We start from the raw sequence: 121,896 nt of genomic DNA on the forward strand, positions 1-121,896 counted from the left end.
TACCAACTCAATGGCACCTAACAACAATTTTATAAACAGTAACTTTGATAAACTCTTATTAATTCTAAGAACATATCATAGATTCTTTTGCTTTTTCTACATAATTAATCATACCATCTGTGAATAATGACGGTTTCATTCCTTTCTTTAAAATCCTTATACTTTTTTCATTTTTTTTCCTATTGCTCTTCCTAGAACCTTAGTACAATATTGAGTAGAGGTGATGAGAGTTGGCATGTTTCTCTGTTACTGATATGAATAAGAAAGCTTTTAATGCTTCACCATTAAGAATAATTTTTCATAGGTAATTTTCATGAAATTAAGGAAGATCTCTTCTATCCTTAAGTTTTTTTGCTGTTGTTATCATAAATACCCAGTGCCGTCGAGTCGTATCATAAATAGGTATTGGCTTTTTCAAATGATAGTTTTCCATCAATTGTGACAGTCATGATTTTTCTCCTTAAATCTGCTATTGTAATTAGTTATAGTGACTGATTTTCTAATATTATACCAAATTTACATTCCTAGGATAAAACTACCTCGATCAGGTATTGCTGAATTCAATTTGCTAATATACCACCTTTCTTTTAGTCTTATACACATCTTTTTTCATATTTTCACTTTAAACCTTACTTTCTAAGTATGTTTTTGCATCTATGCTTATGAGTAAGATTGGCTTTAATTTTTCATTTTTCTTCTTTTTTTTTTTGGATTCTGCTATCAAGTTTATAGTAACTTCACAACTTTCTTTTAATCTTTTGTTCTCTGAAAGAGTTTGTATAAGATTGAGATAATTTCTTCAATAGCAGACGATACTACCAGGGCCTGGAGTCTGCTTTATGATTACATTTTTAATTATGGATTCAATTTCTTTAATAGCTATAAATTAGATTTTCCATCTCTTCTTTTGTCTTGTTAAATTGTATTTTTGTAGGCATTTGCCTATTTCACTTAAATTTCTCTACTTATAGGCATAAAATTGTTGATAAAATCATTTTGTAAATATTTTGATGTCTGCAGAAATACCATTCCTGATACTGGTTATTTTAAACCTTTTTTTTCCCCCACTTAATTGATTAATCTTACCAAAAGTGTATCAATTCTATTAGTCTTTTCCCAAAACTAACTTTTGGCTTTTTGATCCTCTATATTTGGTATGTATATCATTAATTTCTAATTAATTGTTTCTTTTTCTCATTTCTTTGGATTTAGTTTGCTTCCTCTCTAATATATGCATTTAAGGCTATACATTTTCCCGTAAGTAGTGCTTTAGCTGTATCCCAAAGTATTGATGTGTCATATTTTCAATTTTGCAAAATTTTAAATGTTTCTAATTTATATGGTGATGTTTTCTTTGACCCATGATTTATTTACATAGTTAAATCTTGATTTCCAATCATATGGTAGTTAAATATGGATCTGTTTTGTTGTTGGGACAAATCTTAATTTCACTATGGCCAGAAAACTTATCCTATATGAGTTTGGTCCTTGGAAATTTGTTTTATGGTCTAACATATAACCAGTTTGGGTAAATGTTTCATGGGCTCTTGAAAACAATGTGAATCCTGCAGTTGTTGAGTGCAGTGTTCTACCTTTGCCAAAATCAGATCAAGTCTGTTAGTCATACTGTTCAAATATTCTATATCCATAGCGATTTTTTTGATTGTTTGCTGAGTTACTGTAAGAAGTGTGTTAAATTCTAATTTTGGATTTGTCCTTGCATTTCTGTCCATTTTTGCTTTCTATATTTTGAAAGTATATCCTCGATGGCATACAAATGTAGAATTGTTATATTTTCTTTTTTTATCTTGAAGCCTAGTTTGTCTGTTTAACATAGCTAACCTAACTTTCTTTTAGTTATTGTGTGCATATGTTTCATTCTTTTACTTTCAATCTTACTGTCTCCTTATATTTTAACTGTGTTCCTTAAGCAGAATTTAGTTGAGCTTTCTTTTCCTGTCCAGCCTCACAGTCTTGGTCTTTTAGCTGTGGCATTTTTTTTTTCCATTTATATGTATTCTAAATACTCATTTGCATTAAGTACAACACACACATAGAACATTGTATAAATCAAAGTTGAACAGATCAATGAACTTTTACAACATGAACCACCTATACAACCACCACCCAGATCAGATAATCAAACATCACTAGCACCTCGAAAGTATTCCTCCTGTCCCTTCCCAGTTATTAAACCAAAATACCCTTCACCGCCGAGTTGATGTCAACTTGTGGTGACCCCACGTTTCAGAGTAGAACTGTGCTTCATAGGGTTTTCAGTAACTGTAATCTTACAAAAGTATATTGCCAGGCCTTTCTTCTGTGACACTGCTGGTGGAATAGAATCACAAACTTTTAGGTTAGTAATTGAGCACAAACCTTTTGGGCCACCCAGGGGCCTCCCAGTCACCACCTCCCAAGATAACCACTCTCCTAGCTTCTAACACCATATTTTAGTTTTGCCTATTTTTGAGCTCTGCCATTGCAGATAGCAATATTTCATTCATTCTTATTTCTGAATAATATCCAATTCTATGAATGTATAACAATTTATTTATTTATTCTATTGTTGATTACTTTTGGGTTGTTTCAGTTTGGGCTATGATGAATAGTGTTGCTTTAAATATTTTTGTACTGTCTTTTGAGAATCAACTGAATTCATTTGGGTTGAGTATACATTCATTCAGGAGTTGGACTTGCTGGATCATAGAGCATGCATGTGTTCAGATTTAGTATATATTGCCAAATAGTTTTCCACAGTGGTTTTACCAAATTAAATTCTCCTTAGCAGCATATGAGAGTTCCAGTTGCTCTACAACCTTTGCAAAACTTGATATTGTCACTTATTTTCATTTTTGTCATTTGGTATATACACAGTCATGTCTCACTATGTTTTAAATTTGCATTTTCCTGATGACTGATGAGACTGAGAATGTTTACATATGTTTACTGGCTATTATTTGGATATACTCTTTTTTTATTTTTATTGTGCTTTAAGTGAAAGTTTACAAATAAGTCAGTCTCTCATAGAAAAATTTATATACACCTTGCTATATACTCCTAATTGCTCTCCCCCTAATGAGACAGCCCACTCCTTCTCTCCACTCTCTTTTCGTGTCCATTCCACCAGCTTCTGACCCCCTCTGCCATCCCATCTCCCCTCCAGATACGAGATGCCAACATAGTCTCAAGTGTCTACTTGATATTTGGATATACTCTTTTGTTAAGTAGCTGTTCAGCTCCTTTGCCCATTTTTTAAATGGGTTGTCTGCCTATTTCTTACTAGCTTTTAGGAGTTATTTATAAACTCTAGACATGAGTCCTTTGCCAGATATGTGTTGCAAATATTTTCTCTGCCTGTGACTTGCATTTTCACTTTCTTAATGTTGTCCTTTGATTAACAGAGTTCTGAATTATAGGGAAATATCAATTATCAATATTTTCTCTTATGGTTAGTGATTTTTGTGCCCTTCGCAGGAAATATTTTCTTATCCTCAGATCATAAAGATGTTGTTCTATATTGTCTTGTGAAAACTATATTGTAATACCTTTCACAATTAGGTCTACAATCTTCTGTAGCTGATTTTGTGTATCAGTGTGAGGGAGGAGTCTATATGGATTTACAATTGACCCAGATCCACTTATTGAAAAAACTATCCTTTCCCCACTACACTACACTGCAGACTTTTCATAAATCAAGCGTGGGTCAGTTTCTGGACTCTTCTTTCTGTTCTTTTGGTTTATTGGTCTATTCTCATGCCAATCCTATACTATCTTAGCTTCCATAACTTTATAGTATGCCTTGATATCTGATAATGTAAGCCCTCCAGCTTTGTTCTTCAAATTTGTCAGTTATTTTTTACTCCTTAGCATTTCCATTTTAGCTTTAAAATCAGCTTATTGATTTTCACACACAGCAACATCTTATAGAGATTGAGATTGCATTGGATCTATAGATCAATTTGGAAAGGACTAACATCATTACAGTACTGAGTAATACAGTGTGACGGTTAAAGTCATGTGTCAGCTTGGCTGGGCCATGATTCTCAGTGGTTTGGCAGTTATGATGTAGTTTGGCAACAAAACCAGTAAAACATATAAATATACATAGAGAGAGATTTATATTAAGGAAAGGGCTCATGCAGTTGTACAGGCTGGAAAGTGAGTCAGGCTGGAGGCTTCTCCTGAATCACATAGCTGCAGGGGCTGGCAAACCCCAGATCAGCAAGTCAAACAGCAAGGCTCAGGCTCACAGGCTGCAAAGACTGACAAATTCCAAGATCGACAGGCAAAATGGCAGGTAACCTGCTAGCTCAAGTCACAAGAACAGGAGATCCGAAAAATAGGAGCCAGCTGCAGGATCCAGTGCGAGCAAAAGCCCACAAGCCTTGCCAGAAAGTCCACTTATATTGAAAGCAGGCCACACACCCAAGAAAACTCCCCCTCAACTGATTGGCTACTCGGAGCAATCCCATCATGGAGGTGACCACATTATATCAAATCTCGTCATGGAGGTGATCACATCATTACACAACTGCCAAACTACATCACAACTGCCAAACCACTGAGAATCATGGCCCAGCCAAGTTGACACACAACCTTAATGAACACACCTGCCAGTCTTGGGGTTTGTCATTCTCCTCAGCCTGTGAGCCAGTAGCCTGCTGTCTGACCTGCTGATCTGGGGTTCACCAGCCCCTGCAGCTACATGAGTCAGGAGAAGCCTTTAGCCTGACCCATGGACTTCGGACTTTCCAGCCACTAAGCTACAATGGTGTGAGCCATTCCCTTGATATAAATTGCTCATATATACACACACACACACACACACACACACACATACACACGTCGCTGATTTTGCTTCTCTAAAGAACCCAGCCTAAGACATATAGTAAACATGGTGTATCTGTCTTTTATTTAGGTCTTCTTTAATTTATCTCAATATCATTTTATAGGATTCAGTCTCACACATCTTTTGTTAGGCACACATTCTATTAATGATCATTGCCTGAATCAGATATTTCATTAGGAATTGCCAAAATGTTATTTTCCTATTCTATCATTCATTATGCATTTATTAGCTAGAACCCCTCTATAATAAAAATTTTTCCTCCTTCTCTAAGACTATTTAATTTCCCTGATACACAATTCATGCCAGAAATGCAGGATAATTGCTTAATTCTTTCCCTTTAATTACTAATTAGACTAATGAGTTGGTGCCCTAGCAATCTCCAGAAGTATCTAATTAGTTTTATTTATCTTCCTCTTTTGACTATCATTATGAATTAATGGATTTTTATGTTTTTATAATTTGTTGTCATTCTATTTGATTTTCAAATTATCCTGTTTTAGACAATGTACCTTCAAGCTAACCGCCATTTCCTTTTGGCACAGTCCTGTCTTTACCTAAGTTTCTCCAAATCAGAGCCTGAGACAAAGGCTTATGTGTAGGTAATGAATTTGAGGAGGAGCTTCCAGGAAGCAGTGGTGAACCGCGTGGGGAGTGTAACCAGGAAGGAGGGACAAGCTGTCCACTGGTACTTTTTATTTCTTTGTATCCCACAGGGGCTTCTTGAGGAGTCTTTTGAAATATGTCTCAGGACTATCCACCCACGGGAACAAAAGAAGGAAGCATTTACCCACTGGCTACTATTCCCCATTTATCAAGAGTGGCCTCCTGGGCATTTATTCCCTCCCAAAATTCCTGGTTGCTCATGCATGAGCACAGAAGCAGTTCCTTCCAAGGTCTCCACCATGACATACCCCAGAGAAGTCCCAGGGTAGAAACCAAGGGATCTGTAGCACAGCAGAAAGGGAAGTTCTCTCTGGTTGTACCTGTACAAAGCTCGAACAAGCTTGCATGGAGCTGTTCACCACTGCTGTGACTGCATGAGAAATGGGGCTGAGAGGACTTTGAAGTGTTGCACAAGAGGAGTTCAGTACTGTTCACCCTTTGGTCCACTCATGCTTCTCTTCAGTCTAATCCATTAGAGTCTCCTTCAGAGCAATGGCTAGCTGCAACATCTGCAAAGACTCAATGCAAGAGCACTAGTGGAGCAAACTACAGAACGTCTGCTCAGCTGATCTTGAGGCCATGGTTGAGGTGGTCATCATCAACCTCTTCTACCACCCAGTCTAGATTCTTTCACCCTCAGCCGCACTTCAGCCTGAAACCCTCTTTGGTAAAGTTAACGATCTCTCCCTGCCTCACTCCTCTGCAGTGTTATTCCCATGAGAGAACCAAGGTAGTATTCCATACTTTTCTACATCCTTTCCACATATACTGTACATACACACATATACCACACACACACGTGTGTATGTATAGAATATGATCTCATTATTATAAAATAAACAGGAAAACAAAATCCCTGCAACTTTTTTTTCCCTGCAACTTTTTTATTTTAACAACATATCGTGACTATTTTTCAGGTCAATAAATATAAATCAAATTCATTCTTTTCAATTGTTGTACAATATAGTCCCTGGGTGGCACAAATGGATAAGTGTTCAACTACTAGTCGAAAGGTTGGCGGTTCGAACCCGCCCTGAGGCACCTCGGAAGACGGGCCTGGAGATCTGCCTCCAAAAGGTTACAGCCTTGAAAACCCTATGGAGGAGTTCTACTCAGCACACTTGGGTCACCATGAGTTGGAATCAACTCAATGGCATCTAAGAGCAACAAAAATAGATCATAGAAAGGGTATACTATATTTATTTGCTATTATAAACAATGCTGCTTAAAGAGTCTTTAAGATTCTTATTACTTATTACAATAGAGTCCCAAACTGTGATTATTGGTCAAAGCAAATGATGTATTTAGAACTTTCTCTAATTCATTGTCTTAGTCATCTAGCACTGCTGTAACAGAAATACCACAAGTGGATAGCTTTAACAAAGAGAAGTTTACTCTCTCACAGTCCAGTAAGCTGTAAGTCCAAATTCAGGGCATCAGCTCCAGGGGAAAGCTTTCTGTCTCTGTAGGCTCTGGAGGAAGGTCCTTGTCATCAGTCTTCCCTTGGTCTGGGAGCATCTCAGCACAGGAACCTCAGGTCCAAAAGAAACACTCTGCTCCCAGCACTGCTTTCTTGGTGGTTTGAGGTCCCCATGTCTTTCTGCCCGCTTCTCTTTTGTATTTCAAAATAAATTGGCTTAAGACTCTATCTAATCTTGTAGACCTCATCAGTGTAACTGCTGCTAATCCATCTTATTACATCATAGTGATAGGATTTACAACACATAGGGAAATCACTTCAGAAGATAAAATGGTAAACAATCATACAAGTGAATCATGACCCAGCCAAGCTGAGAGATATTTTGGGGGGACACAAATCCATGACACTCATCTATAATTTTTGTTTGAGGTCTGAACTGGGGGGCTGTTCTGCATTAGTTAGGATATGATTTGGCTGCATGTCACAAAAACATCAAATAACTGTGGCTTACACAAGGTAAAATGTTATTTCTCTTTCACATAATAGTCTGGAGATGGGCAGGTGAGCACTGCTATGAAGATTGTGCATGTGGTCATCCAAGACTCCAGCCTCCCTTTTTTTTTTTTTTAATAATTTTTATTGTGCTTTAAGTGACAGTTTACAAATCAAGTCAGTCTCTCACACAAAAACCCATATACACCTTGCTACACACTCCCAATTACACTCCCCCTAATGAGACAGCCCGCTCTCTCCTTCCACTCTCTCTTTTCCTATCCATTTTGCCAGTTTCTAACCTTCTCCACCCTCTCATCTCCCCTCCAGGCAGGAGATGCCAACATAGTCTCAAGTGTCCACCTGATCCAAGTAGCTCCCTCCTCACCAGCATCCCTCTCCAACCCACTGTCCAGTCCAATCCATGTCTGAACAGCTGGCTTCGGGAATGGTTCCTGTCCTGGGCCAACAGAAGTCCTGGGGGCCATGACCACCGGGGTCCTTCCAGTCTCAGTCAGACCATTAAGTCTGGTCTTACGAGAATTTGGTGTCTGCATCCCACTGCTCTCCTGCTCCCTCAGGGGTTCTCTGTTGTGTCCCCTGTCAGGGCAGTCAACGGTTGTAGCCAGGCACCATCTAGTTCTTCTGGTCTCAGGATGATGTAGTCTCTGGTTTATGTGGCCCCTTTTTTTTTTTTTTTCTTGGGCTAGTAATCGCCTTGTGTCCTTGGTGTTCTTCATACTCCTTTGAGGCATGTGGGTTGAGACCAATTGATGCATCTTAGATGGCTGCTTGCTAGCGTTTAAGACCCCAGACGCCACTCTTCAAAGTGGGATGCAGAATGTTTTCTTAATAGATTTTATTATGCCAATTGACTTAGATGTCCCCTGAGACCATAGTCCCCAGACTCCTGCCCCTGCTATGCTGGCCTTCGAAGCATTCAGTTTATTCAGGAAACTTCTTTGCTTTTGGTTTATTCCAATTGTGCTGACCTCCCCTATATTGTGTGCTGTCTTTCCCTTCACCTAAAGTAGTTCTTATCTACTATCTAATTAATGAATGCCCCTCTCCCATCCTCCCTCCCTCCCCCCTCACGTAACCACAAAAGAATATTTTCTTCTCAGTTTAAACTATTTCTCAAGTTCTTATAATAGTGGTCTTATACAATATTTGTCCTTTTGCAACTGACTAATTTCACTCAGCATAATACCTTCCAGGTTCCTCCATGTTATGAAATGTTTCCCAGATTCCTCACTGTTCTTTATTGATGCGTAGTATTCCATTGTGTGAATATACCATAATTTATTTATCCATTCATCCGTTGATGGGCACCTTGGTTGCTTCCATCTTTTTGCTACTGTAAACAGTGCTGCAATAAACATGGGTGTGCATATATCTGTTCGTGTAAAGGCTCTTACTTCTCTAGGATATACTCCAAGGAGTGGGATTGCTGGATCGGACGGTAGTTCTGTTTCAAGCTTTTTAAAGAAGCGCCAAATTGATTTCCAAAGTGTTTGTACCATTTTACATTCCCATCAGCAGTGTATAAGTGTTCCAATCTCTCCACAGCCTTTCCAACATTTATTATTTTGTGTTTTTTGGATTAACACCAGCCTTGTTGGAGTGAGATGAAATCTCATTGTAGTTTTGATCTGCATTTCTGTAATGGCTAATGATCATGAACATTTCCTCATATATCTGTTAGCTACCTGAATGTCCTCTTTAGTGAAGTGTCTATTCATATCTTTTGCCCATTTTTTAATTGGGTTATTTGTCTTTTTGCAGTTGAGTTTTTGCAGTATCATGTAGATTTTAGAGATCAGGTGCTGATCAGAAACGTCATAGCTAAAAACTTTTTCCCAGTCTGTAGGTAGACTTTTTATTCTTTTGGCAAAGTCTTTGGATGAGCATAGGTGTTTGATTTTTAGGAGCTCCCAGTTATCTAGTTTTTCTCCTACATTCTTTATAGTGTTTTGTATACTGTTTATGCCATGTATTAGGGCTCCTAATGTTGTCCCTATTTTTTCTTCCACGATCTCTACCGTTTTAGATTTTATGTTTGGGTCTTTGATCCATTTTGAGTTAGTTTTTGTGCATGGAGTGAGGTATGGGTCTTGTTTCATTTTTTGCAGATGGTATCTAGTTATGCCAGCACCATTTGTTTAAAAGACTGTCTTTTCCCCATTTAACCGTTTTGGGGTCTTTGTCAAATATCAGCTGCTCATATGAGGATGGATTTATGTCTGGATTCTCAATTCTGTTCCATTGGTCCATGTATCTGCTGTTGTACCAGTACCAGGCTGTTTTGACTACTGTGGCGGTATAATAGGTTCTAAAATCAGGTAAAGTAAGGCCTCCCACTTTGTTCTTCTTTTTCAGTAATGCCTTATTTATCCGGGGCCTCTTTCCCTTCCATATGAAGTTGGTGATTTGTTTCTCCATCTCATTGAAGAATGTCGTTGGGATTTGGATCAGAACTACATTAAACGTATAGGTCGCTTTCAGTAGAATAGACATTTTTACAATGTTAAGTCTTCCTATCTACGAGCAAGGTATGTTCTTCCACTTATGTAAGTCTCTTTTAGCTTCTTGCAGAAGTGTACTGTAGTTTTCTTTGTATAAGTCTATTACATCTCTGGTAAGATTTATTCTTAAGTATTTTATCTTCTTGGGGGCTAATGTAAATGGCATTGATTTGGTGATTTCCTCTTCGATGTTCTTTTTGTTGGTGTAGAGGAATCCAACTGATTTTTGTATGTTTATCTTATATCCCGATACTCTGCTGAACTCTTCTATTAGTTTCAGTGGTTTTCTGGAGGATTCCTTAGGGTTTTCTGTATATAAGATCATGTCATCTGCAAACAGAGATACTTTTACTTCTTCCTTGCCAATCTGGATGCCCTTTATTTCTTTATCTAGCCTAATTGCTCTGGCTAGGACTTCCAGCACAATGTTGAATAAGAGTGGTGATAAAGGGCATCCTTGTCTGGTTCCCCATCTCAGTGGGAATGCTTTCAGGCTCTCTGCATTTAGGGTGACGTTGGCTGTTGGCTTTGTATAAATGCCCTTTATTATGTTGAGGAATTTTCCTTCAATTCCTATTTTGCTGACAGTTTTTGTCATGAATGAGTGTTGAACTTTGTCAAATGCCTTTTCTGCATCAATTGATACAATCATGTGATTCTTGTCTTTTGTTTTATTTATGTGGTGGATTACATTAATTGTTTTTCTAATGTTGAACCATCCCTGCATACCTGGTATGAATCCCACTTGGTCATAGTGAATTATATTTTTGATATGTTGTTGAATTCTATTGGCTAGAATTTTGTTGAGGATTTTTGCATCTACATTCCTGAGGGATATAGGTCTATAATTTTCTTTTCCTGTGGTGTCTTTACCTGGTTTTGCTATCAGGGATATAGTGGCTTCACAGAATGAGTTTGGTAGTATTCCATCCTTTCCTAAGCTCTGAAGTACCTTTAGTAGTAGTGGTGTTAACTCTTCTCTGAAAGTTTGGTAGAACTCTGCAGTGAAGCCATCCGGACCAGGGCTTTTTTTTTTGTTGGGAGTGTTTTGATTCCCTTTCCAATCTCTTCTTTTGTTATGCATCTATTTAGTTGTTCTACTTCTGTTTTAGTTTAGGTAGGTAGTGTGTTTGTAGGAATTCATCCATTTCTTCTAGGTTTTCAAATTTGTTTGAGTATAGTTTTTCACAGTAATCTGATGTGATTCTTTTAATTTCAGTTGGATCTGTTGTAATATCACCCCTTTCATTTCTTATTCGGGTTATTTGCCTCCTCTCCTGTTTTTCTTTTGCCAATGGTTTATCAATTTTGTTGTTTTTAAAAACCAGCTTTTGGTCTTGTTAATTCTTCCAATTATTTTTCTGTTTTCTATTTCATTTAGTTTAGCTCTAATTTTTATTATTTGTTTTCTTCTGGTGCCTGTGGGTTTCTTTTGTTGCTTTCTATTTCTTCAAGTTGTAGGGAAAATTCTTTGATTTTGGCCCTTTCTTCTTTTTGGATGTGTGCATTTATCGATATCAATTGGCCTCTGAGCACCACTTTTGCTGTGTCCCAAAGGTTCTGATAGGATGTGTTTTCATTCTCATGGGATTCTCTGAATTTCTTTATTCCATCCTTAATGTCTTCTATAATCCAGTCTTTTTTGAGCAGGGTATTGTTCAGTCTCCAAGTGTTTGATTTTTTTCCCCTGCTTTTCCTGTTATTGATTTCCACTTTTATGGCCTTATGGTCAGAGAAGATGCTTTGTAATATTTCAGTGTTTTGGATTCTGCTAAGGCTTGCTTTATGACCTAATATGTGGTCTATTCTAGAGAATGTTCCATGTGCACTAGGAAAGAAAGTATACTTGGTTGCTGTTGAGTCGAGTGTTCTGTATATGTGTATGAGGTCAAGTTGGTTGATTGGGGCATTTAGATCTTCCGTGTCTTTAGTGAGCTTCTTTCTGGATGTCCTGTCCTTCACCGAAAGTGGTGTGTTGTAGTCTCCTACTGTTATTATGGAGCTGTGTATCTCACTTTTCAATGCTGTTGAAGTTTGTTTTATGTGTCTTGCAGCCCTGTCATTGGGTGCATAAATATTTAATATGGTTATATCTTCTTAGTGTATTGTCCCTTTAATTATTATATAGTGTCCTTCCTTATCCTTTATGATGGATTTAACTTTAAAGTCTATTTTGTCAGAAATTAATATTGCCACTCCTGCTCTTTTTTGATTGTTGTTTGCTTGATATATTTTTTTCCATCCTTTAAGTTTTAGTTTGTTTGTGTCTCTAAGTCTAAGTTGTGTCTCTTGTAGGTAGCATATAGATGGATCTTGTTTTTTAATCCATTCTGCCACTTTCTGTCTCTTTATTGGTGCATTTAGTCCATTTACATTCAGGGTAATTATGGATAGGTATGAATTTAGTGCTATCACTTTGATGTCTTTTTTTGTGTGTTGTTGACAGTTTCTTTTTCCCACTTGATTTTATGTGCTGAGTAGATTTTCTTTATATATGGTCCTTTCCTCATATTTGTTGTCATTGATTTTGTTTCTGCTGAGTCTGTATTTTTCCCTTGTATTTTATTTTGATGAGTAGGATAGTTTGTCTCCTTTGTGATTACCTTATTATTTACCCCTATTTTTCTAAATTTAAAACTAACTTTTATTTCTTCATATCGCCGTTATCTTCCTCTCCATATGGAAGGTGTATGATTACATTTCTTAGTCCCTCTTTATTATTTTAATGTTGCCTTCTTTTACATAATAACATTGCTGTTACCCTGTTTTGGGCTTTTTTTTTTTTAATTTTGCTTTGTTTTTTTGGATTTCCCTGTCTGGGTTGACTTCTGGTTGCTCTGCCCAGTGTTCTAGTCTTGGGTTGATACCTGATATTATTGATTTTCTAACAAAAAATCTCTTCAGTATTTCTTGTAGTTTTGGTTTGGTTTTTATGAATTCCCTAAATTTGTGTTTATCTGGAAATGTCTTAGTTTCACCTTCATATTTAAGAGACAGTTTTGCTAGATATATGATTCTTGGCAGGCAATTTTTTTCCTTCAATTTTTTAAATATGTCATCCCATTGCCTTCTTGCCTGCATGGTTTCTGCCAAGTAGTACGAGCTTATTCTTATTGGCTCTCCCTTGTAGATGACTTTTCGTTTATTCCTCGTTGCTCTTATAATTCTCTCTTTATCTTTGGTCTTTGCAAGTTTGATTATAATATATCTTGGTGACTTTCTTTTAAGATCTACCTTATGTGGAGTTCAATGAGCATCTTGGATAGATATCTTCTCATCTTTGACAATATCAGGGAAGTTTTCTGCCAACAAATCTTCAACATTTTTCTCTGTATTTTCTGTTATCCCTCCCTGTTCTGGTACTCCAATCACTCATAGTTTATTTCTCTTAGTAGAGTCCCACATGATTCTTAAGGTTTCTTCACTTTTTTAAATTCTTTTATCTGATTTTTCTTCAAATATATTAGTGCCAAGTGATTTATCTTCGAGTTCAGAAATCCTAGCTTCTACTTGCTCAGTTCTGCTCCTCTGACTTTCTATTGAGTTGTCTAATTCTGTACTTTTATTGTTAATCTTCTGAATTTCTGATTGCTGTCTGTCTATGGATTTTTCCAGCTTATTAAGCTTTTCATTATGTTCCTGAATAATCTTTCTAATTTCTTCAGTTGCTTTATCTTTGTGTTCCTTGGCTTGTTCTGCGTATTCCCTCATTTCCTTCCTGATGTTTTGAAGGGTTCTGTATATTAAACTTTTGTATTCTGCATCTGGTAATTCCAGGAATGCACTTTCATCTAGAAGGTCCCTGGATTCTCTGTTTTGAGAGCCTGTTGAGGTGATCATGGTCTGTTTCTTTATGTGACTTGATATTGACTGTTGTCTCCGAGCCATCTATATGTTATTGTATTAGTTTACACTTGCTTACTGTGTCATAGCTGCTTGCTCTGTTTTGTCTTGGTATACCCCTATGGGTTGCTTGAGTGAGCTAGCTTATTTTCACCTTTGGAGCTCTGGTGTCCTGTCCCCAGCTGGCTAGAGCTGTTATCAGGTATATCAGTCTAGGAGTCCATTCAGTTTTCTTGTATGAATTTAGCTCAGGTTTCCAGGTAGCTGATCATCAAGTGTGTGGTACAGACTCTGTCGAACAGTCTTAGAGGGGCAGGGGTGATTGGCATATATACTGGTATCTGATTGCAGCAGGGGGTCACCCTCTGAACAAGGCAGGGGGCTGAGAACCGACCCCCAAGTGTCTCTGAGGAAAATGCATATCTGTTCCCTAGAGCATGCTGGTGGGTGGGTTCTGCAGAGGGACCATGGGCACCCAAAGTTTTTGGTTGTAAGGACTAGGAGGTACTAGTTATCTTTGGACCCCTGTCACGGGTGGCTGGGTGACCTGAGTGGAGCTTCCAGTCTTTAGGTCCCTGATGTGGGTAGGTGATGACCTTGTTTAATAGGCAAGGCCATGTCAGATGTCAAAGATCCATCTCTCCACCGCACAGCTGAAATGGTTGGAGTTTGCCAACAAGGGCCTATTCTCCCAAAGTAGGCCCACACAGGTCCATGCAGAAGGAAAAGGTGCTCAAGGTCCATGGATGGTTTATGCCTGGACAGGAGCCGCTTCTGTCCTGAGCTCCCCTGGTTAATGGAGCTAGCAAATTATCTCCCCCGCCCCGCCCAGTTGCAAATTTTTTCCTTCCCCAAAGCCGGGAGGATGGCTCTAGGTGCTCACCAGGGTCTATCTCAGGCCCAGGAATTCAGCTGCCTAAGCCGGCTTGGGGGTGGTTGGGGCACGGTAAAATATATGAAAGTACTTAGCTTTTGCCGAGAGCGTAGTTCTTCTAAGGTTCCTGAGGTGTGAGTAGGCTGTGTGGCTGGCTGCTTCTCCCTGAGGAAACTGCTGCTGAACGCTAGGACCAACCCGCCATGCCACTCCAGGAATGGTGCCTGAGGGCTCCCTGCAATTCAGGTCTGGTAACTCCTCTCCACTTCTGAATGGTATCTTCCACCCCTTGCCCCTCATTTCATTGCCTAAGCTTGCCTTTGATGCTCAGGGCTCCCAGCTTGTCACAAATATACTCGTTTCACTTGATTTTTCGGGTCTTTATTGTAAAGAGGGCTCACCAGAAGTGGCTATCTATTCCGCCATCTTGGCTCCGCCTCTCTACTCCAGCCTGCTTTGATCCTCTTGCTACACCATTCACTTGGGTGGCTCAGGATGGTCACTACCGCTTCTATATTCCAGGTAGTAGGAAGGGCGGTGGGAAAAAGAAGGGTACACCCCTTTCCTTTCAGGACACCACCCAGAAGTTGCCTATTGTCATGTCTACTCACAGTCCATTGCCTAATCACATGACCCCTACTAGCTAAAAGGAAGGCTGGGAAAAGTTGTATTTATTCTGGGTAGCCGTGTGCCTAATCAGCACCATGATAACTAAGGGGAAATTAGATAATGAGCAACATTGTGACAAGATTTTCCAAAAGAACGGTCAATTATGGCAGAAACATTTTATAAAATAAACCATCCACCTCCCACTGAATTGAAATGCCATCTTTCTATTTATTAAAGTCCCATAAAATTGAATTTACAGCAAATGGTTAAGCTCTTGACTACTAGCTGAAAGGTTTGTGGTTTAAACCAACCCAGAGGTGCCTTGGAGGACAGGCCTGGCAATCCGCTTCCAAAAGGTCTCAGCCTTGAAAACCTTATGGTTCAGTTTTACTCCACACACATTGGGCCTCCATGAGTCAGAAATGACTCGACAATAGCCAACAACAACAACATACCTAGGCTCTAATCTGTTCCACTGTTATATTAAAATAGCTTTATAATAATTGCTAGCTGTTATTAGTATATTATTATTATGCCTGTTGGTTTGTTAGTAATTTATTGTTGTTGTTGTTAAGTACTGTGGAATGGATTTTTACTTATACCTGCCCCACATGAGAGAGTAGAACTGCCCCCATAGGGTTTTCTAGGCTATAATCTTTACGGTAGCAGATCATCAGGTCTTTCTCCTACAGAGTCACTGCAGAGGTTAGAACTGCCAACCTTTCGGTTAACTGTTGCTCCACAGGGCTTCTTTATTTATTACTTGATAAAAGCAATTTAAGTTATTTTTACAGATCAAGTTAAAGAGTTTTTTTTTTTTTAACTGCTTTGTCCTGGCATGTAGGCATTATAATTTGAGGTTAAGATCATTTTTCTTAGTTACAATTTTTTAATGTTAAGTTAAGAAGCATGTCTAACCACCAGTAATTATGTAATTAAGAGGTTACAAATTTGTTTCATCACCATAGCCATAGAGGAAAAGAAACCATTACAGGCAGTCCCCAGGTTACGACTTGGTTCCTGAGTCTGCCTTTAAGTCTAGTTTGTAGGTAAGTTGGAACAGGTGCATACAACTCTTACTGAGCCTTACTTTAGGCAAGAAGGAGCCTAGTGGTACAGTGGTTAAGAGGTTGGCTTCTAACCAAGAGGTTGGCAGTTCGAATCCACCAGGCACTCTTTGGAAACTCTATTGGGCAGTTCTCCTCTGTCTTGTACAGTGAGTCAGAATTGACTGGACAGCAACAGGTTTAGTGCAAGAAAAGGCTTAAAGCCTTTTCAGTGATTTAAAATCTGCACGTGCACCAGGTGAAAGTGCTTGTGATAAAGAATTTGTTGTGACTAGGGGTTGGTCCAATCGTTTCAAAGTGAGAGCAAATTTACATAACATTAAAGGGCCAGTAGGAGTTGCCCTGTAAGTTGGACTTGCATAACCCGAGACTGACTGCCCACGGGAGGGTTCAGTAACAGAGAACAGCCTTCCCCAGGGTGACTGGCATCCAGGACTCCACCCTTTCACCTCTTCAAAAACAATTGGTGTTGGTAAGTGCCATTAGGAGGCCTGGAGTTTAAATAGGTTCCTGAGTGCATGGAAAATTAAAGCTGTACTCCCCCCGGCTCCTGGCTCAGCCACATTATCCATCTGAAACGTATCATTCAATAATCCTTTTACCTGCTCGCAGTGCTTCGTGGCCATTATCTGCTTTCACTGGGGGAACCAAAGTCACTCTGTTTACAGGAAGAGGAAGATCTGCCCAGGTTTATGTCTTATTCTTAACAGTGCCTTCCTTTGACTTTAGAGAAAAGAACAGCTATTTGATTAGAAGAAGCTGTGCTTGGAATCAGTCTCCTTCCACCAGCTACCATATATCCTTTGCTTTTCTTTAACACCTAAATACAAACATCTCTTCCATGGAGTCATTCCTGGTTACCACCACCCTCAACATGGGGATAAGCCAGAAGGCATCTTCAGTGGTGTCCATCACTAGGGTTGGGTCACCCCACCTCCCGCCCCATGGACCTCCTCCCATACCAGACCACAGAATCCTTACTTAGTAATGTTTTTTGTACTAATGTTATTTGTAAATCATAACTCCCCTATATCATTCCTTCTTCTCCTTTAATTACTACTTCATTCTCAAAAAAGTTATTGATACATGTTCACAAAAACTAATTACCATAATACTGTGGCTAAAAGCACCAGAAAATTTGACAAAACCAGCGACTATAAAAACGTTGGCAGGAGCAAGAACAACAGTACCTGCTTGTAGTGCCCAACCGAAACCCTGTGTTTCAAATCAGCCCAGGCTTGTAAACAGGCCGGAGCGGAGCTTATTAGAAGGTTCAGCAAGTAAATTAGCCTTGTGAGTATATTGATAATGTAAGCTGGGCTGATGAAAAATGTTTTTGTTTTTATAACTAGCTACAGGGATCTTTTCATAGACAGTCATTTTGGTGTCACTGCCTCTGACAGTGTCAGCCAGTATGGTCTGCACCCCTGGCAACCCCCTACTGATGGCACTGGGCATCTTAGACATCTAGACCCCTGGTTCTCAACTGTGACTCCCTCCCACCTGAGAAGCCCTTAATGGATACTGTGCCAGCATTTCCTCCCCACAGGTTCATCAGTAGGTCTGGCATGCAGCCTTAGCTCGTAGTTCTACAAGGGACTATGAGCAACAGACCTGGTGGGAATGACTAAGCCAACCCCTGCCTTCACAGATAAGGACACTGAGACAAGGTGCTACAAAGAAACTCGTTCATTCCCTAGCAGATCTGGGCTCTGCCATAGCAGGGATGTGGTTTCCCTAACAGATGCCGTCTCCAGCACCTAGAACTCTGCGTAGCCCACGGCCACCAGTTGAGTGGAATGATGAACAAATCCATGAACAGGTGAAGTTAACCGCCAAGCTCAAACTAGAAAAACTGGATTCTAGTCCTGAGTGAGGCATTCCTGGGTGACAGAAAGGGTCGGGAGCACCTCCTACTAAGGAAATGTGAGGGCATGGAACCCACCCCACCCAGAGGTGCCTTGGAAGAAAGGCTTAGCAATCTACTTTTAAAAGATCACAGCCACTGAAAAGCCAGTGGAGTACAGTTCTACTCTGACACGCATAAAACAGAGTGACTGGAAGGCAACTGGCTGGTTTGGGTTTTCAGTCCTGGACTACCACCCGGGCCTTCCTCGGCTGAAGTAGTCTGTGCCTAGTTCCCTTGCTTCTTCACGGTGGCTGCTCGACCTTGGAAACATCCTTCGGTGTGATAGCCAATGCGCAGAGTCCTGTGAATGCTTTGCATCATAGGTTGGCCTCCGGGGACCGAGGAACCGGCTCCCGCCAGAGCACACACCTTAGGGAGCGCCCGGGGCTCCTCCTGCGAGAAGGTCAGGGGGGTGGAGGGAAGTGCCCCGGCGGTGGCGAGGGCGGGGAGTCGGAGCGGCTGGCTGGGTGGGGGCCCCGGGGCGGGGCCTGGCGGTGGAGCGGGCACCTACCAGACGGAGGGCCCGCACTCCGCGCGGCGCACGAGGGGACAGGTCGGCGGCACCGGCGCAGGTCAGACGCCTGGGGGGACGGGTGCTGTCCGGGGAGGGGGAGAGGGACCGGAGGGGGTGCTGGGGTCGCGGGAGCTGGGCCCGGAAGACCCCCGGGGCCGGGAAGTGGGCGCCCGCACCCCCGTCTTCAGTCGCCGGAGGCCCCGAATACTGTTGAGGGTCCCCAGCGAGTCAGCCTGAAAGGATACACCTCTGTCCTCGTGTCCGTCCGGGAGGGTCCGGGGCACGCCCGCCGTGAAGTCTCTTGTGTGGTCCCGAGGTCCGGCGGTTCTCCGAGGACTGGCAGTGGGCGCCACGTAAGTGCGAGAAGTTGCGCCCATAGCGCAGGGGCGGACTGGCCGGTAAACACGGTGTGCACCGCCTTGCGTTGAGCAGGGCAGGCACGGGTTTAATTGTATTTACTTGCTAATCTGTGCTGAGCTATTTCACACGGGTTTCACCACATCCTTGACGTGGTGGGGGACGATGAAACTGTGCACTGGAGATTGGTGGAAGGCACGGTTGGGCCTGTACGCACCTTATTTATGGGCTACTCCAGGCCCCCCATAGTGCCTCTCCTGTGAGTGCCAATCCACGAATTCGCGTACCAGATCCTTCCCTTAGGCCAGGAAGCCTAGAATCTAATAATGCCAGGCAACTGATAAAGTCCTTTGAGCTATGATTTAGTTATCAAAAACTGTATCAACAGACGAATGAGCAACAACGATGTCACAAGCGAAAAGGTAAGTCTAGCACTAGTAGAACATGTTGAGTTAGACCTAAGAAGTTTTAGGATGACTGTTACCTCAGAGATAACCTCTGAAGACAGGATCTAGCTCGAGATGCAAGAAAGATTAGTACCCCAATACTGGAAAGATACACCTTCATAGATCATTTAAAAATCTTATAGCAGTCACAGGAAGTGCCACTTTCCCTCACATTCTTTCTCCCAGTTTCCCTTGGCACCTGCCATTTCCCTCCACACCCCTGACCACGTAGACATTGCAGTTCTTTCTGCTCGTGAAGTGGCAAAGCCTTAAACTAATATGCCTACAGCATTTTACCTGCATTGTTACACTCATTTTAGTAGGTTGTATGGCTTACAGTGGAAACCCTGGTGGCATAGTGGTTAAGAGTTCAGCTGCTAACCAAAAGGTCGGCAGTTCAGATCCATCAGGTGCTCCTTGGAAACCTTATGGGGCAGTTCTACTCTGTCCTACAGGGTGGCTGGCTATGAGTCAAAATCAACTCGACAGCAACGGGTATCAACGGGTATGGCTAACTGTTACTAAGGAACATGTACTGTTTTGAGCCAGATGTGTAATATACTCAATAAAATCTGGGTTTTGTACCATGTTAAACACCATGGGGAAGACTCATACCTACATGGCAGGCATGGGGCCACTGCAGCTAATTAGGTGAAGTTCTTGATTCAAAGTCCGACAGCCAAAGAACAAGGTGGTTACCTCAGTGCCTAGAGTTTCTGGAAATTACATGGGATTGACACAAAAGGCTCTGTTGAACACGGCCCTTAAGTTTACAAGAGAGGATGCCTGAGATCCGCAGAGGGTGAAGCCTTATCTCTGGTTGTGCACCATCTGTTCTGGTACTGTGGGAGCCAAACATTCCATTTCCTTTTTTTTTTTTTTCCCCAGCAGTTTGGGTTCCTTTTTATTTTTAATTCCTTTTATTATTTTAAAAAAAAAAAAAAAAGCCCAATTTCCTTCTTTTTAAAGAGCTTTGATTTCCTCTCACTTCTTCTGTGGAAGGTGGAAATAGCAGTACCACCTCAGACAGTGCATTCTTCCTTGTATTCTGTGGGCTCCTCCCTCACACTTCGGGCAGATGCTGGTTGTGATGGCTGAGGTGAAGCTATCACACTCCATGTTCCACACCAGTTATTCTATTTGGGGCCTTTCCCAATATGTCCTTGGTTATGGCTCTGGCCTAATCTTAGCCTATGGCGCTTTGTGATAGGCAGGATTTGGCAAGGGCTGGGGGAAAAAGGGGTAAAGAAAAAGAAAAAACCTTCAAAATAACATTGGTCGCCATATTTAATTGGTCAAAGTACAGGATGTAATCCAAGGCTATGTATTTTCCTCAAACGCATCTTCCTGTTGTAAGTACAGTTTTATATGTAGAGCCACCCCCATAGCCAAAATTCCTGCTATTGCAAAAGTTTTTATAATTAGGGGTAAGAAAACTGAAGTCCTTAGTGTGTCGTCAACTAATAGATGCATATGTGGACACATTTCATATCTGTGTTGGTTTCTACAGATAAGTCATAAGACAAACACTAGATTACTCACAACACTAAAAAAAAAAAAAAAAAAAAAGTTGCCACTGAATCGATTCCAAGTCAGGCCGACCCCACGTGTGTCAGAGTAGAGCTGTGCTCCACAGGATTTTCAATGGCTGATTTTTCGGAAGTAGATTACCAGGCCTTTCTTCAAAAGCCCCTTTCTTCAAGCCCTCTTTGGGTGGGCTTGAACTCCCAACCTTTTGGTCAGCAGCTAAGCATGTCAACCATTTACAGTACCTAGAGACTCCATTCACAATACAGAACATATTAAAAATGAAGAATTTGAGGCTACAGGTAAATGCTGTGATCTCCACATTTCATTTTAGCTTTTAACTTCCCTTTTAACCAGCCAGCCCTCTCTCCCGAGGCCTTCCTGGGGCTGGAAACAAAAAGAGGTAATTTGGAATTCCAGCTGCTTTTTCCCTCTTGTCTGTTCTCATGTGGAAACACAGAATGGCCACACAGGTACCTTCAATGCTCTTATCTGTGTTTTTCTTATGTTTACCACCATAACTCTGAATAACACACTGTTCTACTGAGCATTGCTTTTCCTAGTTTTAGTTAACATGCGTTGACACCTTACCTTGGAGGATGAGCGTTTAGCTGTCTTACCTCCACGTCATTCCAGCTCACGTTCACTTCCCTTTCTTGCAAACTCCCAACATAGTTATAGCCTTGTATTTTGATATACCGAATTTGGATAGCATTTACATTTTTATGACTATGTAAATATCATTCACAGCAGAGCCGTGTGATATGCCTTGATTTTTACACTCCTTTCTTGTACCTTTTCCTTTCCCCTGGAGTAATTGCTACATTTTCTTCAGTTGCTTAATTTTTTGAGTACTCATCCCTAATTCTTCCTCAAACTTTGATGATGATGTGTGCCATCAAGTCGATTCTGATTTAGAGCGACTTTAGAGGACACAGCAGAACTGCCCTATAGGGTTTGCTCTCAGTACAATGAAATATCAGGTAGTTTTCTTTTTTCTTGGAAACATCCCTGCTCAGTCCTCCATTCTTTGGTCCCTTGTCCTACTGGGGCTTCCTCTCACTACCACCCTGGGATTTGTACTGGATTCCCATTTCCCGGGTTCCATGTTTTCCCATTCCTTGTTTTGCTTGAGTTTCCTGAGAAAGGCTGGATGGAGACAGAGGCAGATTTACCTAAATGAAGCTCCTGGGTCCTGATTAGTGCTGCAATAAAGTTAAGTGGGGAGGAAAAGCCAGGTTGCCATCAAGAAGGATTTTTGATAAATGTTTCTATAGAGATCTTAAAAGAAAGAGCTCAGAACTTCGAGGTTTCTAGTGTGTTGTGATTTCTTTTCTAATTCTCAATAAATATTTTCACACCCAATTTTCTTTTTTGCACTTGTAATTTTGGGTTCTTTTTCTTATTACTTTGGGTTCTTTTTCTTAGAAAGGGCTTCCAAAATTGTATGTTTCAGGCCTCACAAAACCTGTTTACCACCTGAAGAAAGCTTACACATTTAAAATGTCATTTTTCTTCCTTCCCACTTGATTGATGGTTTGGGTGTGTCTAGGATATTAGGTAAGAGATAATTTCCTCTGAGAATTTTGAAAGCATTGTGTCATTTTGTTCTACTTTCTTATGTTGCTGTTGAGAAACTGATGTCATCCTGATTGTAATCCTTTGTATTTTGTTTTAATGTCTGGAAGTGTATAGATTTTCTTTACTCCTCATATTCTGAAGTTTCATGGTTTTGATGCTTAGTGTTGTTCTTTTTTCAGTCATTGTTCTAGGCACTTTGCAGGCCTTTTCAATCTAAAAGGTCATTCTTGAGTTCTGCATGCTTTTCTCTGTTCTTTCTGAGTTTAGATTACTTCAATGTTGGATCCCTTGATTCGGTCCTCTAATTCTCTCACCTTTTCTATTTTTAAAAATATCTCTTGCCTTTTAGTTCTAGTAAATCTTCCAAGTCTTCTGTTAATATTTTAAATTTCTACCATCATATTTTTAATTTCCAAGAACGTTTATTTGGAGGAGTCTTCTAAATGTTCTTTTTTTTATATAGGTCCCTGTACTGATTCCACAGATGCAGCATCATCTCTTATTTCTCTGGAATATTAACCCTGTATTTTTTCTATATTTTAAAAGTTTTCTCCTGCAGCCAGCAATGTGTGTGGATTTTTGTTTTTCTTTTTCCTTCAAAGTCCCTCTTTATGTTGCTTTTGGTTTCGCCTTTCACGTTGGAAGCTTTGTTCAAATGTTCGCGTCTAGGAGTGGTGTACTAAAATGCAGCCTGGATGCTCCACCTGGGAGCAAGGCTCGGAGGCTGGCGAGTGCCCGTGTAGGGCGATTAAGTAGAGCAGGCTTTGCCACTTTCTAGTATAATCAGTTTCTCAGTAGAGAGGCTCCATCTATAGCAGTTTATTCCTGTTTGAGAAAAGGCCATTAATAACAAAACCTCACTTTATTTATTATGTAATTGGTATAACAGTGAATGTTCTTGTGAGGTGAATACTTGGTAAACCAGGATTCAAAATCTGAATTTCCACCTTGACTCTGCCACCACCTTGAAGACCTGGCACTCCTCTGTGAGTCTTCTTGTATCATCAGTATGCAGGGAATCTCATGGCTTGCAGGGCACTGAGTTCTATTAAAAATAAAATAAAATAAAAATCTCAGAGATCCTAGGGTAATGAATGTTCTTTGAATACATGTACAACTACTTGTTTTGGAATGACCATTTGCAAGGCGTTCATTATCCACCTAAAGTAAAATACTTATTAACCCAGTAAATCAGGGCCTTTGGAGAAGCTTTATATTGTGCCAGTTTTGGTCTTGACAGGTTGTTTAGAAGATGATTTAATTTAAGATAGAAAAGTATAATGGGCATGTTTTCTTTAAAAGGTTATATTAGGAAAATACTTTCCTCATACCTCAAGAAACTGCCTTGGTTATAAAATCTGGGAGAGAATCTCTGCCCTTGAAGGTTACTGTCTTAGGCTGGGTTCTCTAAAGAAGCAAAACCAGTGAAGCGTATACACATATGAAGAGAGAGATTGATATCAAGGAAATGGCTCATGCAGCTGCAGAGGCTGGTAAGTCCCAAGTCTTTGAGTCTGGCTGGAGGCTTCTGCTGACTCACATAGTTTCAGGGCTTGGCAAACCCAAGATCAGCAGGTCAGATAGCAGGCCTCTGGCTCACAGGCTGCAAAGGCTGACAAATGCCAAGATCGGCAGGTAAACTGCTAGCTCAAGTCTCAAGAACTAGAGGTCAGATGAACAGGAGCCAGCTGCAGGATCCAGAGTAGCAAAAGCCAGTGAGCTTTGCCAGAAAGTTCACATATATTTGATGCAGGCCACACCCCCAAAGGAACTCCCTTTCAACTGACTGGCAGCTCATAGCAGATCTTATCATGGAGGTGACTACATTATATCAGAGCTCATTATGCAGGTGGTTACAGCATTACATAGCTGCCAAACCACTGAGAATCATGGCCCAGCCAAGTGGACACACAATCTTCACCATCACAGTCACTCTTCAAATCCACACAATTTGTTTCCTTATGCAGCCTGACAAGGGATAATCAAAATTATGGCAGACTCATTGTTCTTTTTTTGCTGCGAAAGTTTAAGGTCACATGAAAAAAAAAAAAAAGAAGGGATCCATTAATATATATTACAGGAATGATTCCTGGTTTATCCTTCAAAGACTTCTTAATTGGGAAGCCTCGCCACCAACCAATGGATTTTTTACTGATGGCTTTTCCTTCTTAGTCATCCTTCAAAGAAAGACTGCAGAGAGCTTGAAGGCTGGGGCCCCCCCTCTTGTTACCTCTGCTCCTTGAGCACCTGGAACAGTATGGATGGCACCCAAACAATGTGGGTTGAATTAAATTGACTCCATTATTTATTTTAAACTGTTGTTGTTGGTAGGTGCCGTTGTGTTGATTCTGACTCATAGCAGCCCTGTGTAAACAGAAGAAAACACTGCCTGGTCCTGTGCCATCATTTTAAACTAGCCCTTCCTATTTGTTCCTTTGCTATTTGCTCTTGCATCTTTTATGTTACCTCCTATTGGATGATGCTACCTCATTCTCAAATTTAAGGGTGTGGAACAGCTGTAAGAAAAGACTTGGCAGATTTCAAATTACCAGGTCTCTAGATGGAATTTCTACGGGTGAAAACTCTCCGTAAAACACCTTACCAAAGAGGTAATTATTTCTTAGGTTATCACCCTGCATGTTCACTTAGTATCTCCTGTTGTCTCCAGCACTGCCAGTTTCCTTATCCTCCCATCCTTCTCCTTCTCAGTTATCCAAACCCCCACACTAGTCCCATCTTCAGCCAAGTGCTGTTTTAATTCTCTTTCCTCATGTTCCATGTCTTGCCAGTACTTCCCTTCCCCTTATTCCTCCTTCTTTGATCTGGCCCTCCTTTGGTCCAAAGCTTCTCTTTGATCTCTTCTAACACTGTCCTGCTGCCTCCTCCCCCACACCTTTATTTACCATCTGGTATGTTTTGTACAAAGTGCAGAGTTGTACTCATTTTGGAATACCTACCCTGCCTATCAGTGTAGATTTTCTAATCTAACAGAGGCCTAAGATGAAAGTCCATCTCTTCTCCCTGTTCCTAGGATGGTTCCTGTGCTTTGGTCACACTGGGGCTGTTTGTTTTTATATGTGAGGCTCTAGAACAAAAGCTATTATACAGTATAAAATAATAATCTGTAGATCAGTCCTTCTCAAACATTACCCTAACAATAGAACTTGTTTCCTCAAGGACCTGGAGGCTTGGCTGATAACAGACTGGCACAAGCTGAAGGTTCTTTTAACACTAAAAAAGCTCATGCTACCCCAAAATATATCGCTGTCTGTTTTAACATGAAACATTCTGCCCAAAATCTTTAAGTGAAACTGGTACTCCAGGATGATACACCATGTTGGTCCTATTAGTAAGTAAGCACAAGTAAGCCTGTGCCTAACTTGCTTACTGGGTCATCTGCCCCTGTCAGGGACAGTAAATTTGAAAAGGGGCTTTGATTCTGTAGGAAGATGCCGTGGGGTTGGGAGAGGGACAGATGCCAGCCATAGATAGAAGCAGAATCTTTGATGTGGTGAAAAAAAACGTGAAATTGTTCACTACGGATGATCTGGTAAGCAAGGTAAGCACTGTGCTTGCCTTGCCTAGTGGATAATCTGCCCCTGCAAGTAAGGTTTGGAAAGGTCCCGAGAGCAAAGGGCATGTCCCTCCTAAGGAAGCTCTCCTTCCAGGACTCTTTCCCTCAGGAAGCATCCTCCAACCTTAGTTTTTGGCTTTTATTGGCCCATCATGAACACATTTTTGGTTACCAGGTGGGCTTCCAAACCAGCTCCTACTCCTTAATACAAAAAACCCTCACAAAAAAAGAAAAAGAAAAAAAAAAAAAACTCACTGCTATGGAGTAGATTCCACCTCATAGTGACCCTATAGGACAGAGTAAAACTGCTTCATAAGGTTTCCAAGGTCATAAATCTTTATGGAAGCAGACTGCCACAGCTTTCTTCCACAGAGCAGCTGATGGGTTCGAACTGCTGACCTTTTGGTTAGTGACTTTAACAACTGTGCCTTAATATAAACTCTCAGGTGTGGCCAATGTAGCCCAACTACTTTAAGAGTTATTTCACAGAGGCCAGGGACAAAGGCCAAACTGCTTGAGGTAAGGTAGCTCTTGACTCCACAATATGTCAAGCTCTGTGCTAGGCCATGCAGTGTTTAAGATGAAGAAGTTAAGGTCTCTGTTCTTGCAGAGCCATGTGGTCTAGTGGATAAGACATATACAAGTAGGTCATTTTAATATGATAGGGTAAGTGATAATAATGAAGGTATGTATAAGATAGCAGGCAGCACAGAGGTGGGGCACTTAGCCCAACCTGGAGGTTCAGGGAAGGCTTTCTAGAGGAGTTAAGGCCCTAGTATTAAAAAATGAATAATGGTGAGTGAGGTGAAGAAAAATGAAAAGGACATATTAGGTGGAGCGAATAGCATGAGCAGAGACTCCACTGTCAGGTCCTTGGTGGTGAGAAATGGGAGCTGAGGATGGAGAAATAGCCAGGTGATGGGTATATGCAATGCAAAGGAATATGGACTACATGCTCAGTGTGGTGGTGGCAGTTGTTGGTAGGTGCCGTTGAGTTGATTCCGACTCCTAGTGACCCTGTGTACAGCAGAACAAAACACTGCCAGGTCATGCACCACCCTAATGATTGTTGTTATGCTTAAGCTCATTGTTGCAGCCACTGTGTCAGTCCACCCCATTGAGGGCCTTCCTCTTCTTCGCTGACCCTCTACTTTACCAAATATGATGTCCTTCTCCAGGGACTGATCCCTCCTGATGACATGTCCAAAGTATGTGAGATGAAGCCTCGCCATCCTCGCTTCTAAGGATCATTCAGGCTGTACTTCTTCCAAAACAGATTTGTTCCTTCTTCTAGCAGTCCAGGGTATATTCAGTGTTCTTCTCCAACACCATAATTTAAAGGCATCAATTCTTCTTTGGTCTTCCTTATTCACTGCCCAGCTTTCACATGTATATAAGGTGATAGAAAACACCATGGCTTGGGTCAGGCATGCCTTAGTCTGCAAAGTGACATTTTTGCTTTTTAACACTTTAAAGAGGTCTTTTGCACTAGATTTGCCCAGTTCAGTGTGTTGTCTGATTTCTTGGCTGCTGCTCCCATGGGTGTTGATTGTAGATGCAAATAAAATGAAATCCTTGACAACATCAATCTTTTCTCCGTTTATCATGATGTTGCTTATTGGTCCAGTTGTGAGGATTTTTGTGATGGTTAGCCAACAAAATATTTTAAGTTCTGTAGTGGATCCCTTGGGTGGTGCCAAGGGTTAAGTGCTCAACTACTAGCCAAAAGCTCTGAGGTTCAAACCCACCCAAAGGGACCTAGGAAGAAAGGTCTGGTGATCTGCTTTGAAAGGTCACAATATTGAAAACCCTGTGAGCAGTTCTGCTTTGCACACACAGGGTCACCATAAGTTGGAATCAACTGAACAACAATATCATAGTGGTGTAGTCAGATTTACATTTTAGGTGGATGACTCAGGCTGCAAGGTGGAAGAAGGATTTATGAAGGGCAGGACTAGAGGCACTGCAGCAGTTCAGACAAAAGATAGACCCTAAATGAAGCAAGTGTTGTAGGAATAGAAAGGAAAGAGAGAACAGCAGAAAATTTGGAGAAGCAAAATGTGTAGGATTTTTTAGTCTTTGGGGGAACTGGTACACTGTGGGGCATGGCGAGGAAAGAAGAGGAGCCTAGGATGATTCCCAGGTTTCTGGCTTTATGGCGACTGGGTGTTAGGCCATTACACAAGTTTGGGATACAGGAAGAGAAGCTGATTTGGTGGGGAAGGAAGACAACGGTGAATTCAGCTTTGGACATGTTGACTTTGAGGTATCTAAAAAACAGCTTTGTGTTCATATGTGTGTCCATCTGTTTAGCAGGTTATTGGAACCTAGGGAAGAGGTCAAGCCTAGTGACAAAATTACGGAAGTCATCAGCATGCAAGTGGTAATTAAGCCTTGGGACTGTCTGAGTTTTTGCTATAGGCAGATACATAAGAGAACAACAGTGTGCTAAAGATGGCTAGTGTTTAAGAAACAAAAGAAGAGAACCCCTTGAAGGAGAGGAAGAAGGCTTCCTTGTGGAGGATGAAGAGATCCAGGAAAGAGTAGTATCATGAAAGACAAAGGGTGTAGATAATTTCAAAGATAAGTGACTATTTGATGATGTCAACTGCAGAGTAGCATCAAGAACAGAAGTTAGGTCTATTAAGGTATGATTTTCAAGATTTCCATTGGACTTAATATAGAGTTCATTTGATGACATTTATAATGACAAATCAGTGTAGTGGTAAAGAGGGAGGAGGAAGTAGAGACAGCAAGTGTCTTTCCAGGTTTTCTCAAGATCCTTCACAGATTTTGACAATGTTTAGATGCATTATGCAAAACCACAAAAATTCCATTCTATCCAAAGTTTCATTAAATTGTAATTCAGTTAAATAATGACTTTTCAAAAAATTTTTAGTATTAGAATTTTTTTTTTATTATTATTAACTTTTATTGAGCTTCAAGTGAACGTTTACAAATCAAGTCAAACTGTCACATACAAGTTTACATACACCTTACTCCAAACTCCCACTTGCTCTCCCCCTAATGAGTCAGCCCTTCCAGTCTCTCCTTTCGTGACAATTTTGCCAGCTTCCAACTCTCTCTATCCTCCCATCCCCCCTCCAGACAGGAGACGCCAACACAGTCTCAAGTGTCCACCTGATACAGATAGCTCACTCTTCATCAGCATCTCCTACCCACTGTCCAGTCCCTTCCATGTCTGATGAGTTGTCCTCGGGGATGGTTCCTGTCCTGTGCCAACAGAAGGTTTGGGGACCATGACCGCCGGGATTCCTCTAGTCTCAGTCAGACCATTAAATATGGTCTTTTTGTGAGTATTTGGGGTCTGCATCCCCTGATCTCCTGCTCCCTCAGGGGTTCTCTGTTGTGGTCCCTGTCAGGGCAGTCATCAATTGTGGCCGGGCACCAACTAGTTCTTCTGGTCTCAGGATGATGTAGGTCTCTGGTTCATGTGGCCCTTTCTGTCTCTTGGGCTCTTAGTGATTGTGTGACCTTGGTGTTCTTCATTCTCCTTTGATCCAGGTGGGTTGAGACCAATTGATGCATCTTAGATGGCCGCTTGTTAGCATTTAAGACCCCAGACGCCACATTTCAAAGTGGGATGCAGAATGTTTTCATAATAGAATTATTTTGCCAATTGACTTAGAAGTCCCCTTAAACCATGGTCCCCAAACCCCCGCCCTTGCTTCGCTGACCTTTGAAGCATTCAGTTTATCCCGGAAACTTCTTTGCTTTTGGTCCAGTCCAATTGAGCTGACCTTCCATGTATTGAGTATTGTCCTTCCCTTCACCTAAAGCAGTTCTTATCTACTAATTAATCAGTAAAAAACCCTTTCCCACCCTCCCTCCCTCCCCCCGCCCCCGTAACCACAAAAGTATGTGTTCTTCTCAGTTTATACTATTTCTCAAGATCTTATAATAGTGGTCTTATACGATTTTTTTTTTTTTTTTATACGATATTTGTCCTTTTGCCTCAGACTAATTTCGCTCAGCATAATGCCTTCCAGGTTCCTCCATGTTATAAAATGTTTCACAGATTCGTCACTGTTCTTTATCAATGCGTAGTATTCCATTGTGTGAATATACCACAATTTACTTACCCATTCATCTGTTGATGGACACCTTGGTTGCTTCCAGCTTTTTGCTACTGTAAACAGAGCTGCAATAACATGGGTGTGCATATATCTGTTTGTGTGAAGGCTCTTATTTCTCTAGGGTATATTCCGAGGAGTGGGATTTCTGGGTTGTATGGTAGTTCTATTTCTAACTGTTTAAGATAACGCCAGATAGATTTCCAAAGTGGTTGTACCATTTTACATTCCCACCAGCAGTGTATAAGAGTTCCAACCTCTCCGCAGCCTCTCCAACATTTATTATTTTGTGTTTTTTGGATTAATGCCAGCCTTGTTGGAGTGAGATGGAATCTCATCGTAGTTTTAATTTGCATTTCTCTAATGGCTAATGATCGAGAGCATTTTCTCATGTATCTGTTAGCTGCCTGAATATCTTCTTTAGTGAAGTGTGTGTTCATATCCTTTGCCCACTTCTTGATTGGGTTGTTTGTCTTTTTGTGGTTGAGTTTTGACAGAATCATGTAGATTTTAGAGATCAGGCGCTGGTCGGAGATGTCATAGCTGAAAATTCTTTCCCAGTCTGTAGGTGGTCTTTTTACTCTTTTGGTGAAGTCTTTAGATGAGCATAGGTGTTTGATTTTTAGGAGCTCCCAGTTATCTGGTTTCTCTTTGTCATTTTTGGTAATTAATGTTTTGTATTCTGTTTATGCCTTGTATTAGGGCTCCTAGGGTTGTCCCTATTTTTTCTTCCACGATCTTTATCATTTTAGTCTTTATGTTTAGGTCTTTGATCCACTTGGAGTTAGTTTTTGTGCATGGTGTGAGGTATGGGTCTTGTTTCATTTTTTTGCAAATGGATATCCAGTTATGCCAGCACCATTTGTTAAAAAGACTATCTTTTCCCCAATTAACTGACACTGGGCCTTTGTCAAATATCAGCTGCTCATATGTGGATGGATTTATATCTGGGTTCTCAATTCTGTTCCATTGGTCTATGTGTCTGTTGTACCACTACCAGGCTGTTTTGACTACTGTGGCTGTATAATAGGTTCTGAAATCAGGTAGAGTGAGGCCTCCCACTTTCTTCTTCTTTTTCAGTAATGCTTTACTTATCCGAGGCTTCTTTCCCTTCCATATGAAGTTGGTGATTTGTTTCTCCATCATATTAAAAAATGACATTGGAATTTGGATCGGAAGTGCATTGTATGTCTAGATGGCTTTTGGTAGAATAGACATTTTTACTATGTTAAGTCTTCCTATCCATGAGCAAGGTATGTTTTTCCACTTAAGTAGGTCCTTTTTAGTTTCTTGTAGTAGTACTTTGTAGTTTTCTTTGTATAGGTCTTTTACATCTTTGGTAAGATTTATTCCTAAGTATTTTATCTTCTTGGTGGCTACTGTGAATGGTATTGATTTGGTTATTTCCTCTTCAATGTTCTTTTTGTTGATGTAGAGGAATCCAAGTGATTTTTGTAAGTTTATCTTATAATCTGAGACTCTGCCAAACTCTTCTATTAGTTTCAGTAGTTTTCTGGAGGATTCCTTAGGGTTTTCTGTGTATAAGATCATGTCATCTGCAAATAGAGATAATTTTACTTCCTCCTTGCCAATCCGGATGCCTTTTATTTCTTTGTCTAGCCTAATTGCTCTGGCTAGGACCTCTAGCACAATGTTGAATAAGAGTGGTGATAAAGGGCATCCTTGTCTGGTTCCCGTTCTCAAGGAAAATGCTTTCAGGTTCTCTCCATTTAGCGTGATGTTGGCTGTTGGCTTTGTATAGATGCCCTTTATTATGTTGAGGAATTTTCCTTCGATTCCTATTTTGGTGAGAGTTTTTATCATAAATGGGTGTTGGACCTTGTCAAATGCCTTTTCTGCATCAATTGATAAGATCATGTGGTTTTTGTCTTTTGTTTTATTTATATGGTGGATTACATTAATGGTTTTTCTAATATTAAACCAGCCTTGCATACCTGGTATAAATCCCACTTGGTCATGGTGGATTAATTTTTTGATATGTTGTTGAATTCTATTGGCAAGAATTTTGTTGAGGATTTTTGCATCTATGTTCATGAGGGATATAGGTCTGTAATTTTCTTTTTTTGTGATGTCTTTACCTGCTTTTGGTATCAGGGAAATGGTGGCTTCATAGAATGAGTTAGGTAGTATTCCATCATTTTCTATGCTTTGAAATACCTTTAGTAGTAGTGGTGTTAACTCTTCTCTGAAAGTTTGGTAGAACTCTGCAGTAAAGCCATCCGGGCCAGGGCTTTTTTTGGGGGGGTAGTTTTTTCATTACAGTTTCAATCTCTTTTTTTGTTATGGGTCGATTTAGTTGTTCTACTTCTGATTGTGTTAGTTTAGGTAGGTAGTGTTTTTCCAGGAATTCATCCATTTCTTCTAGGTTTGCAAATTTGTTAGAGTACAATTTTTCGTAATAATCTGATATGATTCTTTTAATTTCAGTTGGGTCTGTTGTGATGTGGCCCAACTCGTTTCTTATTTGGGCTATTTGTTTCCTTTCCTGTATTTCTTTAGTCAGTCTGGCCAATGGTTTATCAATTTTGTTAATTTTTTCGAAGAACCAGCTTTTGGGTTTGTTAATTCTTTCAATTGTTTTTCTGTTCTCTAATTCATTTAGTTCAGCTGTAATTTTTATTATTTGTTTTCTTCTGGTGCCTGATGGATTCTTTTGTTGCTCACTTTCTATTTGTTCAAGTTGTAGGGACAGTTTTCTGATTCTGGCTCTTTCTTCTTTTTGTATGTGTGCATTTATCGATATAAATTGGCCTCTGAGCACTGCTTTTGCTGTGTCCCAGAGGTTTTGATAGGAAGTATTTTCATTCTCCTTGCATTCTATGAATTTCCTTATTCCCTCCTTAATGTCTTCTATAACCCAGTCTTTTTTCAGGAGGGTATTGTTCAGTTTCCAAGTATTTGATTTCTTTTCCCCAATTTTTCTGTTATTGATTTCCACTTTTATGGCCTTGTGGTCTGAGAAGATGCTTTGTAATATTTCGATGTTTTGGATTCTGCAAAGTTTTGTTTTATGACCTAATATGTGGTCTATTCTAGAGAATGTTCCATGTGCGCTAGAAAAAAAAGTATACTTTGCAGCAGTTGGGTGGAGAGTTCTGTATAAGTCAATGAGGTCAAGTTGGTTGATTGTTGTAATTAGGTCTTCCGTGTCTCTATTGAGCTTCTTACTGGATGTCCTGTCCTTCTCTGAAAGTGGTGTGTTGAAGTCTCCTACTATAATTGTGGAGGTGTCTATCTCACTTTTCAGTTCTGTTAAAATTTGATTTATGTATCTTGCAGCCCTGTCACTGGGTGCATAAATATTTAATATGGTTATATCTTCCTGGTCAATTGTCCCTTTTATCATTATGCAGTGTCCTGAAATTGTTTTTTTTTTAATTGTGCTTTAAGTGGAAGTTCACAAATCAAGTCAGTCTCTCATACAAAAACTTATACACACCTTGCTATGTAACCCTAGCTGCTCTCCCCCTAATGAGACAGCACACTCCTCCTATCCACCCTGTGTTCCCAGTGTCCTTTTAACCAACTCCTGTCCCGCCTGCCTTCCATCTCGCCTCCAGACATGGGGGCCCACATAGTCTCATGTGTCTACTTGAGCCAAGAAGCTCACTCCTCATCAGTATCATTTTCTGTCTTATATTCCAGTCCAATCCCTGTCTGAAGAGTTGGCTTTGGGAATGATTCCAGTCATGGGCTAATATAGGTCCGGGGCCAGTGACCTCTGGGGTCCCTCCAGTGTGTCAGATCATCAAGTCTGGTCTTTTTAGGAGAATTTGTAGTCTGTATCCCACTGTTCTCTCGTTCCATCAGGGATTGTCTGTTGTGTTCCCTGTCAGGGCAGTCATCGGTGGTAGCCAGGCACCATCTAGTTGTTCAGGTCTCAGGCTGATGTAGTCTCTGGTTAATGTGGCCCTTTCTGTCTCTTGGGCTCATTCCCCTTTGCTTCAGGTAGGTTGAGACCAATTGATGCATCTTAGGTGGCCACTTGCTAGCGTTTAAGACCCCAGACGCCACTCACCAAAATGGGATACAGAACGTTTTCTTAATCCGTTTTGTTATGCCAATTGACCTAGATGTCCCCTGAAAGCATGGTCCCCAGATCCCCGTCCCTGTTACTCTGGCCTTCGAAGCATTTGTTTGTATTCAGGAAACTTCTTTGATTTTGGTTTAGTCCAGTTGTGCTGACCTCCCCTGTATTGTATGTTGTCTTCCCCTTCACTTAGAATAGTTCACTATCTAATTAGTGAATATCCCTCTCCCTCCCTCCCCACCCTCGTAACCATCAAAGAATATTTTCTTCTGTGTTTAAACTTTTTCTTGAATTCTTATAATAGTGGTCTCAGTCAGTGCAACTGACTAATTTCACTCAGCCTAATGCCTTCCAGATTTCCTTCATGTTATGAGATGTTTCACGGACTCATCATTGTTCTTTATTGTTGCATAGTATTCCATTGCATGAATATACCATAATTTGTTTATCCATTCATCTTTTGATGGGCACCTTGGTTGTTTCCATCTTTTTTGCTATTGTAAACAGCACTGCAGTGAACATGGGTGTCCATATATCTATTCATGTGAAGGCTTTTATTTCTCTAGGATATATTCCAAGGAGTAGGGTTGCTGGATCATATGGTAGTTCTATTCCAGCTTTTTAAGAAAGTCCCAAATTGATTTCCAAAGTAGTTGTACCATTTTACATTCCCACCAGCAGTGTGTAAGTGTTCCAGTCTCTCCACAACATCTCCAACATTTATTATTTTGTGTTTTTTGGATTAATGCCAGCCTTGTTGGGATGAGATGGTATCTTATTATAGTTTTAATTTGCATTTCTCTAATGGCTAATGATCGTGAGCATTTTCTCATGTATCTGTTAGCCACCTGAATGTCTTCTTTGGTGAAGTGCCTGTTCATATCCTTTGCCCTCTTTTTAATTGGGTTATCTTTTTGTTGTTGAGTGTTTGCAGTATCTTGTAGATTTTAGAGATCAGACACTGATTGGATTTGTCATAGCCAAAAGCTTTTTCCCAGTCTGTAGGTAGTCTTTTTACTCTTTTGGTGAAGTCCTTGGATGAGCATAAGTGTTTGATTTTTAGGAGCTCCCAGTCTTCTAGTTTCACTTCTGGTGTTTGTGCATTGTTAGTAATGTTTTGTATAATGTTTATGCCCTATATTAGGGCTCCTAGCGTCGTCCCTATTTTTTCTTCCGTGCTCTTTATTGTTTTAGATTTTATATCTAGGTCTTTGATCCATTTTGAGTTAGTTTTTATGCATGGTATGAGGTATGGGTTTGTTTCATTTTTTTGCAGACGGTTACCCAGTTTGCCAGCACCATTTGTTAAAGAGACTGTCTTTTCTCCATTTAACAGACATTGGGCCTTTGTTAAATATCAGCTGCTCATATGTGAATGAATTTATGTCTGGATTCTCAATTCTGTTCCATTGGTCTATGCATCTGTTGTTGTACCAGTACCAGGCTGTTTTGACCACTGTGGTGGTATAATAGGTTCTAAAATCAGGTAGTGTGAGGCCTCCCACTTTGTTTTTTCAATAATGCCTAACTTATCTAGGGCCTCTTCCCCTTCCATATGAAGTCGGTGATTTGTTTCTCCATCTCATTAAAAAGTGTCATTGGAATTTAGATCAGAATTGCATTGTATATGTAGATCGCTTTGGGTAGAATAGACATTTCCACAATGTTCAGTCTTCCCATCTATGAGCAAGGTATGTTTTACCACTGATGTGGGTCTCTTTTGGTTTCTTGCAGTAGCGTCTTATAGTTTTCTTTGTATAGGTCTTTTATGACTCCAGTTAAATTTATTCCTAAGTATTTTATCTTCTTGGGGGCTATTGTAAATGATACTGATTTGGTGATTTCCTTTTCGACGTTGTCTTTGTTGGTGTAGAGGAATCCAACTGATTTTTGTGTATTTATCTTGTATCCTGATGCTCAGCTGAACTCTTCCATTAGTTTTAGTAGTTTTCTTGAAGATTCTCTAGAGGTTTCTGTGTATAAGACCATATCATCAGCAAATAGAGATATTTTTACTTCTTCCTTGCCAATCTGGATGCCCCTTATTTCTTTATCTAGCCTAATTGCTCTGACTAGGACCCCCAGTACAATGTTGAATAAGAGTGGTGATAAAGGGCATCCTTTTCTGGTTCCTGAGAGTGCTTTCAGACTCCCTCCATTTAGGATGATGTTGGCTGTTGGCTTTGTATAAATGCCCTTTATTATGTTGAGGAATTTCCCTTCTATTCCTATTTTGCTAAGAGTTTTTATCATGAATGGATGTTGGACTTTGTCAAATGCCTTTTCTACATCAATTGATAAGATCATGTGGTTCGTGTCTTTTGTTTTATCTATATGAGGGATTACATTGATTGTTTTTCTAATGTTAAACCATCCCTGCATACCTGGTATGAATCCCACTTGGTCATGGTGAATTATTTTTTTGACATGCTATTGAATTCTCTTGGCTAGAATTTTGTTGAGGATTTTTGCATCTAAGTTCATGAGGGATATAGGTCTATAATTTTGTTTTTTTGTGGTGTCTTGGTTTTGGTATCTGGGATATGCTAGCTTCAAAGAATGCGTTTGGGAGTATTCTGTCCTTCTCTATGCTCTGAAATACCTTTAGTAGTAGCAGTGCTAACTCTTCTCTGAAAGTTTGGTAGAATTCTCAAGTAAAGCCATCAGGGCCAGGGCTTTTTTTTTTTTTTTTTTTTTTTTGGGAGTTTTTAAATTACCTTTTCAATCTCTTCTTTTGTTATAGGTTTATTTAATTGCTCTACTTCTGTTTGTGTTGGTTTAGGTAAGTAGTGTGTTTCTGGAAATTTGTCCATTTCCTCTAGGTTTTCAAATTTGTTAGAGTACAATTTTTTGTAGCAATCTCATATGATTCTTTTAATTTCAGTTGGGTCTGTTGTTATACGACCCACCTCATTTCTTACTGGGGTTATTTGCTTCCTGTCCTGTTCTTGTTTTGTCAGTTTGGCCAATGGTTTAACAATTTTGTTGATCTTTTTAAAGAACCAGCTTTTGGTCTTGTTAACTCTTTTAATTGTTTTTCTGTTCTCTCTTTCATTTAATTCTGCTCTAAGTTTTATTATTTGCTTTCTTTTAGTGCCCAAGGGTTTCTTTTGTTCCTCTCTATTTGTTCAAGTTGTAGGGATAATTATTTGATTTTGGCCCTTTCTTCTTTTTGGATGTGTGCATTTATTGCTATAAGTTGACCTCTGAGCACTGCTTTTCCTGTGTCCCAAGGTTCTGATAGGAAGTGTTTTCATTCTCATTGGATTCTATGAATTTCTTTATTCCGTCCTTAATTTCTTCTGTAACCCAGTGATTTTTGAGCAAGGTGTTGTTCAGTTTCCATGTGTTTGATTTCTTTTCCCCACTTTTTCTGTTATTCATTTCTACTTTTATGGCTTTATGGTCAAAATGCTTTGTAATATTTCAATGTTTTGGATTCTGTTAAGGCTTGCTTTCTGACCTAATATGTGGCCTATTCTGGAGAATGTTCCATGTGTGTTGGAAAAGAAAGTATACTTGGCTGCTATTGGGTGGAGTGTTCTGTATATGTGTATAAGGTCAAGTTGGTTGATTGAGGCATTTAGGTCTTCATGCCTTTATTGAGCTTCTTTCTGTATGTTCTTTTACTGAAAGTGGTGTGTTGAAGTTTCCTACTATTATTGTGAAGTTGTCTATCTCATTTTTCAGGGCCATTAGAGTTTATGTATCTTGAAGCCCTGTCGCTGAGTGTGTAAGTATTTATTATGGTTATGTCCTGGTGGTACTATTATTGTGAAGTTGTCTATCTCATTTTTCAGGGCCATTAGAGTTTATGTATCTTGAAGCCCTGTCGCTGAGTGTGTAAGTATTTATTATGGTTATGTCCTGGTGGTATATTGGCCCTTTAATCATCATATGGTGTCCTTCATTATCCTTTGTGGTGGATTTAAATTTAAAGTCTATTTTGTCAAAAATTAATGTTGCCACTCCTCTTTTTTGATTGTTTGCTTGGTATATTTTTTTCCATTCTTTCAGTTTTAGTTTATTTGTGTCTTAAAATCGAAGGTGTGTCTCTTGTACGCACCATATAGATGGATCATGTTTTTTTAATCCATTCTGCCATTCTCTGTCTCTTTATTGGTGCATTTAGTCCATTTACATTCAGTGTAATTTATTTTTATGAGTTCAGTGCAGTCATTTTGATGTCTCTGGTGTGTGTGTGTGTGTGTGTGTTGTTGAGTTTCTTTTTTCCACTTAATTTTTTTGTGCTGAGTAGTTTTCCTTTATATTTTGCCTTTTCCTCTTTTTCATTGTTGTTGATATTGTTTTTGCTGAGTCTCTATGTTTTTCTTATATTTTATTTGATGTGTAGGACTGTTAATCTCCTTTGTGGTTACCTTAATATTTACCACCATTTTTCTAAGTTTAAACCAACCTTTTATCTCTTTATATCACCTTGACTTCCTCTCCATGTGAAAGATCTATGACTACATACTTTAGTCACTCTTTATTGATTTAATGTCACCTCTTGCATAATGACATCGCTCTTTCTGTTTTGAGTGTTTTTTTTATCTTGATTCATTTTTGTGATTTCTGTATCTGGGTTGATATCTGCTTGCTCTGTCCTGTGTTCTGATCTTCGGTTGTCATCTGATGTTATTGATTTTCTAACCAGAGGACTCTCTTTAGTATTTCTTGTATATGATCCTTGCCTGGCAATTTTTTTTCCTTCAAGGCTTTATATATGTCATCCCATTGCCTTCTTGTCTGCATAGCTTCTGCTTAATAGCCCAAACTTACTCTTACTGACTCTCCTTTGTAGGTGACTTTTTGTTTTTCCCTAGCTGCTCTTAAAATTCTCTCTTTGTCTTTGGTTTTGACACATTTGATTATAATATGTCTTGGTGACTTTCTTTTGGGATCTCCCTTGTGTGGGGTTCAAAGAGCATCTTGGAGAGATGTCTTTTTGTCTTTCACGATATCAGGGAAGTTTTCTGCCAACAAATCTTCAACAATTCTCTCTGTGTTTTCTGTCCTCCCTCCCTGTTCCGGTACTCCAGTCACTTGTAGGTTATTTCTCTTGAAAGAGTCCCACATGATTCTTAGGGTTTCATTTTAATTCTTTTATCTGATTTTTCTTTGAATATATTGGTGCCAAGTGTTTTATCTTCAATCCAATTTGGACTTCTATTTCCTCAATTCTGTTCCTCTGAGTTTCTACTGAGTTGTCTAATTCTGAAATTTTATTGTTAATCTTTTGGATTTCTGTTTGCTGTCTATGGATTCTTGAATAACCTTGAATAACCTTCTTAATTTTCCTCCACTGCTTTATCTGTGTGTTCCTTGGCTTGCTCTGTGTTTTACCTGATCTCCTTCCTATCTCTTGAAGAGTTCTTATATTAATCTTTTGTACTCTGCCTCTGGTAATTCCAGGAATATATCTTCATCTGTAAGATTCCTTGACTCTTTGTTTTGGGAGCTTGTTGAAGCAATCATAGTCTGCATCTTTATGTGATTTGATATTTACTGTTGTCTCTGAGCTAAGTTATTGTATTAATTTATGTTTGCTTACTGTGTCCTAGCTTCTTGCTTTGTTTTGTTTTGATACATCCAAATAGGCTGCTCAAGTGAGTTAGATTATTGGTGCCTTTGAAGTTCTAACTTCCCATCACCAGATAGTTAGAGCTGTTACCAAGTATATAAGCCCAAGAGTTCATTCACTTTTCTTGTATAGATTGAGCTCAGGTGTCCAGGTAGTCGGTCACCAAGTATGTGGTGCAGGCTCCCACCTACAGTCTTAGAGAGCAAGGGTGATTGGTGTAGGCACAAGTATCTGGGTACAGCAGGGGGTGATGCCCTGAGCAAGACAGGGGTCTGACAACTGTCCCCCGAATGTCTGTGAGGAAAGTGCTTCTCTGTTCTGTACACCACACTGGTCGGGGCGGGGGGGGGGGCTCTGCAGCCAGACCATGGATACCCAATGCTTTTAGCTATAAGGACTGGGAGGTACCACTTATCCTTGGACCCCTGTCATGGGTGGCTAGATGGCATGAGTGGAGCCACAAGTCCTCAGGCCCCTAATGTGGGTAGGCGAGGACCCTGCTTACTAGGCAGAGTGGTGTCAAACGTCAAAAACCTGCCTCTCCCATCACACAGCTGAGAAACAGTTGAAGTCAGACCTCAGGCACATACACCATTGCACTGTGCCAGTGAGGGCCTAAGCTGCTAAAATAGGCCCACACAGGTCCATGCAAGAGTGAAAGGCCTCCAGAGGGCTTTTTGGACCTTGTGCTTGTGCCCAGGCAAAGGGACCAGTTCTGCCCTCAGTTCCCAGCTTAGGGGAGCCAGCAGGTTATTTTTTCCCAATTTCTTGATTTGTTCCTTCTCCAAGTCTGGGAGAATGGGTCGGGGGCACAGCAGGACCTATCTCAGGCCTAGGGAAAGCAAATATACCACTGAAGCTGGCTGGGGGTCTGGAGCAGAGGGAGAAGGGATCAGATAAATGGCAGAGAGTTCTTTCAAAATGGGTGCTTCTTGGTCTGTGCGGTAAATTAGATGCAAGTACTTATTTTTTGCTGAGAGTGCTGTCCTTCACTGACTCTGGAGACATGAGTAGACTCTGTGCTGCTTGCTCTCTCTTATTGAGGAAACCACATTCTGAACACTACCGGCAGCCCTGCTGTGGTCAGGCCAGGGGATCGGGCTTGCAGGGTGCCAGTTACCACCGAGTCAGCTCTGGCAACTCCCCGCTGCTTCTGAACCATCTCTCCCTTCCCCTGCTGCTCAGTCTGATTTCTTAACTTTGCCTTTGATGTTCAGGGCTCCTAGCTTGTCAAATATATAATCGATTCACTTGTTTTTTAGGGTCCTTGTTGTAAGAGGCCCCACTATTCTGCCATCTTGGCCCCGCCTCTCTGGAAATTGTTTTTAATTACCTATAAATAAAGATAATATCAAAGCTGTTTATTAGCTGTTGACTAGGGGAGACGGAGATGAAAAGACTCAGGTGGTTTGGTTTGACAACATGCGTATAAAGTTTAAAAACTTGCAAAACTAAATAAATATGTTGTTTGGAGATACATATGTAGTAAAACAAAAGCAAGGAGATGACAAACACTCAATTCAGGATGATGGCTACCTCTCAGGGGTAAGCAGGAGGAGAACTGTCAGGAAGGGATAAACATGAAGCTCCAACGACATTAGTAATGTTCTGTTTCTTAAACTGGGAGACAACACACAGTTGTGAAATTATTCGGTATACATTTTATATACATTGGATATATTGTTTTATGTATGAAATATACAGGAGAGACACAGGTGGCTCTTAGGAGATCCAAGGTCAAAGCAGTTTTTTTTCTTTTATTATTTTGTATGAAAAAAGTCTTCAGCCCGTTTATAGGGAAAAAGGCAATAAAGGCTGAAAGAGCGTCATGATTTATGGAACTAGGTCCCATAAGATACAGGTGAGGATGTGATCAAAAGCACTGATGAAGGATTGGCGTATAAGAGGAGGGATTAATCTGAAGAGAAAAATGGATGTGGATATAGATGACTTTTTAGGTGAATAGAAATTGAGATGACTCATGACTTACAGTCTCAGTTTTCTTAATGAAGTGGAAGGAGAGGTTTATCCAGAGTTGAATGGCCTCAGGTTTCAGGGAAGTGATGAAAGTTTTTTGTTTCTGTTTTTTTAAACTAGTTTATGGGGCACGGGAGTAAGAATCTGACATATGACAAGAAGGATTGTTGAGTGAAGTGGAAAGCTCACCATCTATCTTGTTCACTGCTGCACAGTAGGTGCTGAATGAAAGGACAAAGGAAAGAAGAAACATAGAGAGGAAAAGAAGGAGGGTTGGAGGGAAGAATCTGTAGGCCTGAGTACTTTTTCTAAGAAAATGAAGAAAGCAGACAGCCTGAGATTTAGAGAAATGTTGTTAGTGGCCTGGCATAAAAATGGCAGGTTGGAGGCGTCTGACCTCGTCTAACTTCACAAGGAGGAGAGAGCATCACCATCAGCATCAGCCCAAGGCTGATTCCTATGAAGTGGAGGTCAGATGTAGCTTCTCTCTCCAACCTTTTTACCAATTCAGACACCAGTTTTCTCTCCCACAGCACTCTCTACTTCTCTGCTGAGTTCAATAATTCATTGCACTGGTCACACAGAACTCACAGACAATACTCACAATTATGGGGCTTATTAGGAAGGAAACAGGTTACAATTCAGGATCAGGGACAACTCAGGATATGGTTCTTCTGTCAGGACAGCTTCTCAGCCATGCCCACAGGAATGCCTCTCCCTGGCTCCTGGCCTGTTGTGCTGCCCTGCTCAAGCAAGTGTTACAAAGGTCTTTAGCTCCACCAGTAGGTGCCCAGAGCACCCCACTCCACCAGCAAGCCTTGGTCCAAAGGCACTCAGCTCTCCAGCTCCATGGGTCTGCAAGCCTAGCTCCACCAAGTGCCCAGAGGCACCCCATTCTGCCAGCTAGCCTCCTGCCCAAAGGCACTCAGTGTTCTTGCTCTGTGAGCCAGGAAATCCACTGTGCTCTCTCCTTCCAGTCTCCTGGTTCTGCTGCCCCTACTGCCGCCATTTCTCTGCCCCTGCTTCTCACCACTTCTCTCCATCTCCGGTGTTACTGGTCTCTCTCGCTCTCTGTCTCCTGGGTCTAGGAGGTTCTCAGAGCAGGGATCCCAGATCCAAAGGATGCACCCACTCCTAACTCTTCTTTCGTCCCCCCTTCTTTTCTGGGAATTGGCTTTCTTTTAAGCCTAGCAGGATAGCAAAACTGACCAGTCCCCTTTTTGTGTTCCATATACCTTATTTGCATGGTTCCATGCACCTTATTTGCCTTATCAGCAAGCTACCCAATTATCTTGGTGGGCCACAAGCATCTTATTTGCATAGTCCCACCTAATCATTTGGTAAGAGTTACAAGACCATTGCTAGAAATGACATATAAAAGTGATCCATCACACCACACCTGGTATCTTGGAAGTTTGCCTCAGTGACTTTGGAGAGATTTTTCACCCTTGTCAGTTATTATTGCCCTTGAGTCTCCAGAAAGAATTCTGAACTAAACGTATTGTTTGGCTTGGTTGAGGAGGGGATAGTGTTAATCATATATCACATTATACAAGCTTTTGGTTCTCGTTGTTTGAAAAATAATCCAATCTTTCAAGTCCAGAGATGCCCCTTTCGCTATAACATATGCTGAAGTTACAACTGGTAACTGCTTCTTTGTAGGTATGTAATGTTCATAATCTTATTTCCATTATTCCCTTACCCTGACTGAACTTGCTAAATACCACATTTCATTTTTCAACATATTAATTCAGAGCAAAGGCAGAAACAGGTTTTAAAACTAGCAAAAGCATGGAGATTACCACTTCCAAACTACCTACTTAAATGAGAAAATTATGACCTTTAGTGGTCACATGTTTTGCTAGAGGTCACAGAGTGAGTTCATAGAAGAACTTGGACTGGAAACTAGTGTTGTTCGGTATTGAGAAAGAATAGCATTTAGCCCAGATTTGTTCTTGAGTCTTTAATTCAAGATTCTAGCTGTTGTTATTAGGTGCTGTTGAGTCAGCTCTGCCTCATAGCTACCCTGTGTACAACAGAATGAAACACTGCCAGTCCTGCACCATCCTCACAATAGCTGTTATGCTTGAGCTTACTGTTGCAGCCAGTGTCAATCCATCTCCTTGAGAGTCTTCCTCTTATTGACTGAACCCTCTATTTTACCAAGCATTATGTTCTTCTCCAGGGACTAGTCCCTCCTGATAAAATGACCAAAGTATGTGAGATGAAGCCTCACCATACTCACTTCTAAGGAGCATTCTGGCTGTACTTCTTCCAAGATAGATTTGTTTATTCTTCTGGCAGACCATGGTATATTCAGTATCCTTTGCCAACATCTTAATTCAAAATCATCAATTCTTTGGTCTTCTTTGTACATTGTCCAGCGTTCACATGCATATAAGGCAATTGAAACACAATGGTTTGGATCAGGTGCACCTTAGTCCTTAAAGTGACATCTTTGCTTTTTGACACTTCTAGGAAACCCTGGTGGCGTAGTGGTTAAGTGCTATGGCTGCTAACCAAAGGATCGGCAGCTCGAATCCACCAGGCACTCCTTGGAAACTCTATGGGGTGGTTCTACTCTGTCTATAAGGTCGGTATGAGTCGGAATCGACTCGACAACACTGGGTTTGGTTTTGGTTTAGCGGTTTTTTTGCAGCAGGTTTTCCCAATGCAATGCATTGTTCGATTTCTTGACTGCTGCTTCCTTGGGCGTTGATTGTGGATCGAAGTAAAATGAAATCCCTGACAACTTCAGTATTTTCTCTATTTATCATGGTGTTACTGGTCCAGTTGTGAAGATTTTTATTTTCTTTATGTTGAGGTGTAATCAATACTGAAGGCTGTGGTCTTTGATCTTCATCGCTAAGTGACTCAAGTCCTCTTCGATTTCAACAAGCAAGGTTGTATCATCTGCATATTGCAGGTAGTTAATGAGTCTTCCTCCAGTAAGACTACCCAATTCTCATGACAGAGGCAATGAAGGAAGCCCAGCCACCTATATAGCCATCCCAGCTTCATTCTTCTCCGTTATTTACTCTCTATTCTATATCCCTGAGGACCACCATCAGTATAGCTCATGATATTCAATCATTTACACATGTACAGCTCCCATACTAGACTATAAGCTCCTTGCTGGTGGGGGTTTTGTATTCATTGTATTATTTCCTTAGGACTTAACATACAGCCATGTATATAATAGGCTCACATGAAAAAAAAAAGAGCCTGTCTTTTGCTCAGGAAACAAACTGAGCTGGGAGGTAACTAAGCTCTTGTTCATAGAATGTTTGTTCCATATCATGGTGAAGTTATACCAGAAGAAGGCTCAGGCCATTATTCTGGTCTTACTCCTTCTGACCATGTTGTTCCAAAGGCCCACCTACCAAAACCAAACCCAGTGCCGTCGAGTCGGTACCAACTCATAGCAACCCTATAGGACAGAGTAGAACTGCCTCGTAGAGTTTCCAAGGAGCGCCTGGCGGATTTGAACTGCAGACCCTTTGGTTAGCAGCCGTAGCACTTAACCACTACGCCACCAGGGTTTCTGGCCCACCTACAGAGGGAATCAAAATGACAGTGGCAGCTGTCAAATTCTGAAGAAGGTAGTGGACTCCAGAATTTCTTACGGCCTCTCAGGGATACGCCTTCATTGAAATGCAGGACTATGGCCACAGCCACATCAGCCCATGAGCAACAGAGGGCTTTCAACACTGTACCTTATACTTCCCTGCATTCTGTTACCAAAAGCAGCTCATAGGAGAGGGAGGGGTACTGACCTTGTTATTTTCAGAGTAACAGAAAGCTGAGTCAGGCAGCGTTGGCTGTATTCCAAAGCAAATTCAGACCAGAAAGCATCTGAGTGTTCCTGCTGGCAAGGACAGATTCAGAAAGTGTAAAAACCGTGTTCTGCAGTAAAATAATATGCTATATGTCCCCCTACCTTACATCCCCACAAATCAAACACACACCCCATTCCCATTAAAAAGATAGATTCAGCCACTGCCCTTTCCAGGATTAGGGAGAAGTTCAACAGTGATTTTTCCCCTTGGAGCTAGCTACTTGGAGTAGGTGTAACAGCACCAGAGAAGAGAGGGAACTAATATTTACTGAGCATTTATTCTTTTTTTTTTATTCTAGTCAGCCACTAGACATTACAGTTAATCCTCACACGATCCCTCTGAGGTAGGTGTTCACGTCCCTGTCTTTGAAGGAGGAGTACTGAGATTCAAAAAACTTGTCCAAGAACTTACCAGTAGAGATAGTAAAACCAGGATCGAACTTTGGTCTGACACACTACATAGTTTATGTTCTTGCTATTATGTGACAATATTTCTCCTTAAAAAAAAAAAGTTTAGAAACCCAGTTTCCTTTAGGAAAATCTAAGAAATAGAACACACCCAAACCAACGTTAACACTTGTCTTAAGTCCTGGCCAATTCAACCTTTCTCATAACCATGTGTGAGCTGGTTATTATCCTTCCCCAGAGATTTCTGGGCACATAGGACCTCAATGTCTGGTTGATTTGATTTTTAATTACCTATTTTGTTCAATCCCAATCTAAGATTTCAAGGCTTAATGTGTTTCACCCCTGGGAGAGGAGGACACATGGGCTTTCTTGCTAAAGAAGGTAGCAATGGTAGGGTAAAAGGATTAAGTAGCTGTAATTTAAAAATTATTATTATTTAAATGAGGTTATAGCCAAAGGGGAGGAGCATACCACTATGCTGGATGTGCCACCTTTCACAGATGCCAGTAGAGTTAACAACTATGTGGAAGTGGGCACCTCCTACCTAGGGGAACTTATCTACTCACTCTGAGCTTAGGGCTAGGTGTCTGGGCCCTATATTCTGAGATGCCTGTCAGCCTGGCCTGCTAATGAAAATGAAGCAGAGAGAACTTATCAGACATTGCAGGGTACAGGGTCTATATTGAAGACTGAATTTTATCAGTTTTGGTAAGTCACACTTCTACAACCAATCACGAACCGGAATTGGAAAGAACTTTATTACACTCACAGGCCCTTGAGGAACATGGCATGCCTAAGGACCACATGGGGAGTGCGTGGGTAAAGAGAGAGAGAGATGGCAGACCAGGGACACGGTCTTTATTAGGTTCTGAGGGTGGAACACAGTTTCCTCAGGCTAAGCTTTTATTGGGTCATTTAAAGGAGGAGGTTGTTGTTAGGTGCCATCAAGTCGGCTCTGACTCATAGAGACCCTATAGGACAGAGTAGAACTGCCCTATAGGGTTTCAAAGGAGCGGCTGATAAATTTAAACTGCTGACCTTTTGGTTAGCAGCCGAGCTCTAAACCACCATGCCACCAGAAAGGAGGTAGGTGGGAATAATTAAAAGGTGGGTGGGAATGGGGCTGTCTGTGTAGGGGTCTTACCAGCATAAAACATTCAGGGTTTTGAGTGCAGCAACGACAGAACTCAGTCTGTGGCTTGGCCACCCAGGTTCAGCTGTAAGTTACCGTAAGAGTGAGTCAGGTGGTGTTGGGAGACCAGTGGGAAACACACAGATGCTGTTCATGCAGGCCTCTAAGTTCACCAAACTAAAATGGATTGAGGCAATCAATACAATGGAGTCTGACCAAGCTTATGACAGTAACATCTGCCTCAACTCTGATCATATGTATGATTTACTGCAACTGCCTCTACCTTTGCACATGGTATTTGCTCTGCTCGAACTCCACCCACACTACCTGATTAATGCTTGTTTTTCAAGGAAGCTTTAGTGACACTTCCCCTGACAATCTTTCTCTGATTTCCCCAAGGCTGAGTAAACGTCCTCCCCTTTATTGTCATAACACTGTAACAATACTCTCTTATTATATGTCATAATAGTTGAGTTAACGTGTCTATATCACAGTTCTAGCTTGTTATAGGCAATATCTTTCTTTTAAAATTGATGAAACCCACCTTCAAGGGTAGAAAGGGTTCCAAGACAATTCAAAGGGAAGAAAGAATAATCTTCTCAACAAATGGTGCTGGGAGAGTGGGATATCCACATGCAAAAAAAAAAAAAAAAGAATTCAGATCCCTACCTCATAAACATATACAAAAATTAACTCAAAATGGATCATGGACCTAAATTTAAAAGCCAAAACTATAAAACTCTTGGAAGAAAACATAACAGTAAATCTTTGTGATCTGGGGTCAGGCAATGATTTCTTAAATATGACATCAAAAGCATAAACGACAAAGAAAAAAACAGATAAATGGAACTTCATCAAATTAAAAGCTTTTGTGCTTCAAAGGACACGTTGTTAAAAAAAAAAAAAATTGTTAGGTGCCGTTAAATCAGTTCCAACTCATAGCGACCCTATGCACAACAGAACGAAACACTGCCCAGTCCTGCACCATCCTTACAATCGTTGTTATGCTTGAGTTCACTGTTGCAGTCAATCCACCTTGTTGAGGGTCTTCCTCATTTCTGCTGACCCTGTACTTTGTCAAGCATGATGTCCTTCTCCAGGGACTGATCCCTCCTGACAACATGTCCAAAGTATGTAAGATGCAGTCTCGCCATCCTTGCTTCTAAGGAGCGTTCTGGTTGTACTTCTTCCAAGACAGATTAGTTCATTCTTCTGGCAGTCCATGGTATATTTAATATTCTTCGCCAACACCACAATTCAAATGCATCAGTTTTTCTTCAGTCTGCCTTATTCATTCCCCAGCTTTCATATGATGCGATTGAAAATACCATGGCTTGGGTCAGGCGTACCTTAGTCTTCAAGGTCACATCTTTGCTTTTCAACACTTTAAAGAGGTTCTTTGCGCAGATTTACCCAATGCAATGTGTCATTTGACTTCTTGACTGCTGCTTCCCTGGGTGTTGATTGTGGACCCAAGTAAAATGAAATCCTTGACAACTTCAGTCTTTTCTCCGTTTATCATGATGTTGCTCAATGGTCCAGTTGTGAGGATTTTTGTTTTCTTTATGTTGAGGTGTAATCCATACTGAAGGCTGTGGTCTTTGATCTTCATTAGTAAGTACTTCAAGTCCTTTTCACTTTCAGCCAGCAAGGCTGTGTCATCTGCATAACACAGGTTAATGAGTCTTCCTCCAATCCTGATGCCCCGTTCTTCCTCGTATAGTCCAGCTTCTCGGATAATTTGCTCAGCATACAGACTGAATAGGTATGGTGAAAGGATACAACCCTGACGTACACCTTTCCTAACTTTAAACCAATCAGTATCCCCTTGTTCTGTCTGAATAACTGCCTCTTAATCTATGTAAAGGTTCCTCATTAGCACAATTAAGTGTTCTGGAATTCCCATTCTTCGCACTGTTATCCATAATTTGTTATGCTCCACACAGTCAAATGCCTTTGCATAATCAATAAAACACAGGTAAACATCCTTCTGATGTTCTCTGCTTTCAGCCAGGATCCATCTGACATCAGCAATGATATCCCTGGTTCCACATCCTCTTCTGAAACCAGCCTGGATTTCTGGCAGTTCCCTGTCTATATATGGCTGCAGCCGCTTTTGAATGATCTTCAGCAAAATTTTCCTTGCATGTGATATTAATGATATTGTTCTATAATTTCCATATCTGGTTGGATCACCTTTCTTGGGAATAGTCATAAATATGGATCTCTTCCAGTCAGTTGGCCAGAAAGCTGTCTTCCATATTTCTTGGCATAGACGAGTGAGCACTTCCAGCGCTGTGTCTGTTTGTTGAAACATCTCAGTTGATACTCCATCAATTCCTGGAGCCTTGTTTTTCGCCGATGCCTTCAGAGCGGCTTGGACTTCTTCCTTTAGTACCATTGGTTCCTGATCATATGCTACCTCTTGCAATGGTTGAACATTGACTAATTCTTTTTGGTATGATGACTCTGCGTATTCCTTCCATCTTCTTTTGATGCTTCCTGCATCATTTAATATTTTCCCTATAGAATCCTTCACTATTGCAACTCAAGGCTTGAATTTTTTATTCAGTTCTTTCAGCTTGAGAAATGCCAAAAGTGTTCTTCTGTTTTGATTTTCTATCTCCAGCTCTTCGCACATGTCATTATAATACTTTGTCTTCTTGAGCTGCCCTTTGAAATCTTCTGTGTTTAGTTCTTTTACTTCATCATTTCTTCCTTTTGCTTTAGCTGCTCGACGTTTGTAAGCAAGTTTCAGAGTCTCCTCTGACATCCATCTTGGTCTTTTCTTTCTTTCCTGTCTTTTCAATGACCTCTTGCTTTCTTCATCTATGACGTCCTTGATGTCATTCCACAACTTGTCTGGTCTTCAGTCACTAGTGTTCAGTGCGTCAAATCTATTCTTGAGATGGTCTCTAAATTCAGGTGGGATATACTCAAGGTCATATTTTGGCTCTTATGGAATTGCTCTGATTTTCTTCAGTTTCAGCTTGAACTTGCATATGAGCAATTGACGGTCTGTTCCACAGTTGGCCCCTGGCCTTGTTCTGACTAATGATATTGAGCTTTTCCTTCGTCTCTTTCCACAGATGTAGTCAATTTGATTCCTGTGTATTCCATCTGGCAAGGTCCGTGTGAATAGTCACTGTTTATGTGGGTGAAAGAAGGTATTTGCAACAAAGAAGTTGGTCTTGCAAAACTCTATCATTTGATCTCCAGCATTGTTTCTATCACCAAGGCTATATTTTCCAGCTACTGATCCTTCTTGCTTCCAGCTTACGCATTCCAATCACCAGTAATTATCAATGCATCCTGATTGCATGTTTGATCAATTTCAGACTGCAGTAGCTAATAAAAATCTATTTCTTCATCTTTGGCCTTAGTGGTTGGTGTGTAAATTTGAATAATAGTCGTATTAACTGGTCTTCCTTGTATCCATACGCCTACAAGGACACCATTAAGAATGTGAAAATACAGCCAACAGAATGGGAGAAAATATTTGAAAATCATATATCTCATAAGGGACTCTCTCCAATTAAACCACTAGCCTCTTCACCCCCATCCGATGAGATTAAACTAGCACTGTCTGAAGAGACTTTGTCTGAGATATCACCTGGGATGAGATCCAAGTAATCTCAGTGATCGTCTGGCACATCTTGTAAGAAGATGCCTTACAAGATATTGGTGAATGTTCTCAGAACACATCCCCGCTGCCCATTTTGCTTCTAGACCTATAACTAGACTTAATCCCAATGAGCCCCAAAAGGTAAAGTACAAAGGGTGACCCAGAAGGAGGTACACTACTCCAAAAGAACTGCTTGACTTTTCTCATATGTACAAACAGAAACCTAGGGAATATGTTTGGGAATAGTTATTAAGAGTGTGCGATAATGGTTCCAGGAACATAAACTTGGATAAATCTGAGTTTATTGATATGGACCCACTAGGCACAGATTCTTTGCTCACTGTTTCAGCTCAAAAGGACAGGAAAGGATCTAATAGTTTATTTGGTTCATTTGCTAAAGCATGGATTAAGTGGTCTACACTAAATCAAGTTGAAGTACCAGACCTGTCTTGATATACTGTTCAAGAACGTATCCAAAAACTCAGGGAAACTGGCATATTAGAGTGAATTTATCAGGCTGGACCCACAGACCCACACATGCAGTGCCTAGAGGACACACCTTTTACCACAGTGGTGAAGAACAAATTTGTGAAGGCAGCCCCAGCATGCTCTGATTGCTATTTTATGTCAGTCAGATTTGACAGTGGAAAGTGTCTTAATTGAATTAAGACACCTAACTACAATGGGGCTGATTGGGTGTTATGGGCCAAGTGGCAGTACTCAGTTGACAAAGATAAGGTAGGTGTGGTTACCATAATAAACAGCTGAGTCAAAGCAGTAATCACAATAGTCTGATTCATATGGATTTATGGCATTGGTTACTTTCATGGTGTCCCTAGGAGTGAAATAGATGGGAAATCTACTATTTACTTGATCTATATGAGTAGAATTCTAGCTGCAGTGAAAATCAATCTAACTAGAATTGCCAGAATAGAGAGTTACAGCCCCTCAATCAATTCCCAGACTTGAGCCAGTCAATGAAAGGGATGCTGGGACCCCTTGAGAAAGGAACCCACTGTGCTACCAAAAATTTATACTGTTTTCTCCCAGCCTTCCCCAGAGGGATCTATGGCCTTCTATGTGAGTGACTGTTCATTGGGGAAGAGGAAATAATCAGACTTCTGGGGGTTACTGGATACTGGCTCTGAACTGACACTAATTCCAGGAGACCCAAAACATCACTGTGGCCCACCAGAGTGGGGGCATATTGAGGTCAGGTTATTAATAAAGTCATATCTCAGGTTCATCTCACAGTGGGTCCTGTGGATTCCCAAACCTGTCCTGTAGTGATTTCTCCGGTTTCAGAATGCATAATTGGAATGATTACTCAGTAGCTGGCAGAACTCCCACATTGAATCCCTAACGTGTGCAGTAAGGGCTATTATGGTACGAAAAGCCAAGTGGAGGCTATTAGAACTGCCCCACCTAGGAAAATAGTAAACCAAAAGTAATACTGCATTCCTGGAGGGATTGCAGAGATTATTGTCACCATCAAGGACCTGAAGGATGCAGGGGTGGTGATTTCCACCCCATCCCCATTCAATCACCTGTTTGGCCTGTGCAAAAAACAGATGGATCTTGGAGACTGACAGTGGATTATTGTAAACTTAACCAAGTGGTGACTTCAATTTCCTGGTACTTGGTATGCAGCTATTGATCTGGCCAGTGCCTTTTTCTTGATTCTGGCTTCAAAGGAACACCAGAAGCAGTGTGCCTTCAGCTGGCAAGGCCAGCAATATGCCTTCACTATCCTTCCTCAGAGGTATTCAACTCTCTAGCCCTATGTCATAATTTAGTTCACAGGGACCTCGATCACCTTGACCTCAGGTACAGCCAAACGAAACATTGCCCAATCCTGTGCCATCTTCATGATCGTTGGTATGCTTGAGTCTGTTGTGGCCACCGTGTATTTTAAGTGCCTTTCAGCACTATAATGGGCAATATTCTGTTGTGATCCATAGTTTTCATTGGCTAATTTTCAGAAGTAGGTTGCAAGGCCTTTCTTCCTAATCTTAGTCTGGAAGCTCTGCTGAAACCTGTCCATCATGGGTGACCTTACTGATATTTGAAGTACTGGTGGCATAGCTTCCAGCATCATAGCAACACACCAGCCACCACAGTATGACAAACTGACAGACAGGTGGTAGAACCTATTAGGGATATAGTATCTTCTCATCTCTGTGAAGTATATTACAGCATGTTTTCTTTTTCTTCAGTACTATTCTCCTTTTTTCTTTTCCAGTCTTTGTCATGTTGGAGACAGAGAGCAGGTTAAAAAGGAAGACTCCATTTTCTTGTGATATTTTGGCTTTGTTATCAGGGTGCTTAATACTGGTCTGTGTTGTGCAATGTTTCCTCTTTATTTTCTGAAAGTGTGTAGGCTTGGTATTGTTTCTTCTTTAAATGTTTCATATGATATACCATCGACATCATCTGGGCTTGGACTTTCCTTCGTTTGAAGATTTAATTATTAATTCAATGATTTACTTAATAGAGGTCTATTAAAGTTTTCTTTTTCTTCTTGAGTCAGTTTTCTTGTAGGAAAGTTTTTAATTACAAATTTACTTTCTTCATACATGTGGCTACTCAGGTTATCTATTTCTTCTTTAGTGAACTTAAGTGGTTTGCATCTTTCTAGGAATTTATACATTTCATTCAAGTTGTCTAATTGTTGGTATAAATATATTCATAATACTCCCTTATAATCCTTTTAGTTTCTATAGAATCTTTAGTGATGTCCCCTGTTCTACCTCTGATTTTGGTAATTTATGTCCTCTCAGACTTACTGGTCTGACAGAGACTGGAGAAACCCCGAAATTATGGTCCCCAAACACCCTTTAAGCTCAGCAATGAAGTCATTCCTGAGGTTCACCCTTCAGCCAAAGATTAGACAGGCCCATAAAACAAAACAATACTAATGGGGCACACCAGCCCAGGGGCAGGGACTAGAAGGCAGGAGGGAACAGGATAGCTCGTAAAAGGGAACCCAAGGTCAAGAAGGTAGAGTGCTGACGTGTGGGGTTGTTAACCAATGTCATAAAACAATATGTGTACTAACTGTTTAATGAGAAACTAGTTTGTTCTATAAGCCTTTGTCTAAAGTACAATAAAAAGAAAAAATAATTTAAAAAAATATGTCCTCGCCTTTTCTTGGTCTAGAAGTTTTTATCAATATTATTAATCTTTTCAAAGAACTTTTGATTTTATTGACTTTCCCTTTTGTTTCATTGATTTCAGCTCTGGTCTTTATAATTTCCTTCCTTCTATTTACTTTTGGTTTGAATTGTCCTTTTTCTAGCTTCTTTAGGTGGGAATTGATTACTGATTTTCATACATTTAATATAAGCGTCTAAAGCTATAAATTTCCCTCTAAGCACTGTTTTAGCTTTATCCCATAAATGTTTATATGCTGTGCTTTCATTTTGATTCAGTTCAAGGTATTTTCTAATATCCCTTGTGATTTCTCCCTGGACCCATGGGTTATTTAGAAGTGTGTTATTTAATTTTCAAATATCAGGGGTTGAGGGGGCAGTTTCCTAGATTTGTGTTGTTAATTTTTAACTTAATTCTGCTGTGGTTTCAGAACATTATATAAATTCAGTTATTTTAAATTTACTGAGACTTGTTTTATGACCTATCCTGAAATATGTTTTATATTTTCTTAAAAAGAGTATGTTATGCAGTTCTTGGGTAGATTGTTCTATTAAAATCAGGTCAGGTTTTTGATAGTGTTCTTCTATACTTTTCTGATTTTGTTATATATTTCTGATGTGTTGACCCTTTTATCATTATGCAGTATCACTTTGTTCCCAGTAATATAGTCTGTCTTAAAGTCTATTGTATTGATAAAGCTCTCTTATGATTACTCTTGGCATGACTATCATTGTTTTGCAATTATTTTACTTTCATCATATACGGTGGGTCAGTTTTAGTTGGAAGAACAAGGCAATAACTAACTTTAAATTGAACAATAAAAATTATACTTCTAGTAATTTGAATAACCCCATTCAAATAGGCTAAATCCTTGAGAAGACTAGCTTTAAAAAACATTTAACAACAAACACTGAAGAAAGCTAACACTTAAAAGATGAGCTTCCTAATATACCCAAGAAGGTCTGACCATTACACTATAAAACTTTTCAGTCTAAGGAAAAAAACCACAAATATGAAAACAAACATCACGAAATGCTTTCACAAATTTTCCAACTTTCTTATTTTAATGTACTTACTCTTTTTTGATATCACATGGGACATGGGATACAATGGGAGTGTGAAAGCAGGATTAAATATTCTGGAGATGTAGTAGCTTTAGTTAAAGATGGCAGCCAAGAAGGCTGGAAGCTGGGCAGTTTTTGTTTTTCATTTCATGTCTAGGGAATCACTGGTAAAGGAACATAATTTGAGTAAGAGGTTTGACCTGCTTTTCCTTGTATACTTTGTTCTTAATAATTTTCCCCAATCTACATTCTCTCTCTCTTCTTGGATCAGCATTCACTCATTCCACAAATATTAACTGAGTGCTTACTCTGTGACAAACCCTGTTGTAAGCACTGGGCAAACTGCAGTAACAAAATAGAATAAGTTCCTGCTTTCAAGGAGCTTACATTCTGGTGGATGAAGAGAGGATGCACACACACAGAAAAAAAGTAATATTTTTTATATGTTTAATGTGTAATGTAATTTATAAAGAAATTTTAGAAGTGTACATGAATTGAGAAGTGGGTCATACCTGTTGTTTGTTGTTAGGTGCCGTCGAATCGGTTCCGACTCATAGCGACCCTATGCACAACAGAAAAAACACTGCCCGGTCCTGTGCCATCCTTACAATCTTTGTTATGCTTGAGCTCATTGTTGCAGCCACTGTGTCAATCCACCTCGTTGAGGGTCTTCCTCTTTTCCGCTGCACGATGTCCTTCTCCAGGGACTGATCCCTCCTGACAACATGTCCAAAGTATGTAAGACGCAGTCTCGCCATCCTTGCTACTAAGGAGCATTCTGGCCGCACTTCTTCCAAGACAGATTTGTTAGTTCTTTTGGCAGTCCATGGTATATTCAATATTCTTCATCAACACCACAATTCAAAGGCATCAACTCTTCTTCAGTCTTCCTTATTCATTGTCCAGCTTTCACATGCATATGATATGATTGAAAATATCATGACTTGGGTCAGGCGCACCTTAGTCTTCAGGTGACATCTTTATTTTTCAACACTTTGAAGAGGTCCCTTGCAGCAGATTTACCCAATGCAATGCGTCTTTTGATTTCTTGACTGCTGCTTCCATGGCTGTTGATTGTAGATCCAAGTAAAATGAAATCCTTGACAACTTCAATCTTTTCTCCGTTTATCATGATGTTGCTCAATGGTCCAGTTGTGAGGATTTTTGTTTTCTTTATGTTGAGGTGTAATCCATACTGAAGGCTGTGGTCTTTGATCTTCATTAGTAAGTGCTTCAAGTCCTCTTCACTTTCAGCAAGCAAGGTCGTGTCATCTGCATAACGCAGGTTGTTAATGAGTCTTCCTCCAATCCTGATGCCCCATTCTTCTTCATATAGTCCAGCTTCTCGTATTATTTGTTCAGCATACAGATTAAATAGGTATGGTGAAAGAATACAACCCTGACGCACAGCTTTCCTGACTTTAAACCAATCGTTATCCCCTTGTTCTGTCTGAACAACTGCCTCTTGACCTATGTAAAGGTTCCTCATTAGCACAATTAAGTGTTCTGGAATTCCCATTCTTCTCAGTGTTATCCACAGTTTGTTATGATCCACACAGTCAAATGCCTTTGCATAATCAATAAAACACAGGTAAACACCCTTCTGGTATTCTCTGCTTTCAGCCAGGATCCATCTGACATCAGCAATGACATCCCTGGTTCCATGTCCTCTTCTGAAACCGGCCTGATTTTCCAGCCGTTCCCTGTCGATATACTGCTGCAGCCGTTTTTGAATGATCTTCAGCAGAATTTTGCTTGCGTGTGATATTAATGATATTGTTCTAAAATTTCCACATTCGGTTGGATCTCCTTTTTTGGGAACAGATACAAATATGGATCTCTTCCAATCAGTTGGCCAGGAAGCTGTCTTCCATATTTCTTGGCCTGCTATTTTACATAACAGTAGTCAGGGAAAAAAAATAGCATTTGAACAGAGACCTGAATAAAGTAGAAAATTGTTAGGGCTCTGTGGGAACACGATTCTAGAAAGAATGAGCATATAATGCAAGTCCTGGAAACGGGAATAGATTGTGCTTAACTGTTTCAAGGAATAGAAGGAACTCAGTGTGCTTGGAGCAAAGGAAGCCAGGGGAAGAGAAGGAGGAGAGATCGAAGAGATAGCCTGAGACCAGATCATGCAGGGTTTTATTGGCCCTGGTAAAGATTTTGGATTTACAAGGTCATAATAAAAAAAACACTAATGATTTAAGCAAGAGTATGAGTATTTAGCTCTCTTAAAACCTCTCCGTCCTTTGCAGCCCTTCATTTTCATAGTAGCGACATTATGAAAAAAAAAAAATTTTTTTTTTTTTTTTTTTTTTTTATGAGAGCTAAATACTCATCTCTCATTTCAGGAAGTTAGTAGATAATGCTTGAAAATGATAAATTAGCAAAAGACATGAGGCACAATTTTTTTTCTTATTGTGCTTTAAGTGAAGGTTTACAATTCAAGTTACTTTCTCATACAAAAACACACGTTGTTTTGTGACCCTAGTTGCTCTCCCTACAATGTGACAGCACACTTCTTCTCTCCACCCTGTATTTCCCGTGTCCATTCAACCAGCTCCTGTCCCCCCTCTGCCTTCTCATCTTGCCTCCAGACAGGAGCTGTCCGCATAGGCTCGTGTATCTACTTGAGCTAAGAAGCACACCCCTCACCAGTGATATTTTGTGTCGTATAGTCCAATCTTTGTCTGAAGAATTGGCTTTGGGAATGGTTTGTTTTGGGCTAACAGAGGGTCCAGGGGCTGTGACCTCTGGGATCCCTCCAGTCTCAGTCAGACTATTAAGTCTGGTCTTTTTACGAGAATTTGAGATGTGCATCCCACTTTTCTCCTGCTCCATCAGGGATTCTCTGCTCTGTGCCCTGTCAGGCAGTCATTGGTGCTAGCTGGGCACCATTTAGTTCTTATGGTCTCAGGCTAATGGAGTCTCTGGTTTATGTGACCCTTTCTGTCTCTTGGGCTCATATTTTCCTTGTGTCTTTGGTGTTCACTCTCCTTTGCTCTAGGTGGGTTGAGACCAATTGATGCATCTTAGATGGCCACTTGCTTTTAAGATCCCAGGCACCACTCACCAAAGTGGGATGCAGAATGTTTTCTTAATACACTTTGTTATGCCAATTGACCTAGATGTCCCGACCACGGTCCCCAAACCCCTGCTTCTGCTACTCTGTCCCTCGAAATGTTTCGTTGTGTTCGGGAAACTTCTTAGCTCTTGGTTTAGTCCAGTTGAGCATGCACAAATTAGCTAAAGTTATGGAGGTAAATACCTGAAGAAACAGCTTAGAAGAGCTGAAGGTGGTTTTGCTAGGGAGTAAGCAAGGGTGAGACATGGGGTTGCTGCTTTTCACTATAAGCCCTTAAGAACTATTTAACTTTTTTAACTATTAAGCCTTTTTTTTTTTTAAAACCTTATGAAATTTCTTGGTGGAGAGTGGGAACTTCAACTGTAAGCATGGAAGACACAAACAGCCTTCACAATCAAACTAGCAAGTCACAGAGGTGTGAAACTGCTCTCAGCCAGGGCTGGAATAGGCTGTGCAGACCACCAGCACTTTATGTTCCTAGGTTGTATTTTCTGAATTGTCAACTGCTAGTTTCCTCCTACCCTGCATATTTGGTCACCACCACGGGGCAAAAGGATAATTTTTCTTCCGAATAAATTCTGAAACTCCTAATTTTGATCCGATTATCTCGTGCTACAGTAAATAGTATTTTTAACGATGGTGTTTATATTTTCATTTTACAAAATATATTGATATCTGATCTGTATCTATATAAGCCTTTTAATACTATTTTTTTAACTATTAGCACACCAAAACTCTCTTTGATTTTTCAAATTAACTTCAAATTATATAAAAGTTTTAACTTACATGTTTTTAATCACTTAAGATTTATTGTCAATTTGTATTATTTTTGTGAATCACCTGTTCATGTCTTCCGCCTATTTTTCCATGGTCTCTTTCTTATTTTCAAGGGCTGTATGAGCTATTAGGAAACCCTGGTGGCTTAGTGGTTAAGAGTTTGGCTTAAAACCAAAAAAAAACCAAACCCACTGCCATTGAGTTGATTCCGACTCATAGTGACCCTATAGGACAGAGTAGGACTGCCCCATAGTTTCCAAGGAGTGCCTGGTGGAACTGCCGACCTCTTGGCTAGCAGCCGTAGTACTTAACCACTACGCCACCAGGGTTTCCAGAAAGTCAGCAGCTTGACCACCAGGCACTCCTTGGAAACCCTATAGGGCAGTTCTACTCTGTCCTATAGGATCACTGTGAGTCAGAATTGACAGCAACGGGTTTGGTTTTGGTTTATGTGCTATTAATCATTTGTTATAGAGGCTACATTTTTCAATTTGTTGTTTGCCTTATGTTTTTGATACATAAAATGTTTATGTATTTGAATGTTTTTCGTTTCTAGTTTTCTCCTTTACTTTTATGCTTATGCGGTGTGATGGACCGCGATTGCTTTTATATGCCCTTTCTTGCCATGGGCTTTTAACTCCCACCAAATGATTGGGTGGGAGTCCGGAAATCAGGTGTTTATGGCCCACCAAGGGGATTGAATAACTTGCTAATAATGCACCCTTTCTTGCTAATAATGGCACCCTTTTGGTGGCGGGACCATGCAAATGAGGGGTATGGAACCCTAACGAGGGGGTTGGTGAGTTCTGCCATCCTGCTAGGCTTAAAATGAGTCATCCCAGAGGCGAGAAGGGGGACCTCACTATCACCAAGAAAGAAGAGCTAGGGTGGCACGCATCCTTTAGGCTCTGGATCCTTGTGCTGAGAACCTGCTAGACCTAGGAGACACAGAGAGGGAGAGAGCTATAACACAGACAGCAAGAGACAGCAAAAGGCAGTGGCAGAGAAATGGTGGCAGCAGATGAAGCAGAACCAAACCAGCAAGAGACAGTGCGGTGGGGTGCCCATGGAGTGAGAAAGCTGAGACCCTTCAGACAGAAGGCTTGCTAATGGAGCAGGGTGCCCCAGACACTTGTTGGCGGAGCTAAAAAGCTGAGCGCATTCTGGCCAAGCCTTATTGGTGGAGTGAGGTGCCCCTCTGGGCACTTACTGGCAGAGATAAGAGCTTTGTAACACTTCCTAGGCAGGGCAGAGGCCAGGCTAATGGCCAGAGAGAGACCTGTCTGTGGATGGCTGTTAAGAGGCTGTCCTGATCAAAGAACTGTTTCCTGAGTCATTCCTGATCCTGAATTATAACCTGTTACTTCCCTAATAAGCCCCGTAACTGTTGAGTCTGATCTGTGACTTGGGTGTGGCCAATGCAGTACTGAACCCAGCAGAGCAGCAGCAATGTTGTGGGACAGCTAGTTTCAGAACTGATGGAGCGCGGAGGTATGTCTGACCACCATCTCACAGGAATCAGCTTTAGGCTGATGCTGATTCTTTCTCCCCCTTAAGAAATTCAAGGAGGTCAGATGTCCCTGCCATGCCATTTTTACAGCTTAGCAGATCAGTAAATATTTACCTATATTCTGCCCCTCCCACCCCCCGCCTCAGTCCTTTTACTTTACCCACATTTTTTAAACATTTAGGTTCAGTGGACGAAGCCCTACTGGTGCAGTGGTTAAGAGCTCAACTGCTTACCAAAAGGTTGGCAGTTCAAGTCCACCAGCCACTCCCTGGAAACCCTATGGGGCAGTTCTGCTCTGTCCCATAGAGTCGCTATGAATCCTAAGTTCAGTGGTATTCTCTTGGTCACACAGGTCACTTAAAGCCATGACTTCAGTAACACATATACACACAGGCTTATGTTATGAGTATGATTTGGAATCCTTAGTCTTGTATTGTTTTCTGTCAAAATATACATTTATGTTTCTTCATTCAGCCACTTAACAGCTGTCTCCTAATTTTTAGGTGTCCTGGAGTCCTGATGGCAAACTTCAAGGGCCATGCTCTCCCAGGGAGTTTCTTCCTGATAGTTGGACTGTGGTGGTCAGTGAAGTACCCACTTAAGTACTTTCACCAAAAGGTGAAGAACTCCCAACTGAACCATAATTATCCACGTCTTGAGATAATTGAAGCAGGAGTCAGGACTTTGTTCTCCATCATTGGTAAGAGTTGGGGTCAGTTGGTCCAGAGGGTCTCCCCATCATATCCAGAACCTCAGACCCATTTTCTGGGCCCCATGAAATAGATGTTTCTACTGGCAGAGATAACATGTAGCTGTAAAAATGAAGGGGTGCAGGAGGGGTAGGTTGAAAGAGAGTTAAATCCTCATCTTTCATTCCAAAAAGTTGGTAGATAGCGCTTGAAGGATTTCCGGTTGATCACAGGCTAAGTATGTTGTCACAGCATCTATTGTGTACAGAACTTTGTCATATTGATAGTTAATAACACCTCAGATCATAGCACACTATGAAGAATTATCAAACTAATTCTTTGCCCTAGAAGTACACAAAGAACAGAACACATATTACATGAAAAAGATATGGCAGAAATAAAAATAGAAAAGACAATTAAAATAGATTAGGTTCATGTACGTGAGTTATGAGAAAGTACTAAATGGAGTTTAGTTTTAGAAAAATCATCTTTTTTGGCCAATTGTCTCTCCTACTAGCATCTCATATTCGTTAATACGCAACTCAATGGCCTGTTCCCCATCCCGAGCAATTCCAGAGAGGGGTAGTTTATGCTAGGCTAGTCCTAAGTAGACAAGACAGCAGAGGACTGAGAGTTTTCCTTTACTCTACCCCATCCCAACAAAACCCACCACTTGGTTACTTGTCACTCCCACCACTCCACTGGTGGTGCTTTAGGGACAAGCAGTGGCTGCTGTAAGAAGTGTCCTTCCTCAGGATCAGCCCATTGTGTGGTAACGAGGACTCTTATTTTGCAGTTGCATTCCTCCACTGCTGACTTGGGCCTACAGTTTCTCAAGGGCCTGAGGAAACCACAGTCGCTGCGCTTGGAGTAAACGAAGTTTACAAATTCTGTTTTCCTAATCCAGCTCAATGTTCTCACTCACCAGTCAGGCAGCAGAAAAGCTTTCTCACCCTTCTGGGGCAACTAGCAGTAGTGGTAATAGTAGGGGCCATATGACTAGAAAAATAATGACACTTGGCCCCTTGGTTGGGGTGAAAATAATACTCAGCCTGACCTGACCTGACCACATCCAGGAATTCACTGTTGTAGGTACTGGGAACACAACAGGGACTCACACACAGTCCCTGCTCTCACAGGCTTTCATTCTATCTTCACAGGTATGTCCTTTCCTGGGCTGTTTTCACCAACTCTTTGACCTTTTACATGCAAAGGGGCTGATTTGAAAAACAAATGTTTGGGTCTAGAATGTTATCCCAGGGGACTTATTCTAAGCATCCCCAAGAATATTTTGGACAAGGCATACAGGCAAATCTTGTGCCTTCTTTACTAGGTGACTGAAAAGGGGAAAATAACTGAGAGCTGCACTGTGGCCCAGCTTCATCTATCCTCTGGCTACAGGCTTGTCTCTCCCAAGACACAGTCTGACCAGAAACTGTCTAGAGCACTCTCTTTTTCTCCCAACGTTCAGGAAGCAGAGCTGGAGGGAGCCCTCAGCTCACAGACTAGCTCTGTACCTGGAAAGGGTACTTGTTGACGGAAAGAGACCAGAGAACTGTTCCTCTCCCTTTGTGCATCACCAGCATTCTCTCTGCTCAGATTCTATCATTTTCAACCTAATTCTTCCTTTTTGGGATTTCCTTCACTGTTGACCTGACAGGGGACCCAAAGATTAATGGCTCTTAATTAATCTCGTTTAAATGGTAATGCCTGACTTTCATTTATGCTACTGGACAACTTTCCAGGGAACCTGGGCAGCTGTTTCTGTTGCTTCTTCATCCCCCACTCCCCATCCCCTGAAAGAACAGCAGCAAAGCCAAATGTCTACACAGCTTATTCATGACTATCTTCTCTACTGGAACAGCTGAACTCATGGCAGCAGGGTCTGCTGAGCCCCAGGCCACCTCTCCTGCCCATCTCTACACAGGTTATTCAGTGACTCTCATCTTCTCTACTGGAACACCTGAGCTCATGGCACCACTGAGGGTCTGCTGAGCCCCACGCCACCTCTCCTGCCCATCTCTACACAGGTTATTCAGTGACTATCTTCTGTACTGGAACAGCTGAGCTCATGGCAGCAGGGAGGGTCTGCTGAGCCTCAGGCCACCTCTCCTGCCCATCTCCACTGTGATCATGACTGTGGGTTATCCTCGGTCATCTCCTGCTTGTCTTGAACTGTTTCTCTGTCCTCCCGCTTCCTGCAGGAATCCTGGCGGAGCAGTTTGTCCCAGACGGGCCCCACCTCCACCTGTACTCAGAAGACCAGTGGGTGAAGACGATGAACTGGCAGCACAGCACCATGTACCTGTTCTTTGCAGCCTCAGGAATCACCGATCTGCTTACCTATCTCGTCACCTACGTTCCCTTGGGGGTGGACAGACTGATGATGGCTGTGGCAGCATTCACTGAAGGTAATTTAGACAGAGGGAGGGAGGGAGAGAAGGGAGCAGTGTGTCAAGTTGTATTTCAGGGATCAGAACACGGAAGACCGGAAACATCACAAATAACCTTCCCCTGAAATTCCAAATCCCTGCAGTTTCCCAAACCTAAATAGGCCTTGGTCCTGTGCTCTGGATGGTACAGATGACATATTCCATTAAGCAGCCCATGAAAGCATGAGGCTTTTAGCCATTCCCAGAGCCTCCAGCTAAGACTGCACAGGACCTGCCCACAGCTGCCCCCACCCACCCCTGGTCACACTCACGTGTATGGGTACGTGTGCACGCGCGCGCGCGTGCACACACACGCAGACTACCCAGAGATTAGCTGAAAGCCACCAGGCAGAGGACAAATGGCTATGGTTAGCTCAGAGACTGCATTCCATCCTCTACCTTGGAGTGTACTCAACCGTTAGGACCAATCTCCCGATACAGCTCACATTAGCTGAAATGCCTTTTGTAATCCAACAAGCTCTCTCTGTGCCTCAGAAAGAGGTAATAAAAGAAGGCTGAATAAGGGTAAAACTGCATTTCAAGTATGTATGTACATACACGTACAATAAAGAATTTTTGTCATAAATCAGCATGTTTCACCTACTCATCCTTTATTGAACCCTACCATGGCTTCTATAAGATTAAAAGAAAAAAAAAAAAATACACGTGAAATAAACTTAGTCTGCATCTGTTTGCTGCCCTGTTTTGTAAATTGACTTCCCAAGTGTCGAAAAATCTAGCCTTGAGACAGATGTGGGAGGAAATTCTAATAGAAAGAGTGAATCCTTTGAAGTCCAAGTGAATTGCTGATGGCTGTAATTTGGTTTGTGGCAGGTTTTCTCTTCTACTACCATGTTCACAACCGACCCCCACTGGACCAGCACATCCACTCCCTCCTGCTGTTTGCTGTGTTTGGTGGGGCCATCAGTGTCTCCCTGGAGGTGATCCTTCGGGACAATATTGTGCTGGAGCTTTTCCGAACCAGTCTCATTATTCTTCAGGGCACCTGGTTCTGGCAGGTGATTATTGAAGCCAATGCTCCACACACTGCATGGACTAAGGGGGTCCTACCGAGCATGTCCAAGAGGAGTCCTGAAAATGTGGCACTCACATACGCTTATGCGTTTAAATAGTCACCTTTCTCCGCGGGCCCACCCCCGGACCTGTGTAATTTTACCCACTAATATTCTGCTGATGCCTTAGCCAGCAACAATCTGTGGAGCACACATAGCTAGCAGATCAAATATTTTCCCAGGCCATGCTCCTGAGGTAATACCTTTTTGCAATTTCCACTTGTAAACTGTTCCCCTAAAGATTTTTTTTTTTGAATAAGCCTATACTAAAACCAGAATCTACTTTCCTAATTGAAAAGGCCTTCCCAACTAAGAAACTGTCAGAAATTGGGGGAAACTGTTGCTAGGTGCCATCGATTCCGACCCATGTGACACCGTACGACTGCCCCATGGGGTTTTCTTGGCTGTAACCTTTAGGGAAGCAGACTGCGACATCTCTCTGCAGAGCCACTGGGTACGTTCCAACCGCCAACCTTTCAGTTAGCAGGCAAGGACTTAACCATTGCACCACCTGGGCTTCTAAAAAGTAATACAGGGGGCACGTGGATCTGCACCAGGGACCTCTTGATGTGCAGTCAAATGCTCTACCACTGACCTATACCCCCACTGGAGGAGACTAAGGAGACATTTATGACTAAATGTGACATGGTATCCTGGATTGTATCCTGGGACAGATACATTAGTGGAAAAACTGGTGGAATCAGAACAGCATGTGGTTTAGTTAGTAATGTTGCACGGATGTTTATTTCACAGTTTTGATCAATCTACCATGGTTATGTAAGATGCTAACATTAGGGCAAGTTTGCTGAAAAGTATAGGATCTCTCCCTACTATCTTTACAACTCCTCTGAAAATCTATTACAAAATAAAATGTTTGAAGAAAGAAACAAAAAAGCCTTCCCATGCTAAGAGAAGTGTGGGTGGTGACAGTGGGGAATGTAACTCTGGTGGCCACAGGAAGGCTATGTTGTTCCACAAGACCAACTTCTCCTTGTATTCCACCAGATTGGGTTTGTGCTGTTTCCACCTTTTGGAACACCTGAATGGGACCAGAAAGATCATGAAAATATCATGTTCATCACCATGTGCTACTGCTGGCACTACCTGGCCGCCATCTGCATCGTGGCCATCAACTACTCTCTCGTGTACTGGTATGTCTGAGGGAAGACGCGTGGAAAGCCTCCTGCTCCTCACCAGCCCCACCAACAAAACATCACAGTGGTATCCCCGGTGGCACACCTGTTATAACCGAGCAGTGCCAACTATCTGCAAGTCCTGTGCAAGGTACCCTGCACCTGCAGGGTAGGTATTACTACCCTAATTGGCGAATGAGGCTCTGAGAAGTTAAATAACTTGTCCAGATCACAGTACCGTGGTAGATTCCGGCTTCACAGGCAGTTCTGGCCGATTTTAAGCCTGTGATGTCACAGGAACTTGTAACTTAGGCATCAGTACTGCTCTGTCATCCTCTCGTTTGGGACCCATCACCTTACTTCTGGGCTTCCCCTGCCAACTTCCTAGAGCTGCTGTAACCATCAAATACACCATAGCAGAAAGTTCTCATCAGGTATACACATTATAACAGCTCATAATTACTATGCACGTCTGAGTTCCCGGCAGAGGTAAGCCCTTAAACTGTATTACCACATTTGATCCTTATCACTTCACGAAGTACGGTCTGTTCCCGCGTTTTATATAGATGAGGAAACCAAGGCTTCAGAAGGTTTAGTAACTTATCATGGTTACACAACTGGTAATTGCAGAGCCCATCTTTAATCGCAGTGCTAAGGTAACTTTCAGCACATGGCATTACTGGTTTTCTTGCTGTCGTAGTTGCCCCTAACTTTTTTTCCAGTTTCTTATTTCCCTAGACCCAAAGCAGGTAACTTCCCTAGAAAAGTACTGTGCAGATCCAATAGGAGGGAGCTGGAGGTTATAGTTTCAGTTCTGCTGCCTGGTCACGACCAAAACAAACAAAAAATCAAACCCACTGCCGTCAAGTCAATTCCAACTCACAGCGACCGTATAGGACAGAACGGAACTACCCCACAAGGTTTCCAAGGTGCAACTGGTGGATGTGAACTGTCTGAATTATGACATTAACTAACTGTAGTCACAAGTCCCTTAATCTACTGGATACAATGACAGGTATCGTCTGAGCACTCAGATATGTAACCAAGTAATCATATTACTTGATAGAGATATGAAGATGCTTTAAAAACAGCTCCAGGTAAGGGAACAGGGGATTCTTCTGGCTGACTGAATTTGCTTGTTTTCCTGTTGCAGCCTTTTGACTCGGCTAAAGAGATATAGAAACGGAGAAGTCATTGGGATCCAGAAGCTGAAGTCAGGTCACACTTGCCACACTGCCCTCCTGGACGGCTCAGACGAGGAATGAGATGAGGGGACAAGCAGGGGTGATGTCCAACTGCCTGTGTGGGTGTGGTACCCTGCATACAGAAAACCCAAGTCCCACCCATAAGCGGCAAGCTTCATTTGTGTCCCCGTGTGACGAGAGATCAGACTCTTGAGCATTTCAGAGCAAGAAGTGGTCTCATGGATGAACTCTGGGTATGAATGCAGCAGCGCAACTTACTGCTTCTGGTAACTTCTTCCTTTCCTCTCAAGAAAGCGGGTACTTTCTTATTAGAAAGACATTAGAATGTTTAAGTGAAGGACAGTGACTTCATTTTACAGACACAATTCTAACTTGTATATTTTTTAAAGTGACATCATTCACAAGATTTGGTCTTTTAAATATTACTTGCTAAATATATCTGAACTAATCATAATAATCAGATATACCAAAGGACTGTACTACCACTGTTGGTAAGTCATGGAATCAGGCTGTGGGTGATTCTTTGAGCTGGAACTCAGATGTTCTGACTTCTCGAAGGTGCCCCAATGGAGGGTGCTGACAGGAAGTGTGTAAAATGAGTAGGTAAGAAAACTGTCAGGTTATGGAAGGCCTTGAATCTGATACAGATGAAAGTAATGCATGAATGCTGACATGGAATACAAAGTCTTCACGCTCTAGTCTTGGTTCTGGATCTGTTCTTTTTCACTTTAACTTCCTTCAACAAATGTTTATTAAACATCTGCTCTGCACCAGCACTGCAATAGTATTAGGTAGGGATCAAGGAGACATTTGCTCAGTACAAGGCTCACGATCTAATGGGAGCAATGGCCAGCAAGCAGGTATACACAGTGTACATGGTGCTGAAAGGGGTACGTGCAAACTGCAACGGGAGTCGGAGAGGGGGAGAGATGGGGAGTTGGCACATTCCAGGTAAAGAATAGTATATACAAAGGCAACGAAGAATAGAGTTCAGAAAAAGTTCTACAAGCTAACGAAGTAGGTTAGGGCAAATCTGAAGGGTCTTATAGACCAAATAATACCTTTTGTTTATGTAGCATTTTCCAGACTTTGAGATGCACCATATCTCATGGGATTCTCACAACCGCCTGTATTTTAAGTATATGAGGTTCTTTGGAAAGGCTGACTGGCCTAAGGTCACATAGCTAGTAAGTGACAAAACCAGTATTCAGTGTGACTCACCAGCCTGCAACTTCATACAAACAAGGCAGAGATGGCTTACGTGAAGCACGGCACACTCTTTGGAAGATACACTATAATTACACGAAAGGTAACCTCCCATGGTTAGTCAGCATTCAGAGTTCAGGGATTAAGGAGGAGCTGCTTAAAAATACTGGTTTAGTTATGAGGGATGAAGGGCTCCTGGGACACCTTTCGGGATCTACATTGGTTTGCAAGCTGAGTAGGAAACGAAGCATTCATTCCACAAGTACTGGAGGACCTAGTATTGACAATTACTGTGTCCCTCATATAAAATGTGTTCTTTCCTTAGGGACTGGAGGTAGGAAGGAGAAACCTATTCCCTGTTTTACTCTCATGGAAAAGATCTCCATCCTAGATAAAAGGACAGGATATTTTAAGGAAATGTAGTATTTTCTCCAAAGTGAGGGTGTGATGGGCAGACGTAAAATATTACATTTATTTTGATGCCTCGCTCAGAGCATAACGTGGTACACTTCCGTGGAAGTGATCCACTCCAGCCTAAGTATAACCTCAGATGTGGTAGTACTGCACAAACCCACCCCAATGCCATCACCAAATCCAGTCACAGATACACATTCTGAATGGTTTTACCAGCCTCTGCCAAGCACAGGTTCAGAGACTCAATGGCTACCACCCAGGAGATCTTCTGGAACTGTTTCCCCCAAACACCCGCCCCAGCTGCTACACCTAGGAAATCCCTGGAGTCTGCATCCTAAGGAACCATGTTTAGTGCAAATACTGGTAATGTCACCTTGAACAATCCCAACAGGGAGTTTCTCGTTCTACAACATCCCGGTGACAAGATGGATCAGGTCAGGATTACAATCACACTTGTTAGGGCATAGATCCTACATCTGCATCCTACAGAACACACCAGTATTTTACGCCCCTACTCTATTTCACACCTGTGTGCACAAAGGAGCTGAGCAGAGTCAGGTGACGTCAATAAGAAAAAGCTTGGGGGTAGGGTTGAGGCTAAACGCTGGAGCTATTTTTGTGAAATCATTCGTAAATTCTGAAGGGCTCTGTTTGTAACCAGCAGTAAATACCTGAGACAAGATCTCTCAAATTTCTACTTTTTTCTTATTGAGAAACTGTCACATGGACTATCTACATGAAATCTGACTCTAAGCAATAACAATGATATGTAAACATCAGTTTTATAAAACACAAATGCATGCTCCTTTACGCGGTTAACAGACCCGTGTTTCCTTTCACTGCAGTCCTGACCTCTCACCATGAAACTACTCAGTACATTCTGTGCCAGCCCTCTACTTGGCCATCAAAAGCTCAATCTTAGCCAGTTCACCACTGCTCTCTATAATGGAGACTTTCCACTCCTAACTCTGGGTCTTCCCCAAGCCTCATCTGACCCCTCACAGCCATCATCTAACAAGACAGTGACAGAGAACTGGACTTAGAGTCAGAAGACTGGATTTACATTTTGGTTCTCTTTGACTTCCACTCTGACTCGTTTTCTCAGAATTACAACGGGGATGATGACTTCTGTTTTACAGAACTGCTATGAGAATGAGATGTCTGTAAAACCACTCTGTATCCACCAATCCACTCTCTCCTCTGCATCTTGCCTGATCCACCTTCAGCCCCCTATCCTACCTCAACCATCTCCATTCTCGTCCTCCACGTTTACTTCCTTAGCCAGAGCCCATCAATGATAATCACTCATTTTCCACAGATTAAGGATACTTTTTTGATTATCTGGGTACTTTCAAAAGAGACGGAGAAGCCCCTATCACTGCAAAAAAGCTTTACCCCCACCTCTGCCCCAATACAAAAGAGGCCTGTATTTTTAACAACCAGTGGTTTACTTATTACATCATCCTGAGCACTGCCTGTTGCTTGATGGAGGCTGAGGCGAGGTGTGGAACTGCCAGGACTAAATGACTCACAAATCCAGAATGACCTCTTTGGACACTGGCGCCACCTGGCAGGGTGAGCCCTGGCCCCGTGTACCCCCAACTCTCTTCCTGCCACCTTTGTACTGGGGCAGGAGTCAGCAAGCTTTTTCTCACAGGCCAGGTAAGTATTTTAGGCTTAAGTGCCATACGGTCTCTATCACAACTACACTTACCTCTGCGGAACTCGACATCAGCCACGGATAATATGTAAACAAATGCGTGTGGCTGTGTTCTAATCAAACTTTATTTACAAAAATAAGTGGCCGGCCCACAGGGCACAGTTCGCTTGAGCCCAGCTCTGGGGCAAAGCAGAAGGTACAACCTCCAAAAGGCAGCAAAGTCTGTACTGCAGAAGCAGCATGGCTGCAGCACCCCTACTCTGTCTACCTGGCTCTGGACTTGAGCATCAACAGCCTTGGTGAGGAGGACAAAGTCGGCAGGTAAACACACGTACCACAGTCAAGATCCCAACACCCCATGCTGCAACAGGCAGCGTCAAACAAATTCCATTTTAGGGAACCGGCACCACTTCACTCTGTTTCCTTCCCATCTTACAGCCTCTCATTTGCTGTGTAGCTAACAAGTCAGCCACCAACTTAGTAAGGATCTTGCTGTTCTCTCATTCTGGTCAAAAGAATAAGTAATCAGCTTAGAGGGGCTAAAGCTCAAGTTTCTATTTGATAAAGATGTACAATAGGTTCTTTAAAAAATAAGTTACAGAAAACTTTCTGGGCACAAAGCTCACATCCAGACCGCTAGTCATGGAGCAGACCAGAAAACAGAAAACACGATCTCCACGTAGGAGGCTTACTCACTGCATATGCAGTCTGCAGCTGGTGAGCCTTCCCAGATGTCTCACTCGCTGGAAAACCCTTGGGCTTGGGGGGCCCAGCTGAGACCCCATGCAAATCTAATGCAGAATCTCCTCCTGATCAGTGTGGGGCAGACCCTGGAACCCTGGCTGACCCTTGCTCAGCATGCTGCACTGCGGGGTGTGGCTGCAGAACTGAGGCCACTGTTGCCATCACCCCACTATGTGTCCTCCTTAAACAGACACACTTAGAAGAACGATGCAACCTCCCTGCCCCCGGGCCTTTCAGCTAGAAGCACAGACCAGGTGTGGTCTCTTTGGGAAGCCCTTTCTTTCTCATCATCACTGTTGTTCAGGCGCCTGTTTAGGAGATGGAGCTGTGGTCACAACAACAGTGGAGACTGCTTTGGAGGAACCAGAAGCTGTTCCCTGCTGGAGATGGGATGCTGGAACAGTCTGGATCCGCACCTGTTTGCAAAGAGAGAATGTCTGATCAGCAGACTGCAAAATTCAAGTCATGCATCAATGAAGAAGAGCAGAAGGAAGAGACGGAAGACTGGTACGGCCTGTAGTTTGTCCTGGGCCTTACCTGTGTGGCCTGACCCTGCTGCTGAAGCTGCTGCAGCTGCTGAGCAGTGAGGAAACTGACAGGCTTATTGCCAGCAATAAGCTTGGTGCCCGCCGGCATGGTAGTCAGGATGATGTTTCGGCCCAGCCCACTGATGCTGTGGAAGGAAAGCAGGGGTCACGTATGACAAGAGGATGCGTATCTCTGACTCAAAAGGAGGCTGTGCGCCAAGAGACAACGGGGAGATGTCTGGAGCCTCGTGAAAATTTCAGCATTCTGGACTCAAGTGGAAACCAGCTGATGAGACCATCTTTCTTTCAGTTTCTATGCCTCCCATGGCAGAAGAAAAAAGCGGGTCCAGAAGCTCCCAGGGCTCTGGATAAATGGCCCCAGCCGCCACACCTCCTTAACTGTCCCAGAGACGTCTGTGCTCCTAACAAGATACCCTCCCCAAAACAGCCTCGTCACACAAGCTGCCTCGAGACCATAGGGCTGATTTTATCCTGCTCTTTTGATCTCTGTTTAAGTCAGGCCCACAGGAAGCCCAGAGTCCCATGTCTGTCCTCATCTAGCAAATGATCACACCATCCGGCTCAAATGCCAGAGCGAAGCCTTCCCTCAGCATCACACCTGAAATGGCCACCTCTAGCCCCATTTTACCTCCCCGCTCCCACCCCTGCTTTGATTTTCTCCACAGTACGTGGCATCATCCAATCTAGTATGTATTAGACTTTCTTAGTTCTCTCCTCCTCAACAACGTAGGCTTGGCTACAGCGTGGGTTTTTGTGTTTTAGTCACTGCTGCGTGCCCAGCACCTGGCACAGTCCAAGGTGCTCAGCACTGCTGAGGAGCACTAAAAGGCGCCACACTGGGGAAGGCCCCGGAAGCCTGCTGTCTTCCCACTCGATGGCAGACACAGAGACAGGGCAGCTCTCTCACCTGGGTGCCTCCTCACTACTCCGCAGGACTTACTTGGCTCCAAGGTTGCCTTTGATGATGGGGGCCGTGACCACATTTTTCCCCTTCATAGGCTGGCTAATCACAGAAAGTGGAACGGTGATCCGTGTGGGCAGCTTCCCCTAAAGAGAAAGAGCAATCAGGTCTCATGGAATCCAAGGAAAAAAGGGAAACCACCAAGTGTTACTTGCAGGGCTACAAGAACTGAGAAGCAAGCGCAGCCGATCAGATGCTTTTATCCCTACACCCTCCAGGGTCCCCATATTCCTGAGGTTTGGGCCTATCAGCCCTCACAAAAGTGCACATATGTTCTAGTTAAAAGATTAGAGATTGTAGTCAGGTATCATTTGATCTGTTATCCTCTTTCATGCCACATACGGAGCAGCCACATACAATCTCTTATCATCACAATCAGGTAAGGTGTGTCCCTAAATCGCAAAGTACTGTATTTCTACACAAATAATGCACACCTTCTAAGTTTATGTGCCAACCGCTTATGAAAATACCTCACGGTGGGGGGGGGGGGAGGGGGTGGTTAGCAAACAAACATAGAAGGGATGCATTATTTGTGTAAAAATATGGCATACACTCAGTTAATCATGGTACCAGATCCTAAGATCCTCAGAGAATAGGGTCGTATTCATCTCTGTATCCCCCCCCTCCGCCACCATGGCACACACAGTAACTATGTGGAGAAATAAACGTAAGGAAGGGCAGAGGAATGCAGAGTTAATACAGTAACTGCCTACCTACTGCTCCCGCGGAATGCAGGCTGGGTGGCAGGAACAACAGGGCGCATTTGACTAGGAAAAGGTCACATGCCCCAGGTGCTTTCCATTTCTCCCAGAGATAAGAGAGGTGAGTTAGGGGACACTAATAATAAACTCAACCAGGTGAAAAGTCCAGCCCCAAAATTAATAAGGCCCAAGAACAACAACAAATTAGAGACCCAGGGTCCTTCGGGGGCCCTGATGGCACAGTAGTTAAGAGCTATGCCTGCTAAACAAAAGGTCAGCAGTTTGAATCCACCAGCCACTCCTTGGAAACCCTACGGGGCAATTTTACTCTGTCCTATAGGGTTGCTATGAGTCAGAATTGACTTGAAGGCAACGGGTTTGGTTTTTTGATTTAGGGTCCTTTGGGATCTGGGGTGGCTAAGATTAAGTCACTGTATCACCTGTGTTCAGGCTGCCTGGTTTTTAATGCTTACTGGTAATAAAATGCATGCATTTGGGTATACAGTAAAATCTTATGTAAATCTGGTTTAAAAAATAATTCAAAAGAGGGGTTAACAGGATGCTAAGACAAGACACCGACATTTCTATGGGCCGGCTAGTTCTAAGTGGTGAGGCGCTCAACAGCAAACCTGGTCTGGGGTCCCTGCACCCATCTCTAGACCGTTTACCTGCAGTGTGTAGCCCACTAGAAAGCATTTACAGAGGTCAACAGGCAGCACGGTACCTCAAGATGGTGCTTCCAAATGGATTTACTTATGGGTTTATTCTCTCCTTGCTTAAGAATGCTTACTTGTTTAAAACATTCCAGACCACCAGTACACCAACTGGAACTGTCCTGTCAAGAACTAGCCAAACTAGTTGAGTAGAGAAGGGGAAAAGCACCAGCCAATACTTCCTGCTCCACCAAATGCCTCTGCTTATATTACCTAAGCCTGATTAGAATACGGTAGATGCCACTAGGGGGAACAGGATTCAAAAGACACAAAAAGACAAAGTAAGCAGTTTCCTTGCTTCCTTATTCTGACTTCTGTGATACAGGAGCCTAAATAAATATTTCCTTTTAAATCACACAGTACTTCAGATTTTTTTTTTTTTGCTAATATGTATGTCCTTTTTTCCTTCATCACTCGGGGATTTATCCCAAATTACTGAGGTTTTACTATATACTTTGATTAGAAAAGTAAAACTATATTTTACACTGTCCACATGAACTCTGATCCTCAGAACGGTGCACCTTACTCACCTAGAGGTCACTTGAAAGAATATATACACACGCTTCTAGAAACACACCTGCATTGACATGGGGATTTGGTTTATGGTAAATGTGGCATTTCAAGTTACCGAGGAAGGGATCAACTAGTCAACGATGCTGGAATAATATGAAAATATGAAGTTAGATCCCTACTTACACCATTCACAAAAACACATTTCAAATGGATTAGCAATTATAGTTTTTTTTTTTTTTTTACTCTGAAAGTATTCGATTATTTTGACAACACTGGGGTAAGAAAGACGCAAGGCAGACAACTAGAAACCATAAAAGAAAACACTGCCAGATCTGAGTGGATAAAACTGTGAATACCTACAGCACAAAAGTCTCCAGATTCAAGGCTGAAAGACTACCATATTTTTACAACACACAAATAAGCCATGCTTCTAAGTCTGTTTGCCAACCTAGCCCGCCCCCATGAGGTATTTCTGTATCCACACTATGTTCAGTTTTTTTTTTTTTTTTTACAGCAATGTGTAAAAAAATTAGCGTAGCGCAAATTATGAAACTACCTCCTGGAGGGGGGGTGGGGGTACAGCTGGCAAACAAACTTAGAATGTCCAAGTTATTTGCATAAAATGCAGTATTGACAGGTTGGGAGGAAATATTTTTACATGAATCAAGAATTAACTCCAGAAGATATAAAAGGCCCCTTTGAACAATAAGGAAAAAATATAAAAGGCAATTCACCACTGGAGAGACTATGCCAACAGCCAGTATGAATAAGTGAACAGGTGCTGCACACCACCTGGGTAACCAGGGAAATGAAAGGAAAAAGAAATCCCTCTTGACTAGTTAAGACAGGTGTATAAGGTTAAAGAGACTGGTGACACCAGATGTCAATTTGGGTATGGGGGAAGCACAAAATAAGCCAGTGGCAGTGGAAGCTGGTGTGGTCTTTCCGGTGGCACCCTAAGGGCCCATCCTAGGAATTTGTGCTTCAGAAATATTTAAGCACGTGCAAGGACATTCACAGATTCCTAACAGTGAGATGTATCCTCTCACAGCAGAATGGTCAGAGCACATTCCTCCTGTGGATTACTATGTTGTTAGTTGTTTTAGAAACATGTAAGCATGTACAAGGACCTTCACTGATGGCTAACAGTGAGATGTACCCTCTCACAGAAGAATGGTCAGAGCACATCCCTCCTGTGGATTACTACATTGTTAGCTGCTCTGAGTCAACTCCAACTGATGGCTACCCCATGTGTTAGAGCAGGACTACCTCATAGGGTTTTCTGGCTGTAATCTTTACAGAAGCAGACTGCCAGGCCTATCTTCTGTGGTACCACTTGGTGGATTCAAACCACCTACCTTTAAGTTAGCAGTGGAGTGCAAACCATCTGCCTATAAACCAAAAACCAAACCCAGTGCCATCGAGTCAATTCCAACTCATAGCGACCCTATAGGACAGAGCAGAACTGCCCCATAGAGTTTCCGAGGAACGCCTGGCGGATTCGAACAGCCAACCCTTTGGTTAGCAGCCGTAGCACTTAACCACTATGCTGCCAGGATTTCCATCTGTCTATAGTACCGCTAAAAAGAAGAGTCAGTAGCTGTGTATGCCCTAGAAAATATCCCCAAAACACAGAGTGAGTAAACTCTCTCACGTGTATTTTTTAAAAACTATGTGTATATGTATGAAAATGCTCAGGAAAAGGAGTGGAATGATGAATGCCAAATTACTAACAGTAATCAGCACTCAGGAAGGGAGAAGTGGAGGGTGGTGAAAGAAATATTTTCCCTGAATGTACTTCTATGCAAGCATTACCCTTTTATAAATTTCAGAAGAAAACAAGAGAGTCTGTTTGAGTCAAAATGGGGTGACTTCTCCGAAATGAGAAGTTTCCTAGTTCTCAGGGAGTCTCTCAAGTGACGGGAGTTAAACAGCCTTAAGAGGCTTCCTAAACAACAAAAAGAAAAAACGATCCAGTCATAAAATGTGCAAAGGACACGAACAGACACCTCACAAAGAGGACACTGAGGCGGCCAAAAAGTACACGTAAAGATGCTTGTGGTCATTAGCCATTAGAAAGATAGAAATCAAAACTACAATGAGATACCACCTCACCCCTGCAAGAATGGCACTGATCAAAAAACAAAAAAACAGTAAATGCTGGTGAGGTTGTGGGGAGATTAGGACTCTTATACACTGCTGGAAGAAATGTAAAATGATACAACCACTAGGGAAAATGATATGGCACTTCCTTAAAAAGCCAGAAATAGAAATACCACATGAGCTAGTAATCCCACTCCTGGGGATATATCCTAGAGAAATAAGAACCATCACACAAATAAACATATGCACACCCATGTTCACTGTAGCATTATTCGCAACAGCAAAAAAGATGGAAACAACCTAAGTGCCCATCAACTGACAGACAAACTATGGCACATACACACAATGGACTACTAAGCAACAATAAAGAATAATCATGAATCTGCATAACTTCTCATCCACGTTGTGAGATCTTTCACGGATTCATCATCATTCAACATGGAGGACATTATGCTGAGTGAAGTCAGTCAATCACAAAAGGACAAATACTGTATGAGACCACTACCATAAAAAGTCAAGAAAAGGTTTACACACAGAAAGAAACAATCTTTGCTGGTTACCGGGGGGAAGGAGGGTGGAGGGAAAGTCTACTAGATAGTAGACAAGTGTTAACTTTGGTGAAAGGAAAGGCAACACACAATGCAGGGGAAGTCAGTACAACTTGACCAAAGCGAAGGAAGACACGGAGAGGAACACACACACACAAAAAGGCAACCACAGTAAAGACTATAACATATACAATCCTACAACAACAGTAAAAACAATTTCACGAGCAGATACATGTATGCTGAACAGAGGTAGGAAGGAATATAGGCGCACACTGACGGACACAACCAAGTCCGGCTGTGGATATTTTTATAAACGTTATTTGTATATGTGGTGTATATATTCATATATATATTAGAGCACACAGTGGGCACAGTCATGGAAGCTTCTTAGACACAACCAAACACCTCTTGGGACTGAGTTGCTGAAGCTGAGGGCTAGGGACCATGGTCTCAGTGGACATCTAGGTCAATTAGCACAACATAGTTCATAAAGAAAATGTTCTACATCCTACTTTGGTGAGTAGTGTCTGGGGTTAAAAGCTCACGAGCAGCCATCCAAGATACATCTATTGGTTTTGTCCCATCCAGAGCAAAGGAAAATGAAGAAAACCAAACACACAAAGAAGCAGGTAGTCCAAAGGACTAATGGACCACATGAACCACAACCTCCAGTAGCCTGAGAACAAAAAACTAGATAGTGCCTGGCTACCACCACTGACTGTTCTGATGAGGATCACGGTAGAGAGTCGTGGACAGAGCAGGAGAAAAATGTAGAACAAAATCTAAATTCACAAAAAAGACCAGAATTACTGGTCTAACAGCCTGAAGGAACACCCAAGCCTATGGCCCCTAAACACCCTTCTAACTCAGAACTGAAGTCATTCTCGAAGTTCACTTCTCAGTCAAATATTAGACAGGTTTATAAAACCAAAGGTAACACTCAAGAGGAATGTGCTCCTTAGATGAAGTACATGAGACCAAATGAACAACACCTGCCCAAAAGAAACGCTGAGAAGGCAGAAAGGGGCAGGAAACCTGGGGTGGAAAGGGGAAGAGTGCTGACACATTTCAGGGATTGCAATCGATGTCACAAAACAATCTGTATATGAATTACTGAACGGGAAACTGATCTGCTCTGTAAACTTCACCTAAAGCACAATAAAACATCAAAAAAAAAAAAAAGACACTTCCTAGACAGAGGGGCTATTCCTGACCACTAGTGTTACTCACAGCCTGGGACGTGGACACAACTGTGGTGCTAACCGGGACCTGTCGCACAGCGGGGCCTCCTGTCCCAATGCTGATAGGGGTGCTTGCAGCCCCAGATGCCACTGCCACAGTCTTGGACACGGCCGCGTTCATACTGGGCAAGGACACTGCAGAAGTATGCACAGATCCAGACCCGCTGGCCACCGAGGACCCCTGCTTGGCGTGGGCTGCAACAGTGATGGTCTGGCCTGCTGTGGGAGGCATCATCCCCAGGCCCTGCACAATGCGGATGGTGGCAGCCGGTTTTGCTTCTGAAGAGGCCACTGTGTTCTTCCCCTTCTGGTCGGCCACACTCACACCAAGTGCTGGCATCAAGCGAAAAGCTGAGCTAGAGCCTTCTGCTGGCTTGAGGTCAGGAGTCACCTTGACCACGGTGGTGCCTGTTGGAGTGGATGAAGGGGCACTGGCTGAACTGGCCTTGGCAGGGCTCTCAGTTGCGTGGACTGGGTTGGAGGTGACATGTAAGGTAGCAGAGATGCCTTTGCCCGCAGTGCTGCTCCCTGTCCCGAAGAGGTCCTGGGTCAGTTTGACTGTGGTAACCTGGGACTTCGCCAACGTGGCCATCATGTCCGGAGTGATTCGCAGGACTGTCTGGCCTTTGGCATCTGTGGTGATGGAAGAGGGTGGCAGACGCAGCACGTCCTTGCCCTGGATACGGAAGTTGGCGGCTGCAAGAGGAATGCTGTTGCCTGTCTGGGGCTTCACGCCAAGCTGCCCGGTGACGGCCACCTGGAGGGGAAGGAACAGCACTGATGAAGGCGGACACAGCAGTAAGCTGGCTGCTGTGGTTAGGTGCTGTCGAGTCAGTTTCGACTCACAGCGACCCCGAAGGACAGAGCAGAACTGCCCCATAGGGTTTCCAAGGAGCGGCTGGTGGATTCAAACTGCCAACCTTTTGGTTGGCAGCCTGAGCTCTTAACCACTATGCCACCAGTATTATTAGGCAAACCTCCACTTCATGGGTAAAGTGTTTCTGTTTAACTTTCAATTAGAAAAACTGTAAATATTCAGAAAAGTAAAGAAGAACACAATAAACCCGCGTTTTTTGTTTTTTTTTTTCTTTTTTACCCATCACCCAGACCCAAGAGTGATGGTTCTGCCAATCTTGTTTTATCTTTCTTTCCCATTTGGGAGGAGAGGAGGAGGAGAGAGGAACTGGGATATTAAAGTAAATCCAAGATAAATCATTCCATTAATCGATACTTCTGTACACATTTGCAACCTGAAAAAGAACTTTTTGAAAAACATAATCAAAATGTTATGGCAAATACCAAACAAAATTAACTACCTTGATACCACATAATAATCCGTGTATATCCACATTTCCCTAACTACCTCAAAAGTGTCTATTTCCAACTAGCACAATCCCCAGTTTGAGAGTGGTGGTATGATAGTAAGAACATGGACTTTGGGACCAGACATCTGGGTCATGTACCAAATCCACAACTGACTCACTCCCATCTAAGGCCAATCCGCTCATGCAGCCCTTCTAGCCCCATCTGTTGCATGATCAGTTTTCTCCTCTCTACGGGATAACCGCCATCAGAATGCAAACATGTTATGACATTCCCATCCTAAGAAAACAGCAAACTCCACACCTCCCTCCACCTAGAGCCCCAGCTCTCTGCTCCCTTCAAAAGAAAAATCCCTCTAAAATTACCTCTGCTGTCTCTACTTCCTCACCTTGCATTCTCTTTTGAACCCAACCCCAGGAAGCCACCAATCCACTGGAACCAGCTGTCAAGTTCACCAACTACCTATTGCCAATGAATGGTCAATTCTTAAGCCTCATCTTAAACAAATTTTCACTGCTCTTGATACAGTTGCTGACCCCCTCCTTCATGAAAACACTTCTCTCTCAGTCTCCAATCCTCTACGTTTCAATGTTTCCTTCTACCTTAGTAAATGATGTCACTATCTACCCAGTTACACAAGCCAAAAACCATGGAGTCATTCTCAACTTCCTACTCTCAGACCCTTCTTTCATGATCAAGCCACCAGAAAATAACACTGACTTGATCTTCTGACTACTTCCAGAATCCCACACTTGTCATCACCTCCAATGGCTACTCGCACTGAACTAAGCCAGCATCACCTCTTACCTGGATTTCTACAACTGCCTCCTTCCTGGCTTCCCTGCTTCCATTCTCGTCCCCTACACAGCAGCCAGATCACATCATGCTGGCTCCCAGTCTTCCCACAGCTCCCCATCGCATTTAAATGGAAAAGTCCTCAGCAGGCCCAACACAAGCCTCCACATGATTTAAGAATGGGCAACCTCTCTGGACCTCATCTCCTGACACTCTCACACCTGCTCACTAAGCTTCAGCCACAAATTTGGGCTTCCCTGTCATTCCTCTCACACACCATACTCCTGACTTGCAGCATTTCCCCTTGTCACCCCAATACTGCCAACACTCTACCCAGAGATGATCATGACATGGCATATTTTACTTTACTGAGATCTCTACTCAAATGCCATCTTCTCAGAGAGACCTTCTCTGGCCACCCCAGCTAAATGAGCACCCACCATTCTCTACCACTTACCCTGTTTACTGAATTTCACAGCACTCATTACTATCTGACATTTAAGTATTTGTCTGTCTTGTAACCCCATTAGAATATAAGCTCCACGATAGCAGGCACTTAGTCTAACACACCACTGCACCCTGGCACACAGAACTGTACCTGACACACATCAGGCATTCAATAAATACTTAACGGAAAACTAAAAGATGGTACTTTACCTTTCTGTGTCTCCATTTCCTCACTGGCAAAATGGGGATAATGAAAGTGTCTACCCGCCCCCGCCACAGGACAAATGGCCCATGCGAAACACAGCCTCTTCTAGCCTGAGGCCAGAAGAACTAGATGGTGCCTGGATACCACTTACAGTTCTGACCAGGGACACAACAGAAGATCCCAGTTAGAATGGGGAAAAAAACATAGAACAAAATTCAAATTCATAAAAAAGATCAGGCTTATTGGACTGACAGAACTAGAGGCACCCCTGAGACTACCGCCCTAAGACACCCTTTTAACCTGGAACTGAAGCCACTCCTGGAGGTCACCTTTTAGCCAAATCATGGATTGGCCTATAAAATAAACAATAACACCTGTGAGGAATGTGCTCCTTTAAACAACCACCTTACACAAGACCAGGTAGTCAACATTTACCCAGATGCACAGATGAGAAGCCAAGGAGGGGCAGGAAAACTGGATGGATGGAAACGGGTGGACGGGGTGGGAATGCGAGAGGGCTGACAGACTGAAGGGACTGTAACCAATGTCACAGAACACGCTGTGCTTGAATTGCTGAATGGTAAACTAGTTTGAAAGTGTAAATCTTCACCTAAAACACAACAAAATATTTTTTAAAAATGAGTGTCCACCCCACAGTTTTAAAAGAGTTAAATTATTTAACATCTCAAAGGCCTCCACAGCGTACAGATACACAGTATGCACTCCTGGCAGTGCTAGTTGCTATTCTGCCTAACACTTCTTTGAAGTTTAATGGTTACCTGGTCATATCCACACCAAGGAAGTACAGATATACTCTTTTACTTTTGTACTCTCACAGTCTACTCCAAATCTAGAACCTCATATGGAAAGAAACAGAGGAAATCTCTTAAGCATCTACGAAGCTTGCATTGGCCTTGCTGGAAACACACCTGAAATACCTATAAATCAAGGATCAGAGATCACAAATGTTTTCCATGGGCACCATTTTTTCAGGACACATCCATCCGACTGTCCTTTGCTCTAGGACAAAGCAGTCAGACCCTCCCAGCAGAGTCCACCTACCTGCTTGATAATGTTCTGCCCTGTGACGTTCTGAATGACAGCTGCTGTCGAAGAACTTGGAGTTGAGCTTCCAGAACTGGTGGCTGGCTTGCTCACAGGGCTGGCGGTGGCGGTGAGACCTGTCACTGTGAGCCCCGTCTGCCCAGCTCCAGGCCGCTGCACAGTGGCTGCGGTGGCCTGGGCTTTGACTGGAACACTGGCCATCACCGTCTAGTTCAGAACATGAGGGCAGGACTCTGATTAGACACTGAAGAGAAGATCAACAGAATCTCTACCACTTCTGAAAGCACTTCTAATTCCAGCTGGGCATCTTCCAGGCAATTCAATTAACCTACCAGTGCCTAAGGTTCACTGCTCTCTGAAGCGGGCAGTGCACATTTCTTGTATTTGTGTGAACGTCTGAACTTTCAGAATGCTTTCACATGTAGGGGAGCCCTGGTGGCATAGCTGTTAAAGTGTTTGAAGGCTAACCAAAAGGTCGGTGATTCACCAGCTGCTCCACAAAAGACAGACGTGGCAGCCCGCTTTTGTAGAGACGTACAGCCTTGGAAACTCCAGGGCACAGCTGTACTCTGTCTTACAGGGTCACTATGAGTTGGAATCGACCCGACGGCGGTAGGTTTCGCTGACATGTAACATCTCATTATACCCCTGCCTATGCACTGAACACAACTATTACTGTGATTCTCCTTTTACAGCAAAGGAGACGAAGGTGAAAAGGGTACGAATGTTTTCTAGAATGACACAACCAGTTGCTGGCATGGCTAGGAAGGGAGACACAATGGAAAAAGGCTGAGATTTAGAATGACCAAGTCTGGATTTAATTCCCACCTCCTGACATGACCTTGGGTAAACCACTACACCTCTCTGAAGCTCTGACTCCCAATACATAAAAAGCAGTAGGTGAAAACGCCTACCCAGGTCTGAGCATTAGATGAGTTACTGTGATCAGCGTCATCATCAATAACAATCACCTCAGAACCCGCCCGCTGGAATCATGAGACCATCTCCGGGTCCACTCTCCCTGCTTCCCAATGACCTTCAGCTCCCATTACCTGGGGGACGACTTTGGTCTGTGCAGCAGTGGCTGGAACCCGGATCTGAGGTCCTGCTGGCATCTGTGGCAGTGTCTGTGTGGACCCTGCTGACTGCTGGGTAACAGCAGGAAGGCCAGACTGGGCCACCACGCGCACCTGGGGCAGTCCAGCAGAGCCGGACTGGCTCATGACGCGGGCGGTGGCCTGGGAAGCTGGTGGAGTCTGGCTGGAGGGTGGGGAAAGCATTGTTCCCAGCTGAGGCATTGTTGGTGACGATACCAGAAGGACACTGAGGAAAATCAGGGGAAAACAAAGAGCTCAGGACCTGCCTACAAAGAGACTTTGGAGGGAAAGAGCTGGGGAGGAAGCAGAGAAGCTCACCTGGAGCTAGATTTAGCTGGCTCTGAGCAGGTACTAGGGGCACTTTTGTTCACCGACGAGATAGGTGGAGGGGAGATAGGGGTCGCAGGCAAGGCTGGAGTGGTGGGGGTCACAGGGGTGACAGGGGTGGGCGGCATGCTGGAGTCACTGAGGCTCAGCTGGCTCTGCTCTGAAGGGCCACTGCCAAGGACCTTGACTGAAGCCTCCTTGCTGCTGGACTTCTACAGATGAAGGTAAAGCAAATACACAGGCAGGTTTCATTAAGGTTCCACTGAAGAAGGGCACGGCCCCTGCAGTTTCTGATGCACTGAGGGGGTGAGAGTCAGGGATCTACTCCTAGTTATCACCATCCCAGAGGCTGCTGGGACAGATGCTCTGATGAGGTCACTTACCACCTTGGAGGGGGGCTTGGGTTTTTGCTGAAGGGCTTTCCTGGCTTTGGCTGCAGCTGCTTGTGCCTGGTGAATCCGCTCTGTAAACAAGAGTAGTAAGCTTCAGCAACAGCACTCTAAAGGGAGTGGCTCCATTAAAACCCAGGCCTCGCTAGTGGCCTCACTAGCAGGCTGATTCCTGCCCCTGCGAGCCTCTCCTGCCTGAACGCCAACGAAGAAAATAGCAGAACTGGGGCAAAACGACAGCGCAGCCCCACTCTGGCTTGCCACGCTGCCCCAGGGGCCTCACGCACCAAACTCTTCCTCGCTGCGGTCACGGTGCAGATAGATCCACAGCTTGCGCCCGATGTCGTACTTCACACACGGGTCTTTCTCATAATGAAGCCGGTCCAGGGCACCACTCACCACCGTGTTCACCTGAAGACCAGGAGAAAGATCAACAGGAGACAAGTAAGACCCAGATAACAAGGTATTTGTTTTTTTTAATACATAATTTTATTTATTTTGTTGTTGAGAATATACACAGCAAAACACACACACAAGTTATCTGGACACTGGCAAGAAGCCACAGCTGGTAGAGAGATTATATCCCAGCCTGGCTGTAGCACTCCCGGTGGCTCACTACAGACTCCCGAGACACTGGTTTGTTTTCAGCGTCATGGACACTGTGCACTAAGTAACTGGCCAGTCATCCCTTCAGTGTAAGCTAAAGGAGAGCTCAGCACCAAATTCGTGGTTCATTCACAAGTATTTCACGTCACTGCTCTATGCATTTGTCAAGATATCCTCTTTTTTCCTTCCTCATGGAAACCCTGATCAAGTGCTACAGCTGCTAACCAAAGGGTTGGCAGTTTGAATCCGCCAGGCACTCCTTGGAAACTCTACGGGGCAGTTCTACTCTGTCCTATAGGGTCACTATGAGTTGGAATCGACTCGATGGCACTGGGTTTGGTTTTTTTTTATTGGGTTTATTTAAAACTTTGTTCTATGTTACATTTGCTCATAGGTCTTCCTAAATCCATCTGGAACAAAGCAGAAAAAATCTCTTCCCCATCCTACCTGAGTGCTGGTGACATCTGGTGCAAGAAATTGGGAGTCCTTGAGCAATTCGCAAATCTCTGCCCGTGTGCCTTCTCCATTAGGCAGCCGAGCTGCAGCATCCCGAACTGACAAAAGCAAAAGACGGAAAGTCCAAGAGGCAAGCAGAGCTTCTACTGAGGGATGGTGCCCCTTTCCTTCTGGTGGTTGGTTTGAGGCTCCCTGCACCTACGCTTTCTCTACCTTACCAAGGCTCAGCATTAGGTGGACACTGCCCCCTGGTGGCTGACAGCTCTGCCTCTAGAGTTTCCTGTACATTCTTCACACTTTCAGGGAAGAGGGATTCCATGAACACCTCAGAATTAAGTGGGTCCGTGAACTTGGGTGAGAAAAAAATTACATGTTTAACTGAAATTTAGCGCCTCCTTTAATTAAGAACAAAAGTAACGAATCACAATATACTGGCAGTGCCCAGGATGCTGTAAAAGAAATCGCAGATATTTTCATATCACATTATACTAGCACAGACAACTCAAAACATCACTCACAGTCATCACTATCAGGAAACTATAAGGGTTGTAAGACCTGCTGCTAGAGCTTGTCATTTAATATGATAAAAAAGCACATATATTTCTGTATCGTAAATTTGTGTTAATATTCTGATAACAGTCTCAACATGATGGGCTTCTTCTATAACTATGCCTTTTATTTTACGCATTTTAAATGCATAATTCTGAGAAGTGATCCACAGGTTTCACCAGATGTCAAAGGACTTCATGGCACAAAAAAATGTCAAGAAACCCCCTGTTTAAAGGAGTGAGATCCTGGAGGAAGCAAATTCCTACACTTAAGCTAAAACTAGCCATTCTGTGAACAATTCCTGAATTAAAATGAATGTAAACCCAGACTTCAGGGAAAACAAACACCGATTCCTGGAATAAATCTTGGGGGCTAGACATTCCCCACCACCTCCCAAGCTACAAAGCTTCCAAAAGCTATACCTGACCCTCAGAAGCCTCCCTATATAAAAAGCAAAAACAAAATGCTCTTGGGGTTAAGAAAAGGAATCCCTGGCAATAAGCACAGGACACCTACCAAGAGACAAAATGGTGACATAGGCGGGCCGGTCAGAACGCAGCAGCGAGTGCTCACGGGCTTTGTTGAGGGAGGTCTCCTTGTCAAACACACCCTTCACGGGCCCCACCACGGACTCGAAGCCGTGCATGCGAAAGGTGAACGCCTTATGGGGCTGGCTGTATCTGTAGCGCTCCTACCAAGAGAAAAGAGAGACGGCTCCTAAGTCAGAATCAGTGGGGTGCCCGCCAGTTCCCCTACAATAAGGGGATCTACCCCGAGGGAGAGGGTGATCCTCAGAGCCCCAGTCACTGAGCAAAATGATAAGAAGGTGAATATAAGCTGATTCTGCTATCCTGGGAGAAAAGACCATCAAAGCATCTGTCATTCCCCTTCCACCCCCCACACACAATCCCGACCAACAGAATCTCTAAGGGATTTCCATCAAGAACCCATACCCAAGGAGAATCAGGCCTCACTACACTGGGTTCTAGGTATTTCTTACCTGCTCCTGAAAAACCCGTTTCTCCTCCCCTGTGCTGGGCCGTACCACATAGTCAGTTCTTCTGGAACATAAAGAAGTTTGTACCAATTTTGAGGGATAGCAGGTGATTTCACCCCTTTTCCAGCACCCAGAACCGTTACTCAAAATGTGTCCATTCCCTTCGCACCACGAAAAATGTCCCCTCATGAGTATTCCTAATTCTTGCAAAGGTCAAAAGTCCACTTTCCAGCTCTACCAAGTAACTCCTGTCAGTGTTCCCAAATTGTGTGATTCTCAGAAAGTCAAAAAAGTATTGAGTAGATGGGAAAGAGGCTGACATTTTTAACTGCTGTTTCCAATACCACCATGAAAGAAGCCTAACCTAAAGGCGGCAAGAAAGTCATAGCTGGAGGAACATGGGTGTTAGGTGACAAGGGTGGCTTTTCTGCCTTCTAGCCGGAAACTGAATTCCACAACCCTACTTTTTTACTCTTAGACAGTGGTTCTTCTACATTTAGGGACAGATGTTGGATTTTTATGCTGCTGTTTAGAAATCTAACTCAGGAACCATTGTTGCCAGGTGCCATCGTGTTGGTTGACTTATAGCGACCCCATAAGAAAAAAAAACCAAAACCACTGCTGTCGAGTCGATTCCGACTCATAGCAACCCTATAGGACAGAGTAGAACTGCCCGATAGAGTTTCCAAGGAGTGCCTGGAGGATTCGAACTTCTGACCTCTTGGTTAGCAGCCATAGTATTTAACCGCTTCGCCACCAGGGTACCCCATACACAACAGAAAATATTACTATGAGATGATGTGATAAAAAGAATGCAGGATTACAAGTCAAGAGATCTGAATACTAGTCGGGTCCTGTCACTAACCTGCAACAAGTCAATCTCTTCATGCCTCAATTTTCTCATAGATAAAACAAAGTTGGGTTAGATGAATCATTCTCAAATGGGAACTAAGGGAGGAAAAAAAGAATGCCCACCTACAAGATAGATCACATCCTTCTCAGAGACTCTACTATGCAGTCCTTCTCCCAATCAAGATCTATAGAAAAATCCTGATCAAAAGGGGGAAAATGCAGGACAGAATTTCAAATTTTCATGAAATTCATAGTATCTGGAGCCATGGAGGGTGGATTAACTCCTGAAACTAGCATCCTGAGATAATCTTTAAACCTTAACCAAAAAATATCCTCTGAAATGTTTTAAAACCAAACAATAGTTTGGCTTAACGAGTAAGCCGAACTAATAGTGTGCTCTTTTAATAACTATCAATATGGGATCAAACATAACAACAGCAACTTGAAAGATTAGACAGGAAACTTAGGAGGCAGCGAGTTTACGCTAATGGAGGAGGAACAACTTGGAAAAGGAGGGTGAGAATGGTGAAGAATGTAATCAGCGTCACTGAATTGTACACGCAGAAAATACTGAACTGGTGTATGCTCTGCTGTGTAATGCTCTCAATAACAACAACCAAATAATTTAAGACTAAGGAGTTAAAAAAAAAAAAAAAAAGGATTCTTTCACAGGGAGCCACTCTTACTGCCAGAAGTGTGTTGCCCTCCTTAGGAGTATTGAAAAAGGTAAGAAAGCATCAGTGGAGTCCTTGGGTCTCTACAGCCCATTAAAGCTCTCAAATACTCAGAAATGTCAGCAAGACCATGGCAGTACCTTCAACTCTGGTTTCCTGGGACACCACCCACCAATAGCATATAATACTCACACCCGAGGGACAGGGGTGGTGGCATCTGAGCTGTCTTCATTTTCTTGCTGGAGAAAAGGAAAAGTGTAAACCGGTAAATGAACGAAGGATTTTCGTTAACTTGAGGGCTCTGGAAATCCAATAAGAAAGGTCTGGTGTTTCTTAAAAACCATACCTTACAGAAAGTCTGGTCTTTGGTCTCCAGCCACAGCTGGAAGAGAGCAGCTAATTCCTTTTCATTATCTTGAGACTGACCTAAGAGAAAAACAAAAATACAAAATAACTAAAGGGTTATTCAAAATCCCAACTTTCACCTTACTTGTCACATCTATGCCACAGACATAACATATGACAACCTACAGCAACAATGGTCCTTTGCAAGTACCCTCTCTCTGCCTGTGAAACCACCCCATACTGTCGGCCTCCTTGTACCCCACAGACGCTTCCAGACCACTACTCCCCAGCTCTTCAGGAAAATCAAAATAAACAAAAACGTGTTCCTTGGAGGCTCCTCCTCTGCACCTCCCCACCTGTGTGTCCCCTGCTCACTGCCGTGACTGACTTCTCACTCCTCCTCACAGGGCACGTGGCTCACCTTTCTCCTCAACATCCATATGGACAGTCCAGACAATACCTGAACCTCTCAGTTTTGTGATCTCAATGATCTCCTCTCTCTACTCCAGCCACTCATTCCCACAATCACAAATGGACTTTGTCATTACCTAAAACAGCTCTATCTTCAAAATGCCTACTGCAGTGTTTCTCAATCCTGGCTAACTGTAAGCACCACCCGGTGAATTTCTAAAAGCAACAATGCTGAAGTCCCACTCCAACCAGTTCACCAAAATCCCTGTAAGGCCCAGGCAGCAGGTTTTTAAAAGTTCCCCAACTGAGTATAGTGTACAGCCAGGGTTGAGATCCTGCACACGGCCAAGCTTTCTGCTTGCTGACCACAATCACCTAGACTTCCTGCTTACCTGTACAACTATCCCTACCAAAGCTTCACCTTGACTCACCAGGACTCCTGGAGTCCACTGCCACTCTACTTACCCTCTCCCATGAGCCCCCCTAGCTCACTCGCTCCCTCTTCAGCTCAATTCTGTGTCCATCATTTCAACAAAACTCTTGGCAATACAGTAAAATCTCTGTGCTTCTATCTTTGCATCATTCCCATCCAGCAAAGCTCCAAAGCTAGACTACCCACATTCTCCTTGCCTGAACTCAAGCAACTGAAGGCTGTAAGAGAAATCACACAAAAAGGTAAAGTGTAACACTTTAAATTAATGGTTAGCAGACTCCACAAGGCCCTCGGCACTGCCTCGCAATCCCACCGTCAGGGCTGTCAAGCTGTCTTCCCACGTTCCATGATGGCTATTTCCTCACTCTTCTCATAACTCCCATTCCTCGACCTAACCTCTTATCACCTACTACTGAGGCAAGCAGCCTCAGAGTCCAACACTTCTAAGAGATACCTGCTCTGGCTTATCCCATATCATGGACTGAATTATATCCCCCCAAAAATGTGTGTATCAACTTAGTTAGGCCATGATTCCCAGTATTCTGTGGTTGTCCTCCACTTTGTGATTGTAATTTTATGTTAAAGAGGATTAGGGTAGGATTCTAACACCTTTACCAAGTCATATTCCTGATCCAATGTAAAGGAAGTTTCCCTGGGGTATGGCCTACACCACCTTTTATCTCTCAAGAGATAAAGGGAAACAGACAGTTGGGGACCTCACACCAAGAAAGCAGTGCCAGGAGGAGACTACGTCCTTTGGACCTGAGGTTCCTGTGCTGAGATGCTCCCAGACCAAGGGAAGACTGATGCATCACCCTCCTTCAGAGCTGACACAGAGAAAGCCTCCCGCTGGAGATGGTGCCCTGAATTTGGACTTCTATCCTACTGGACTGTCAGAGAATAAACTTCTCTTTGTTAAAGTCATCCACTTGTGGTGTTTCTGTTGCAGCAGCACTAGGTGACTAAGACATCCTCCTACACCAAGCAGAACAGGCCGCACATTCTTCAGAAATTGTCCTTGACAAGATAACCACAGAATGGGCCACAGATGGCCTCAACCCACCTCTAGGTGGAGACTTAACGTGCTAATGAAGGAAAATCGACCTCTTCCTCCATCCCAGAGAATTGAACCCTTGTTTAAAGAAAATGCCTAGTCATCTCCAAGCTCTGAGAACCGACATGAGGGTCAATCCTGAATGTTCATGGTGAATTTGCATCTCCTTGTCTGCTCTCTGTAAAAACCCACCTCCACAAGCTGCCTGCGAACAGTCTTGGAGGCAAAAGCCCCAACTGCTCCTTTCCTCGTACAAAGAAATAAAGGTGCCTTTCTTCTCCTACCCCGGGTTCTTGTTTATTGGCTGTAACAAGTCACACCTGGAGTTTCCACCTGGCAACACTACACAGAAAAGCTACCAGATCAAAATTCCTTCAACCTTCCCACAATAATGCCTAGAAACCTACTGCTATATTCATTATTTCTGTCATTCCTCCTGCTAATGGTAAGAAAGAGGCTGCCTCTCCCATCCAAGGCCAATCCTTTCCATCCTGCTCAGGAAATTTATGGTGAATTTTCCCTTCACTCCTGTATTCCACTGTATTCTTTCCATCAACACTTAAACTCACTCAAGGTTTCTCCCACTTTAAAAAATTCCTCTTTTAGCATCAAATCCCCTTACTATCCTCTCCTGCCCTTCACAGGTAAATTTTCCAAAAAAGTTGTTTACATTCACTGTCTCTTTAACCATGGGGAGTGAGGAGGGGCTGATTTTAGCATTTGCAGATCTTTGTGGTATACATCAAGGGTCAGCAAAATGCCTTTTTTGTAATGAAGGTTTTATGGGAACAGCCACACCCACTCATTTACACATTGTTTATGGCTGCTTTGCGTTAAAAAGGCAGAGTTGAATAGTTGCAACAGAAACCAGACCACCCAAAAGTTTAAAATATTTATTATTTATTATCTGGTCCTTTCGAAAAATACTGTTAACCTCTGCTTTCAAGCCACAACCTGACAGAGCTGGGAGAGACAGGTACCATGGGCTCCCATGAGCTGGGGTCAGCACATCACTCTTACCCCTTGTATTCCACCTGTACTTTCAATCAAAAAATGGGCATAGGACGTGAACAGACATTTTATCAAAGTGCATATTCAAATGGCCAAAAGCATATGAAAAATGCTCAATGTCATTAGCTGTGTGCCGTGGATAAAAATAATTATATTACAGATATGTGCCTCATGACATCCGTTCTGGCAACATCTGACCATGGCCACATAAGGTTATAACAGAGTTCAGAAATTCTGATTGGAGAATGGGAGGTAGCAATACCACTTCACTCCCACTAGGGATGACTAAGATAAAAAAAACAAACGAAAAATAACAAACGTCAGTAGGCATGCAGAGACTAGAACCCTATTCCTTGCTGATGGGAATGCAAAATGGTACAGCCATTGTGGAAACCAGTTTGGCAGTTCCTCAAAAAGTTAAACATACAGCTACCATCTTTGTTATTCTCGTTAGTTGCTGTCCAGTAGACTCCAACTCATGGCGACCCCATGTGTACAGAGTAGTACTGCTCCATAGGGTTTTCACGGCTGTGACCTTTCAAAAGCAGATTGCCAGGCCTGTTTTTCGAGGCACCTCCGGATGGGTTCAAACCGCCAACCTTTCAGCTAGGAGTCAAGCCCTTAACCACTTGTTCCAGCCACACGACCTAGCAATCCACTTCAACGTGGATATCCAAGAGACTTGAAAGCAGCAACACAGACCCATGTACACCAATGTTCACTCCAGCACCATTCACAAGGGCCCAAGGTGGAAACAATCTAAATGTCCATCAAAGGATGAATGGACAAACAAAATGCGATATATACATACAACGGAATACTACTCAGTCACAGAGAAGTCCTGATACATGCCACAACATGGATGAACTTGAAAACATTATGCTGAGTGAATTAAGTCAATCACTAAAGGACAAATACTGTATGATCTTGCTTACATGAAATAATAAGAACAGGCAAACGTATACAGACCAAGATTAATTCGTGGTCACAGGGGCAGGCAGGGGCGGGGAGGGAGTCATTGTTTTGGAAGCAGCAAGTTCTGTTTGTGGTGATAGGAACTCTGGCAATGATTATGGGTGATGGCTGCACAACATAATTTCAGTTGTATGCCTGAAAAACGTTGAATCGGCAAATGTTACACTGTCACGATTAAAAAAAAAATCCCTTCCCAGCAGCACTGAGGGCACTCTCACCTCCACCTCTTCATACACTGTGTCCTCCACGTGGAATGCTCTTTCCCCACCATCCATAACTAGTTCCTATTCATCATTAACATCTCTGCCCAAACGTTACTGCCTGACTCTCCAGATGACATCAATTCCTCATTACAAACTCCCATCCTTCTTGGCATTTTCCTCTACAGAATATACCAATTTGTTGTTTCATTTGAACGAATACTGGTTTCCCAAAGACTTTAAGCCCCATGAGGGGAGAATACTATCTGGCTTGCAAACCACTACATCCTCCAGCACCTTACACAGTGCCTGGCACCTAGTAGTAGCTCAATAAATGCTCTAAGGTGCATCCATCTCTTTGCAGATCACTCATCAGAGAGCAAAGGGAGGGTCTGTGAATTTCTATAGGAAATCAAGTTAATTTCCGTTTATTACCATCACTAGGTTAGCATTCACCAAGCTACTTTAGGACTATGTTGCTGTAACATACACATTAAGTAGAGATTTATAAATTTCAGGCAAAAATAAGAACCCTGCCCTTTAGAAGCAGCTTATTTAGGGCTGTACAACATCTTGTACGTAATTTCAAAAGCACATGTTTAGAAATGTATAATAATATCACAGACATGTACCTCACAACATCCATGGTCCCACAAGGTTATAACAGAGTTCAGAAATCTGATAGGAGAATGGGATACAGCGGGCATACTTTGCTAATTACAGGAGATCCTATCTCTCACTAGCTCTCCAGTCCCATGTCAGCCCTGGCCCTGGGGTGGCAAGGGGAGAGGGTCCTGGAGCCCATCTACCAGCTGCCTATCCCACCACCACCACGCTCGCCTCAGGCAAGGACCATGCAGGTGCCACCACAGCCACTGAGGGGGATACCACTTGAGGCCGCTGCCCCAGTTGGCCAGGGCGCCCTGCGTTATCACGCCCAGCTGAGGCTGTGGCACCTCCCACTGTGGCAGCCACCAAGCAGTCCATGAAGGAAGGAAGGGAAGGGAGCTGATGGCACACCCAGAGGCAGCTGTCTGGAAGGTGAGTGTGCACCGCAACAGGGCCAGGCATGGGTCTCAGGGATCGGGTGAAGCCCGTACAGGACCCGCGGCAGTGAAGCCAAAGTTTTCACATGGTCCCTCGGTGATGGCATAGGTCCTGGTCTCACCCAGTGACCATCCTGCAGGCTAGTCATGTATATAATATGGTGTTCGCACGAGGTCCAAATCATATAACATTCTATTCCACAGAACACATCGTGGACGTTAAGTGATGCATACCTGTATTATAAATCAACCCCACGCCATTGTTAAATACGTCGAGTTGATTTTCGACTCATAGCAACCTCAAGTGGCAAAGCAGAACTGCCCCATGGGGTTTTCTTGGCTGTGACCTTTACGGGAGCAGATCGTCAGGTCTTTCTCCCATGGAGCTGCTAGGTGGGTTTGAACCAACCTTTTGGTAGCAACTGTTGTGTTACCAGCACTCCTATACCCATAGGTGTTAAACCGAGCCATCAGCAGACACATCATAACAGATGGGATATTCCACCTCAGCTTCGGTGAGCCCAAGTCCAGTGGGAAGTGAAACCCATACCCTGGGAGTATAAAAGCAGTCTTGAGGGATTCTTTCACTGTACAAAGTAACGTTTAGTATTTCCTGTCTTTCCAATCTACCAGACTGTACTGACTGGATGTGGCAAAAGAACCACAGCAGGGGGAAACAAGAAAATGAAAATCTACTGTTAAAGGTGGGTAATATGAATTACTTACCAAGCAACTTCCACTGCTGGGTTTTCTCTTTGAATTCCACGAACGGAGAGAAACTGGAAGGAACAGCTGCCAGGACACAGACCACAAAACAAGTCACACAGGGAAGAGGGAGTGTGCTCCTTCTCACTAACCCTGACAAAAGCGCAACCAGAGCTACACTCGGAGTGGCTGGCATCCCTGAGCTCTGAGACGTTTCAGAGTCTGTCAGGACAGCAGAAGCCTCCAAGTGCCAATGCATGACAGACTGAACCAGAAAAGCTGCAGTTTACTGTAAGAACTAATTAGACAAAGGGGGTAAAAAAACACACTGACCCAACAGAAAAAGGTACCTTACCTCGGCTTTCTCCAGCAAGATACTGCAATGCTGGGAGCACTAGCTCTGCCCAGTTGGGGGCTGCAGAGAACCAGCTATTGAGGGAGCTGGCTGGAGAGGACTGCCAATCCAAAACTCGCTCCTCTAGCTGAGGGAAAGCAAATGCAGAGAGTCAGGTCTCTGCTCTACACCAGCAACTACACAGATGTGCCAGGCAAGTGAGGGTATGTTTTGCCGAGAGTTTGCCCAAGTCACAAAACAAGTTGGCTACAGAGACTCTTACCATAGGAAGGCTAGCCTGACCCTCCAGCAACAAGACTTCTAACAGGAGAGAGAAGAAGCTGGAAGATATTTCATTGATTCCAAGGCAAGGTTTGAGGTCTTCAAGGGGCCTAACAAGGAAAGAAAAACGTAAGAACAACCAGAAAGACCGGGAGCCTATCCCTCTACTGGTTCAGACCCTCCAACCCTCCTAGCAAGATCTCTGGGGCCTGGGGATTACATGCACAATACAATGCCCTGTAATCCAGGCCCGCTCCCAGGAAGGACCAGGGTAGAGGGTACCGTACACCCCCAGTTAACTTTCACTCTTGAGCTGCAATCTCTGCTGCTCACTTACTCTTCCTTGATAGCAGGTATCGCCAGTGGAGACGGGGCCTGCGAGAGAGGCGCGAGCCCCTCAGTACCGCTCAGGGGTTCAGCCAGCTCCTCTGCCTCTGATTTAATCATTTTTAGTTTCTTCTTCTTCTTCTCCTCTTTTTCCTTAACCTTTTTTTTAAGGACAGCCAAGTCATACAGGGCTGGGAAGAAAAAGTAACGGAAGTCATAGAACTGAAATTTCTACTTCAAGAAGGGAGGACTCTTTATCTGAGTATTATTTTCCCAAGGCCCACCAATAAAAGAAACAAAAATCTTTAAGAGATTTAGATTTTAATAAATAAACCCAATGAGTAATTTACAGCTTAATTTGAACACTTATTAAAGAATCGCTCATCTGTTGTACTGATTTTTAATTCGTTTCCCATCTTATAAAACCTTAAGAGGCAATAACAAAGGTTATCAGCATGAAGGTTGGATTTGTTTTTGCAGTATACAGACGGGCTCAGGCAATTTAACACCAAAGTCACGTGAAGGCTACCCAGAGGAGGCCATGGTCATGTACCTGCTAGAGAGCCTTTCCGGCCAGCATTTACCCGCATCATGATGTCATTGAGAGTCAGGTCTGCTGTCAAGAGGTCCGGGTGATCCTAGATGTGATATTCAGAGCTTTAGTTACAGGGGCCCAAAAGGGAGCTAAAACTGATGGTGATTTTGCCAATTTACTTATCAAAACCAGTCAGGTATCAGGTGCATTTGAGGAGTGATACCAAATTAATACATAGACAAAAATGGCCACTCGATAACGGTGCACAGGAGAATTCAATTCCGACCTTCCTACTGCATGACTGACACTTTACGGTTTACAAAGCTCTTTCACATTCCTTGTCTCATGTCTCTTCAGCCTTGTCAAGTATTATTACATTTTACATTTATTGTACAAAGAAAATGGGGTTCAGAGAAGTTAAGGGATAGGGATTCTCCCAGTGTCATACAGTAAGTGGAAAAGTCAGAGATAACACAGTTCCAGCTTCTAATATGGGACTCTTCCCACATCAATGCCTTTTCTCTTCCTGAAAAGATACCATCTTTTCTCCGCTATACCCTCTGGCTTGGCTTTAGCAGCTTGATTTAGTAAATTAGAATAATGGAAACAATGAAAAAGTAGAAAGAGCACAGGACTGACTCTTGGCTCTGGCACTTACTGGCCACAGGCCCTCGGACAAGGTCCGTAACCTCTCCGAGCACTGGCAAAATAGAGTAAGGATTCATACACCTCCCAGTGCTGTGGTAAGGATTACACCAGATAAAGCCAAGTCTTCTCACATCACTGCTCCCATTGTGGTAGTGACTACCTGTATGCTCCCTAGGATATCCAGTCCAGAGATATAAAAAAAAAAAAACCCAAACCCATTGCCGTGGAGTTGATTCTTACTCATAGTGACCCTAGAGGCCAAAAACAACTCATGACCACCCCGCCCCATCTTACTGGTTGATGCTTCCGCTTCTCATGGTGCTTCTTTAACATTATCTTCAGGTCACTGTCCCCCAGTTCTATTTTATCTGAGAGAAAATGAACCAAATGACATGGACTGCATCACTCACTACCATGATGCTCAAATTTAACATTTTCTCATCACTTGTGATACTCAAAAGTAAGATTTCTCTGTCTCCCTTCTGATTCCTGTGTAATACAAGCACCAAACATCTTGACATGGTTACAGGAATAACACTTTTACTTTTCTATACAATGATCAACTACAATGACTAGATACTTAGCTGGTCCTAAAACACATTAAAGTTCTTAACATTCTTTTTTGATTCCTATGCCAAATAAAAATTCTTCCTTAATTTCACAAACATTCTAAGGAATCGCCATGGTTCTGGATACCCCTCTTGTTCTACTGGAAACCCTGATGGCACAGCAGTGTAGTGTTCTATTATTAAATTACTCCTTAGTATTGCTATTTTAAAACACTGCATTTTGCATTTTTTAGCCCAAAATACTAGCTGGTCAGCTAAGGAATTTTTTTTTTTTAAAAAGGAAGGAAGGTCCAGACCCAGAAGGCCACCCAGCTTAGCGTACTTCATATCCATCAAGACAGTGTGAGGCTTGTGCACATTTATGCATCAATTCCAGAGCAACCTCATTTTCTCAATAACCTACAATGTGTCTGAAATCCACTTGTGTATCTTAGTAAACACTGAAGCTACTCTCATCGATTTTAAAATGCATATTTTTTCTCATGTTCCAACATGTCTGAAATCCGGATACAACTTAAAATTAATCATAAGAACCATAAGAATTGTTACAAACGTGCCAAGATTTAATTGTTGACATTCTGAATCATTCGTTTACGTCATGAAATCTCTGAGTTCACTGCCCACATTTTATATTCAGTTCCCAACATTACTTACGCTCCAGGAAGTAGCCAACATGTAAAAAAGTGGAGTGGTAAAAAACTTGGTCCACATCTCCTAAGTAACACTGCTTTGTTTTCCCGGCAGGTAAGAATCTAGTGCCCACCTCCCCATAAGGGAGTTCTCAGATCTACGTCCTGATCTCCCAGGGTGTCAACATCACCAACTCAGTCCTCACCTGAAGTTTTCATATCCATGGTTGAAAGTGTGGGCACCACCCTGAGGGGCACCGCAGGACTAGGTGAACGCGCTGGAGAGCTCGGAAGCCATGAGCTGAGATCTTCAAAAGAAAATTTTTCTTGTAAATCCAACGTGGCTGTGGACTCCAATAGGGGAGATTGGGTAAGTGGCCATTTGGGTTCAACAAGGCTAAGCCAACCACATGGAGGCCAGGGTTCCACCTTCCTTTGTGACCCTTCCCCAGATGGACTGGAGCACACTTAGGTCATTTAAACAGCTCTTCCAGGAAGAGAGGCGTCAACAGAGTGATGGGTCGCATTGCAGCAGGCCAAGTCACTACTACTCTCCTGTAAGGGGAAAAGCGGTTCTCTCAAGTGGCACAATAGGAGAGATAAGCCCATTGTGGAAAGAGCCCTGCCATGCAGGGATTTGTCCAATAGGTTCTGACCTAAACTCTGATACCACTTAAGCATAAGGAACACCTAACAGCAATGTCTCAGTGATCCGAAGACCAAGAGGTTCTGGGTTCCACCACCCACCCACCAAGCAAGAGAACTTTGAGGGCTCCTTTGCTGGGGAGGTGTATTGCTACCACTGGCTCCAACTAGACAATAAGCTGTCAGGCATAAATCTGACACCCCGATCACCCCAAGGGCTCATGGATGCTCACCTTCTTCATCAGATGACAAAGCTGTGTCACCACACTCCTCTTTCACTTCCCTCAAAACCTTCAAATAGCGCTGCTGGGTCCGCCACTCCCGCTCCTCAGGGGTGCGGGACGGGGAAGGGCGCTTTTGCCGGAGAGGGAGGGCCGGGCCGCTTCTTCGGGCCATTTCCAGCAGATCCTAGAAGAGATCAGACATGGTACACGCTATCATCCAAGTCTGTTCCAGAACAACAGACACTCTCTAAGTCTACATTTTCTCCCTCGGTGCTTAACAAATCCAGTTCCTGCCTCTAGATCACAAAGAAGCATATATATATATGTCCAAATAAAAAGGGCCTAGGTTGATGATTACATGGTGAAAAACCTCAAATCTGAGTGCTAAACTGTTCCACCAAGAATAAGTATTTATTATACCATACATGCCAAGTATTTTCATACCAAAGGTTAAAAAACCACTTAAAGACAAAACAACTTTGCCTCTAAGAATTGCCTGGCTGGTCCAGACCCAGGAGGCCACCTAGCTTAGCGTACTTCATATCCATCAGGACATTATAAGGCTTGTGCACACTCACAGACGAATATCAGAGCAAGCTCGTTTTCTTAATAACCCACTATGTGTCTGAAATACTCTTGTTTATCTTAGTAAATACTGAAGCTACCCTATTTTATCAATTTTAAGATACAAACTTTTTCCCATGTTTTTAACATCTCTGGAATCAGGATACATCTTAACACTGATCATAAGAATCATATGAACTAAGTTGTAACTATGTCATTATTTAATTGTTGGCACTGAACAACTCCTTGAAGTCATGAAATCTCTGAGTTCACAGCCCGCATTTTTTAGCCAGTTCCCAACATTACTCACACTCCGGGAAGCAAGAATCTGCTTCAACAGCCGATGGAAATACTGCTGCTGAGAACTGAGGTATCGCTTGTACTGTGACTTGAAGCACAGCTGCCGATATTTGACCACCTCAGGGTTAAAGTGGCCATCTTAAAAAAAAAAAGAAGTACATTTACAGATTATCAGTCAACAAATAGTTAAAAGTGCTTAAAAGGTGTTAAACTCTGTATTTGATGGACTACAGAAGGGAAGAAAGATAATTCATGTCCTTGTGAAGCCTGCAGTCAAGTGGAAGATACAGAAAACACGTTAACAGATGAATTACGTTCAATTCTCTCAAGCACGATACGGAAATTAACTTGAAACAACTGCAGAGAATTGGGGCAGAGCTAAGTCAGGAACAGGCTCTCAAAAAAAAGGTAAAATGAGGTCTGACTAAAGCAACTGTGGTAAAATGTCGCAACTGATGAACAGAGGTAAAGGGTACATGGACATTGTTCTTCCATGTTCCAAACATTTCTTACGCTGGAAGTTTTTTCAAAATAAAAAATTGGGAGGAAAATAACATAAACGGGAGCTAAAAAAATAAAAATGGTGAAAAGTCTGCTCTAGGCAGAGGAAACGGCATGTGCTAATGCCCTGAGGCATGGTCCAGAAATTGAAAAAAGGTCATTAAGACTAAAACCCAAAAACCAAACCCACTGCCACTGAGTTGATTCCGACTCATAGCGACCCTATAGGACAGAGTTTCCAAGGAGCGCCTGGCGGATTCGAACTGCTGACCTTTTGGTCACTTAACCACTTCGCCACCAGGGCTTCGTTAAGACTAAGGCAGACCTAAATACAGAAAATCACAAAGAGGCCACAAGAAAACTTCTAGAGCTGATAGAGGGATTTAGCAAAGTTGCAGGCTACAAGGTCAACAAACAAAAATCAGCTGGGTTTCCATACACCAGCAATGAGAAATCTGAAAGGGAAATTAGGGAAACAATTCCATTTACAACAGCATCTAAGAAAAAAAAATGCCTACAAATAAATCTAACCAGGAACGAGAAGGACTTATACAACGAAAACTATAAAACACCGCTGCAGGAGATTAAAGAAGACTTAAACAAAGATGTTTTGTGTTCACAGATTAGAAGTCTTGATATTGTTAAAATGTCAATACTACCCAAAGCGATCTACAGATTCAATGCAATTCTGATCAAAATTTATTAGGCTTCTTTACAGAAACAGAAAACCAATCCTCAACTTTATATGGAACAGCAAGAGGGCCCAAATAGCTAAAATGATGATGAAAGAGAAGAACAAAGGAGGACTCACATTTCCTGATTTTAAAACATACTTTACTGCTAACAGTAATCAAAACAGCCTGGTATTGGTATAGCAATACCAGCAGACACACAGACCAATGGAATAGAATTGAGAGTCCAGCAATAAACCCACACATCTATGGTCAACTGATTTTTCACAAGAGTGCTAAGTCCATTAAATGGGGAAAGAAAAGTCTCTTCAATAAATGATGCTGGGAAAATTGGATTTCCACAGGATCCATGCCTCATACCATACACAAAAACAAATTCAAATTGGATTAAGGACCTAAATGTACAAATTAAAACCATAAAATTCTTAGGAGAACAAGCAGGGGCAATGCTATCAGGCCTGGCTTTCCACAATGGATTATCTAATATAATTACAAAAGCATAGGGAGAAGACAAAGTAAATAAATGGGACTTCATAAAAATTAAAAACTTCCATTCATCAAAAGACTTTACCAAAAAAACTGAAGACAAGCTACCAACTGGGAGAATATCTTTGAAAACCATGTATCTGACAAGAATCTAATAACCAAAATATAGATAAAACTTTGACAATTTAACAACAAAAAGACAACCCAATCATAAAATGGACAAAGGACTTGAACATTTTGCCAAGGAGGACATTCAAATGGCCACCAAACACATGAAAAGATGCTCAGTGTCATTAGCCATCAGAAAGATGCAAATGAAAGCCACAATTAGATGCCATTTCACTCCCACCATGATAACTAAGGGCCCAAACATATCAGCAATTATGAGGATGGCACAGGACCAGGTAGTATTTCACTGTTGTATATGGGGTCACTGTGAGTTGGAACTGACTCAACGGTACCTAACAAAAACAATAGAATGGCTAAAAAAAAAAAAAGAAAAGAAAAAACACTGGTGAAGATGTGGGGAAATTGGAACCTTTATCTATTGCTCGCGGGAATATGAAATGGTACAGCCATTGTAGAAAGCAGTGTGGTGGTCCCTCACAAAACTACCAATAGAGCTGCCATAAAAAACCAAAACCAAACCCATTACCATCAAGTCAATTTCGACTCACAGGGACCCTATAGGTCAGAGTAGAACTGCCTCGTAGGGTTTTCAAGGAGCGCCTGGTGGATTCAAACTGCTGACCTTTTGGTTAGCAGCTGTAACTCAGAACTACCATATGACACAGCAATTCCACTTCCAGGTATAGAGCTTTCAAGAGTTGAAAGCAGAGATTCAAAAAGGGAAATGTACACCAATGTTCATCACTGCACTATTCACAACAGCCAAAAGGGGGAAACAACCTAAACGCCCATCAACAAATGAATAAATAAACAAAATGCAGTACATACATACAATGGAATACTACAGCCAGCAGGAGAAATAAGGTCTGGACATATGCTACAATATGGATGGAGCTTGATGACACTATGCTGAGCGAAATACGCCAATCACAAAAGGACTTATACTGTATGACCTCACTTACATAAAAAGACAGGAAAAGGCAAATGCATAGAAACCAAAGTTTATCAGTGTTACCAGGGAAGGGAGGGAGGAGGAAAAGAGGGGTTAACAGTGATGGAAAAAATTACATTGATTAGGGGCAAAGTTGCACGGCTGATTATTGTAATAGCTGTCAATAAGCTGTACACCTGTAAAAAGTTGAACTGGCAAAAGTTGTGTGACAGATACATTTACGGCGTCAAAAAAAAGAGGAGCTGCTAAGGCTGGTTATGTACAGCCAAACATCTCATGGGATTTGGTTCCTCAGTTTGGAGGTTCAAGGTCCAGTTTCATGGGACTTCCATCCAAGTAAATTGGTCTAATGATGTGTTTTTAGTCCTTCTGTTCTACCTCCTAGTGCACTGTGTAGTACCTGGGATCCTAAAAGCTTACAAATGGCCAAGGCATAGCAACTGCGTCTCTATTTAACTGGAGCAACAGAAGGAGAGCCAGGAAGAGGAGGAGGATATGGAACGTGTGGCTAACTGCCTCCCTAAACAACTGCATCCTCTGTCATGAGACCAGAACTGGATGGTGTCTAGCTACCATTACTGAACATTTTGATCAAAGATTCCACAGAAGAATTCTGATCAAAGGGGGAAAAATACAGATCAGAATTTCAAATTCTTATGGAATCCAGGCTTCCTGGAACCATGGAGGGTGGATGAACCCTTACAACTACTGCCCTGAGATAATCTTTAAACCTTAAACCAAAAAAATCCCTGAAGTGTTCTTAAAACCAAACAATAATTTAACTAGTAAAAAAGGTCTGCCTTGAGCACCTTGCCCTTTTAAAAACTATCTACATGGGATCAAACTGAGAACAGCAGGTATGCTACAATGAAAACTGGGGGGAAAGATTGAGAAGCTAATCTCAGAAAGCTAGAAGAGGTAAAAGCAAAAGATATTTTTTTTTCCCTTCCCTAAAAACCAAAACAAACCCACTGCCCTCAATTCCAACTCACAGCAACCCTACAGGACAGAGCAGAACCGTCCCATAGGATTTCCAAGACTAGAAATCTTTACGGGAACAGGCTGCCACATCTTTCTTCCACAGAGCAGCTGGTGGGTGTGAACTACTGACCTTTCAGTTAGCAGTCAGGCACTTTAACCACTGTGCCACCAGGGCTAATAGCCAAGATAATAACAGCAAACACTTCAGGCAGAACCTGGCACATAGTTGCCACTGCATAAGAGCCTTGCATGTGTTAACTCATATACTCTTCACAACAGCCCTGTGAAAAAGCTACTGTTAGTTCCTCTTTTTACAGATGAAGAAGTGAAGCATGGGCAAGTTAAAAAATGTGTCCGAAGTCACACAGGTAATAAGAGTGGAACCAGCTTTGAACCAGGTAGTCTAGCTTTACAGTCCAAACTCTTAACCACCATGCCTACCATATAGAAACAGGAAATTTGACCTTCAAGAAAAGAGCCAAGAGTTTAATGCTACTGATGCTGTTTGATATACAGGAACTGGACAGTCTACTTCTTTGCCTCTATATTACTGTCTTTACTTTCCCCAATTTTCTGACAGCCATTAAACGCTATGCTGTTGTTAGCTCCCACTGAGTCCATTTCCCCATGTGTACAGAGTACAACTACTACACTGCTGTTGAAATGATAATACCTTGGATATATCAGACTAAGGAAAAGATACTATTAAAATTAATTTTACCTGTTTTTTAATTTTCTTAACTAGCCTACTACCTTTAAAAAAAAAAAAAAGCCTACTGCCGTCAGATCAATTCCAACTTATAGCAACCCTATAGAACAGAGAACTGCGCCACAGGGTTTCCAAAGAACAGCTGGTGAATTCAAACTGCTGACCTTTTGGCCAGCGGCCAAATGCTTATCCACTGCACCACTGGGTCGCGTAACTAGGCTACTAGGAAATTTAACATTAAATACATGGCTTATGTAGTATTTCTACTGATCAACACTGGGCTATGATACAGTGAAAAAAGGGGAAGAGTGGTGCCAGGGTGTCTTAGTCATCAAGGGCTACTATAACAGAAAATACCTCAAGTGAGTGGCTTTAACAAATTCATTTTCTCACAGTTTAGGAGGTTAGAAGTCCGAATTCAGGGCGCTGGCTTTAGGGGGAGACTTTCTCTCTTGGCTCTGGGGGAAGGTCCTTGTCTCTTCTGAGCTTCTGCTCCTTGGCGACCTTCATGTGACCTGGCATGTATCCTCTCCCATCTCTGCTCCTTTGTTTAATCTCTCTTCTATTTCAAGAGACATTGACTCAAAACACACCCTCCACTAACCCTGCCACATTAACGTAACAATGACAACCCAGAGGCACTGAGGTTAGGATTACAACACATATTTTGGGGGGACATAATTCAATCCATAACAGAGGTAAAGCTGGCTAACAGGGCAGGGGCCAGGTTATTCAGAGCCTTGTAAGCTATGGCCAACAGCCTGGATTTTACTAAATTAAGGCAAGCGGTAATAACTAAAGTTTTAAGACGATCACTCTGGAAGCTGGGTGGGGGCTATGGCCTAAGAAGCCCAGGCAAGAGTCATCAGTGAAAAGATGGTGAGTTACAAAGAAGGAAAACAACTTAAAGAACAGTAATACAAACAAAAAATATCGGTGAAAGAGGGCTTAGCAAAGAAAAGAGGCGACAGATAAACAGGAGGAAACCCAGGACTGAGGAATCACCAATGCAAAGGGAATAAAGTTCCAAGATCAAAGAAGTGGTCCTTGTGGGAAATGCTACAGGAGGGATCAAGAACTGGAAAGCGTCTGCTGGTCTGGAAGTTACTCGTTCACCAAGGAGACAGGCCAGAAAGAAAAACTGCTTTTTGGGACAACTGATGAAATTTGAATACAGACCGTGTATTAGATAACAGTATAACCAAAACCAAACCTACTGCCATCAAGTTAATTCCAACTCATAGTGACCCTGTAAGACACAGAAGAACTGCTCCATTGGGTTTCCAAGACTGTTAAATCTTTACTGAAGCAGACTGCCACATCCTTCTCCTGTGGAGTGGCTGGTGGGTTAGAACAAGCAGCCTTTCAGTTAGCAGCCAAGCACTTGAACCACTGCGCCACCAAGGTTCCCTAGATACCAGTATGTTGTTTTTGTTAAGTATTGTCGAGTCGCTATGCATAACAGAACGAAATATTGTCCAGTCCTGCGCCATCCTCACAATTGTTGCTTCGCTTGTTGCAGCCACTGTTATTAATCCATCTCATTGAGGGTCTTCCTCGTTTTTGCTGACCTACTTTACCAAGCATGATGTCCTTCTCCGGGGACTGATTCCTCCAGAGTATATGACACGTAGTTTCACCATTCTTGCTTCTAAGGAACATTCTGGTTATCCTTCTTCCAAGACTGATTTGTTCATTGTTTTGGCAGTCCATGGTATATTCAATATTATTTACCAACACCACAGTTCAAAAGCATCAATTATTCTTCAGTCTTCCTTATTCATTGTTCAGCTTTCACATGCATGTGAGGCCACCGAAAACACCAGGCACTGGGTCAGGCACACCTTAGTCCTCAAGGTGACATCTTTGCTTTTCCATACCTGAAAGAGGTCTTTTCCAGCAGATTTGCCCAATGCAATGTGTCTTTTGATTTCTTGACTGCTGCTTCCATGAGTGTTGATTATAGATCCAAGTAAAATGAAATCCTTGACAACCTCAAACTTTTCTCCGTTTATCATGATGTGGCTTATTAGGCCAGTTGTGAGCATTTTTGTTTTCTTTATGTTGATGTGTAAACCATACTGAAGGCTGTGGTCTTTGAGCTTCATCAGTAAGTACTTCAAGTACTCTTCACTTTCAGCAAGCAAGGTTGTGTCATCTGCATAATGCAGATTGTTAATGAGTCTTCCTCCAATCCTGATGCCCCGTTCTTCTTTATATAGTACAACTTCTTGGATTATTTGTTCAACATACAGATTGAATAGGTATGATAGAAGGATACAACCCTGATGCACACCTTTCCTCACTTTAAACCGTGCAGTATCCCCTTGTTCTGTTCGAACGACTGCCTCTTGATCCATGTACATATTCCTCATGAGCATGATTAAGTGTTCTGGAATTCCCATTTTCCGCAATGTTATCCATAATTTGTTATGATCCACACAGTCGAATGCCTTAACTTAGTCAATAAAACACAAGTGAACATCCTTCTGGTATTCTCTGCTTCCAGCCAGGATCCATCTGACATCAGCAATGATATCCCAGTTCCATGTCCTCTTCTAAATCTGGCTTGAATTTCTGGCAGTTCCCTGTCGAAATAACTGCTGCAGCCTCTTTTCAATGATCTTCAGCAAAATTTTGCTTGCAGGTGTTATTAATGATATTGTTCTTCCTCGAACAATATCTGGGAAGATGCTGGGCAGCTTTTTCCCAGTTGTCTTTTGACTGCCTTATAACCTGGGGGCCTCTTCTTCCGGCACTGTATCAGACAATGTTCTGCTGCTACTCATAAGGTTTTCACTGGCTAATGCTTCTGAGAAGTAGACCGCCGGGTTCTTCTTCCTAGTCTTAGTGTGGAAGCTCAGCTGAAACCTTTAGGCCATGGGTGGCCCTGCTGGTATCTGAATACCAGTAGCATAGCTTCCAGCATCACAGAAACGCACAAGCCCCCACAGTACAAAAAACTGACAGACACATGGGGGAGGTAATAGTTTATCAATGCTAAATTTTCTAAATTTGGTCATTTATGATTATGTAGGAGAAGGTTCTTATTTTTCAAAGACAAATGCGAAAAATTTAGGGGAGTTGTATCTGTATTACTCTCAAATGGTTCAGTAAAAATAACAGCGGGTATAAGAGAAAGGTAGAAAATGTTGCTGGAAACAGGCAGGGACAGACAGCAGAAGGGCTGGAATAGCAAGCAACTGAATTTGGACTTTCTTTGTGGATATTAAAAAGTCTTAAACAGAGAAGTGCCATGAAGTATGAGCAAAGTTAAATCTTACAGTACAGTAAAAAATGGATGGGAGAAGGGATAGGTTAGAATCAGAGACAGCAGTTGGGAGCCATTAAAAAAAAATAGTGACAGAAGAACTAGATAGTGCCCAGCTACTACCAATGACCTGACCGGGGCACAATAGCAGGTCCTGGACAGAAAGGAAAAAAATGTAGAACAAAACTCAAATTCCAAAAAAAAAAAAATCAGACTCACCGGGCCAATAGAGAACAGAGGCACCCCCATGGTTATCGCTCTAAGATACCCTTTGAACTTGGAACTGAAACCACTCCCGGTGGTCACCTTTCATCGGAATAACAGACTGGCTTATAAAATAAACAATTACCACCCATGAGTGCCATGCTCCCCTAAATAATCAACTATATGAGACCAAACGGTCAAGACTGATACTAAAACAAAGATGAGAAGCTAAGGAGGGATAGAGAACCTAGATTTATGGAAAACAGAACAGAATGGTTAATAATGAGAACGTTGACACATTGTGAAAAATGTAACCAATGTAATGGAACAATCTGTATACAAACTATTAAATGGGAACCTAATCTGCTGTGTAAACTTTCACCTAAAACACAATTTTTTTTTAATGGTGATAATATTAATAAGAAGTACAGTAATAATGTAATAACACAAATGCGGCAAAATGTTAGCAGCTGGTAAAACTAGTGAAGAGTTTATGGGTGTCCTAGCCATTTAGTGCTGCCGTAACGGAAATACCACAAGTAGAGCGCTTTAACAGGGAGACGTTTATTCTCTGTCTAGGAGGCCAGAAGTCCAAATTCAGGCAGGGCACCAACTCCAGGCAAGCCTTTCTCTCTCTGTTGGCTCTGGGAGAAGGCCTTATCATCAATCTTCCCCCTTGTCTAGGAGCTTCTCAGCACAGGGACCCCACGTCCAAAAGACAGGCTCTTCTCCTGGCTCTGCTTTCTTGGTGATAGAAGGCCCCATGTCTCCCTGCTTGCTTCTCTCTTTTATGTCTCAAAAGAGACTGACTTAAAACACAATCTAATCTTGTAGATTGAGTCCTGCCTCATTAATATAACTACCTCTAATCCTGCCTCATTAACATCATAGAGGCAGGATTTACAACACATTGGAAAATCACATCAGATGACAAAATGGTAGACAATCACATGGGTAACGGGAATCATGGACTAGCCAAGCTTAAACACATTTGTGGGGGATACAAATCAATCCATAACAATGGATGTCTACCGTATAGTCTTACAACTTTCCTGTCAGTTGGAAATTTTTTAAAAGTTGAACAAAAACAAAAAAGAGATCACTGGTGGCATTAGCAAGAGCAGTCTCAGTGAGGTAGGTAACAAGGACAAAGCCACAAGTGGATAACTGAAAAAGAGAACTGCAGACACCTTTCAACAAGTTTGGAGATAAAGGAAAAAGATACAAGGCAATAAAGGGGCCAGGTGGTTGAGGATTTTTTTAGTCTCAGATCCCTGAAAACATCTATAGACTGAGAAAACACATGGAAAGTGAACACACATAGAGTGAACATGCAGGAGAGAGAATGGTGAACTGAGGAAATAAGGTCCCAGAGGAGGTAACAGAGGAAAGAGCATTGTTCATCTTAAACAGAAAGAAAAACCCTTCTTTTTCAGAGAAAAGAAAAGTGGGTCTGAAAGGGAATGAACATAGTAAGCTGGGGTGGGACAGGGTAAAAAGCTAAAGGAGCTTATGACTGATAAGCCTTTTATGAAACAAGAGGCAAGGGAGTCTGATAACCATTTGGAGATTAAGGAAAAGGTGAGTATTTAAAACAGAAAATCAGGAAAGAAAACAGAAAGTAAAAGAGTGCTGAAAAGCAATGCTAACTCAGTTAAAACTGATAACCAGAAAAACCAGGCCAATGCAACTGTCTCTGGGAATCCTAGACCTGAAATACAACACTGGTCAGAGTAAAATACACACAAATTCCTGCCTTGACATTCCTTATTTGGATCCTTACCAGACTACCATATTGTTTGGCGAAAACATGCTAGCAAAATAAACAGTGCTAACATTATAGAAGGTCCATTGCGCAACCCCACTAAAACCAACCAGCATCCAGGTCTCTCTCTCTTGCGCTACTAGAAGAGATGGTTTTAAAAAGTTGAATCTTTTAAAGTATCAACAAAATCAACAAACCACCTGTTAAACTGACCAAAGAAAAACAGGAGAGGAAGCAAATAACCCAAATAAGAAATGAAATAGGAGAAATTACAACGGACACAACTGAAATAAAAAGGATCATAACAGAATACTATGAAAAATGATACTCCAACAAATTTGAAAACCCAGAGGAAATGGACAAATTTCTAGAAACACACTACCTACCCAAACTAACACAAACTGAAGTCAAAAATCTAAATAGACCCAGACAAGGAAAGAGGCTGAAACAGTTAAAAAAAAAAAAAAAAAACTACCAACAACAACAAAAAAAACCACTGGCCCACATGGCTTCACTGGAGAATTCTACCAAGCATTCAAAGAAAAGCTTGCACCAGTACTACTCAAACCACTTCAGAACACAGAAAAGAAAGGGATACTTCCAAGCTCATTCTGTGAAGCCAGCATAACCCTGATACCAAAACCAAGAAAAGACACCACAAAAACAGAAACTTACAGACCAATATCTCTCATGAACATAGATGCAAAAATCCACAACAAAATTCTAACCAACAGAATTCAGAATCAGATAAAAAAAAAAATAATACACCAAGTGAGAGTCATACTAGGTATACAGAAAATCACGCAATGTCATTCACTACATAAAGAAAAGAATCACAGGATCATCTCAATCAACACCAAAAAGGCATTTGATAAAGTCCAACATCCATTCCTGATAAAAAAAAACTCTCAATAAAATAGGTATAGGAGGGAAATTCCTCAACATTAATAAAGGGCATCTACACAAAACCAACAGCCAACATCATTCGTAATGGAGAAAGGTTGAAAACATTCCCCTTGAGAACAGGAACAAGACAAGGATGCCCTTTATCACCACTCCTATTTAACACTGTGGTGGAAGTCCTAGCTAGAGTAATAAGGCAAGAATAAGAAAGAAAGGGTATCTAAATTGTAAGGAAGAAATAAAACTGTCCCAATTTGTGGATAATACGATACTGTACATAGAAAACCCAAAAGACTCCATAAGAAAACTACTGGAACTAATAGATTGAGCCAAACAGCAGGATACAAGATAAATATACAAAACTCAGCTGGATTCCTACACATCAATAAAGAGGACGAAAAAGAAATCAGGAAAAAAACGGCATTTTTAATAACCCCTAAAAAACAAAACACTTAAGAATGAATCTAACCAGAAATGTAAAAAACCTATACAAAGAGAACTACAAAACGCTGCCACAAGAAAACAAACAAAATCTACATAAATGGAAAAACATACCATGCTCACGGACAGGCAGACTCAACGTTGTGAAAATGACAATTCTACCCAAACTAATGTACAAAACAATGCAATCCCGATCCAAATACCAACAGCATCCTTTAACCAAAAATTATAAAGCATTCTTTAACCAAAAACTATAAAGATCATAGAAGAAAAATTAAGATCAACACTACAGGCCCCAACACACAGCATAAATAGGATGCAAACCATAACTAATGACACACAAACACCAGAAGATAAGCTAGGTAACTGAGATCTTCTAAAAATTAAACATTTATGCTCATCAAAAGAGTAAAATGAAAGCCTACAGACAAGGGAAAAAATCTGGCTATTACAAATCTGACGAAGATCTAACATCTAAAATCTAAAGAAAAATCCAATACCTCTACAACAAAAAGACAAATAATCCAACTAAAAAATTGGCAAAGGATATGAACAGACACTTCACCAAAAAAGACATTCATGCAGCTAACAGACACATGAGGAAACGCTCACGATCACTAGTCATGAGAAAAACGCACATCAAAACTACAATGAGATATCATATCATCCCAGCATTACTGGCGCCAAGCAAAAAAACAGAAGATAACAAATGCTGGAGAGGCTGCTGGGGGACTGGAAATCTTATGCACTGCTGGTGGGAATGTAAAACGGTACAACCATTTTGGAAAACAACATGGCACCTCCTTAAAAAGCTAGAAATAGAAATACCATACAAGCCAGCTATCCCACTCCTAGCAATATATCCCAGAGAAATAACATCCATCACACAGATATATGCACACCCATGTTCACTGCATTATTCACAATAGCAAAGAGATGGAAACAACCTAAGTGCCCATCAACAGATGAATGGATAAACAAACTATGGTACATACACACAATGGAACACAATGCAACAATAAAGAACAATGATGAATCTGTGAAACATCTCACAACACAGATGAATCTAGAGAACACCATGCTGAGTGAAGTAAGTCCATCACAAAAGGACAAATACTATTTGAAACCACTATTATAAAAACTACGGAAAGGTTTACAAACAGAAAGAAACAATCTTTGATGGTTAGGGAGGGCAGGCAGGGAGGGAAAAACACTAACTAGACAATACATAAGTGGCAACTTTGGTGAAGGGTAAGACAGTACACAAGACTGCGGAAGCCAGCACAACTTGACCAAGGCAAGGTTATGGAAGCTTCACAGACATATCCAAACTCCCTGTGGCACCAAATTACTGGGTTCAGTGCTGGGGACCACGGTCTCAGGAGACATCCAGCCCAACTGGCATAACATAGTTTATAAAGAAAATGTTCTACATTCTGCTTTGGTGAGTATTGTCTGGGTTCTTAAAAGCTTGTGAGGGGCCATGTAAAATATTCCATTGGTCTCACCCCATCTGGAGCAAGGCAGAATGAAGAAAATAAAAGACACAAGGGAAAGATTAGTCCAAAGCACTAATGGACCAAAATTACCACAGCCTTCACCAGGCTGAGTCCAGCACAACTAAATAGTGCCCAGCTACCCCTACTGACTGCTCTGACAGCGATCACAATAGAGGGTCCCGGACAGAGCTGGAGAAAAAAATGTAGAACAAAATTCTAACTCACAAAAAAGACCAGACTTACTGGTCAGACAGAGATTGGAGAAACCCTGAGTATATGGCCCCCAGCCAACCTTTTAACTCAGTACTTAAATTACTCCTGAGGTTCACCTTTCAGCTAAGATTAGACAGGCCCATTAAAAAAAAAAAAGACTAAATGGGCACATCAGCCCAGGGGCAAGGACAAGAAGGTAGGAGGGGACAGGAAGGCTGGTAATGGGGAACCCAAGGTTGAGAAGGGGAGAGTGTTGACATGACATGGGGTTGGCAACCAAGGTCACAAAACAATATGTGTATTGTTTAATGAGAGCTTAACTTTCTCTGTAAACCTTCATCTAAAGTACAATAATATATACAAAAAGAAAAAATGCCATTCCTTATTTTGCCCAAATGGCAGTTTATTGTACTTGAAAATAATAAAATGACATTTCTTCCAAAAGAAAAAAAAAAGAGGTGGGTCAGTCATGCATGAGGCCCCTGGCTTCGGTGAAACATACCTCTGCCAACAAAGAGAATTCCTCTCTAAACCACTAATCCACCGAAGGAGGGAGCGCTCATTTTAAACCCCTAAGACACTGCCATGTTTGAAATAAGACTGCTGCTTTCAGTAGTTAGCAGCTGTCAAGCCATCCAGTTTAACAGGGCTCAATGAGATGTGCCATCCTTTTACGGCCTTCTGCCAAAGTAAAGTAATCCCAGAGAAGAGGAGGGAAAGAGGCTTCACACCTCCTCTGTGCCTCTCCACAGGACAGGAGGAAACTCCAATTCAAAAGTGGTCCCAACCCATTCTAGGCCCCAGCTGCAAATTCAAGGATCATCAATGGATGCAAAAACCACAGGTTAAACAAAGGTTTTTGGGAAATAAGATTACCTCATGGTCCCAAAGAATCACCCCACAGATTTTTTTAATTATAAAGGAAAAAAAGTATCCTTAAAATCAAGAGGTCTGGCAGGCACCACTTAACCAAGTGATCAAATCTGGCCTTACCAACAATGGAACACACTGATATTATGTGCCTCCTATGGGTATCAACTGGGAAAGGACACAGTATTTCCCATATACCACTGTTGCCAAAACCTTGTAACCTGAACTCAACCATGAGGAAACAAACAAAAAAAAAGAGTCCCTAGAAATTAGGGCATTTCACCATTCAAATGTCCTGGGCTCTTCAAAAACGTATCTTGAGAGAAACACAAGGCAAGGAAATAAATTCAAGGAGCTCAAGAGTCATGAGACCCAAATGCAATGCATGAAATCTCACTGGATCCTGAATTTAAAAGGAAAGAATAGGCAACTATAACGGACATTCTTGGGAACAACTGAGAAAATTTGAGTACGGACTAACAGTCAGTGCTACTATTTGCTCAATATTAAACTTCTTGGGTGTTAAAATAGGATTGTGATTATGTGTGAGAATATCCTCGTTCTTAAAAGATAAACACATGCTGAAGTACTTGGCAGTCAGGTGTCATGTTTTCTGTAGCAAGAAAAAAAAAAGGATGTGTGTTGTATAAAATAAATGACAAAATGATTTTTAAGAATTTTTTAAGTAGTCAAAAGGGGGCACCTGGAACTGAGAAGAACACATTCTTTTGTGGTTAGGAGGGGGGAAGGAGGGAGGGTGGGAGAGGGTTATTAACTGATTAGATAGTAGATAAGAACTACTTTAGGTGAAGGGAAGGACAACACTCAATACAGGGAAGGTCAGCTCAACTGGACTGGACCAAAAGCAAAGAAGTTTCTGGGATAAACTGAACGCTTCGAAGGTAAGCGGAGCAAGGGCGGATGTTTGGGGACTATGGCTTCAGGGGACATCTAAGTCAATTGGCAAAATAAATTCTATTAAGAAAACATTCTGTATCCCACTTTGAAGTGTGGCATCTGGGGTCTTAAACTCTAGCAAGCGGCCATCTAAGATGCATCAATTGGTCTCAACCCACCTGGATCAAAGGAAAATGAAGAACACCAAGGTCACCAGATAATTATGAGCCCAGGAGACAGAAAGGGCCACATGAACTAGAGACTTACATCATCCTGACACCAGGAGAACTAGATGGTGCCCTGCCACAACCGATGACTGCCCTGATAGGGAACACAACAGAGAACCCCTGAGGTAGAAGGAGAACAGTGGGATGCAGACCCTAAATTCTCATAAAAAGACCAGACTTAATGGTCTGACCGAGACTAGAAGAATCCCAGCGGTCATGGTCCCCAAACCTCCTGTTGGCCCAGGATAGGAACCATTCCTGAAGACAACTCATCACACATGGAATGGACTGGACAATGGGTTGGAAAAAGATGCTGATGAGGGGTGAGCTACTTGTATCAGGTGGACACTTGAGACTGTGTTGGCATCTCCTGTCTGGAGGGGAGATAGGAGGGTAGAGGGGGTTAGAAACTGGCAAAACGGTCACGAAAGGAGAGACTGGAAGGAGGGAGCGGGCTGACTGATTAGGGGGAGAGTAAATGAGAGTATGTAGTAAGGTGTATATAAGTTTATATGGGAGAGACTGACTTGATTTGTAAACTTTCACTTAAAGCACAATAAAAATTTTTTAAAAAAGGGGGGGGACCTGGGGTGCTGATAATGTTCTATTTCTTGATCTGGGTGGTGGTTACATAGTTGGGTTTGCATTAGTAAAAACCACTGAGCAATACATTTACTATTTATGTACATAAAACAATAAAATTTTATTAAAAAGAAGAGCAGCCTAGGCAACAAAGTGCTGCACAAAACCACTCTCTGCTAAATCAACACGTGAAAATAAACCGACCAAACAAAACGAAGAGGAATATCCACCTGTGGTGAGTGTGTCCCACACCCACCACCTCCCTCCAAAAATGAACGCTGAGGTACAGACCTCGGAAGAGCTTCTGGGCAATGTGCAGAGGGTTTCCAAAGCGGAAGTTCTTGCCACTGAACAGGGCTAGGATAAGCTGGTTTTGCTGCTCACTACTGTCCTCAGGGAAGTGAGGCAGGAACTGCTGCAGGTATTCACGTTGAGAGTCACTGAGTACTTCTTGCCACGTTGAGAGGCTGACTACATCAAAGAAGATCTCGGGCTAGGAGAATTAGGGAAAGTGGGAGAAAAGTAAACGAGAAAAACAAACGTACGTTTTTAAACAAACTAAAATTCCAATGATCCTTACTCAATTCTCAAAACTTAGAGATGAGTAAAGACTACAACTAGACCAAAATCTCACACCCAACAATAAATAATAATTCACAGAAAACTGATCTCAGTAGAGAGAATATCATTTGGCAGTCATCTCTGCAACAAGGGGTGTGATACTAGCCATCTGAATTCAGCTTCAGCTGAGTGGCAAGGAAAAGTTAACATGGGGAGGAAAGAACCTGGAGTTGAGGTCATGTGCTAAGAGTAAAAAGAGAACTTCAACTCAACAATTATATACTGAATATCTTCTGTGCGCCAAGTACTAAGCTAGACTAACATACGTAGTTCTCTGGGATGAGGGACGATTAAACACCAAACTTGATGTAGGATAATAGCTGCCGAAGAGTGCAGAAGCACAGAGAAGAAACACACATCCCAGACTTAAGGTGTCAAAGAAAGCCTACCAGAAGAAGTAACATTTAAGATAGCAGAGAGATAAGGAAAGGGAAAAAAAGACGCTGGGGAAGAAAATCCATGAGTACACGCATAAAAACAAAAGAGCAATTAATAGAAAAGAAAGGACAGCCATCCCCTACAGGGGAAAGGATAAGGATGAGATGGGGGGTACACAGGATGCTACAACAGTACTGGTGACAGCCTACTTCTTAACCTACATGGTGGCTATATGGATATTCATTTTATTATTGCTGAAAATGTACATAAACACATTTTAGATATTCTTATGTGTGATACATTTCCCTTTTTTTAATTAAAAAAGAGTTCAGACACTGGCTGGAGCAGACAAGAAAGGAGATTGGAGGCAGCAGACAGTAGGAAGAGTGGTAAGAGACTTGAAACACTTAAGATAGTTGTGACTTCATCCTAAAGACAATGGAGAGCTGCTGGAGGGTTGAGCAGGAGACAGCCCAGAAACCCAACCTCTTCCCAGGCATGTCTGCATGTATGAATCAAAAGCACCTCAGACTCAATGTCCAAGATCGCCCCCTGTAAACCTATTTCTGCTCACTAATGTATTCCTACCACCTAACTCAGTGGCTGGCACAGAGCAGGTACTCAATAAAACAAGCACTGGCTGAGTAAATGAAATGACAAAGAGATTTACCAGAAAGAGGATGCAAAACTAAGAAAACACGGATGACATGGATACATACCATTAGTAAAGTTGTTACCACGGATGGGAAGGGGATTAGATAAGGGTTCAACGGTGGCTTGAACTTCATCTACAAATGTTTGATATTTGAAATAAAAACTCGAAGCAAATATGACTAAATGAAATTATCTCCTAAAACAGAGTGATGCCTACATGAATACTGTTATTTTATACTGTTGCTGTTGTCAGGTGCGTTAAGTCGATTCCAACCCACAGCAACCCCACCTGAGTACAACTAACCCTGAGGGTTTTCTTGGCTGTAACCTTTACAGAAGCAGATCACCAGGTCTTTCTCCCTTGGAGCCACTGGGTGGGTTCAAATCGCCAACCTTTTAGCCAAGCACTTGACCACTGGGGCTCCTTATATTATTCTCTATAGCTGCCTCTATGTTTGAAATATGTCAAAATAAACAGAATAAATAAACGGTGCCTTGCACATAGCAAGCACTCAATAAATGGTGTCCATCTCAATGGCGATTACATTTCCTGCCTACGAACGTGGCAGGGCTTCAAACCCGTTAGAGGTGGTTCAGTCACGGCTGACAGAAACAAGGTAAGTGTACGTGTTGCATAGCAACCAAAGTTCCTGCCCGTGGGATTTCGCCCCGAGTAGGAAACAGCATTGTCACGCTCAAAGATGCCAATGACAACCAACCAAGCTGCTCTGAATGTGTGCCGTGTCATCTTTGAGCAGGTCAGGGCTGTTTCCTACTTGGAATAAAATCCCACGGGCAAAAGCTTTGGTTGCTGTGCAATGTGTACGCTGCCCTTGTTTCAGCTGGCCATGACTGAACTGTCCTGAACCAGTTCAAAGCCCTGGAACGCGGTCAATAGCATGGTGGCATCCTATCACAGCGCATGTACTTTTAATTTACCCCTGGTGGCACACTGGTTAAGAGCTCGACTGCCACCAAAAAGGTCAGCAGTTCAAATCCACCAGCCACTTCACAGAAACCCTACAGGGCAGTTCTACTCTGCCCTATACGGTCACTTGGAGTCAGAATTGAATAAACAACAATGGGTTCGGTTTTTTTTTTTTTTAGGGTTTTTTTTTTTATTTCAGTTCAGTTACCTTATGTACAGAAATAATATGTTGGGGTTTTGTTTAATGATTCACAACATGAGTAACCATTTCAATGTTTTAAAAAAAAAAAAAAACAGTTGCCATTGAGTTGATTCCAACTCACGGCAACCCCATGTGTTGCAGAGTAGAACTGTACTCCGTAAGGTTTTCAAGGCCGTCAACCTTCAGAAGCAGATCACCAGGCCTTTCTGCCAATGCACCTCTGGGTGGGTTCAAACTAACCTTTCAGTTAGTCGTCGAGCTCTTAGCTGTTTGCGTGACCCAAGGACACTTTAATGTAAACACATACGTAATTCTGATCCTGAAATGTTAAACTTTTTAACTGCTGGGAAATTATCTTGTTAAAAAATAGGGCTTATATCATATTACCAAATTATCTTGACATGTTATTAAACATGAAAGATGTAGTTTATACCTGATTCCAACTGAATATTAAATAGACTTTACACTTAAAAAAAAAAAGAGAGATTATTCTACCTGCTATGTAGAAAATGAAACCAAAAGGATCACAAAAGACTGGAATCTTGTAGAGAGTGGAAAAGGTTTAAAAGTGCTCCTATGAGAAAGTAAACAGAAGAAAAAGACTGAGACAGGTCAGTGCTTACATCCTCCAAGAGGTCCTCGGGTAGACTAACCCTGGTGCCTCCTAGCAAGCAGTCCTCCATAATACGAGTGCCATGGCCATCTCCACACGGGCCCAGTTCCAGGGGATCTGTCAGCATATGGTCCAGAGAATCCATTGTTTATTCTCCACAGGTACTCTTGATAAATATATTCAGTGATACCTTGAGATAAAACCAAAAAACAAACCAGTTACTGTCGAGTCAGCTCCGACTCAAGGAGACCCTGTGCGTATTAGAGCAGAACTGTGCTCCACAGGATTATCAGTGGCTGACCTTTCAGAAGTACATCACCAGGCTTTTCTTCCAAGGAGTCTGCGGGTAGGATTCAAGCTGCTAACGCTTCAGTTAGTAGCTAAGGGTTTAATCATTTTACACCACACAGATACGAACGCAGAAATCCCAGGAATCTGGCTGATGCCAACATTCTCGCAGGAAATATTCTGGCCCGGAAAATATGCGCTCTCAGCCATCTCTAGTCTATTCTGATATTCCTTACACCCTAACACAGCTCTTCTCCCTTCCTTCCACCAACGTATTCCCAACTGAACTTTCAAATCTTATCTGGTAGGTTTCCTGTTTCTCAGAATGCCCCTATACCAATTCCTAAATTCACTGGATTTCTTATGCTAACACGACTTTATTAATCCACAGAAACTCCTAAGACTCCAGCAGCAGACCATGACAACTAGTAAAGTCAGTGGCCAATCTGCCTTTAGTTAGTCCACTTGATCTCTACAACCATGTGAATATAAGGCAATGTATTCTCCTTCCTCTAACAACTGGACACTGCCAAGCACCTTCAGAAAAAGGACATACTAATATATTTTCTGAAAGCATCTCACAAAGCTGACAACTGGATCCAGACATAAAGCTGAGGCCACAGGACTGAACAAAGCTAACAGGACCAAAGGGAGCTGGAATTCACTTACTCTCTGAGCATTTACTGAATCCATTTTAATTTCTATTCCCGTCCTATTGAGAATAATACAAATGAGCTAACAAGAACAGTAAAATGCAAAAAAAAAAAAAAAAAAAAGTGAATATAAACAGTCAAAACACCAGACTTTTAGCCCAGGGTTGTCACTAATTCCCAGTGGCCTTACACAAATCTTATCTCTTCAGGTGTCAGTCTCCTTAAGTGTAAAATGAAGGGGCCTTGGACCAGGTTCTCTCTACTGGTATTTCCAATCCTGGAATTCTGCAATGAATAATCTCCAGATGAGTGTCAGCTTACATTACTTAACGCAGGTATTTTTCATTTCCAAGACTCTCAAGTGATAAAAAGTAGACTGTCATAAACCAAAAAAAAAAAAAAAAACCCAAAACCCGTTGCAGTTGAGTCGATTCCAACTCATAGCGATCCTACAGGACAGAGCAGAACTGCCCCACAGGGTTTCCAAGAAGTGCCTGGTGGATTCAAACTGTTGACCTTTTGGTTAGCAGCCATAGCTCTTCAACATTACACCACCAGGGTTTTCAACTGTTATACTGCTTCTAAAATAAAGCACCTTTCCACTAAAATATTTCAAGTTATCTTGAAGAGATTTCCGATCTATACAAAGATACAGGGAAAAGATTAGTCTTGGGTCAAGACAGATGAGTGGTCCCCAAGCAGCTGTGCCCTGATATCCTTCAGCACATGGCAAAATTACAACACCCCAGACATTCCTGGTGTCTAAATAATCGAAGCAGATGGGAAAGCACAGGGCATATGAGTTTAATAAAACTTCAAAATAGAAAAAAAAAAAGGGTAGAAACCAGGTGTTCAGAGTAAAACCCTCTTAAGAGAATTGGCACAGAACAAGGTAATAGCTGCAAAGTTAGTGTTCTCCCTAACTCTTAGGAGCATTACCTGTTTGCTCAACTTGCTCACAGCTTTCCTCAATTAGGGTAGATACGTAGCTAAATTTAATCCAAGTGACAATCTTTGCCCTGCCACTATTCTGACAAAGGCCTCAAAATACAAAAAGCAGGCAGCTGCCAGGCGTTGAAACCCCGGAAGCCAAGGCTCTATAAGTCTTGCGGCGTCCCAGGCCTCTTCAGTCGTCCAGGAAGGCTTCTCCCAAAGGCACTGCCTCTGCACCTGGGCACCGACCTTCCCTCCTGGACCCTCCCCAACGCAGAAGCCAAACCCTTGGCTCCTTCCCGAGCAATCGTCAGCTCCAAATTCGTGGAGCCTGCAGCACACCTCTCCACACCAGCCCAAGGCCCAGGTCCTGCTTTCTGCACACACCTCCGTCACCCTGCCCCTGCCCCTCCCCCACACGGTGCCTAACCCTAACCCCCACCCACTGACCACCCGGCTCCCCGCACGTCCGCTCCCCCTCCCACAGGAGCTGCCACCCTCGGAGGCCCAGCCGCTCCCTCCTTCTGCTCTCCAGCGACATTTCATCCTTTCGCCGGCCCCGTCCGCCCTCACCTGAGCCGCTGGTACGGGCCCCCTAGCCCGCTACGATTCTAGAGTCACTGGCTTTCCGACGCGCTCGCACCCGCAGACGACCCGGTGCGTGCACGCTCCGGACACGGGCGGCGGAAGGGGCGGGGCCGCGAGGGGATGAGGAGCACGCCGGGGGCGGGGCTTAGAGGGCGGGGCTGCGAGGGGCGACGCCTAGAGAAAGCCGGGGCCAACGCCGCAGTAGGTTTTTTTAAGGGGGAGCCAGAGGCGGGGCTGCGAGGAGGGAGGCGTGGTCAACGCCGGGGCGGAGCTGTGAGGGGCGGGGCCTGGAGAACGCCGGGGCGGTGCTGCGTGGCGGGGAGCCTGGAGAAAGCCCAGTCAACGGCTGCGGTGGGTGGGGCCTAAAGGGTGCCAGAGGCGGGGCTGCGAGGGGCGGGGCCTGGGTCCAGCAAGCGGCGAATCTGGGTGACGCTATTTCCGTTCGGCTTGTAGGTTCCGCCTGTTTGAGCAGTTTCTTGACGGTAGAGATGTCTCAGTCGTCTTTGCCTGGAGGATTGAGCTCCAAGTGTGTGATGCAATTTTATTAGAGAACGCTTGCGGAGAGCATGCGTTGCACCGGGACAGTACTAAGCACTTGATAATCACTTTGTACTACAGCTGTCTGAACTATTATTTCACCTCACGGTCGAGGAAACCCGGGTTTCGAGACGTAGATTAAGAACAAACTCAGCCTTGCCTCCTGGGTGTGGGTCTCCACGTTCGCGGTCTAGGAGAGGCCGCATTTCTCCCACCCAACCTCCAGCCCGCGACATCGGGAAAGAAGGTAAACATGTGAAACAAGTACATTTTACGTCAAACTCGATCCTGTTCCCCTTGTATCTAGGTCCCTCTTTTCTTGTTCTCACCAGTCATGCTGATATATTCACTTCTCTCGGTTGGATGGAAAATACGTTAGAGAACATAACTGACCATGCTAGTATGTTTGGACCCATTCCTCCCTTGTTGAAAATCCGTTGTTTACAAATACAACACAATCTCTGCCCCACTGTGGACTCCACCCATGCCCTTGGTTCCTGTGTCACTTGGAGTCACTCCCTTGCGAGATTCTCTAATGGGAAGCCCTGGTGGCATACTGGTTAAGTGCTATGGTTGCTAACCAAAAGGCTGGTAGTTTGGATCCAGCAGGCGCTCCTTCGAAACTCAATGGGGCAGTTCTGCTCTGTTCTATAGGGTCACTCGGGGTTGGTTTTTTAAAATATAAATGGCAGGGAAGCAGCATTCCAGAGTGGTCATCATAA

At 42.4% G+C, this 121,896-nt stretch overlaps 2 protein-coding genes across 7 annotated transcripts; one reads left to right on the forward strand and one right to left on the reverse strand.

Moving 5' to 3' along the window:
- Positions 1-18,431: 18,431 nt before the first annotated feature.
- TMEM45B (transmembrane protein 45B) lies at positions 18,432-67,784 on the forward strand. Of its 4 annotated transcripts, none has more exons than XM_049856261.1 (6): positions 18,432-18,657; positions 61,058-61,254; positions 63,448-63,654; positions 64,510-64,694; positions 65,754-65,899; positions 67,035-67,784. In XM_049856261.1, exons 2-6 carry the CDS (start codon positions 61,074-61,076, stop codon positions 67,144-67,146), a joined length of 831 nt encoding a protein of 276 aa, XP_049712218.1. In that variant the 5' UTR covers positions 18,432-18,657; positions 61,058-61,073; the 3' UTR covers positions 67,147-67,784. The 4 variants fall into 4 exon arrangements, with proteins under 4 accessions (XP_049712218.1, XP_049712216.1, XP_049712217.1 ...); XM_049856259.1 differs by lacking the exon at positions 18,432-18,657 and adding an exon at positions 18,731-18,826; XM_049856260.1 differs by lacking the exon at positions 18,432-18,657 and adding an exon at positions 19,040-19,121.
- Positions 67,785-70,473: 2,689 nt separating this feature from the next.
- NFRKB (nuclear factor related to kappaB binding protein) lies at positions 70,474-120,729 on the reverse strand. 3 transcript variants are annotated; one of them, XM_049856257.1, is made up of 27 exons: positions 120,623-120,729; positions 119,318-119,401; positions 118,186-118,365; positions 115,071-115,272; positions 99,468-99,595; positions 98,603-98,777; positions 97,931-98,032; positions 96,821-96,894; positions 95,897-95,981; positions 95,354-95,534; positions 95,018-95,126; positions 94,756-94,882; positions 94,422-94,487; positions 88,567-88,646; positions 88,413-88,459; positions 86,698-86,758; positions 86,214-86,388; positions 85,140-85,246; positions 84,374-84,497; positions 84,081-84,160; positions 83,689-83,909; positions 83,326-83,596; positions 82,271-82,480; positions 78,428-79,195; positions 72,599-72,705; positions 71,648-71,783; positions 70,474-71,526 (listed from the first exon to the last, which is right to left on the reverse strand). In XM_049856257.1, the coding sequence occupies exons 3-27, from the start codon at positions 118,318-118,320 to the stop codon at positions 71,401-71,403; spliced, it is 3,897 nt and encodes a 1,298-aa protein (XP_049712214.1). In that variant the 5' UTR covers positions 118,321-118,365; positions 119,318-119,401; positions 120,623-120,729; the 3' UTR covers positions 70,474-71,400. The 3 variants fall into 3 exon arrangements, with proteins under 3 accessions (XP_049712214.1, XP_049712212.1, XP_049712213.1); XM_049856255.1 differs by having other exon boundaries at positions 97,931-98,068; XM_049856256.1 differs by lacking the exon at positions 119,318-119,401 and having other exon boundaries at positions 97,931-98,068.
- Between the last annotated feature and the right edge of the window lie 1,167 nt (positions 120,730-121,896).

The sequence above is a fragment of the Elephas maximus genome, chromosome 17 (genome assembly GCF_024166365.1).
Source record: "Elephas maximus indicus isolate mEleMax1 chromosome 17, mEleMax1 primary haplotype, whole genome shotgun sequence".
Lineage (NCBI taxonomy): Eukaryota > Metazoa > Chordata > Mammalia > Proboscidea > Elephantidae > Elephas > Elephas maximus.

Excerpts from the sequence above, each read along its gene's own strand:
- NFRKB (XM_049856256.1), bottom strand. The coding sequence starts at position 118,320 with ATGGATTCTCTGGACCATATGCTGACAGATCCCCTGGAACTGGGCCCG. Across the intron at positions 98,069-98,602 it reads TTTGTCATCTGATGAAGAAG|CCACGTTGGATTTACAAGAA; the intron begins GTGAGCATCCAT and ends TGGAGTCCACAG. Across the intron at positions 94,883-95,017 it reads GTCAGGCTAGCCTTCCTATG|CTAGAGGAGCGAGTTTTGGA; the intron begins GTAAGAGTCTCT and ends GCTTTCCCTCAG.
- TMEM45B (XM_049856258.1), top strand. The coding sequence starts at position 29,514 with ATGACCGCCGGGATTCCTCTAGTCTCAGTCAGACCATTAAATATGGTC. Across the intron at positions 29,567-61,057 it reads CCATTAAATATGGTCTTTTT|GTGTCCTGGAGTCCTGATGG; the intron begins GTGAGTATTTGG and ends CCTAATTTTTAG. Across the intron at positions 64,695-65,753 it reads AGGGCACCTGGTTCTGGCAG|ATTGGGTTTGTGCTGTTTCC; the intron begins GTGATTATTGAA and ends GTATTCCACCAG.